At 41.9% G+C, this 144179-nt stretch overlaps 2 protein-coding genes, 1 long non-coding RNA gene and 1 pseudogene across 4 annotated transcripts; 1 reads left to right on the forward strand and 3 right to left on the reverse strand.

The window, feature by feature from the left end:
• Window positions 1–7664: 7664 nt before the first annotated feature.
• si:dkeyp-84f3.5 (uncharacterized protein LOC334144 homolog) lies at window positions 7665–28565 on the reverse strand. Its single transcript, XM_034228293.1, has 2 exons — window positions 28364–28565; window positions 7665–10216 (listed from the first exon to the last, which is right to left on the reverse strand). Exon 2 carries the CDS (start codon window positions 10052–10054, stop codon window positions 8159–8161), a length of 1896 nt encoding a protein of 631 aa, XP_034084184.1. The 5' UTR covers window positions 10055–10216; window positions 28364–28565; the 3' UTR covers window positions 7665–8158.
• LOC117553908 (zinc finger BED domain-containing protein 1-like) lies at window positions 21413–23743 on the forward strand. Its single transcript, XM_034228018.1, has 4 exons — window positions 21413–22293; window positions 22413–22785; window positions 22870–22999; window positions 23123–23743. Exons 1-4 carry the CDS (start codon window positions 21413–21415, stop codon window positions 23497–23499), a joined length of 1761 nt encoding a protein of 586 aa, XP_034083909.1. The 3' UTR covers window positions 23500–23743.
• A 26961-nt stretch (window positions 28566–55526) lies between the features above and the next one.
• Window positions 55527–61128, reverse strand: LOC117554113. 2 transcript variants are annotated; one of them, XR_004570225.1, is made up of 8 exons: window positions 61049–61128; window positions 60275–60353; window positions 60079–60193; window positions 59813–59901; window positions 59191–59302; window positions 58832–58999; window positions 58540–58694; window positions 55527–55616 (listed from the first exon to the last, which is right to left on the reverse strand). It is a non-coding gene; the product is annotated as an uncharacterized LOC117554113 (long non-coding RNA). The 2 variants fall into 2 exon arrangements; XR_004570224.1 differs by having other exon boundaries at window positions 60079–60353.
• Window positions 61129–101550: 40422 nt separating this feature from the next.
• LOC117553909 lies at window positions 101551–117497 on the reverse strand (annotated as a pseudogene).
• Between the last annotated feature and the right edge of the window lie 26682 nt (window positions 117498–144179).

A 144179-nucleotide genomic window follows, 5' to 3' on the forward strand; every position in this document is an offset into this window, starting at 1 on the left:
TCCAAACCCTCCGGCTACTTATTTGTGTCAAAAGCGACTAACGACTAATCTAACGATTTATAATGGTGTTATTAGGGACTTTTCTGGTGTTTGGAGACTCACGTATTGTTCTGCAGTTAACGAGCCGCGGGTGCTGCCGTGAGCCCCGCCTCCCTCCCATAGTACTCACAGGCGCTCAGACTGACAGTTGTCTGGCCGCAGCTGCAGTCAGAGCAGAGAGGAGACAACCACACTCCCCCGCGTCGAGCCTGCAAATGAATTGCGCATGCGCCAACTGCCAAGCCGTCCTGGGTTTGAGCGGGATTTAAATGTTGAATGTAAATGTAAACTAAAATACAAGCTGTCGTATTTATATATATAAATAAATATATATCTATATATATATATATAAATATATATATATCTATATATATATATAGATAATAAGTGTCAGTGCGATTTTATGTTGTATTAGCGTGCATTTCCTGTTCGGAAAGTGGTGCTGTACTGAGAGTAAACAATACAAGGGGTCCCTATTTTTATATATCTATATATACATTATGTATAATAAGTGTCAGTACGATTTTATTTTGTATTTGCGTGCATTTGCAATGTACTGATAGTGGTGATTTTATTTTGGAATTCTTAGCGTGCACTTCCTGTACTGACAGTGCAGGTGTCCTGAGAGTGGAGGTCTGCACCGGAACTGTCCTGAGAGTGGAGGTCTGCAGGCAGACCCCTCTCGTAAAGTTGGGCATTTTAACATGGGGGTCTATGGAAATTGCTCCCTTCTGCAGACTGCTCCTACTGGCCACTAGATGAACTGCAGTGTGTGGCACTTCCGTATTGGCGTCCCGGCTCTTCCCCAGAGTTTGCCGCTTGGTGTGAACGCAGTCCGCACCAAAGCATAGGATGCGTAGTATTTACGCGTAATTTCCTGTACGGGTTACTGGAGAAGTTAGCAAATTGTCGCTAACAAAATGAGCGGCAGGGGCCAAACGTCAGGCTACGAAGAACACAGAAGCCTTCTGAATATCTGGGCAGAAGACAACATTCCTCAACTTTGGAAAGTTGGGGGGGCTGCAGAAAAGTGGCAGCTACTCCGATATTAAAGACAAATGTATTTGGTATGACGACCTCGACTATATCTTGAACACAAGACCCTATAGTGAGCCCCGTAGATGTGTTTTTGTCTCTAGGTTGTGTGTAACCAGAACCGGCGCCAGAACAATTAAAGGGAGCGCATATAATTTTCATGGGAGGGCACACAAAACCGTCCTGTGCTGCGGGCCTGCGGCACAATATATATCAAACAGCAAGGCCAACAGCATTGCGTAAAGACGCACACTTATCGCAAATACATACACAAATAAAGGGCAACATAGAAATCACTTTTGAAACATTGTGTGCGTGGCAGCACAAACACTGGTAAATCACGAGCAAGGCACACTGGTTAAGGATGGCAGCTTCCTCATCGTTGCCCTCGGAGAGAAATAGTAGAGACGGAGACGATGAACTGTTTAGCCCGCCTTGGGCATGGTTTATTTTCCTATGCACTGCACTCGGACATGCTGTGGAGTGAACCGTGGTCACCTCTGAGAGGGAGTTGGTTGACAGCTAAAAAAGCTATAATATCAACGACAGCTGACACATAATGGTTCCGTGCCAGCTGATCTGCACCAAAGTACTAATTTCCTTATTTCTTTCCTCGCGTATCTGTCTCTCTCTCCACAAACTCTCACATGAAATGTGTTCTTTTGATGCGGCATGCCTTAGCAGTCCTTTATCAGTCTGTAATGCGTGTTTCCAGTCGCAAAAACCTTTGACAGTAAAAGCCGCATCAGATGAAGACGTATTTACTTTAAACTGTCTACAGGGGAAACAAAAGGCTGCGTCTGCTTTTAACGAATATTCAAGCCATGGTTTGTTGTTGTACCGTGCAGTGGCAAAAGTGCGCTTCTTTCCTGAAAACAATCTCCCTGGATAACGATCCAGTTTCAACTGGTTGGGTTTATTAACCCCAAGATCATCTGGGGCTGTTGGTATTTGAGCGGTTGCTGGCCCAATAGTAGCCTACCTGTTGATGTGCTGCAAGGTAGCGTCTGTAGTGGAGGCACCGGCACGGAGGAGGAGGAGGAGGATGCTGGCGGGTGTGGTACAGGGTGTGGCAATGCAGGTGGTGATGGTAGGGGCACAAGGAGCTGTGCCTCGGAGGACAGCGTTGGTGGCGGCCGCCTTGATGAGTCAAGGATTTGGCTCGCTAACCCCGGGGTTTGCCGAGGTCAAGCTTGTGACATTAAGGCGTGCTGCTGCAACGGCAGGTGCAGGGTCGCCAGCAGCTGCATCGGCTGCAGTTCTTTCATCGCTATTTCGTTTTAATAAATCCTTAGACCTTTTAAGCCAATTTCTGATGTCCATTTTGTAATTCAAACAGAAATGGGAGTCTACAGAATGCACAATAAACAAATCCAGAATAGGCGGCAGAGTGTGACGCTGTGTGATTGGTCTAAATGTGGACGAATCACAAGACACATGCATAATTTGACGTAGCCTGCAATTTTTTTTTAAAGTTACTATATGACATCACATAGGTCGTTGCAGAAAAGTTCACAGTTTATTTATAATTCAAAAAATAAAAAATATTTTTATTTTTATTTGTATAAATAATAAAAAAAACGTGTTTATTGGGGGAGGGCAGGAATGTCCCACGGCACCGGGCATGTGTGTATACAGTAGCCTATATAGGGTCAGGCTTTCATTCATTCTGAAAGCATTAATTAATTGACGGAGATAAACAACTATAAACATAAGATAGCCTCTATTTGCTTTTGTGACTGCGACCTCACTGGTCCCCTGTTTACAGCAAAAGGCTGTGGTATAATCCCATCAGAGCCACCTGTCGTTGTTGAAACATCCTCCTTACTGCAGAACGTCTTTCATTACACGCATGTGTACATATATTGTTATGAAAATGTATTATTGCAGGGATGCAAACTTGTCACCTTTCGGCGAAATTCGCCGTTTTGAATCCAAAATAGGTCGTTTGTGTGATTCATGTAGATCTGCAATAAAAATATTTGTGGCGTATGGGGGGGGGGGGTCTGGGACCTGGAGTAATCTGCGGCCGCGAGCCGTTATGTGCCATCACGCATGGTGTTCTTTTTTTATATGTTATAATGAAGCTCGAGTCTTCCTGCCTGTCGGCTCTGCTTATCGATGTATAATAAGGCTCTGCTGCTCCGGTATGAGGGTCTAGCTTCAGCAGCTACATTACCTAGGGGTGCGTTCGTTAATATTAACTGTGTGGTCCGGAGTCACTGTGGCACAGACTGGACCGCTGGTGAACAGCTGTTAGAACGGGCCGTTCAGGTGTTCAGAGCGGCAGAGCGTGATGTGAACTGAAACGTTTTTCTGTCGCAATATTATCGTTGAGCTAGCTAACTAGCATACATTGTCACTATCTGCTAACGTTAGCTTTAGCCTTCGTTTTCTAATAGTTTTTTTCATAGGCTATAAACAGAGGTGGTATAAGTATAGATCTTGTACTTGAGTAAAAGTAGAAGTACCAGCATGTAGGAACAATTCTGTAATCAAAATGTTCCTCAAATAAAAGTACAAAAGTATTATCATCAAAATATAGTGAAAGTAGCGACAGTAAAAGTAGTCGTTGTGCAGATTGGTCCATTTCAGAATAATATATATGATATGTTTTATAATGGTTGATCATGAAAGTGTTCTCAAAGCTGGTAAAGGTGCAGCTAGTTTGAATGACTTTGTATACTGCAGGGTAGCTTGTGAATTTACTCCAGGTGGAACTAAAGTCTGATTTAACACTTGATTATATTTCACATCATTCATCCAGATCTGTGAAGTAACTAAAGGTATTAAATACATGTAGTGGAGGAAAAGTACACTTTTTACCTCTGAACTGTAGAGGAGAAGAAGAACAAAGTAGCAAAACATTGAAATACTTAAAGTACAAGTATCTCAAAATTGTACCCAAGTAGTACTTGAGTTTATGAACTTAGTTACTTTACACCAGTGGCTATAAAGATAGAAAGACTAAGCCTTGCACAGAGGCATGAACATAAATTTTCAAAATGCTCAACAGTGCTGCCAGAATTATAAACTGACTGCTCCACAATTAAAATAAATGCTTTTATATATTTCTATTAGATGTGACTCTTTGGCATTTCTGTTATTATTGATACTGCTGCTTTAGTTGTTCTGACTGCTAAAATCCTCTGTTATTCCTAATTTTAAAGCCAATATTCCGTGGGGTCGGGGGGCTCGGATCCTTGTCACCTTTTTCATACCTGATGAGTTTGCATCCCTGTGAATGAATTGAGTCTGTGTTTAATTTCCTGTTTAATTTTTTTAATGTATTTGCTCCTGGTTTCTTCCTTCCTGTGTTTTCCCTCCTATGTCAGATTATCTCATTGTGATCACCTGCTGCCCGTGTTTCACCTCCCCTTCCCAGCTGTGTCTAATCTTGTGATTACCATTGTGTGTATTACGTCTTGAGAGTTTATCGTAGTTTTCCCCTGGTATTGGCTCCTGTGGCCTGTACTACGAAGCCGAATTTGCGGTTAGCGAGGTAACTTCAGGTTTAACTCAGGGTTTTCGGTCATACGACGCTGGTTCACTTCTTACCGGGGTAGATCTCCATGGTAATTTATGCTGAACAGTGAACACCTAACCTGCTAAATGTATTATTGGAATAAATGTACTATTAGGTGTGAATGCAACAGTCATATGATATACATAATGTAGAAGAATTACTGAACTCCTGGCTTTGCAAAAGCTAATTACGCTGATTTCAAAGTGGGAAGGGCTAGTTTAACCTGTTAAGCACAGAGTCTGTTTTTCAGGTCTCAGGCTCGAAAAGGACATTTTCAGAACAAATGACCATAACTACACTTCTAAAAAGGGGAAAATTAATAATATTTATTCTCAAAGTAATGATAAACCTATGAGTTGGATGTAGAAAAGTCAAAATCAATATAGATGTTTTTTATTTTAAAGAAGATTCAGATTGAACATAGTAAAAAAACTGTAGGCTAAATTATAGTGTCCGTCAGAGTCCTGCATAGTCCACAGTCCCCGAAAAAAAGTGATTCGCGGGTGGTATTTTTTCAAACGCTTTTTTCCGGGTTCGGTTCTGGGTAAAACAAAGATGATGCGGGTCGGGTCGCAGGTATTGCATAATAAATATTAAAATAATAATTTAGTTTAATGTTTAAAATCCTCAGACCTCTCCCCCGCGGGACCGCACATAATCATAACCTCTGCAGCGCATCAATCTGCTGCTGTACACGCCACATTCGAAATGGCTGAGGTGAAGCTCTCTAGCGGAGAATACAGCACTTCCTGGCTGGGAGGCTTTTGGTTTCATCCTAGATGGAGAAAATAACCAACATCCCACGCTTTTTGAGACAAATATGCAACTGCGTGTGTTAATAATTGCACGTTTTCACTGCTCATATGCGGGTTCGGGTCGGGTTGCGGATCTTGTGCCGACGGGTCGTGTCGGGTTGCGGAACTAATTGGCAATATGTGCGGGTAGCGGGGCGGGTTCGGTATTGCACGTCGCGGGTGCGGGAGCGGGTCTTGGAAATCAGACCCGTGCAGGACTCTGGTGTCCGTCCAAAAAATATGTTGTACTTATAGTGAAAACTACCCTTGGGTAAGGTAGACTAAAAGCTTTAGAAATCCAAAGTACAACAAATAATAAGTACCCTGTATCAAGATGCAAAACAAGTGACATTTGACCCTTTTAGAGAGGTTTAGCAAAAAAAACTCCACCTCTGAGGTGATTTGGGTGGAAATGGCCGTTTCTCTGGAACCCATTGGTCGATTTTGGTGATTGACATCTCTTTTTGACAGTTAGAGCCAATAGAATCGAAGAGGAATCTCCACATACACACCTTACCATTAAGAAATGAGAGCTATGCGGACACAGTTTTGCATGAGAGCGAACCTATCTCTCGCTCCGACATCTGGAAACGGAAAAGCAAGTTTATTGCTTATGGATTATTAGAAATAATTTCAAAAGGACACAGACACATTGGATTAACCTTCAGCAGCGTTTTTATCGTTTTAATGCCATTGAAGACCACTTTTGACCAGACAACGACAAAGGTAAGCCATTTTGTTTTGATGTCTGTTCTTGTTAATATCTTCGAGTTCTTAATAATGTAGGTACCGATCGATTCTGTGTCTTCTCACGATGCTAATCGATGGGTTGGACGTGCAGCTACGATAAGTAATAAGGGTGTTATGAGTGAGTTTCTGTGCAGTATTGCGTTAGCATTTTTTCGCTTGTGGCTAATTCAGAGGCAGAGCGTTAGCTTTGTGGGTTGAAAAAAAAAAAAAAAAGATCAGTTAGCTGAGTTTCTTCCCGTTACATGGATAGTTTATTGAATATTAAGATGCCCTCAGACGCTGTTTCCTGCAGATGACGTGTTTTCCCTGGTGTAGAACAGGTTAACAAAACCATACTGGCCAGCCACTAGAGGGAAAAAAGTTATCTGGGAAGTAACAGTTGGTAACATGATAAAGAGGGATACAAAAAAAACATGAATGTTTTCAGCAAATGGAGGTCAATGAGTGCTTGTTGCAATAAGGAAAGAGGTTTTAATGTAAAATACTCTTGCTTCACAGCGCCTTTTCTTAAAACAGTAATTTATTGTTGTCATTGTGCAAGGAAGAAAAGACATCTAGCAGACAAACATAACCTATAGTTGCAAGAATAATTTTGCTGGTTCAGCATCAGAATTGTTGGAGAATTGATACAGGATGTTTTTCTCTTTTAAAAAAAAAAAATATATATATATATATATATATATATATATTTCTCTTAAAAAAAAAATATATATATATATATATATACACACACATATATATATACAAAGATACTCATTTAAATAACTGAATGGTCCAGAGGTAAGGACCACTATTACATGTGTTTTACTTACAGACCTATCATAATGAAATGCATTTGACAACTTTGCCACACTATAACCAGCTGATTTAATATATTTAAAATGTATAGAGCTGCTAATAACAAAAATGATGGCTATGCTTAATTAAAGACACAAAGCTAGGCTTCTGTTGCAACATTAATACCACAGCGCAGTATAATGGTGACCAGGGCCAACTTGTGGCCCCATGCAAAGTTACGTGACGAGGCCCTATGAAAAATGTCGACGGTGCGATGCACACGCATGAACTGTGGCGCGCCTAATTGGGGCGCATTTGCGATTCAGATGAGGCTCCCTCCGCGAGGTGAGGACCCCTCCACGAGGTGAGGCCCCACGCAGTCTGCGTGACCTTCGTGTAGGGGCCTGATGGTGACGTAATTCAACTAAGAAAAAATTGTTTCTCGACCATAAAATGCTGTATTGCTCCACGAAGGTTGATTTCAGACAGGCAAGCACTTGAAAGTCTGAAAGTAGAAAAGGCTCTTCGAAATCCACAAAGCATGTGTACTCAATTGCCCCTAGTTATTATGTTTAACCAGCTAACATGTCATGTAATGCACTTTATGAAAAAATAAATAAATCTGTGCATTTGCAAATACAATGTGAACGCAATAGGACACCTATATTACACTTAAAGGACCACACATAGTCAATGGGGCTTCCAACCCCCAGATAGCAGCAAAAAGGGAGTCAAAGCAAAACTGTACTTTAAGTAATTTCTTTGTACAACTTTAATGGCACCAGTAAAAATCCACCGGGTAGCAATGCTACCTTTTCAAAAGGAAGACATAATCATATCACATATTTAAGACAATCTCAAGAAATAATAAAAATAATTCAGCAATATGATTGACAAGGACAGCGTAATTTGCCACTAAAAATACAATGTAGCAATGTACTTGTCCTTATAGGGGGCAATTGGTGGGACTGCACTAGTTTTTTTTTTTGTTTTTTTTTAAATTCACATTAAATTGGTATGCTTCCCACCCGAGCCATGATTTCTGATATTTCCTTATTAACAGATGTTTCTTTTCATGCCAAAGAAAAATGTATTAAAGTAATTGGTCAACAAAAAATGTAACAAACTTTACATCATACAGTTATTGAAATACTTGTATTCAAAAGAGTAAAAAATACTCCCCTCCCGAGAGCTTGGTTGTTGGCAATTACAGTTACGATTGGGGTTGACACGATAATTACCCGTTTTCTGAGCCATGAGAAGTCTGGTGCTGAAGGAATGTGTCCAGGCATGAGAATGTCTCGGTGCATTCAGTACATTCGTAAAGGACCTCTGAGGAATTTCCTTTGTCATTTTGAGTATGGTCCATACAGTCATCCTCTATGTCATCTGCATTCCCCTTTTCTAAAACAGCATCCCTTCTGCTGTAAGATGTTTGTTCAACATCATTTGCATCTCCGGAACTTGGGTGATTCTCAAGCTGAAGCTCAAGGGACAAAGTGTTCCTGAATTGAGCTGGATGCCTCTGGGACTTACTAGGTTCCTTTTTGTGATAGCGCAAGTGCCGTTGGTACACACATAGCAGCCCAAATCTCTTTCCACATTCTTGGCACTTGTAGTTAACTCGGCCAGCTTTTCCTGATTGTTTGCTCTTTGATTGCTGCTCTAGTGATGACATTTGTTCATTGTCAGAGGAGCTCTTGGTTTTCTCATCAGTAGAGTCTGTGTATATTTCACCATTGAAAGGACTGGTGTCTGGCCCATTTTTGGGATTCGTGTACAAGTGTTTCAAACCTGGTTTCTTTTCCGATTCTGCTTTGTGATACATGGCTAGATGCCTTCTTAAATCACAGCGCTGTGGGAAATGTCTACCACAAAATACACATGTGTGCATGGTACCCTTATGGTATCTCATGTGCCGAGATAAACTGCTAGAATGGTTAAAAACACGTTGACACTGCTTGCAAGGATGCAGCTTGCCATTTGGATTACTCGTCCTTCTACGTCGGCCTTTAGGCGGCATTCTTCGCCGAATTGTTTTCTCTGATTCTTGATTCAGCTTATCTATTTCCTCCTGAGTTTGATGTGTGCGATGATGCTCCTTTAGAGATGTTAACCTTTGGAAACGATCACCACACAAACCGCATCTGTATGGTGTTGGAGAGAAATCAGCAACAATCTTATTGCTAGTATCCCTAAAGATTTTACTATCTCCAATATTTACACCAATAGATGTCCCATTACTGTAGACATTTTTAGGTGGTGTGTCTTCTATGTTCTTAGACTTCACTTCAATTTCGGATGCTAATGGCTCTTCAGGCTCTTTTCCTTTGCAATGATGCAGTGAATGGGTCTGAAAATCTGACATCCAGAAAAAATTCAACTTGCACTTCCTGCAAGGATATGATTTCTCCAGATTATTCTCCTGCCTAATCACACATCCATCCAAAGCTGTAGCCTTGGGGAGGTGATTTTCTTTGTGATGAGCATTTAGTGCATCTATTTGAAGGAATCGCTTACCACAATGACTACAGCAATGAAATCTTTCTTTGACATGGTCTTGGAGGTGTTTCTTAAGGTCCTGTCTACCTTCAAAGATCTTACAACACAGAGTACACTTATAACCTCGCTCTGTGTTTCGATACTGCTGGTGACGATGCAAACTCTGCAGGCTGTTAAATGATCTGCTACATATTTCACAACGGTAATGCCCCTGGCGGGACTTGTCTAGGTTCAAGTCAGATGGCCTTGACCCGAACACATCTCTATTACAAGGAGAATGCTGTGGCTTCAGAGTTGGAGACATGCGTTTGATGGCGGATGGGAAATGAGATGGCAGAACTCCAGAAGATACTGGTTTTACAGAAGATTGTGACTCCAAGCCGTTCACAACTGTCAGTGTACCATTTTCTTGCAGCACATATTCCCGAGGGACTTCAAATCCATTTGATGAGCCATCAAAGGAAAATGACTCTAGAGGTCCATGAATGGTCATGTGGCTCAATAGATAAGAGTACTGACTGAACCCATCACCGCACTCTGTGCAGATAAAGGTACAGGATTCTCCGATCAATTTTGATGAAGTAGCAGCATTCACTGATTTCTGCTTTTCCATGATGATCCGTGATGGCATCCCTTTTCAATGAGCAAGTATGAGTAAAACGTTATCCAGACATTCACATATTGGTTTTCATGTGCGAATCAGTGTGTCCACTCTCTCAGCAGGCTGGTTTTGAAGAAGATGTCCTTGCGAGCTGAACGTTCATCCCTCTGGTTTTCCATGATGTATCAGCACCTAAAGGGGTTAAGAAAAAAACAAAATCAACAAACTACTGGAGCCCAATTTGTGTGAACATTTAAAAAAATATTCCCTATGACTATGCAATGTAACTTTTGCTTTTTTTTTTTTTTTTAAATAACCCAAGCCCGGTTTGATAACGTGATGACTAAATTCTTGATACCAATACATTTTTACTGAATACAGCTTGAATTCACTATACTGCAACTCTATGGAACCTTTTAAAAAAAGAAGCTGGTAACAGTTAACGTTAACTAGCTGTATAACAACTCTGTGTAATGTGTGTACCCAGAAATGTGTGTAACACCAAAGTGAACAAAGTTAATTTCCTCGTTGGGGATTAATAAAGTATGTCTTATTCTTCTTCTAGCTGTCCTCCTGCCTATTACTATACGGAGTTGTTGTTCACAATGTAGCAATATCTTTAATATGTGGTGTTGATAGTTTACTGCGTCCCAAACTCAGGTTTCTATCATATCTGGGATGACGTCTCAAACCCTGACAGTACTACTGGGCAGTAGGTGGTACTATATAACCTACACCAGGCATCCTCAAACCACGGACTCCGGTCCGGATCCGGACCGAACCACCACTGTCTCCGGACTCTGAGCAAATTATACTTTTCATATGTATTATCTCTCTGTATTATATGTGAGACATCGCCACAACGAGTCAAAATTCTCCGCTATGTCCACTGCAAACAGCGCTCTGCATGTCTGACTGTTCCACTGTGTTCCACCTGTGTGTGTCAACGCTTTGGTCCAATCACATTCAGCATCCAGTCAGCGTTTTTTTCCCCCAAACAATCTGCGAATCAGAGGCACAGTAGGGCGGGTCTTCGCGGAATGCGGGTGGGAAAAATGTGTGTGTCTCTTTCAACCTGTCTAAGTCAGAGTGAGAATTTAAAAAAAAAAAATTCAGAGCGAGAGTTAACAGCTCATCTAGTTCCATCTGTACTGTAGCTACTAGCCTAGTTTCACCTACCGGGGTGGCAACTGACACCCAAAAAATAGGCCTTGCCACCCCAGCTGCCACCCCAGTTGGCAGGTTTGTTTTGAAAGAAAAGTTGTGGCTCATCGGACATTTATGAGAGAAAGTCTCTAATGTCCGAGTGCAAGTGAATGCAGCACAAGATGCACGTCATGCACGTCCCCCGGTCCTGGCGCGAGCGTGGACATACGATTGGCGGCGATTTCATTTTGAACTGGACGGCGCAAAACGAGAAGCATTCGGACCCAAGCACTGAAGGAATGAGGTATTTGCGGTCTACAATGACAGAGAAGAGACTGTCAGTTTGGCTGTACTCAGCATTGAATCAAAACGCTCTAAAGCTGTTGATCTTAATACGTTTGTGAGGCGTTTTGCTGAACAAGATGGTAATCGCCGCATTCAGCTGTAATAGACATGCCAACTTGATGCTCTGCTCACGGATGAGCATACACAACTATTAAGATGATGACCTTACGTGTGTAAATATATTTTTTTCTTTGAGGGGGTCTGCCCCCAAAAAACTGTTTTAAGTCCTGAGAAAGTCAAATAAGACGGTGTGTAAAACTACACTGCCCAGCCAAAAAAAAGTAACCACTTTGATTGAACTAGGCCAGTAGGTAAGGACTTTCCACTGGATAATAACTGCAGTATAAAAGAATGCATGACTGAAGTGATGGAGACCATGTTGAAGGCAAACAAAAAGAGGAAATAACAGGTCAAATCAAGCAAATCCCCTCTCAGATTGCACAGCAACCAGAAGAACATAAATACTGGCTGGTGATTTGATTCATCAGCTTTGTGATGGAATAAAAAATGCACAGTGCATTTCCTTAGCTGTGGGTGAGTCCACTGACACCACTGACAATGCTCAGTTGCTGGTGTTTGTGAGTTTTTATGATGAGGCAAAGGGGGAGTTTGTTGAAGATGTGTTGGGCCTGACGAACCTCAGTGGACACACAAGGGGGCAAGACATTTATAAAGCAATAATGGGAATGCTGAATGAAAGAGGGTGCAGCTGCCTTTATTCCTAACTGTGCAGCTCTTACACTGCGACTCTGAGGGGTCAAGCACAGACACAATAACAATGAAAACTGCTGCATACAGATTATTTTTGTTTTTGCAACCTCGTGTTAAGAATCTTGTTGCAATTGTTTAAAAGTCCGTAATAAACGGACCTTTGTCTTATTGAAACATTTATTTTGGACCTTTAATATTTGTATTTGAGTACCCCTGACCTACACCATGTTTTTAGAATACTTGAATCGCATTGTTTCCTATGTATTAGTTCTTTTGACATCCCTAATGCTACTGGTTAAAGCTGTCTTTAGCCTGATTGTTTACTGTGGCCACCAGATGAAACTGTTTGACAAAGTAAGACCTGCTATGGATGATGCATTTAGGCACTAGTAACATACATTGGGTAAATAACTACATTACTTTTTTCGTTGTGATGTTTGTGAGTTAGCTATCTTAAAGTTAGTGTTTGTTCTATTTAGCAGATAAGCTAATGAGCACGGGCCTCTCATCGATGACTAGATTCATACTTTCTCCAAGCACTGTCTTTTAATGAACATGTTGAGGAACCAGGACATGACAGTTTCAAAGGAAACATTGCTGCGGAGCTTTTCAAATGCATTCGCATTTGAGCAACACAATACAGGTGCCATCTAGTTCCATTATATTCAAGAAGGCAGACATCCATATTTTCATCAATGCAAGATGGCGACGTGCTAGGTGGCAGCCTGTTGCAAGCAGCTCCAAGTATGTTTATGCTTATAATTTGGAACGTGAGGTCCTTTGGCAATAAGATGGACGAGCTCGGCGTCCAGACCTAGTGGGAGTCTTGTGAGTGCAGTATCATGTGTTATACGGAGACGTGGCTGCACTCACACATCCCGGACAACAACACAGCTCTCCCCAGCTTCACACATGTTAAATGCCCCACCAGAGACAATAAAACTGTGGACTTTTTATATGGAAATTGTAAGGATGCATACTATGTCACAGCCCTCCCCCTTGGCAGATTGGATCACAACCTTGTCTTACTGGCATCAAAATATGTCCCTCTTGTTCAGCTGCAGCATGCATCAACTAGAACTGTGAGAACGTGGACTCACGGGGCAAATGAGGCTCTACAGGACTGCTTTGAGACCAGGGACTGGGATGTGCTTGTTTGCCACATGGAGAGGATATCAACAACATGACTGACTGCATCACTGACTACTAGGGATGGGTATCGAGAACCGGTACCAAGTTAATACCGGTGCCTGATTGGACGGTATTGGTATACCGTTAAGCCGCTAGAAAAACGGTGCAGCTATCGGTATATGTGTGACGTCTACTTCCTTAGTTTAACTTTAAACCATTCTGGTTGGTTGGGAACCCTCATCCTGTGTGATGTATCCGGTTTGAGACCCCTCTGATTGGCCACTGTAAATGCCACTCGTCATCTCTCTCAACAGCGCTCTTATTATTGTTGTGAGCCTCCCGCAGGCATGGCGGACAGAGCGAAGCAATCGAAGGTCTGGGTGCACTTTAAAAAAATGTAGTGGCAATAGTGCAAGGTGCAATCTATGTACTCAATTAGTTGCTTGTAAAGGGGGTAACACAAGCAACTTAATGAAGCATTTGAAAACGAGACGCTCATTGAATCTAAAACGGTGCAGCGTATTTGACAGCCTAAACAATGTGGCTGCTAGCGATACTGCTAGTGCTAATAGTGCTAGAAGTAGCACGCTAACAACGTCCTCCTCAGTGCAACCTGATACGATTTGCGGGACAAATGTAACGGTATTTTAAAAATACTAAACTGTCGGCAACTATAGATGCCGTTTTCGCAGGCTGTGTGTAAATGTGACCTGAGCGAAGGCTCACAGGCAGGTTAGCTGCTGCGCACGGGTAATATGTTTTGTTTACTTGAGTGGAGTCTTGCAGGCACATCGCCTTGTCTTTTTTTTGTTTATTAACACTGACAGTGTATTAATGTGAGCTCCTACACCTATAATAATTTGGTCTTTCATTGAATGCTTTATAAACCAGTTAAACTTACAGATGTCATTGTGAATTGGAAAACTGCATTTAAATGTTGTTAAAGGTCAACATTTCAATGTATGGTTCAGCAATTGTTGGTCGTTTACTAGGAATTGACATATTTTAAGCTCAAATACTTTGTTCTAAGTTTAAACCTTCAGACATATTTTGACGTGTTTCAGTTCAGCACATCATTTATTTTGTGATGATTTAAAAGTACAATCCAGAATAATATACGTACTCGCCTTTATCTTTTTGCCATCTTAGTCTTTTTTACCAATTTCTTCATATCAGTTTTGCATGATATCACTGTAGGACAATGTTTTAAGGATCTCTTGTCGAGCTAGGTTGTCAGTTTGAAATGTCTGGATGAAGATGTTACTGATTTATAAATGTTAAACATTAAAAAAAAAAAGCCTCTTTTCATCCTCTGTCTGAGGGAAAACCCCAAAAAGCATGATAGGGCGAGCCAGGCCCCTTTAAGTTATTTTATTTATTTTTGTCTGCTTCTGAGAAGCTAATGTATAAGTTATACAGTTATTTCTGCAATACAATTACAATAAAATGACTGTTTAATCTTCACATCTTGTATTCATGTCTATAATTTTGAGCACCAAATTATTTAAAAGTATCGATAAGAGTATCGAAAAATACCGATACCGATAAGCAATACCGGTATCGATAAAATCCTAACGATACCCATCCCTACTGACTACATAGTCAAACCACTTTGTCGGCTAAAACGGTACACTGCTTCCCAAATAATAAACCCTAGATTACTAGCGTCCTTACTAGCATCCTGAAATCACTTTCAAATAAGAAAAAGGAAGCCTTCAAGTCCGGGGACAAGGAAGTGATGAGAAGTATCCAGCATGACCTAAGGTATAAGCTGAGGGAGAGCAAAGAATCCTACAGGAGCAAGCTGGAGGCCAAGCTACAGGAGAACAATAGCAAAGATGAGTGGACTCGAATGAATGCCATCACAGGGTTCAAAGAGAGGGACAGATGGACGGACAGATGGACGGACGGAGGGTGCCCTCAACTATCCCCTCCTCCACCTCCGCCTGGCTTCGACATCCCCCCACAGCTTTCAATGCCTTTGACCCCCCCCCCTCAGTGTCCCCCTTGTTGAGCATTCTGCCTCTCCTCCACTGACGCATCAAGCCCCCTCCCCCGCTTCGCTGTTGCCCCTTTCCCACCAAAGCAATTCCAGGGCCAGTTCACCAACATTTTGGTTTCGATACCAAGTCAAGAATTGCGATTCCGATTATTTTTCGATACTTTTCTTTTATTATTTTCATGATAAATGTTGTAATGTTGTAGTTTATCTGTTAAGTGTTTTCTTACAACATGGTCTCTTCTTTATACTTGAGTTTGTGATTTATTTGATAGTTAACTTTATATTTTATTAACATGTAATAGTAGGCTACAGTAATATAAATAATTATTGACAAAATGTACATTGCAGATGTTAGCCACATTGGTAAGTTAGCTAAAAAGATAGCCATATTAGACAGTTATCATTGCCATTAATTGCCTCGTCAAACTACGAAAACGTTCGTTTGTCACAAAATAAATGACACTTGTTTGACTTAGATTTGAGGGCATGGGCTTGAGCATGATGTAATTATGTTATCTATCACATTCGCTAACCTGTCTGTCTTTAAATTCTTTAAACAGCTCTGGATGCCGGTCTGCGAGGTGCTTAGCCAAGTTTGATGTGTTGGCTCCCTTGGTTTGCAGGGGATCTAAAACATGTCTGACAGACAGGCCTCGTGGTGTCCGTAGGCTTGCCCTCACTGTCAGAGATATAGCTAAAATACTTCAAAATTTCGCTTCTGGCGTCTTTTTTGTCAACAAGCCGAGGCGCAGCGGCAGTTGCACTCCCACTTGCAGGCCATGCTTCTCATTTTCTCACATGCTCTGGCAGCTAGCGCGTGCATGAGAGAGGGGAGGGACTGCAGGGAGTGGAAGCAGAGCGCTGAACACACACGGCTCTTATTAAAATAGCGCTTTCTAACCGGAGTACTTTTCCCCGTCATTCTTAAAGTACCGATACTAATGAAACGGAGGAATCGTAACGTTTTTAACGGCAGGGTATCGCTGTACCTTTCAAGTATCGGTACACCGTGCAACACTATTAGGATGTGACCAGCATTTTAGCTAGCAGCGCTGTGGCTGCCGGCCACGCGCGCTGTGAGGGGCGGGGCTGACACACAGCCAGGTCAGGACACTACGCGTGCAGCAGCCAAATTCATAATATAGCGACAAGCGGGAGACAACGTGTGACTTACTCACGGGGAATTTAAAGTGAAATGGAATTGGTTACAAAACCTAACTACACATCTCGACTCTCCGGTGTGACAGTATTTTGGATTCAAGCCAAATCAATGAGGCGAACCTACGTTCTTGAATGAGCCAGGCGGTGTGTCGCATTCAGTGTGGTGCTAGTTACTGAGAACCAGTAACTAGTTACCATTACTAGTTACTTCATTTCAAAAGTAACTCAGTTACTTTACTAGTTACTTAAACCCAAAAGTAATGCGTTACTGTGAAAAGTAACGTTTTAGTTACTTGAAAAAAGGTCTCCCATTAATGCCCTTATAGCCTTCATTTCAGTACTGTCATTGCATTGGAGAATAATACAATCTGTTGATCAACTTGACATGCATTATATGCAATCTGGATTGCATCGATATTAGCTGGCTTTCCATTTTTGTATATTCTTTCTCCAGGTAGTTGGAAAAAGTTTTACGTCCCATATGCCGCCCGGACATGCTATCATGCTAACTAGCTCCCTGAAAGCGGGTGACTCCACTGTAGCAATAGCCTGCATGTGTTCTACAACATACCGTGCAATGGCTTTATCGACTTTTCCCTGGCTAGCAGTCCCTTGGTTAAAATCCAGCCGCTGTTGCTTAGGTGGAGGTGGAGTGGCGTCGGCTGAGTCTCTGTGGTCTTAGCTACTAGCTTCGTCCCAGCATGTTGTTTTTGCATTTGTTTTAAGAGATTTGAATTACTGGTTTGGGCAGTAGATAGATCTTTGACCCGCCAGGACACAACTTACATTTAACAGAAACGTTCTTTTCTTTGTGCTCGACAAAAGTGAAATAGTGAGAATATCTCCAGGTGGAGAAACTAGACTTGAGCTCCGCTGCCGCCATGATAGTCTTGTTAGTAAACAACACAAACACGCCCACAGCCCGTCTCCGCATGTGACACAGGAAGTATCTAAGTACATTTACTCAAGTACTGTACTTAAGTACAGTTCTCATCTCTGTTCGCCTTGCTGTTGACTATATTAAAAAAAATAACGCAGTAACGGAGTAACGCACCATGTAGTTAGTGTACTAGTTACTGCCAAAAATAACGGCGTTACTTGTAACGCGTTAGTCCCAACACTGGTCGCATTTGTTTAACCTGTTAAGCACTGAGCCTGTTTTTCAGGTCTCAGGCTCGAAAATGACATTCCCAGAACAAATGACCATATCTTCCCTTCTAAAAGGGTTAAATTAATAATCTTTTTTCTCAAAGTAATGACAAACCTGTGAGTTGGATGTAGAAAAGTCAGAATCAATATAGATGTTTTTTATTTTAAAGAATTCAGATTGAACATAGTAAAAAACTGTAAATTATAGTGTCCGTTAAAAAATGGAAAACTACCCTTGGATGATGGTAAGGTAGACTAAAAGCTTTAGGAATCCAAAGTACAACATATAATAAGTACCCTGTATCAAGATTGATGCAAAACAAGTGACATTTGACCTTTTTAGAGAGGTTTAGCAAAAAAACAACACTTCTGGGGTCATTTGGGTGGATTTTCCATATCTCTGGCCCCCCCTTGGTCGATTTTGCTGATTGACATATCTTTCTAACCGTCAGAGCCAATGGAATTTGAGGGAAAGTCCCCAATACACACTCAGCTTAACAAATAAGGAGTGAGAGAGACGCGTAGAAAAACCGGAAGCTGCGCTAATCTCTGGTGGCTACCATTAGCAGCCAATTCCTCTTCTCTGATTTTTGCATAAAAATGTAATTATGGATTATCAAAATGTTTTCAAAGTGACAGACACATTACTATAACCCAGGGGTGCCCAACCAGTCGATCGCGATCGACCGGTCGATCGCGGGGAGATTCCCAGTCGATCGCGAGATGTGTCAAAAAATAGAACAACAACATTCTGTTGTATCGTTAATGTCCTGTAACATAACCTTCCTGTCCAGAATAATGCACATGAACGCATCAAAGCTTTGTGATTGGCCGGCGAGACCCCATGTGTTGGGGCGTGACTGGTGGGCATTGGGCAGTATTTCGCTGACGTTGTCCGTGTCAACAGGAGTGACAGTCCGCACACACACAAGACCGCAATTATGGCAGAAGCAAAAAAGCCCAAAATATATAATTTTCACTCCGAGTGGGAGGATGATTATTTTTGTATCTATTCCAATTCAAAGTCCATCTGTCTCATCTGCAATGCGAGCGTGGCTTTATCGAAGAAGGGTAATTTAGGAGTGGCATTTCAAAACAGTGCACAAACGCTACGAGACGGAATTCCCTCCTAATTCTGCCCTACGCTCCCAAAAGGCGAGGGACCTGAAAGGACAGCTAAATGCACAGCAGTCCATTTTCACCAGGCCCAACAACAAGAGCAAGGCTGCTACCAGAGCATCTTATCGTGCCAGTCACGTTCTTGCGAAACACATGAAGTCTTTCAAAGACGGCGAAGTTGTGAAAGAAGCATTCCTGGAGGCTGTCGACGCGCTTTTGGGGGACAGTAAAAATAACAGAAGCATTTCAACAGGCTTTTGATATAATAAAAACTCAAGTTGGATACCGTTATTAATCAGCTGTAAGTTTTAGTTTGTTTGAACTTATTCATTATAATTATTGTACAAAATGGTATAAGAATGCAAACATTCAGATCTGTTCCGTTTAAATTGATTATAGTCTATTATCAATTCAGGTTAAGAAACTAGTGTTGCTTGCATCCTATTTTAAAAATGGCATTTATTTTTATACTCTACTAAAATGCATCAAAAAAGGGTTTGATTCTATTAATTTTGTCTTTTTTATTGCACTTTGGCAGCACATTCCTGTGCAGCTTCAGATCTGAGTTGTCTTATTAGAAAGCCTAATTTATACTTTTGTAGCAACACTATTTTTATATAATGGCAAAGAAAGGGTTCAGAGTCTTTTCTTTTTCCCTGTGTTATATGTGGCAGCACTGTTCAATGTTTCTTGAAAACATTACCCACTGTAGTATGTGACGTGTGAATAAACACCAACTCTGCATCAACAACACTTGTGTAACTTCGGTTAAATACTTGTATGTGTGTAGATTAGAAAGAGGTAAGACAAAGGATCTGCAGTATTTTATGAAGTATTCATCGTACAAAGGTCAGTCTTATAAAAGTAGAAGTGTGTATTTACCTGGTAGTAATGGCTACGCCTCTCTATTTGGACTGGTAGATCTCGGCAGACTGGCAACTTTAAAAGTAGCTCTCGGTTCAAAAAAGGTTGGGCACCCCTGCTATAACCCATGGATTAACCTTCAGCCGCGTTCTTTCTCGTTGTAATGCCATTGACCACGACTTTTGATCAGAATAACAGCTAAGGTGAGCATATCTCCATGTTTTGCAACCTAAAGCTACTCGTGTGTTGTCTGTATTTGCTTCCCCTGTCACGAGTTCAGATCGCTCAGTGATGATCCTTATATTTCTATAATCTGTGGACTCTCAGGATGTTATCTAAACTTGTTTGTGCAGATTCAATAAGTATATCGATCAGTGTAGCTAGAGTTCTGTGCTAACGGCCTTAAGATTGTTTCACTCATAGCTAATTCAGAGGCTCGGCACTAGCTTTGTGGTTTTTTTTTGAAAAAAAAGAAAAAAAATCAGTTAGCTGAGTTTCTTCCCGTTACATGGATATAAAACATTCATAGTTTATTGAATATTAAGATGCCCTCAGACGCTGTTTCCTGCAGATGACGCATTTTTCCCCCCGGTATCGGGGGTGCTGTGTAGAAGAGGCTAAAAAGGTAGCGACAAAAGCAGGCAATACCACGCATTTTAAAACTACACCTAAAACACAACCATCCCATTCTGTTTTCCCAGCTGGTAGCAAACACGGCAGCTGGAGATGGAGAGCCCCCACCTTCCCGACAGTTTACAATCAAAGATGCATTTTCTCAACAATGCAAACATGTCTACTGGAGCAGGTCTACTTGAGCATGTCTACTTGAGCATGTCTCCCTTGCTTTGTCCTACGCAAGCAACCTTCCCACGTCAATCCTACGCAAGGCTTTATAAATGAGGTCCCAGGTTATGAGACAGCTAGAGAAACTAAACCAAGGCAAAGCTGCGGTATCAGCCCCAGGATTCTGAAGACCTGTGCCAGCCAGCTTCCTCCTGTTCTACAACACCTGTTCAACCTGACCCTGTACCTGGACGACTCCTTCTGGGCTAAATGACAATCGCCCATTAGCTCTCACACACATGTGATGAAGGTGCTGGAGAGACTGGTCTTGGCCCATCTCAGATCGTAGATGACATCATTTTGTTGACCCTCTGCAATTTGCTTTTATAGCCTCACCTGGGGGTGGATAACGCCATTATCTACCTGCTGCAGCGTGCTAACTCGTACCTGGATGGATCAGGTTGCACTGTGAGAATCACCTTTCTTGAATTCTCCAGTGCATTCAACACGATCCAGCCACGGTTACTGAGTGACAAGCTGCAGACTATGAGGGTAGACGCATCCACCATCTCCTGGATTACAAATTACCTCACACACAGGACTAGGGCTGTGCAATTTAATCGATCCTGCGATATATATCGATATTTTGTTTCTCGAGAAAGTATCGATATTTCAGCCGCGGGTATCGATACATTAAGTCCCATTCAAATCCCCCGTGTTCTGCCTGGCACTCTGCTCCCTGCCCATTCCCCCCCGTTCGCTTTGCATGAAGAGCGATTACATCAGCCAGCCGAGCCGCTAGTGTCGCTGTAGAGCATTTCTAGATACACAGACGCCGGTTTCTTCTTCTCGCAGTGAGTGCGAAGCGGTTCAGGAGAATGGCGGCACACATTAACCCAGCACCTTCGTGCTTAAAAGCAGATGTGTGGGAGCACTTCGGCTTTAAAAAGAAGGAAAGCAACAATTTAGATAAAACTATGGCGGTTTGCAAGCTGTGTCACACAAACGTGAAATACTCTGGAAATACCACTAACTTACGATCCCACCTACAACGTCACCACCCGGACAAGGTAATGCTAACTCAGGAACTCAAGAAGCTGCGGCCGCGGCATGACCCAAAACAAACCGTGCTGGACAGCGATGGCGGTTGTTCCCACAAGTTCCCATCTACTTCACCAAGGTCGCAGAAGATTACAGAGTCCATTGCCTACTTTATTTGTCAGGATTTGAGACCTTATTCCGTGGTGGAAAACATAGGCTTTCGGCGCATGGTGAACGCGATGGAGCCCCGCTATCCTGTTCTAAGCCGCCAACACCTCACCAAGGTTTGTGTTCCCAGGCTGTATGCTCAGACAAAGGCACACGTCAAAGCCTCCCTGGGCAAAGCGGAGAGAGTTGCCCTGACGTGCGACGGGTGGACCTCGCGAACAACTGAAGCATATGTCACCATCACGGCCTACTTTATTAACGAGGAATGGGAGCTTGTTACGTATGTATTACAAACCAGGGACATGCCAGAGAGCCACACCGGACACAACCTGGCAGAACATCTAAGAAAGGCCCTCGCTGAGTGGGAAATCACAGAAAAGGATCCAGTAATTGTCACTGACAACGCGTCAAATATGACAATAGCAGCTGAGGAGGCAGCGTTCACACTTCACGTCAAATGCTACGCACACACCCTAAATCTGGCTGCACAACGTGCCCTCAAAATCACAGCAGTCGCACGCCTGTTGGGAAGAGTGAGACGCATTGTGAACTTCTTCAGACGAAGCACCACAGCCAACCACATGCTGAAAAAGAAACCGAGGCTTCTACAACTACCAGAGCACAAGCTGATGACGGACGTGGTTACAAGGTTTGTGCGTAGTTACTTTTCAATTGTTTATTTTGTTTTTATTACTAATTTATTTTGTCATTAATAAATACATTTAAATAAATCTATAAATAAAGTTTCTTACTTTTATTTAACTACAGGTGGAACAGTGCACACGACATGCTGGAAAGATTCCTTGAGCAACAACCGGCCATCTGTGCAGCCCTGCTCTCGAGTGAGGTGAGGAAGACCGAGAAGGATCTGTGCACACTGACTGAGTCAGACGTGACAACAGCTGAAGAAGTAGTCAGCGCGCTGAAGCCCATGAAAGAGGCTACACAGTACATGTCCAAGGAGAAGACCCCCACGCTGTCAGTCATCGCACCCCTCCAGGACACACTGATCAATGGACTGAAACCGATCGAAGGTGAATCTGCAGTCATAAAAGAGATGAAGGCTGCCATGTCTGGGGATCTTCAGAAGAGGTACATCGACCTCAGGGCAACTCTCCATGCATGTTCAGCAGTTCTAAAGGCATAGATTTTAAATACACTAATTAAAAGATTTATTACAGTGAAAGCTCATGAATTTCATTTCATGTTGACCTATTTCATTTAGTTATCCCTTTGGAGTGTGGTCGAAGAGGGCACAGGAAAATGTAATGGTAGCGCTGATGATGAGGGGATGGCATCCGAAGAAGAGACTGTAGATGACGGTGTGCGATTCAAGGAAGGAGAGAGCAGTCAAGGTCAGTATCACCCATTGTTATCCAGTGAAGCACACCGTGTTGTCTGAACCTCTGAGTAGGAATTATGGAATGTGATTAACTATAAATAATGTGTTTTTGTTTTTATTGTTTATTTATTTGAAGGTCAGCATCCTCCACCCAGGAATCCAAAGCCGTCTTGTCCACTGGCTGCCCTTCTTGGTGGTGAACGATACGGTGGTGGAGCACAACCCAAGACAAATACCCAAGAGAACCAGGCCAAGGAGCAGATGACCCGCTACAAGGAGGCAGATCTCTTGGAAGTGAAAGAAGATCCACTGGTCTGGTGGAAGGAGCACCAGTATGAGTATCCACTCTTGTCACACCTTGCTAAAAGGTACCTGTGCATCCCTGGCACTAGTGTCTCCTCGGAGAGGGTCTTCTCTACTGCCGGAGATATCATCACTGCTCAGAGAAGTGCACTTCTCCCAGACCACGTTGATCAGATTATATTCCTGAACAAAAATCTGAAGAGAATGTAGATGCAGTTATGTAGAGAGGAGCCTTTCTGTTTAGTGTTTTTGGCTTAAATGTTACTCCTTTGGACTTTAATTATTGGCAGGTACATTTTACATTAAATGTTGTTCTTAGTGACTTGAATTATTGGCTACCTCATATTCTGTGTTAAGCTAAAAATGCTGTAAAAGAATCTGTTCAGAACAGGCCACCTGCTGCACCTTTTAATTGTCCATTGTGATACTGCACTTTATGTACTTACGTTTCAAAGGCTTGTAAATTACAGTTTGCACTGTTTCAATAAATGAAACTAATTTTCTCACCACATATTTTGATTCATTTTGTCCAGCATTTGCAAGCTGTAGACTCTGTCTAGTCAGAGCCATATATTGTATAATTGATGCTTTCAGTTTTTAGTTGAATTAATTCAATCCAAGTCAATCGAACACTCACAAGATGTCACCAAAATCACACTGTCCCTTTAAAATCTTTCAGAAAATGATGTAAGTGTATCGAATCGTATCTTTGGCTGAATATCGTGATATATATATCGTATCGTGAGCTGAATATCGTGTATCGTATCGTGAGATTAGTGTATCGTTACAGCCCTAGAAGGACACAATATTTCCGGCTGGGCAGTGCTCTGTCTGATGTGGTGGTTGGTAGTACAGGAGCCCGACAGGGGAATGTACCCTCTCCTTTCCGTGTCACCTTATACACCACTGACTTTAAAATCAGCGTTTCCGCCAGGGGGGGACAACACAGAACGTGCACGATTTGGACGCGATGAGTGGTGCTAGTGGTGCATGCGCGTGAGCTGCGAGCACCAGAGCCTCGCAGCGGCGAAACTGAGGCTCCGTGGTAAACTGTGGTAACATGAAGAGCCGTTTGGGAGCCGAAATAGCCGGCGCTTTAAGAGAGCCGAGACAAATGATCCGGCTCACTAACGTAAAAAGACAGTATCTATAAAGGGACGGCTCAAGTCAAAATTCAAGCACGCCCCATCCCCCCTCTCAGGGTGGACGCTCTCTCAGCCCTGGTCTGGCGGAAACACTGCTTTAAAAATACAACTCAGTCATGCCACCTGCAGACATTTTCAGATGACTGATGGTTGATTAATTTTTGGAGTGGACTGGAAGACATTATCTGCTTCTGAATGTGGCAAGGGCACCACGGCAGGGCCCAGGAGGTGAACGGGGACATCTCCAAGTAGCAGTCTACACTCCATATTTAGGTATGGTCGGGGACTTGAACCGGCAACCCTACGGCTCACAGTCCAAACCCCTACTGACTGAGCCACTGCCAGACATCTTGACAAATCTTGTCCCAGTCTGTTGTTGCCAGTGCACTCTGATGGGCGCGCAGCATCAGAACCGGTGACACCAGCAGACTCAATAAACTCGTTAAGAAAGCTGGCTCAGTCATCTGCGTCAAACAGGACACTTTTGTTGTGGTGGAGAGGAAGGCTGAAGTCGAATAGTCCATTTAGCTTAGGAACGTCTGCTTGACGCCGGGACGACCGGCTGCCCTCCCCGACAGGCGCACGGACGCGACGGCCCGCTCATCACTGTGCGCACATCTGCGACCGCAGTTTTAATTAGGGCCAGAGCACGATGTGCCGGTGGAATTTTATTATCACTGGTCCACCATTGTAACCACTGGCCCAAGAGCATTCGTCCAAAAAAGTCGACTAATAATGAAGAAAATGAACACATTTGTTGCAATAGTAATGTATGCACATACTACATTACTACAACATTTGGATCATCAGTTTTTCCTGAATTGTTCATATTTGGTTTATTAAAAATAATTATATTGTGGTCATTGTTAAAAAAAAATCTGCTATTATTGAGTATTATTATTAGTATAATGCACTTTCTGCCTTCCTGTCATTCTCAGGAGTTAGAAATGTAATGGCTATGTAATAGATTAGAACCGTCATTATCCTAAACTGCTGGGACATTTCCCTATAGCCAATACCTTTTATATGTTCTACTCTTCACTTACTTGTCAGCATAGGTCGGCATTGATGTACAGAGCCGACAGAAGACCTTGTCTGTATTGGCATCATATAGAGTGGTGCAGTGACGCATCCTAAAACCAGGAAGTAAGCTGCTGGTTCCCTCGACAAAAAAGCAATGGGATTTCTCCATAGGGTTTTGGAAAATAGCTCGAAATAAGGTCTGTGGAAAACAAGATAAATGCACGTTTTGTTCAGCCGGATAATATCCACATGTCTACCCTACTTTTATACATTTCTAATCATAAAACTAATCGATACATTTATGATTCGAAAATTATAAAAGGATTCTAGGACACGTCACTGCACCACAATATAGAATTTAGTATAATATAATAATTTAATATATAAGCAAACTCCATCGATCAAGCCATTGTGGTCGGCTGAAACTTTCTCTCCCTCTTCTTCTCATACTCCCTGTCACTCTCCTTTAACTCCTCCGGTGACTTTCTTTTATTTGAAGATTGTTTTTTGCCCGGTGCTTGGCCGGATACCGCTGGTATTAAAAACATTTTGGCGAATGGTTAGGTGGCGCGAAAGTCTGTAGTGAAGGAGCGCGCTCCCACTCACGGGAGCCTGCTCTTGTTGCTATCCGCAGCAAACAGCTGTTTGCTTTTCATCCAACAACCGCCTCACGAAACGCTATGTTGTAGCGTTAAAACGCGGAACAACTTAACAAAATTGCTAGTTTTTGCGCAAAAAAAATTAACGCCACTAATTATTTTAACGCGATTAACGCATGTGTATTTTTTTTCCTCGGCCGCCCCGTAGTTTCAGAGCGCATCGAGTTTAAAATACCATCTACAAGCTGATTCTGACAGCCCCGCTCCTGCCGCCCGCTTGTGGTAGACCACACTTCCACGCTCACCGGCAGGCACCTATTGGGAGGACCGGGAGGGTGTGTGTATGTGTGGCCCGAGCGAGCGAGAGAGAGACCTTCCGTGCATTGTTGTTGTTAGCATCTGGTGCTAGCTAGCTGCGCTAACAGATATAAGGAGCTGTTTAAATGAAAACAGAGGAGCGACATTTCGCCACAACTGCGCCGAGCACTTGACTTTATGCAGGAAGCCAGACAGTGGGACATTGTACAAAAAGTCAGCACACTCAGTGCGCAACATGATTGCCCCACACACACACAAAATTATTGAATGAGAGAGGTTCCAGGTTGAATTGAGGCGAATATTTGTCATTGTTCAAATGATAATAAACATTAGCATAAAGCATATTTGTCCACTCATATGTTGATAAGAGTATTAAAAACTTGAAAAATATTCCTCTAAGGTACATTTAGAACAGATAAAAAATGTGCGATTAATTTGCGATTAACTATGGACAATCATGCGATTAATCGCGATTAAATATTTTAATCGACTGACAGCCCTAGTCAAAATACCTATACCACAGGACCGTTTTGTTTTTTTAAGCAATATTTTTAATGGCCCGAGCGGGCAAGTGGAAAGTATGTTATGCTGGCCCGGGGTGTCTAAATAGTGCTTCAGGGCCAGTGGGCCATTTATAATGTCGAGCCCTGGCAGGTTTAATGGCTTACTATGCTCAAGACTAATTAAGACCTGTCAACAACAACCACATGTGGAAATTAGCAGGAGGAATGCTCACTTTGAAATATAAAACTGGATGGCTGTGGTTCCGTGGGTAAGTGCACTGATCTTCGGAGCAGGGGAGACTGGTTAAATCCCCACTGCAGTCAGTTAAGGGTGTCAAAATTCAGAGATACCCATTTCCAAAATATCAGTACACAACAAACATACACACATGGATTTAAAATGTTGTTTTGGCACAACCACAGAACCAAATACAATTCTGAATGAAATTTACAGCAGACAATACAGCTATGAAAGCTGGGCCTGTTACAAGTATTTAAAATTCTACTTTTGGGCCTCCCCCACTGGACCTGGACTTTTATTTTTGCTGGGTCCAACCAGCAACATTATGTAAAAACAATTACATTTAAACTCCTGCACTGTGAGAAAATTCACTTCAAAATGCATTAAAAAAAACTGGGCAATATTCTGCAGGTAAGTGAAAACTGAAATAATGCTGCTGTAGTTTGAAATCTCCCTCTTAACTCAGTATAACATTTACTGATGAAGAAAACTGTCTAAAACTGACAATTTCAGCAATTCTGCTCTATTCAGATGATACAAGAACACAACAGGAAACGTTACAAAATGTTAACGGTTTACCATAGACCAAAATGTCTTTGTTGTAAGTTATATTTTCAATACCTTCGCAGCTTTGTCTTTTATTTAATATTCACAATACTATAAAACACTATTGTTATTTACTAGAATCTCGACCAAAGAAATGTCTCAGCAAACTGAAATAGCAAATGGATATTTTCAAAAGACCAAATCTGTACGTAGTATTATAAAGTATGTAAAATAATTTGATAGGGAAGAGGCCATTTAACAAACTGTGTTGAGCAAACTGAGCTCTGGCAGGATTTCCCAGACGTTGAATATGACCATTATGTACCAAGACTTTTGTGTATGTGCAGGGTTTCATGAGTATCGTATGCAGCCAGGGGGCGACTGAACATTTCCCAAACAACAATTGTACATAGGAAGCTAGTTAACGTGAGCTTGCTTAGAAAGCTTGTGTTTAATTGAAAATAATACGAGTACATAAATGTCGAGGGCTCATTGGGAGTGATAAAGCTACAGACAGGCATAAATAAAAATCAGCCGCACACGGCTTCAACTGAACGTGAAGCTAATAGTGTGGTCAGACGATAGCTAACGCTATCTGCACTTAGCTAAGGCTAGTTAGCAAGGGGAGAAAACACAGTGATTTGTAAATCAATAGGCATTTAAGGGTCGGCCGTTTAGCCTGATGTAAACATGACTTACCACGCAATATGGTACACCTCAGCACAAAGTAAAATAAATGTCCAGCAATCCGTTAGTACGGTTCAGGAACGGATGAGTGTTTAGCGCAGCAGGCCAAGGCAGCCTCTCCTGGTCGGCCTCTGAAGCATATTAAGAAGAACCTACAGACCGTGACGTCATGACGCACGTTGCATACGTTTATGATGTTTCTGACATAGGCCCATTCCCAAACCGCCCCCTACACCCGCCCCCTACACCCTACCCCTACACCCTACCACTCCGTTTGCGCGTTCACGCGGAGGGTCCGCCATATTGAGGGCTGTTCCAAAGCAACGAGTGTGGAGGGGGAGTGGGCTATCAAGCCCTCAAACAGCGAGTCTGCAGCGGTGCTGACTTGAGACCGGTCTCTACCTGACAGGAGTCACGCTGTGTGTGTCCGTCAGGAAACACGCTGTTTACAAGTAGTTCCAGCAAACATCCACTGATAAATTGCGATGTTAACAACCTCATGATAACCTCATATGTTTTTAACTTATGATCATACCTGTGTTTAGTCTAGAAAAAGGTAAATGTGTGCATTTTATTATAAAGTTGTGTATATTTACAGACCGTTGCAAAAACTAAGAAGCTTATAAACATCAGGTTTAAAACTAAAAGAGCTTTGAAACACAATGAAAGATGTTTGGAGTTTTATTTAAGTTATTCATTTAAACTTTTTGTCTAAGAGATGCTGATTTGAAACCGTTGTTCCATACAGTTACGGCATTTCCTGTTTCTGCCGGAGAGAGGGGAGGCCGTCCCAAAGCTTGCTGCTGTATTTACTCCCTCCATCTGACAGGAGGGAGCCTCGTTGAGCTGCGAGTGTGGCTACAGACGGAGTTCACTCCATCACGGAGGGGTAGGGTCGAGGGAGTGGTTTGGGATTGGGCCTGAATCTCACCCTGGGTTTACTCCAAACCACATTTTGAAATTTTCTACCAAATAAGGACCCAGGTGTCCCAGGAAAGTTCCTTATACAGCTTTAGCCTTTATTGTAGGAATCGACCGATATAGCTTTTTCAAGGCCGATTATTAGTAATCAAGGAGACCGATAACCGATATTTGGAACCGATACACATTTGCAGTAAAATCAGAACATCTTGGTCAATCAATGTTTATTTATATAGCCCAATATCACAAATGTTACATTTGTCTCAGTGGTCTTCACAGTTTGTACAGAATATCAGTATGACAATACGACACCCTCTGTCCTTTGACCCTCACATCGTACAAGGAAAAACTTCCAGAGAAAACCCCACAGTTTAAAGGGGAAAATGGGAGAAACCTCAGGGAGAAGAAAAGAAAATCTTGGTGTCAAAATGTAGAATAACACAAACTCCAACACAACTTCTTTGAAATGCATTTAAGCATATATTATGTTTAATGAACTTTTAAACATATTACAACTGGTTTCCTCTCTGTGCCCTTTTCTTTAGTGCAGGCAGCCATCTGCAATGAGTTAGAGAGAGACAAGAAGTGGGCTGCAGGCTGACATGCTTAACTAACAATAATGCTTAATTTATTATATCAAGACAATGTCTGTCTATCTAGCATACAATCCCAATAAACTGCTAGCAACTGCAAAACACTAGTGCTAGCTAATGTTTGGCAAACTATTAAAAGTGAGGCTATTACAGCAGGGTTGCCAACTTTGGGTACCTGGCTGGAGTGAGATTTTGATATAATGGGTTTAATTACACATATGCACACAAAATGACTGCTATCATGTCAGCAGCGGGACCTTAGCATATATATATAGGATATATACAATATACAAATACACAATATTGGACACAGACTATAAAGGGCACACAGTTTCATTCAAACACATGTTTGTTTCCACTGTTTTATTATGTGCCTGTCGCGATAAGCAATTAATTGACTTATCGTATGATAAATAAAAATGAACTCGATAAATTGCCATTTACATGAGGATGTGACTAGCAGTTTGAAAGGATGTACTTGAATTAATATTATATATTATCATTATGTCAGTGGTCTAAAATGGTCATACAACGGTGGCGACAATATTATCGGTTATCGCAAAATAATTTCCGGGAAAATGTATCCAACAAAATTAATTATCGTGAGAGGCCTATACATGAAACACACACACACACACACACACACACACACACACACACACACACACACACACACACACACACACACACACACACACACACACACACACACACACACACACACACACACACACACACACACACACACACACACACACACACACACACACACACACACACACACACACACACACACACACACACACACACACACACACACCACACACACACACACACACACACACACACACACACACACACACACACACACACACACACACACACACAAATCTACAGACTTACTCCAAATATATTAATTAACACACTCTCACTCTCAAATAGTCTTTGACTTTATTTTGGCCTAGTAGAACAATAAGCAGCAGACTTTTACTTTTTTATCATTTCTACTGGATCTTAGATCTGCGCAGGCGGACCCTCCGCGTGAACGCGCAAACGAAGGGGTAGGGTGTAGGGGTAGGGTGTAGGGGGCGGTTTGGAAATGGGCCGTAATGTTGTATCGATGTAGGCCTATAGAGATGTACTACAGCAAAAGTATTCTCCGTCGGGACTTCCTGCAACAACACCACGCCGTTATCTTGATTCTGATTGGCCAGAAGACATTATCAAAGATGTTCTATTGAGAAGACGATCACTACCTGACAAAAGTTTTCAAAACCGTTTCTAGTCTTCGGTATTCTTGTTTTTGGCGTGAGAATAGTTTGGGCAGCGTGAGAGCGTGAGATTGAGAGTGAAAGCGTGTGTCACACGCCAGATGCGTGAGAGTTGGCAACCATGTATTACAGTAGACCTATATATAGTCTAGTAGCCTCACTTCTAATATTTTGCTAAACATTTGCTAGATACATGTTGGCTAGCTAATGAGCTTCACATATCAACCTGAAAAACTGCGAGGCTCCACTCGCAGCCCACCCCCCTCCGCACCACAGTAGGCCTACTCCGCTGCGAGACGCTCCACGCACCCCCAACTCTGACTGACTTCCCGCGTCCCTGTGTAACTGATATAATTGGATCATAAGATCGTGGTGTTTTTGCAACTTCAACATAGGAGATTGGGATGTTTATTGAACATCGGCTTAACATATGCAGTATGGCGCTGCTGCGTGCTTGCTTCAGTCTGTGGCTGAAGTCGAATAGTCCACTCCATTTAGCTTAGGAACCTTCCTAACGGAGTGAAATTACCCGGAAGTCCCTCAGTGGCAGCCATGATAAGTGCCTTTCGAATTCTCTAGATCAGTGATTCTCAAACCTTTTTCAATAATGTACCCCCTTTGAAAAAAAATTCAGCCAAGTACCCCCTGATCAGCCCAAAAACTATTTGTTAGGTAAGAAATGCCTATATAAAGAGGTACAGCACAGTGCTGCACCATCAGTGTCTGATTTATTAAAACAACAACCTTGTAACTGAGAAACACTTAAATGCTACATTTCAAATGTTTACAATCCATCACTAAATTCATGGCAAACCAATTTTAACATCATGCAATAACACTAAAACGACATTAGTTGCATTGAACTGATCTTTTTAATAAGTTGTACTTACAATTTAGTGAGAAATATGGGCTTGTGCTTCACTGAGGATCTTTGTCATTCTCGGACGGTGTGGCGCAGTGCGCAGTGCGCTGTGCAATGATCATCAGATCAAGGGGTGAAACCCGCCGCTGCTGCGTCTGTAAAGCCGGTGTGTCCTTGGGCAAGACACTTCACCTGAACTTGCTCCTGTGGGTATTGTCCACAGTATCTGACCATTGCATGTATCATATATGTGTAATGTGTGTATATGTAAAGCGCTTTGAGTCATTGATAAAGCGCTATAATAAATGTAAGGAATTATTATTATTATTATTCTCGGTGACAGGAAGGCCACTGCAGTTATTACACTTCGCGTTTTGAAATATGTGTAACTCTGTTAATATAAAACCCATACTGCTCAAACTTCGTTACTCTTCCTAAAAAAATTGTTTTAGTTTTTTTTTAAATAAATCTCACGCGGTACTCCAACGTACCCCTAGGGGTCCGCGTACCCCCATTTGAGAACCACTGCTCTAGATGATAGGAAAGGAGGTTTCAAACTTCCTTTATAACCTCCTTTAGCTTAGGAACCACTGGACCTCCCTTGACGAAAGGAGAGGATACAATGCTGCCCCACAATGCCTTGCGGCCGCAGCATTTTCCGTCACTCAACAGTCGGCCGTTCACGGAAACAACCGATTATGACCGAGAAATTATATCATGAAAGTTACGGTGCTTAGTAAGCATTTTAAAACGTATGTGGTAAGTTGCCAAAGTGCTTTGTTTTGAACGTTCATCAGTATTATAATCAAAAAGAGAAATATGAACATTAGTTTTTACTGAAATTATCAAATAAGTCAACATTTCACAGTCTTTACTGAGCTGTGTGGAGTTTGTTCAACTTTTAAAAGATGTTGAATGGTGATATACACAGTGATAGATGTTAAGGACTAACGTTTATAATAAATACATTTGTATTGATTTTAAGATCTTTTCATAGTTCATACAATAATACGTATTGGTATCATTTGTATTAATGTGGACCGGAGGGAGAGGGCGACGAGCATAAGTTTCACTTTCCTTTTTTATTTCAATTCCAACTTTGGTCATGAATATGTTTCTCTGTTGTCCCCGTTCATAAAGCATAAAACAACAGCATCAGAGCACGGTGCAGAATCTCTAGATAAGTTTACAGTAGTCCCTCGTTCTTATTAAACATCCATGTTGTAGTCCGCTGTATAGAAAACTGTAGTTTCCATAGTTTCCCCACAGCAGCAGACGCACATTCATGACGTCCGCTGGCGCATCATAAACACGTCCAGTGGCGGCCGGCCCATAGGGGTGCCACCCCACCTCTTCCCACATACAAAAAAAATAAAAAAATGTATATATTTAAAAAATAATAATATTTATTTTATTTTAATTTTTAATAAACAAGGTAAATATTATATAATTGGTATCAGTAAAATGTATAATCTACAATAAAATCTCGTTTAAAATTGTGTTACGACGATGTCTAAAGTTACTGATAAGTCACATGTTTCCTGCCTGGCCTTGCCCATGTGTCATTACCTTTATATATACAGTCTATGGTCATTACCCTCTCTCGTCTGGGCGGTAAGAAAGGAGCCCTCAACCAGTGCAGCAGCAGCCACTAGCAGCTGACTGTTGCTATCTGTAAACTATGATGCCGAAACATAATTTCAGCCAATCAGCGTCGTCAAATCTGATGATCACCGGGCGTCAATGTCTGCGCCCGGTCCAGTCTGTGAGTAGTTTGGACACTAGTGACTCGTATCCGGTGGGGTGACGCAGTACGGCAGTAGTTGATGAGGATGGCTTCATGTACAGGTGAAGTCTCCGGACCTCGGTCCCCGCCCAATTCCGTTCAAGAGCTAATCTCCAATCCTTTCGAAAGGAGAAGTTTGGGAGATAAACTGTTGCTTAAAGACCTTGGACCGGACCAACCCGATTTGTATATATCGCAGCAAGCTCGTGAAAAAGACAAAACGTATCAACGAGGCTTCTCACGTAGCTGGTACACCAGAAAGGCATGGCTAACTGGATGCAAACAGGTAAATGCTGTCTTTTGTTTCCCATGCTTGCTCTTCAAACAGCCGGGGACAGATACGATCTGTTCAGAAACTAGACAAAAGTTAAACAAGTACAAACCACAGACTGTCTGTGTCATGGAGAATACAGTCGCTGGTTTATTTATGTCTGTATAGGCCGTTGTTGTGAGTGTGGACGGTCGGAGCATATATAACGTTAGCTTAGCCAAGCTCCATTTAGAAAACACGCACTTTAAAAGGGTTTTTCGCCTGCCGTCTGTCGGCAAAGTTGTCAAAGCGTTAATTCATGGTTTTTACTAACCGGTATCAGTATGATGTTACTTCGGCATCATTTTGAAATGTGTATTACAATTAAATCACGGTCAAATATGTTCATCTTGTTGTAGTTGTAGCCCCCTTGCCAGCGATTCTCTCTCTAGTTTAGCATACTCAGGCCCTAGAACCACGATTTTATGGGGTCAGAAAAACTGTGAATTAGGACCCGCTAGCCGGTACTAGGTCAAGTGGAAACGCAACCAAAAACGGGCCCGCACGGCTCGGCACGCTTAAAGCGAGCTCCGCGCTGCACTGGAAACGCGCCATTACATCACCAGAAGTCCTGATTTAAGGGGTAATTTCTCCCAAAAAAACAGCCCCACCAAAAATATTTTCCACCAGCCGCCACTGAACACGTCAGATAGTGAAAGTGCATTCGGATTCTCTAAAGGACCGCAGTCTCTTCTCCTAAATCCTTTTGAATTCTCCTATCCACTATCTCTTAACCCCGTGACGTTTCACTCAGAGGTCAAGGAATTACCTTGGTTAGACGTTAGGAGCTGATTTTTGGATTATCCGACCGCAACCTGTGTCTGCGTTCTTTCGCACCTGCCTGTAATAATCTGAGAAGGTCCCGCCTCTTTGGCTGGTTGATTGACACTTCAGTAATAGCCTATCAGATAGCGCTGTGGGCGGGACATTGCTCGTGTACAGAGAGTGGTGACTGCACACTGCAGCCAGAGAAACGGCCGCATCAGAGCCAAAGTTTTATCAGCAATTTGATAAAAAAAAGGACGATACCGATAATCGGTCAAATGCGGAATATCGCCCCCCGATAATCGGCCAGGCCGATCACGCAGACTGCATGTGTGGGGCCTCACCTCGCGGAGGGGGCCTCCTCATGCGGAGAGAGCCTCAACTGAGCCACAAATGCGGCGCACCTATGCGCTTATGCGGCGCAATTAGTGTAGTTTAGCCATAGACTGTATATATAAATGGATGTAGGGTCCGTGACGTCACCCATAGGATTCTGCAGAGTTGCCGAGAAGCCCTTAGTAGGCGGAGTCGGGCACTAACTGCTCGACAGTGACGTCAGAGTTCAACTCCCAAATAAGGGCAAAGAGGCGGAGCCGAGGCGGGACCTCCTGCCACCGAGCTGGAAGCTCCAGAGCTAGCTGAAGCTACCAAGCTAAGCTAACATGCTCCCCATCTGCACACTGCCGTCGCATTTTACGTTTCTAAGGTAAGCGGACATGAAACTATTCAGCAAAACTATAAATAATAATCTAAGTTATTGAGTTTTTAGCATAATACTTCAGAATCTTAATATCCCTTAACGTTTGTATGTAATTGTGCTAAATTCAACACTGGAATCAAGCAAATATTAATATGTTTGCATGACATTAGTTATTTATATTTTGATATCACTTAATTATACGTTTAATACATTTAAGTCAAGCTAAGGTACATGTGATGGTAGCTAGTTAGTGCTCTTACCTGTGAGGCCTCCTCCAAACAGCATAATAACCAGACTGTTGTGGTGACACCATGTTTGACCATAATTCACCTTTTGTATTGTGTTGCCACACGGACCCTTTAGTGGGAACACTTAGCTTTAGTTCGTCATTCCTGCCTAGCTTGTCATACTGAGCAGACGTGTATTTACCTTCCTCATGTTATCTGATAATAAAGAGTGGAACTCTATTCTCAACACACCGCCTCCGACTCCCTTTCATCGGCTCTACACTGGTGACCCTGACGTTTCCGAGAAAGTTTCCGGAAACTTAACGAACATGGCTGAGCGCGATGTCTTCGTAAAACTGCCGGACACATTACATTACATTGCATTTAGCTGACGCTTTTATCCAAAGCGACTTACAATAAGTGCGTTCGTCCAACAAAATACAACTTGAAGAAAACAGAATCATATAAGTACATCAGGTTTCATAGAGCAAAAACATTTCAAGTGCTACTCAACTGGCTTTAGAAAAGTCAGTCCTTTATTAGTATAAAAGTGCTTCGTTAATAGTTCTATCGCTCGAAGTGGAGTCGAAAGAGATGAGTTTTCAGTTTGCGCCGGAAGATGTGCAAGCTATCTGCCGTCCTGATGTCAATGGGGAGCTCATTCCACCATCCTGGAGCCAGGACAGCAAACCCACGTGTTTTCGCCGTTGGGAACTTGGGTCCCCCTCGCAGCGAGGGCGCAGCGAGTCGTTTGGCTGATGCAGAGCGTAGTGCACGCGCTGGGGTGTACGGTTTAACCATGTCCTGGATGTACGAAGGGCCAGATCCATTCGCAGCATGGTAAGCAAGTACCAGTGTCTTGAAGTGGATTCTAGCAGTTACCGGAAGCCAGTGAAGCGAGCGTAGGAGCGGAGTAGTGTGGGAAAATGTAGGAAGGTTGAAGACCAGACGAGCCGCTGCATTCTGGATGAGCTGCAGAGGTCTGATGGCACATGCAGGTAGACCAGCCAGGAGGGAGTTGCAGTAGTCTAGGCGTGAGATGACGAGAGCCTGGACCAGAACCTGAGTCGCTTTCTGTGTCAGCTGGGGACGTATCTTCCTGATGTTGTAAAGCGTGTATCTGCAGCAACGGGTTGTAGCAGCGATGTTTGCAGTGAAGGACAGGTTGTTATCAAGGGTCACACCCAGATTCCTTGCAGTCTGAGTCGGGGAAACAACTGAGGTGCCGATGTTGATTGTTAGGTCAAGAGTGGGACAATCTTTTCCCGGAAGGAAGAGCAGCTCAGTCTTGTCAAGGTTGAGTTTGAGGTGATGAGCAGACATCCACTGAGAGATGTCAGCTAGACAAGCAGAGATGCGTGCGACGACCTGGGTCTCTGAGCGGGGAAAGGACAGAATTAATTGGGTGTCATCAGCGTAGCAGTGGTAAGAAAAACCATGCGGGCTAATGACTGATCCGAGCGAGTTTGTGTACAGGGAGAAGAGGAGGGGACCAAGAACAGAGCCCTGAGGGACCCCCGTAGTTAATTGACAAGGGTCGGACTCAGACCCTCTCCAAGTCACCCTGTAGGTACGGTCTTTCAGGTATGAGGTGAGGAGGGAAAGTGCAGAGCCTGAAACTCCAAGTTTTTGGAGAGTGCGAAGGAGGATCTGATGATTCACCGTGTCGAATGCAGCAGACAGGTCCAACAGGATGATGACAGAGGAGAGGGATGCAGTTTTGGCAGTGTGCAGTTCCTCCGTGACAGCAATGAGAGCAGTTTCTGTGGAGTGACCTGCCTTGAAACCAGACTGGTGCGGATCCAGAAGGTTGTTCTGATTGAGATAACAGGAGAGTTGTTTAAAGACAGCGCGTTCAAGTGATTTAGACAGGAACGGGAGGAGAGAGACAGGCCTGTAGTTTATAACATCAGACGGGTTGAGAGTGGGTTTCTTTAGGAGAGGGTTTACTCTTGCCTCCTTGAGACTGTTTGGAAAGTGACCAGAAGTTAGAGAAGTGTTGATGAAATGGGTGAGAAACGGTAGAATATCAGGAGCGATAGTCTGAAGGAGGTTTGAAGGGATAGGGTCCAGAGGACAGGTGGTAGGGCGGGCAGAGGTAATGAGGGTAAGAATCTCACTTGGAGAGAGAGGGGAAAAGGAGGTAAGTGTGTTGGTGGAAGGAGGGTCTGGTGACCCAGCGGTGAGTAAAGGTGAGTCAGAAAAAGCGAATATCATCAACCTTTTTTTCAAAGTGGGTAACAAAGTCGCTTGACAGAAGTGAGGAGGGGGGAGGAGCTTTTGGAGGGTCCAAGAGGGTGGAGAAGATGGAAAATAGTTTTTTAGGATTGGAATAGGAAGATTGGATCTTATCTTGAAAGAAAGTGCTTTTTGCCTGAGAGATCGAAGCAGAGAAAGAGGAGAGGAGAGCCTGATAGGTTAGGACAGGGGTGGCCAACCCGCGGCTCTCGAGCCGCATGCGGCTCTTTGCCTAGTTTCATGCGGCTCTTCAGTTCATATCGAATTGTATATGTGTGAGTTTGGGGGAGAGACACTGACTCCTGACTAGTGTTGCACGGTGTACCGATACTTGAAAGGTACCGCGATACCCTGCCGTTAAAAACGTTACGATTCCTCCGTTTCATTAGTATCGGTACTTTAAGAATGACGGGGGAAAGTACTCCGGTGAGAAAGCGCCGTTTTAATAAGAGCCGTGTGTGTTCAGCGCTCTGCTTCCACTCCCTGCACTGCAGCCGTGCCTGCAGTCCCGCCCCTCTCAAGCACACTCAAGTGCCTCCCCTCTCTCGTGCACGCGCTAGCTGCCAGAGCATGTGAGAAAACGAGAAGCATGGCTGCAAGTGGGAGTGCAACTGCCACTGCGCCTCGGCTTGTTGACAAAAAAGACGCCAGAAGCGAAATTTGAAAGTATTTTAGCTATATCTCTGACAGTGAGGGCAAGCCTACGGACACCACGAGGCCTGTCTGTAAGAAATGTATTAATTGTCCATCCATCCATCCATCTTCTCCCGCTTATCCGTGGTCGGGTCGCGGGGGTAGCAGTTCCAGCAGAGAGCCCCAAACTTTCTTTTCCCTGGCGACATCAACCAGCTCTGACTGGGGGATCCCAAGGCGCTCCCAGGCCAGCGAAGAGATATAATCCCTCCACCTGGTCCTAGGTCTACCCCTTGGTCTCTTCCCAGCTGGACGTGCCTGGAACACCTCCCTAGGGAGGCGCCCAGGTGGCATCCTAACTAGGTGCCCGAACCACCTCAACTGGCTCCTTTCGACGCGAAGGAGGAGCGGCTCAACTCCGAGTCCCTCCCTGATGACCGAACTTCTCACCTTATCCCTAAGGGAGACACCAGCCACCCTGCGGAGAAAACCCATCTCGGCCGCTTGTATCCGCGATCTCGTTCTTTCGGTCATTAATTGTATTTAATACAAATTATTGTCATTTATTTTATTTATTGTTCTCATTGTTTAAAAGTTTGTGTTATGGTTCTGGTGTGAAATAAAGCACAATAAATTACATTTAATACTGTTTCCCTTTTTTTAAGAAAATAATCGGAATCGCAATTCTTGACTTGGTATCGAAACCAAAATGTTGGTATCGTGACAACACTAGCTACTCCTGACAGTTAAACCTGATATTTAGTAGGTCTGTTAAGTATTGAATGCTGATAATTCTGACGTAATTTGGCTGGTCAAAGTTGTTTGGGCTCGGATAAAATCGCTCCGTTACTTTCGTCCCGTGTTACTTTCGTCCCGTGTCACTTTTGTCCCGGCTCTCCCTACTTGTGTATGTGTGGTGTCAGGTGTCAGTATGAGAGGATGACAGCGCGTCTAATTTTGATGTGGCCCAAGAGCCAATCACAATAATACCTGCGATGCAGTGAACCAATTTGAGGGGGGGGAAACCTATCGTTGATTAAACACTATCCAGTGTTTCCCCTACCATTGTCTTGGAGGGGCGCTGCGCCCCACCAACGGAGCCCCGCGCCCCCCCCTGAAATTCAAGGTGTTTAAAAAATATATATAATTTTTTTTTTTTATATATATATAGCACCAAATTCCAAATAATCTATAACTACTGTCACTTTTCACATTGAACATGTGCTCTTTAATTAAATAAACTAAACGCTTTCATTTTAAGTTGTGAGTTTAGTGTTTTTGACCCTAAGAAACACTGATGCATTAATCAATAACAATAATCCACAGCTCCTCTCTCTGCTCCAGAGGATTTAAAAAATATATATCCCAATGCCACAAAGATCACATCAGTGACGTGGTTGAAATCTTGTCTCCAGAAAACAAAAAACTGAAACGAGCGGTATCAGTGACTGTGTGTTTGATGTGGCTCTTTGCAGAAACATAGAAAAAAAAAACAAAAAAAAACCTCTGACTGGTTGGCCAGCCCTGGGTTAGGAGGTCGTCACGGTGTTTGGATTTCCACCATTTCCGCTCTGCTGCCCTAAGGACGGTTCTATTAGCACGCAGTGCATCATTTAGCCAGGGAGCAGGAGGGGACTGACGAGCCTGCCGAGATGTGAGAGGACAGAGCGAGTCCAGAGTGGATGAGAGAGTAGAGAGGAGAGTTTCTGCAGCAGAGTTTGGAGGCAGGAGTTGGAACGAGTCAGAGGAAGGGAGGGCTGAGAGCACCGACGAGGCAAAGGTAGAGGGGGAGAGGGAGCGAAGGTTACGGCGGACAAGTGCAGGATGAGAAGAGATTAGTTTGTTATGTTTGGAAAGGGATAGAGAGAATGAAATGAAGAAGTGATCAGATGTGTGGAGCGGGTTTACAGAGAGGTTAGAAGTAGCGCAGTTCCTTGAGAATATGAGATCAAGGACATTGCCAGCTTTATGAGTCGGTGGGGACGGAGACAGTGAGAAAGCAAAGGCGGTTAACAGAGATGTTAGTTCGTCTATCTTCCCTGTCTGGAGGTTGAAGTTTCCGAGAAGTACAGCGGGAGGGCCAGTTTCAGGGATGTGTGAGAGGAGATTATCTAATTCCTCCAAGAAGTCCCCCAAGGCGCCTGGTGGACGGTAGAGAACAACAATGGTTAGCTGTATAGGATGGGTTACTGTGACGGCATGGAATTCAAAGGTGGAAGGAGTGAAGTTAGGTAGCTTGAAGAGGGAAAAGCTCCATTTGGGAGAGAGCAGGAGACCAGTGCCACCTCCTCTGCCAATTGGTCTGGGTGTATGGGAGAAGGAATATGCAGTGGAGAGAGCTGCTGGGGTGGATGTGTTGGATGGAGTAATCCAGGTCTCAGTGAGAGCAAGGAAATCCAGAGACTGCAGGGAGGCGTAGCCAGAGATGAAGTCAGCCTTAGGAACAGCTGACTGGCAGTTCCACAGGCCACCTGAAACTAGATGTTGGATCTCAGTGGAGCATGTGGGATAGACGAGAGCAGGCCGGTTATATCGATTACGAGATACACGGGGCCAGTGATAATTGCGAGAAGACACATGAACAGGAATGGAGAAAATACACATGATTATAGCATGAGGGGCTAAACAACCAAATAAAATGAAACAAAATAAAAAAACACCAGCGATACTTAGCTCAATCAAAGTAGGATCTGCCTCCTCTTTGCCTCCCTCGTGACTCCCGCAGGACTCTAAGGTCTTAGCCTGTCTGACGCTGAAGCTGACGCTCCAGGAAAGTGCTACCTAAAATGGACACCTGATTGCTGAGTTCTCACAGCTGTGGGGCAACGTCCTTTTAATTAGTTAACTCTCTGCAGCTGGTGGCCCTCAAAAGGAAATCTAGACTGGCTTCGTCCTGATTTCTTATTGTCTTTTAAGTCAATTACATTAAACCCTAAGTTATAAAGTTCTGAGTTTAACCCTTAATACAGTTACACCTACTCAATAAAGCTCTTAGTATTCTACAAATGTTTAAATCAAAGTTAACCCTAGTAGTCAGTTAGATCACTTTTAAGGTTTCAGTCAAATGACTTTTCCCAAGTTTCTGTCTGACAGATGCTGTAGCGGTTTTGAGTTTTTAAAAACACAATTCCAGTCAGATCAACTACAGAGCATTGATACAGAGTACACACACTGAAACAGAGAAGTCTACAAACACAGTGTTACTCACACAATTCTAGAAGTCTCCAGTAGCTTTCTTGTCAAAAACTAGTTGCACACTGGCAGGTCAGTGCTTAGGATGAGATTTAAATACAGTTTCTGTTGGGGGAGTTTCCTCAGATCACAGCTGATGGGCCTCAATCGAGACTGGCTTCGTCCTGATTTCTTATTGTCTTTTAAGTCAATTACATTAAACCCTAAGTTATAAAGTTCTGAGTTTAACCCTTAATACAGTTACACCTACTCAATAAAGCTCTTAGTATTCTACAAATGTTTAAATTAAAGTTAACCCTAGTAGTAGTACCGGCTCAGTACCGAGCCGGCGTGGAGTCACCGGAGAGTGCTGTTACCACGCACGTTTCGGGACAATGGCGAAGAAATGCATCGCTCCGTGTAGCTACAAACCCCCGGGAAACGGAGGTGCCGGCGCTCAGTAGTGGCCCTGAGCGTCGGCGGCACGTGCAGGCTCCTCTTCGTCAGCGACAGCGTTTCGGGGAACCTGTTTCTGTGTGACACGGGCGCTCAACGGAGCGTAGTTCCCGCGTCGAGTGAAGACATTACCCGGGGTGGGCACGGACCGCGATTGACGACGGCTAACGGCGGTCCCCTTCGCACATATGGCGTGAGGCCTATGTGTTTGTGCATCGGAGGACAGCGTTTCAGCTGGGATTTTGTGACAGTGGACATTTATTTTCCCCTCCTCGGGGCGGATTTTTTGTGTGCTCATGGACTCTTAGTGGACGTTAAGAATAGGCGTTTGGTTGATGCCTTAACGTTTTCTTCCCTCGTGTGCACACTTGGCAGCGCAGTGTGTCGGCTGTCGGGCTCGCTGTCGGGGGCAGACATGTTTCTCAGACTGTTGGCCGAGTTTCCAGACCTGTCGCTGCCCACCTTCTCTGCGCTTACCACTAAGCATGGCGTGGAGCACCACGTCACTACCGAGGGGCCTCCTGTCTATGCCAGGGCCCGGCGGTTGAACCCTTCTAAGCTGGCTGTAGCGAGGGCGGAGTTCGCAACCATGGAGCGCCTGGGCATTGTCCGCGGCTCCGACAGTCCTTGGGCTTCACCTCTGCACGTCGTCCCCAAACCGAACGGCGGGTACCGCCCGTGCGGGGATTACCGCCGACTCAACAACGCCACTACGCCTGACCGCTATCCGGTGCTGCACATTCAGGACTTTTCGGCGCATCTGGCCGGTACGGGGGTGTTTTCCAAGGTGGACCTGGTGCGTGGATACCACCAGGTGCCCATGCACCCCCTGGACATTCCCAAGACAGCAGTGATAACACCTTTTGGGCTTTTTGAGTTCCTGCGGATGCCTTTTGGGCTCAAGAATGCCGCTCAGACGTTCCAGCGCCTGATGGATTCGGTGCTGCGGGACCTGCCGTTTGTGTTTGTCTACCTCGACGACATACTCGTCGCCAGCGCTTCAGTGCAGGAGCACCTGTCCCACCTCCGAGCCATTTTCACGCGGCTCAACGAACACGGATTAATCATCAATCCTGCAAAGTGCCAGTTCGGGATGTCTGACATTGATTTCCTGGGGCACCGCGTCACCAAAGGCGGTGCGGCACCTCTGCCAGCGAAGGTGGAGGCTGTTGCGGCTTTTCCTCGCCCGCTCACAGCCCGGTTGCTCCGTGAGTTTCTGGGGATGGTGACTTTTTACCACCGTTTCATCGCCCGGGCCGCACACATCATGCGGCCGCTGTATGAAGCGTTGAAAGGCAAGACCCCCGTCCAGGCGATCGACTGGACAGCGGAGGCGGACGTCGCTTTTGCTGAGGTCAAGACCGCGTTGGCTCAGGCGGCTTTGCTGGCACACCCATAATCTACGGCTCCCATCTCCATCACCACGGACGCATCGGACTACGCGGTCGGCGCAGTGCACGAGCAGTGGGTGGAGGGCGCTTGGCAGCCGCTCACCTTTTTCAGCCGCCAGCTGACGCCCAGAGAACGCAAGTACAGCGCCTTTGACCGTGAGGCACTTCCGTTTCATGCTGGAAGGCCGGGAGTTTACAGCGCTTGTCGAGCACAAGCCGCTCACCTTCGCCATGTCAAAGTTGACGGAGCCTTGGTCGGTACGTCAGCAGCGGCAGCTGTCCTACATATCAGAGTTCACTACAGACATAAAGCATGTGGCTGGCAAGTCGAACCTGGTTGCTGATTGCCTCTCCAGGGTCGTCATCGGTGCCGTCCAGTTGGGTGTGGATTATAATCGCATGGCGGCGGACCAGGTCGCTGACCCCGGCATCCAGGCTCTGAAGCTGGAGAGCACTTGGTTGTGTTTGGAGGACGTGGTGTTCGGCGACGCGGGCCTTACTCTCCTGTGTGACGTCTCTACGGGCCTGGTGCGGCCTGTCGTCCCTGCCAGCTGGAGGCGTCCTGTGTTCGAGGCTGTGCACGGCCTGTCACACCCTGGCGTTAAGCTTTCGGTACGCTTGGTGGCGACGAAGTTCGTTTGGCAAGGGCTGAAAAAGGACATGAGGACTTGGGCCAGAGAGTGCGTGGCTTGTCAACGCGGTAAGGTGCACCACCACACGAAGGCGCACCGCCACACGAAGGCCCTGTTGGAGCGTTTCCTGGTGCCTGAGAGGAGGTTTGATCACGTCAACATTGACCTGGTTGGTCCATTGCCTTCCTCTCAGGGGTTTTCCTACCTCCTCACCATGGTGGACAGAACGACCCGGAGACGGTCCCGCTCGTTTCGACGTCGGCCGTAGACGTTGCCCGGGCCTTCATTGCAACGTGGGTGTGTCGTTTTGGCACCCCGTCGGACATTTCCTCAGACAGGGGCTCTCAGTTCACGTCCGAACTCTGGAACGCCGTGGCAGGCGGTTTGGGGGTTAAGCTGCACAGGACTACCGCTTACCACCCTCAGGCTTAACGGCCTCTGCGAGCGCTTCCATCTCTCCATGAAGGCGGCCCTCAAGGCCGGCCTTACCGATGGTAACTGGGTCGACAAGCTGCCCTGGGTGATGCTGGGCCTGAGGACCGCACCTAAGGAAGATCTGCAGTGCTCTACAGCAGAGATGGTCTACGGTCAGCCGCTGAGAGTTCCGGGGGATTTCCTCCCAAATGCATCAGCTCCCTTGTCTGCCACGGGCCAGCGGGTTTTCCTGCGAGACGCAGTTGAGGCTTTCGCTCCAGTTCCGACTACTCAGCACGGTGCGCCAAGGTGTCAAGTTCCCGCGGAGCTACGCTCGGCTGGGCACGTTTTCATCCGTCACGACGCACACAGAGGCCCCCTGCAGCCCCCTTACGATGGACCTTTCTGGGTTTTGGAACACGGTGACAAACACCTGTTGGTCGACATGGGCGGTAAGGCTGAGCATGTCTCGGTTGACCGGGTGAAGGCTGCTCACTTGGACGTGGACCAGCCGGTGGTGCCAGCTCGGCCGCCGAGGCGGGGCCGCCCCCCGGCTTTTATTCCTGTCAGGGAGTGTGGACCTGTTGTTCCCCTGACAGGGGCCCGCACAGGCGGAAGTCGCTGTACCGACTCTGGTGCGCAGGTCTCGTGGGGGCAGGCGGGTTGTTCTTCCCCGCCATACGGATTTTGTTTACACGTGAATTCTGGGGGGGCTTGTGTGGTGACACCATGTTTGACCATAATTCACCTTTTGTATTGTGTTGCCACACGGACCTTTAAGTGGGAACACTTAGCTTTAGCTCGTCATTCCTATAGCTTGTCATACTGAGCAGACGTGTATTTACCTTCCTCATGTTATCTGATAATAAAGAGTGGAACTCTATTCTCAACACACCGCCTCCCACTCCCTTTCATCGGCTCTACACTGTATCATTATAACTATAAGTACCAGTTCTAGATCCTTGACTTTAGACAAACAATTCAAAAGACAAAATGCATTTAAAGACCAATCTTTATTTGAAGGTGCCTCTTAACCTGAGCTATTAGTTATGTAAGGGATAATGTGCAGCGACGCGGTCATTATGGAGAGACAGCAAGCGCATTTCGTGGCATCTGCAGGCAGTGACAAGTACTTCCGGCAACTGCCACAGATGCCGCTACTCTGTGGTATACCGTATCTGTGGCAAGTACTTCCGGCATATGCCACAACTTGCCGAGGCATCTGCCTCCTTTATATATTTTGTTGGAGGATGGCGGGACCTACGATTTTCATTGCCATAAGCAATAGCTGTGCACATGATAATATATAACCATTTTAATGTAGGCCTACTGGTTTAAACTGAACCTTTCACCCTTGATTGATTTCCATCATACATAATACACATAAGGATTATCTCATTTTAATGTTGGTATACTTGACAGTAAGTGTGCTTCTATTGTTTGTTTTATATATATGTATATATATATATATATATATATATATTAGGGCTGCAAAAAAAAATAATGCCACTAATTATTTTAACGCGATTAACGCATGTGTATTTTTTTTTCCTCGGCCGCACCGTAGTTTCAGAGCGCATCGAGTTTAAAATACCATCTACAAGCTGATGCTGACAGCCCCGCTCCTGCCGCCCGCTTGTGGCAGACCACACTTCCACGCTCACCGGCAGGCACCGACTGGCTATTGGGAGGACCGGGAGGGTGTGTGTATGTGTGGCACGAGCGAGCGAGAGAGAGACCTTACGTGCATTGTTGTTGTTAGCATCTGGTGCTAGCTAGCTGCGCTAATGGATAGAAGGAGCTGTTTAAATTAAAACAGAGGAGCGACATTTCGCCACAACTGCGCCGAGCACTTGACTTTATGCAGGAAGCCAGACAGTGGGACATTGTACGAAAAGTCAGCACACTCAGCACGGATAGTGCGCAACATGATTGCAGCGTCCAGGCAGCTCCCGTTCGAGCATATGCCTTGAGTTGCACATAGCGCCAATGATCCATCACACACACACACACACACACACACACACACACACACACACACACACACACACACACACACACACACACACACACAACACACACACACACACACACACACACACACACACACACACACACACACACACACACACACACCATTTGTATTGTATTATTGAATGAGAGAGGTTCCAGGTTGAATTGAGGCGAATATTTGTAATGTTCATAGGTTGTTGTGTTTAATATTCATGAGAATATTTGTCCTTGTTCAAATTATAATAAACATTAGCATAAAGCATATTTGTCCACTCATATGTTGATAACAGTATTAAAAACTTGAAAAATATTCCTCTAAGGTACATTTAGCAAAAAATGTGCGATTAATTTGCGATTAACTATGGACAATCATGCGATTAATCGCGATTAAATATTTTAATCGACTGACAGCCCTAATATATATATATATACATATATATATATATATATATATATATATACACATTTACTTGAAAAGACTGTAATTTCCTATTGTTACTGTTTTACTTTATGACAACTAGTGGTCATTTTCTGTTTTTTTCTTATGTCAGTGTTCATTTACTGAGTTTGTGATTTGTGACTTATTAATAAGGAAAACATCATCCTTAAAATTATTTTTTTTAAATTTATTTTTAAATTTTCTAAATTTGAAAAAACTAGATAAAAATAAACTAAAGTTAAAATCTTGCCCCAAGAGCAGTAAAAACACTTGTTAAAAAAATTCTTTAAGGGTTAAGAAAGACAAATATATGTTTCTATAGGTTTTAGTAAAATGGTTTATTATAGTGTATTCTTACGTATTCTGTATATTGTTTATTCTTTAGATACTCTGTAGATAAATATCTATGCTAATAATGTGTATATTATTTCCTGTTTCTTTTTATTATTATTATTTAATGTTTCCTATCCCTTGTAAAAACACTGCTGTAACACAAAGATTTCCACATTTTAGATAAATAAAGTAAATACAACGTATCATATCAAAATCTGTTTATGTTAATTTTCAACACAATGATTTTATATTTGCATGCATGACACGTAACCTTTTTACTGCCTTATATTTTATGGAATGCCATTTAAGCCAAAATTAAATAAATAAATAAATACATAAATAATTAAATAAATAGATGTTATAAACTACAGGCCTGTCTCTCTCCTCCCGTTCCTGTCTAAATCACTTGAACGCGCTGTCTTTAAACAACTCTCCTGTTATCTCAATCAGAACAACCTTCTGGATCCGCACCAGTCTGGTTTCAAGGCAGGTCACTCCACAGAAACTGCTCTCATTGCTGTCACAGAGGAACTGCACACTGCCAAAACTGCATCCCTCTCCTCTGTCATCATCCTGTTGGACCTGTCTGCTGCATTCGACACGGTGAATCATCAGATCCTCCTTCGCACTCTCCAAAAATTTGGAGTTTCAGGCTCTGCACTTTCCCTCCTCACCTCATACCTGAAAGACCGTACCTACAGGGTGACTTGGAGAGGGTCTGAGTCCGACCCTTGTCAATTAACTACAGGGGTCCCTCAGGGCTCTGTTCTTGGTCCCCTCCTCTTCTCCCTGTACACAAACTCGCTCGGATCAGACATTAGCCCGCATGGTATTTCCTTGACAAGACTGAGCTGCTCTTCCTCCCGGGAAAAGATTGTCCCACTCTTGACCTAACAATCAACATCGGCACCTCAGTTGTTTCCCCGACTCAGACTGCAAGGAATCTGGGTGTGACCCTAGATAACAACCTGTCCTTCACTGCAAACATCGCTGCTGCAACCCGTTGCTGCAGATACATGCTTTACAACATCAGGAAGATACGTCCCCAGCTGACTCAGAAAGCGACTCAGGTTCTGGTCCAGGCTCTCGTCATCTCACGCCTAGACTACTGCAACTCCCTCCTGGCTGGTCTACCTGCATGTGCCATCCGACCTCTGCAGCTCATCCAGAATGCAGCGGCTCGTCTGGTCTTCAACCTTCCTAAATTCTCCCACACCACTCCGCTCCTCCGCTCCCTTCACTGGCTTCCGGTAACTGCTAGAATCCACTTCAAGACACTGGTACTTGCTTACCATGCTGCGAATGGATCTGGCCCTTCCTACATCCAGGACATGGTTAAACCGTACACCCCAGCGCATGCACTACGCTCTGCATCAGCCAAACGACTCGTTGCGCCCTCGCTGCGAGGGGGACCCAAGTTCCCATCGGCGGGTTTGCTGTCCTGGCTCCAAGATGGTGGAATGAGCTCCCCATTGACATCAGGACGGCAGATAGCTTGCACATCTTCCGGCGCAAACTGAAAACTCATCTCTTTCGACTCCACTTCGAGCGTTAGAACTATTAACGAAGCACTTTTATACTAATAAAGGACTGGCTTACCTAAAGCCAGTTGAGTAGCACTTGAAATGTTTAGCTCTATGAAACCTGATGTACTTATATGATTCTGTTTTCTTCAAGGTTGTGTCTTCCTGGTCGAATGTACTTATTGTAAGTCGCTTTGGATAAAAGCGTCAGCTAAATGCAATGTAATATATATATATATATATATATATATATAAATATGCCTATGAAATAAATTCTGAAATAAATAAATGAGGCAATAAATATGTATACATGTACATTTAAATACATTTATTTATTTCATGGGACTTTTATTTCATAATGACATGTATTTATTTCAAGAGACTTTTATTTCATAATGACACATTTATTTATTTCAAGAGACTCGTATTTCATATTGACATATTTATTTATTTCAGATGACTTGTATTTCATAATGACGCATTTATTTATTTCAGGTGACTTGTATTTCATGATGAGACATTTCCATTCCTTATGTGTAAATGAACGGGGCGTGGTTAGCTCACAGATCCAGAGACCCAGACCAAAGCAACAGCACCACACTGACTACTCAAGAAGAGGAAGAAAATGGAGAAGGCAAACTACTAAATTCTCAGAGTCAGACATCGCATGTAATCTAATACTCTAAGGCCCAATCCCAAACCACTCCCTCGACCCTACCCCTCCGTGACGGAGTGAACTCCGTCTGTAGCCACACTCGCAGCTCAACGAGGCTCCCTCCTGTCAGATGGAGGGAGTAAATACAGCAGCAAGCTTTGGGACGGCCTCCCCTCTCTCCGGCAGAAACAGGAAATGCCGTAACTGTATGTAACAACGGTTTCAAATCAGCATCTCTTAATACCTCATTCACACCAACGGTGTTTCAGGGCCTGTTCGGAGCTGGAGCTTGAAAAGCACCGGGTTTTCCTCTTCACACTGCAGCGGAGCAGCCTCTTATTATACCTCATTCACACCAACGCAACTCCGGTTCAAGCTCCGTGCTAGAGCTTTTGAGGTTCAGAACCAGTTCTTCGGTTTAGCTCCGGCTCTTTTCACACCGCCCAGAGTCCGACTGGTAATGCGTCGTTGCGTCATCGTTTGCGTCATGACGTACCGTTTGCGTGCCTGCTTCATAAAGCCAAACCACGCGGATGAAATCAGTTGCATTCATTTCTTATGGCTCTATCTGCAGCTTTTCCGGAGTCATTTCTGTGGTTTAGTTATATTCTTATAAAAAAGTGTACTCGTGTCAATAAAGGTTTTTTTTAAAACACAACTGCTTCCGAGGTCGGTCTTATTTCTTAAGGTGGACTGAACCATGAGTGTGGAGTAACGTTGTATCTTTCATTTAAATGAACTGTAACCTTCACCCAGGTATGTAACAGCTGTTCTCAAATGAACACGTGAAGTCAAGTTTAATATTTATAGTTTTATAGATTTATAATGAGTTATAATGATGAGAGGTGATCAACGTGAATGCTCAGGTTCCACCTTAACACGCAGACATGTTGCTTCACCATGAGCAGAAACCTTTATATATACAGTCTATGGCAGAATATATATATATATATATGCAATTTTCGACAGATACAGCCCACTCAAAAATATATTGTTTTATATAAAATTAATTTTTATATATATATATATATGCAATTTTTGACAGATACAGCCCACTCAAAAATATATTGTTTTATATAAAATTAATTTATATATATATATATATATTAGCTGTACACTTTACGAATATAATAGTTTTTTATGGAAAACTTTACCATTCAATCTCGTCCAACTGATGTTGCTGCCGTCACTCCTCGGCTCTTGGTAGTTCAGGCATTTATCAAACCTGGCAACTCCGGGTTTCCTGGCAGCTGTCAATCAAAGTCCAGTGGCTCCGCCCCAAAGTGCCAGAAACTTTTCACGCGCGCGTAGACAGACTCCGCGAGGCTGATACTCCCGCGAGCGAGCAAGAGGGCTGTCTCTCTCGCGAGCGAGCGAGCGCAGAGCCGCTCGCGGGCGCAGAGCCGCTCGCGGGCGCAGAGCCGCTCGCGGGGGTTTAATCTGCGCGCGAGGGTCATTTTATGCGTGTGTAAAAGCACATTTTCCGCTCGTGAGTAGCTTGTTTTACGTGCTAGAATATTGACCCAAATCTGACTCCATAGTTACGTCATGACAAACGATGACGCAACGACGCATTACCAGTCGGCAGAGGTGTGGACTCGAGTCACATGACTTGGACTCGAGTCAGACTCGAGTCACACATTTTATGACTTGAGACTCGACTTGACAATATCACAAAAGACTTGCGACTCGACTTGGACTTGAACACCAATGACTCGGGACTTGACTTGGACTTGAGCCTTTTGACTTGAGGTGACTTGCTACTTTAATTCAGAGGTCTCCAACACGCCGATCGCGAGCTGCCGCTAGAAGAGCAGACTCCCGTCGGGGAAAGCAGCATCTTCAGCCGCTCCTACTCTTGCTGAGAATCCTTGCAGGCAGGGGCGGGTCTTTATTTAGCTGGGCCACCATGCGGCCAATCATATGCGAGGACACACTAGGATCATACCATTATGTGAAAGAAGGGTGGGGGCACAGCATGTGCAGAGCGACGGGGAGACGGGGAGCCGGATTTAAATGCAAGCGCGTCGGAAAAAGTCAAGAAATTAGCGAAAACCGAAAAAAGAAGCAGCATCTGGCTGCTTTTCAATGATATTGGAGAAAGCAAAGCTGAGTGCAGGATTTGTAAAATGAAAATAACCTTCAGAGCAGGGTAAACACTCAGGATTTATTGTCAGAGGTGGGAGAAGTTCAGACAATTAAAAAAAAGTTACAATCAGGGTTCCCGCGGGGTCTTAACAAGTCTTAAAAAGTCTTACATTTGATAATCAGAATTGAAGGCCTTAAAAAGGTCTTAAATATGATTCAGAAGGTCTTAAAAATTATCGGATTTGAAAGGTACTTCTATGTTGCGATAGCGTCTAAATGTGTTTTGGGGGAAATGTCCGGGCTGCAAAGTAACCAGTACGGTAATAGCCTTTCAAGTTCCCCCCAACAATTTGTATTGAATTAAATCAACATGGAACCAGTAATCACTAACTTTGTTTCCCCCGGCCCCTTGTTGGAGAACACCCAGCTAGTAACCTAGCAACCAAGCTACAGCTCATGTAGCCTATCTTCGAATCTACTTACAAATAAATATGGGGAAGTGTAAGTTCAACCGTATTTGGTTGGAAAACATCTAATTTAGTGCTTGGTTGAAACCAGTGGAGGGAACGTGTTTGAAGCCCGCTGCACCTTTTGCAAAATAAATTAGTGTTTGTTTTGCTAGTGGAGCGTTAGCTAGTGCAGCGTTAGCTAGTGCAGCAGCAGCTAATGCAGCGTTAGCTAGTGCAGCAGCAGCTAATGCAGCAGCTCCCGCAACAACACCGGGGGACCTCCGGGCTAAGTTTGGGTCTACGTCAACCCTAAAAGCGGAGGTGCTGTAGACGCTAAATACCGTAGCTAAACACCAATCATACAACAGCAACGATGAAATAGTGTAGCCAAGGCAGCAGAGCTCTGAATATAGCTCTTGTCACTCTCTCTCAGAGACACACGCACACACACACACACACACACACACACACACACACACACACACACACACACACACACACACACACACACACACACACACACACACACACACACACACACACACACACACACACACACACACACACACACACACACACACACGCACTAGGGCTGCTCGATTATGGCAATAATCAAGATTATGTTGGTCAATAATTAATATCACGATTATTAAATATGATTATTCATTGACTTTGAAAACATCCATTTATTGAACTTTAAAACAGATAATAATTTGAACAGTATCTTTTTAACTGTTGATTACCCTGAACGTATAATTCAACTGAAAAACCAATACAAAAATTAATTAAATAAATGATACATTACTAAAAAATTAATTAGATCAAATATGTTGTAGTGCACTGTCACAACCTAGCAAAGCAAAATAATCGTTTTTTACGATTATGTTGTTTTCGTAATTGTGGCAGGCCAAAATCGTAATTGCGATTAAAATATGATTAATTGCACAGCCCTAACACACACACACACACACACACACACACACACATACACACACTTTTTGTCTAACACGCTAACACAGTTCTGTACTGTTACGCTGTTGTGTTCAGTCACTGTTCTTATGTTGAACATGAATACATTTACTTTGTAAGTGATTATGGGACGTATTTCTTCTTTATATACATTTTCCTTCATACTTTATTGCCGTGAAATAGGTCTTAAATTCTATTCAAAGTGGTCTTAAAAAGGTGTTAAAAAGTCTTAAATTTGAGTTGGCGAAACCTGCAGGAACCCTGTACAATAAAAAGTCCTGCATTCAAAATGTTACAAGTAAAAGTACAAAAGTATTAGCATCAAAATATACTTAAAGTACCACCTGCAGAGGGATCTAGATTCAGGTGTTCTTTTCCCCATAGAGACCGCCTCGCTGCACATTATCCCTTGCATATAGATTGTGGGTCCCTTATAACATGTTGTACACAGTAGAAATAAACATTCTGGTTACCTCAACATCAGGGATCTTATCCATTAAACTCCTTCTGAATCAAACCGTCACGGTAGCCTTACCTTACTGATCCCTCTTAAATTAGAAAAACACACGTTACTTTACCAGCAGAGAGAAAATGGATTATTAAATTATTAATGTGACTAATAAAGAGCAATTTGATTATTAAGTATTATTCTGTTGATCGATGTCATTACATTTGGTGAAAAACACATGACTTGTTTATGACTCGTTTTGTCAAAGTTTAGGACTTGACTTGACTTGAACTTGCCCATCCTGACTTGAGACTTGACTTGGACTTGCAAAACAATGACTTGAGACTTGACTCGGACTTGAGCGCAAAGACTTGAGACTTGACTCGGACTTGCAAAACAATGACTTGGTCCCACCTCTGCCAGTCGGACTCTGGGCGGTGTGAAAAGAGCCGGAGCTAAACCGAAGAACTGGTTCTGAACCTGAAAAGCTCTAGCACGGAGCTTGAACCGGAGTTGCGTTGGTGTGAATGAGGTATTAGACAAAAAGTTTAAATTAATAACTCAAATAAAACTCCAAACATCTTTCATTGTGTTTCAAAGCTCTTTTAGTTTTAAACCTGATGTTTATAAGCTTCTTAGTTTTTGCAACGGTCTGTAAATATACACAACTTTATAATAAAATGCACAATTTTACCTTTTTCTAGACTAAACACAGGTATGATCCTAAATTAAACACATATGAGGTCATCATGAGGTTGTTAACATCGTAGTTTATCAGTGGATGTTTGCTGGAACTACTTTTTAGCAGCTTGTTTCCCGACGGACACACACAGCGTGACTCCGGTCTCAAGTCAGCACCGCTGCAGACTCGCTGTTTGAGGGCTTGATAGCCCACTCCCCCTCCACACCGCTCCACACTCGTTGCTTTGGAACAACCCTTAATATGGCGGACCCTCCGCGTGAACGCGCAAACGGAGGGGTAGGGTGTCGGGGGCGGTTTGGGAATGGGCCTGAATTTCACCCGCCAGAAATGTTCGCTTCTTCTTCTTCGGTGTAAATTGTCCGTTGGCAAACCAGTTGATTTCTTCTTCTCTTGGTTTTTTGGCGGATTGCAAACAACTTCAAGGTGCATACCGCCACCTACTGTACATGAGTGTGAATCATATCATTCCATCTCTTAACTCATCGACGTATCTATGATCTAATCCAAAAATAAATAAATAAAAAACATAATAAATAAAACAAAACAACAATCTATGATCTTTCCTGACCTAATGTTAGATAATTGTACCTACCCCAGTTTCACTAAAGGTAAACAGTGCCTTTCTGGTAGCTCTTTCTCCCTCTCCTTTTGTTCCCAAAATACCAACCACACTCCATTCCCTCTCTGCCTCTAAAACGTTATCATTACATTTTTCTCTTTCAGCTTTATAGATGTTCCACATTTTCTTTAACTCCACAGTTCCTACACTTGTCACTGTTACTTTTCCCCATGACATGCAGCGTACCATTCAATGCTGTGTGATTTATTCTGAGTCTAGCTATCATCATTTCCTCCCTTCTGTTTCTTTCTTTATAAATATTTGTCTGCTGGCATACCAGCAGACCAGCATTTATCTATCACCAGCTTATGTTAGTATTAAATATACAATGTATTCTGGTAACTATCAAAAATAAAGACATTGTATAGTGTTCATAACAGTATTTTTATTTAATAAATTATACTTAATACAATAATATTACAAAAAAAAAACCTACATTTAAATAAATATATCATCTAAAATAGATGCATTTGATTTAAAAATAACAAATATAATTCAAAATGTAAACAGCAACAAAGAAATTATAAACATTTTTTTTCTTTTTCTTGTATTAATATCCATTATCTTCTCTGTTATGTATCTTCCGGTCTTTGCCAATCTGGCCAGCATTTCTTGGTCTTCCACGTCTTTCTCGTACATCCACTGCTTGAAGCAAACTGAAAATAAGAAACAACAATGTTTTAACAAATCGTATTCAATTATCTGATGATAGAACTGCAAACAGAATAGCTGTAACTTTAACAAAATAAATAACTCAGTTTCCTCTAATCATTAACCCATGTTTGTATCATTGAGTTAACTGTGTGTTACTGCTAGCATATATAATATATACCTGACGCGGAAACGTTACTCGTGGATGGGGCTACAGAGCTACTAGAAAGACAGTCGAACCCGGTGCATTCCTCCGTCTGAATGTGGTGCACTTTTGCTAAATGTTTAGACAAATAGCTCGTGTTACCGCCCTTACATGCTAAATTCTTATTGCACTTTTGGCAACAAGCATTTTCCACCTCAAGACCAAGCCCCCAGGAAGTGTGCCGGACTCTGAGGAAAATATTCGTTGTGTCCAAACGGCGGTACTACAATTTCCTTATCAGTCTGCAGGGTATATGCAGGGTATATGCAGGAATCCTGAAGTCAAATTTAATACCTTTCAAGACCTTTTTTAAGACCCTTTCCATACATTTTAAGACCTCATCGCAACTTCGAGTTCTAACCGGTTACATTGGCGACACACTTTACCTGACATTTACTATATTGATTGTAAGATAGCACAACTAAACAGAGTGCAGACAGACTACTGAAGCCTCCTCTCCACATGAACTTCAACCTCTCTGTGAAGGTCAGGTTTAATGCAGTATGCTGCTTTGTTGCTTCTGTACTCTGTGCTCTTTCATTCCAGTAAAACTCCTCAGAAACCATTAGAAACCAGTATTTGACCAATAAACAAAACAATTGACAAAACTTTGAACTATATTAAACTTTGGTGAGCTTCAGCGGGGTAATGCCATATAGGAGCTCCCTCACAAATACCCAGGGGTTAAATTGGGCTGGGGCTGTCCCGGCACATAGGACGATGCTCTGACGTCATCACCCTCACACATTTGTCATATGTTTACAAAAAACGATATATATGTTAAGACTTTTCTCGTTCTTAATATAGACTATATTTAGGGTCGATATGTGTTGACCTTACTTTAAAATAGCAGATCTCTGTCACCGGATATAGTTTGGCTTAGACCCCGGCCCCACGAGGACGCATACAGTAAAACGCATACGCAAACGCAAAACAGTCTTCCGTTCACACGCATTCGACTCATTAACGTGTCCGTTCACACTAGACCGCTGGAAATGCTGGAAACGCTGTAGTACATATGCCAGGCCTGTAAGTGGCGCTGCTGCCGCCACAAAATACACCAAAAGCAGCGAAGAAGACCCCGGAGCATGGTTGTCCTTCTGTTTATGCTCCGCGGTGGACGCATGGATGTATGGACGGCGTGTTCTCCTGCTGTATATCTCTCAGGTAGTCCACCAGCAGATAAACCCCCCCCCACAGAGCGGAGCAAGGCAACGAAACTTAAAATAAGAAGCAGCATTTTATGGCACACTATGCATGGGGCCACCTTGAGGGGGTTTCCCGACATGTTGTTTCAGTAAATTAAAGGGTGTTTCATGTTGTCGTTGCTGTGGACCTTCTTAATACCTTGGAAAATGCCGTTTAATACTTTTTAATAGCCTTAATTTTCGCTAAATTGATTTATCAACTTTTAATACTTTTTAAGATCCCGCGGACACCCTGGTCTGTGACGTCGACCGGCCCAGAAATACTTTTTCCCATTGACTAACATTGGGAAAGAGACGTCTGTAAATCGGTGGATAATTTTTTTGAAACTAAATAAACTACCCAGTATGAACTATTGTATAGCCCTAGAATCATTAAGTCCTTAAAGTTGTAAAATGCACTAAAAGCCGAATCTAGATTTATTCTCTCTCTCTCTATTCTTTCTAGTGAGCCGAGAGTGTGTGCTCGGGGGGCGGGGCTTAAGGGGCGCATGCTCTGTGAGCGCACAAACGGGTTCTTCTGCTCTGACAGCCAGGCATGACGGGTAATCGGTGACGTTTTGCTCTCTCAAAAGTTGGGCCATTTTGACTTCATGCGCCAATGAGCAACTCTCATAGGAAAGAACGAGGCCCCTCCACCGACGCTGTATCCAGTTCCTATTATACATCCATGCTCAAGACGGGTAACATAACTACCCTCGGGGCGCTTAGTTCTCTCCGCCATGCGTTTGTGTGCGCACGCGTGTGTGTGTGTGTATGTGTTGCATGCATGTAGCAGGTTCTGTGTGTAAACTGCCCCACCCCCTCGCACACCGACAGGGGAGAGAGATCTCTCGTCTGGATTGGAAAGATCGAAAATAAATCATAGACGCACTTTGTAGTCTTATTGCATATTAGAAACGGAGTTGGCGACAGTAAGACTGCGATATAATGTTTATGTAGATATAATACATATGACATCTATTTTTTAAATGTCTCCAGTACCGATAAAAAGATCGATAACGTTGGACGTTAACGGTACCACGGTCTTTAATAATTCAGCCCCGGGGCCCGTTAATACTGGGGCTCGGTACCCATCCCTAGTTTTAATTATTACATCATCAATATTACATTTCAAATAACCAAGTACTTGGTATCTCACAAAGCGCAAGTGGCTAACCCCCTGACCCCACCGGAAGCGTCTGCGCTGCGGCTGCGCCGCGCTGCGATCTCCTCCTGCGTCATAACCCACCAGGCGCGTTTCAAAACGTTGCGGAAGCGGAGCGTCGTGTGTGCAGCCTCGCAGTTGTTGGATGAACGTTCCACTTCCTGCCTGCGTTGCGCCGCGTCAAAAATAGGATTCATCCTATATTTTAGAAATTCCTTGCGGCGAGGAGCTTCTGGGACGCTTCGAGCCGCGGCGCAGCGGGTCTGGTGGAATAGCACCCATTGACTAGAGTGGCCACAATCGCTAAAAACGCCGCAGCGCAGCGCAGACGCTCCTAGTGGGATTAGAGGGTAATGCTGCCAAGAACATACCTGGTGATGATGATGATGGTGGCTCTTCGCTGCAGGATCTGGTCGATGTCCTCCTAGCAGAAGCGATTGCCTTCGTCGTTCTCGTCCATGATGGCGGCGTAGGCTCCTTTCCTCAGCAGGTCCTCGATCTCCTTCTTGGAGAACTGCTGGACCAGCTAAAGGCGACGCAGAGAGACATTTACACAAGTGGATTTAGAAAACTCTTATTGAAAATAAACTAAGCGTACTGCAACAGCGACTGACCCAAAAATGACTTGACATCTAGAAATATGACAGATTTTCTTTTTCTCACCCCGTTGTTGTTGCCTTCTTTGTTCCCACTCATGCTCTGCAGGACGGCACGGTCCAGCCCGAGCTTCAGACTAGCTTTATCCAGCATTTCACTCTCATAGTTTCTAGTGATCAGACGGTACACCTTCACCGCCTTAGACTGGCCAAAACGATGACGCCGAGCTTGAGCCTGAAATAAAAAATTAAAAGAGGGGTCAAAAGAGCATCATGTGCAGCTGCTGTTCAACGTTTTTAAGCATTTAATGGGAAAATAATATACACTTAAAGAACCGAGGGAATAAACGGAAAGACTGTTGTTGTTGTTGTTGTAGCCCTATTGAACTATCTTTAGGACAGACAGAGCAGATATATATATCGTACCTGCAGGTCATTTTGAGGGTTCCAGTCAGAGTCGAATATCACACAGGTGTCCGCAGCAGTGAGGTTCACAAGTTCTTGATCAGGTGTTTGATGTGGGCTGGCATGATCCTTTCTGCAGCGATAAATAAAGAAAACAAAGAAGACATTATTAATAATAGTAATGATGGTAACAACAATAATATTAGTATAACTATTTATATAGCACTTACACAATAATTGCAAAGTGATTTTCACAACAAAAATAAAGAACAAAACAATATCAACAATAAAAAAAACTAATGATTATAGGAATGTTAAGATACAAATAAATGATAAACATTCTAAGAGGCCGACTACAAAAGCTAGACTCAATGGCTCTTGATGACATCAATGAGCAGTCCCAAAACATGCTGCTGTATAAAAATAAATATGTCCAGATTTCTTCTATTTAGTGTTGGATGATTTGTTGTATTGATTGCTGATGGATGTTAAGATATGTTTTACAATTATAACATAAAAAAGTTATTGTAATCAAAAAGTTTACAAATCGTAGTTTTAATAAAATGACTAGCAATATAGGATTTATTCAACAGCGGTAAAGCATTAAGTTGCTAAATTAAGTACACTGAACTGTAAAACTTACCACTATTTAGGAAATGACCTGATCAGGAGGGTTGACTAGTAGGACAGCAAAGAGGTGGTGTCCTGTACAACCATTGGTAGATGTTACACCTGAAAGAAAGATAAGGAAATAAGACAACACAGGAGGACAAACATCTTCTTAAGTAAAAGACGAAATCATGTCAAGCTTTACATCTTTCAGTCTTTACAATGCACTGTTGGAAATTACATTCCAAAGGCTAAATTCAAACTCAATACCATAAATAACTGGGTACCAAAGTGCTTTACCTGATAGAACACGTTCCACACGGAGCAGCAACTATCCGGCTGGGCCTTTTGCTGCATATCATCTCCTCCCTCTCCACTGTTTCCAGTAGATATCTACTGCCTCTGTCCAATAAAACTGAAATGCCCCAAAACAATCATATTTAAAAAGTTAAAAACAATAACTTGCTTTTGGCATTCAAATGTATTAGAATCTCACCTTTTTTCTGGATGTCAGGAAGGCCAGGAAGTCGTTCCCTTCATGTCCGCAACCAGTCATAGGAGTTCAAATGCAAAGCCTGAACGATGACAAGAGCGAGACTTACATTTTACAAGATAAGTAATACCAGAGCAGTGTTTAGGACATGCAGAGAACAGATCAAATCCCCTGACAGACTCACACACTTTGGTGATGTCCTCATCTGATAATGATGTTTCATTTTTAGCAGCAAAGTAACATTACTCAAGGTATATGTTGGACCCAACTCATGTACAGTATGTTTTGCATCTCCTCAACAATGGTCTGTATAGTTGAGTAGAAACAAACTGTCGCTACAGTTTCAGGTAGATTAACAAAGAAAAGTTTGCAATGAAGCACAAAACCCCTCTTTGTATTAAGCTAGCTGCCACAGAAAGTACAGCTTAACATGCTAACCTGGTAGAGTTAGCTAACGTTAGCTAACTTCATGTCCAACTAAAAACCTCTAACGTGCATTACATTGACGATTTTAAACACAACTTAACTCTTTCAACTTGTAAAATAACGTTAATTTAACATACCCTTAAATAACTACATCACGTTTTTCAGGGGCAACACAAACTGCAGAAAACGTTAGCTGCCAACTGTTGTTAGCTAAGACAGCTAGCTCGTAACAATAGCCTCCTAGCAAACTTAAGGTTACGTTAACATTAACTTAACGTTGTAAGGAAGCAAAACGAACCTTCGAGACATATTTTACTCTCAGACTGGGTGTAATTGTGTAGCGTTGCTTACCTCCAGAAGGACTTTTAGCTGTTTCCCAGTAGAGACTAGAGAGAGCTGTCAGAGCGGTTGCTCTCAGAAGAGCAGCATTGGGCGGACCAGGGGCCTCATTAAGGCCCATTCCCAAACCGCCCCCTACACCCTACCCCTACCCCTACCCCTACACCCTACCCCTACACCCTACCCCTCCGTTTGCGCGTTCACGCGAAGGGTCCGCCATATTGAGGGCTGGTCCAAAGCAATCAGGGCGGAGGCGTAGTGGGTTATAAAAGCCTCCGACAGCGAGTTTGCATGGATGCAGGCTTGATAATCTCACTCCACAGGTGTGCAACCGTTTTTCGGGCATGGAGGAAACAACGTCATACAAATGTGAGTTCCATGTGGTTATTTTTTTAAACGATAAATAATACGTTGCCTTAACTAAAACATGCCTTTGTGAACATGTATTTATAAATCTACACGTGTTAATTTGATTTGCCAAGATCACATTAGATTTTTATTTTGAAGATGTACAAATCTAAATCGGAATCAAACTACACACGTGTCAATTCATGTATCCATTCACTTACGAAATCGGTTTAAATTTAAGTGTGATTTGTAATTTCAGGGACTGTGGTAAAAACCAAGGCACTTATTGCATTAAGGACAAGGACGACCTGTTTTGCAAAACACGCAATGCTGCCAAAGAAGCATGGGAGTGAGTTATGCACTCAATTCATATTTTGTGCAATGAAAGTAATGAATGTGCACAGTGGGTCATTGCCTTAACACCAATATATATTGTTTAAATATTCTATGATAACAGGTCAATCATTAAGGAACTGGACCTTGGGCAACATGTGTCTCACAAACAGGCCTCCAAGAAATGGGAGAACCTAAAAAAGAAATACAAGGTAAATGGTGTATTGTTATTGTAAAACATGTTTGTTTTTGAAAAAGCTGAACAAAGATTTCTAACATGCATTTTTTGCAATAGGAACTTAAAAGGCCAAGGACTGGAACAGGGATTGATCAGGGGGAAGAAACCCCTGCAACATGGCCCTCCTTCATGGCCATGGATGAGGCCATAGGTGCAAGGCCTTCAATTAGTCCTCCTGTCCTTGTTGCCTCAGCCTTGGCAAACCCCACAATCCTCTTCGATCCGGAGGCTGCTTCCTGCTCCTCTTCCTTCCCCCCCCCAAATGTGGCTGATGATCCAGACCCCTCACCACCCTCATCACTGTCTGAGGCTGGAACCACCCAGCAGCCCCCCCCCCCAAAAAAAGAAAAGGTGCTATGGGAGTGCTGGAGTGCCTAGAACGCGAGGCAGAAAAAGAGGACGAACGCCACAGACAAATAATGCAGCACTCAGACAAATTTCTAACCCTGTTCGAAAAAATGGTCGACAAAATGTGATTTATTTTTTTTCCCCCACCATTGGCCATTTCTATGTTTGATTATTGATGTTACTTAAAAGACTTGTTTTTGTTCGCTTGTATTATTTATTTGGAAGACAATAAACCTAATTTAACGTACTGTCCTTCATGTCTTCAATATTCTATAGTAAATATAGGTAGACGGGTGATGAAGGTGACATTGCGTTTGCTTGATTGTTAGATGGCTACATTGTTCTGTGTGGGTTTCATAATGTAGAAGGAAAAGTTTTGCACAAAGTAATGTTGTGCACGGAACTAAAGTGTTTTTTCCAAAGTCTGAAGATTAACCCTGAATATCAGCATTTTAAATAAAGATATGTCTGTGCGCTTCATAGGTATAAGGCATTAAAATATACATGACATTTACGGTCTTAATTGCTCATGTCAAACCATTTGCAGAGTTTCACTCAAAAACAAAAGTGATTGTATTAGAAGACCTGTGTTCATTTTCTGAACCTTTGCTCAGTGCTCGTGATTGAATGATCCAAGAGGTAAGGACATTTGTCTCCAATTTGGGATTATGCAGAAAGACAATTCAGGAAAACCAAGTTTGAAATCAACGGTGCACAGGTTTATTTTATTTCACCTCTTTTCTCTAAAGTGAGAAGTGGAGCTCACTAAAACAAACAAAATTAATCAGGTATGTGTGCACATCATTTCAAAAACACAAGTTAACAGACAACCACGTTTTTAAAAAACAAAACAAAGTTCATTCGATGTAATCGTGCTCTCTGGTGTGGTGCCATTTTGACAGGAGCAGAGAGTTGTGCAGCAATCCTGTTCCTTAGGTGGTGTCCAGGACTTTCCTGTCCACATGCTGCGGCAGGGGGAGGACTCTGGTCCCCATCTTCAGGGGGGAAGGCTTCAGCATCCTCAAGGACATCGTTCATGTCTATGCACAGAAATGCACAACATGCAATGATGTCAGGGGCAAAGCTTGGACTGACCTCCAACGCTTTGAACACACACACACACACACACACACACACACACACACACACACACACACACACACACACACACACAATTCTGAGACCAAGTCAAATTAACCTTTCCTTTTTTATTCTATAAACTACTGACAACATTTCTCTGTGTTGGAATTCTACATACACTATACAGATATACACGTATAGCTTATAAGGAAAGAATAAATGAATGTATATCACAATATATCTAAATATCTATTTGTATTACACATACAAAGTTCATTGGCTACTATATAAGAAATAAAGTGAAGATAATTGTTGTATTAGCAATATTGAAATGTTTACCTGCCACTGGCACATCGCTAAAATGCGCCTCAACCTTCTGCGCCTTCTGTTGGATCTTGCCATTGCACCCGCTAACAGGCGACGGATAGCAACGCAGGTCAATGCAGCCGACAGATGGAGATGTGAGTTGGACACCATGACGTCCGTTTCCGTTTCCTGCGGAGAGAGGGGAGGCCGTCCCAAAGCTTGCCGCTGTATTTTTACCCTTAACCCTTAATGGAGGGAACTTCATTCAGCTGTGAGTGTGCCTACAGACGGAGTTCACTCCGTCACGGAGGGGGAGGGTCGAGGGAGTGGTTTGGGATTGGGCCTCATAAAGCGATATAGAGAGGCGAAGTCACGCCCATCTACTTTCGGTCCATGGGACCCCGGAAGCGAACAATTATACATTGAATTCAATGGAGAGAGAAAACTTATCTTTTGATCCCGTTTTAATTGTGCCACGAACTACACATATGTTTGTCAATCTTAAACAATCATTTCCATGTCAAAAAAGTCACATTTTGTCGTAAAACTGTTGAAATATAAGACTATGAAAAATACGCAACGAGAAAGACTACAAATCCCATTCTGGGTCGCGTAAGTGATGTCACAGGCGATAATGCTCCAAGTGGTTGGTTTACTTTTACAAGATGCCTGTGTGCTTTGTACCAGGTTGTAATCACAAAAGTGATCATACCACTTGCTCGTTCTATCGCTTCCCGTCTGATGAAAGGACCAGGAGTCGCTGGATCAGACATATCAGGTAATATCATAGGTAATATACATGTTGTGCATGGAACATAGTCAAGTTAGCTACCTAGCTAGTAGCGACGAGTAGCGAGCACGTTAGTTAGCATTACATTACTTAGCCTTGTCATTTTTAGTAGCCTTACCATGAAGTTATTATTTTATTACATGAAGTAAACCAAAATGTTAAACAGTAACCAAACATGATGGTAAGTATTTCGTGAAACTTTTGAAGAGTAGCCTACTGCGCCCTCCACCGGGTGCAGATTTACAAATCTCAACCTGTCGTTCAATGGACAGCTTCCCCCCCCATCTATGTATATACTCGCATTTTAGACTCTGTTACTAACTGTATATCTGTAGACTTGGTATGTCTTAAATGTCCGGTTAGGATGTATTAGAACGAAATCTAAAATGAAAATTGTAAATAAGCAATCTGTATGTAAAAAAACACCTGTATGTAAATTGTAAATAAGCCATCTGTATGTCAAATATGTCTTATATGTCTTAAATGATATGATGAATTGGAAATGGGGGACCCTGATATAAACAAGACGAAAGTCTTTCTCTGGTCTGCATCCCCTTAACAATTGTATGTTTTGAGCTGTACTGTACTGTACCCAATATACAAGCTGTTAATAAACTTTTCAATCAATCAATCAATCAATCAATCAATCAATCAATGCTAAGGAAGCAGTTCAGGGAGAGTCGAAGGCAGGCATGGAGCTTTGCATGACATTCTTCTGGACGTGTTTCATTGTGATGACAGTGAGGGTGAGTCAATCTGTTTGTTGGAAAGACAGTCGTTGTGTGCTTATTGAGAGAAAATAGTTAGAAGAGATAATTATTCAAAGTGTTGTTACTTTAAAGTGTTGTTACTGACCTTTTTCTCTTTTATTTTCTTTACCTCACCTGTAACTGCTGAGACGTTGAGGAACATGCACACTGACCTGCTCTGGCAACCTGATTTCCACTGTACGTAATAGTATTTGGTTATGGTATATTATTTATATACATCAAAGGCACAATGCACCCCCCAGAGACACACATGTATTGAGTGTGCTATTTTGCATAGGTCATGTGAAATCATCTTTACATACTAGAAAACTGTAGGAGCGGCAACTTGTTTTGAAATAGAATTTTTAATATCCGATAATAAAGTTGATCTGTTTTCTTTATTCTTCTCTCTTCCCAGCTCCATCCATCACCATTCTCTGTTCCTGCAGGTCCTGCTTGCTAATCAATGCTCATATGTTACACAATTACAAATAAAGTCAATGTATTGTATGACATGAAGTTGTGCTTCATTCGGAGTCAATAATAAATTCATTCTGCCTTCAACTGCACAATGATTGTGGACTGCACCGACATCCATGTAGCTGCCCCCCAGTAAGATGAACCAAGCAAAGAGGGTCACCATCATGCCCAAGGACATCCAGCTGGCCCGCCGCATCCGCGGAGAGAGGGCTTAGACTGACCTGAGACCAGCACACCCAAACACAACGGCTCTTTTAAGAGCCACCTACAGTTTCAAAGAGTTGCAATCCTACGTTATTATAATGATTAAACTAGTTCATGTATCACTTAGTTTACTGAACCGTGATGAATGAAAGAAATTAGTGAGGTAGTGGTTTACTGAAGTTACAAAGACATTAATATATGAGTAACAGGTCAGTGTAAACACAAGCTTCTGTCAATTATGGATCATTCAAACTATTTATATAAAAATATGTAATAAAGTTCTAAAACAAGTATTCGGTATATTCCTTGATAGCTTTTGGAGAAGGTTGTTTTTAAGTTTACTAAAATCTATCGTTTCAACTGTTTCACTTTATAAAAAGGGAACAGGTGAGTAGAGCATCATTGAGTTTCTTATTCTGTCAGTAAATTATCCAAATTAAATGTTTTTCATTATTTTAGTCAACCCTAAACAAATTGATTGTACCTTTTAATAATGACCTTACATGGTCGGCAAAGTTAAATTAACTTCAGAAAATCAAATCTGTTCTGAGAAAAAACTAATAAATGTTTAAAGATAGGAACTTGCCATCCCACTTAAAAACAGTCCGTAGAGATTTAAAGGCGTAGTTGTAGTTCAGTCCAACGTTTCATTTGGATTCATTTGACAACAGTCAACTATTTTCATAAAGAATATATATATTTTTCAAAGTCAACTTTATTGTCAATCTTACTCAGTTTGTGTTTATAGACAGAGAGATCAAAAAGACGTTTAAATAAAATTATACAATTTACAGATATGTATACAAATATATATATCCTATATACACCATCATGTATAATGATGGTGTATGATGTAGAAGGAAGTGTGGTAGATAACAAGTAAGGCCCAATCCCAAACCACTCCCTCGACCCTACCCCTCCGTGACGGAGTGAACTCCGTCTGTAGCCACACTCGCAGCTCAACGAGGCTCCCTCCTGTCAGATGGAGAGAGTAAATACAGCAGCAAGCTTTGGGACGGCCTCCCCTCTCTCCGGCAGAAACAGGAAATGCCGTAACTGTATGTAACAACGGTTTCAAATCAGCATCTCTTAGACAAAAAATGTAAATTAATAACTCAAATAAAACTCCAAACATCTTTCATTGTGTTACTTTTTTGTAAAGCTCTTTTAGTTTTAAACCTGATGTTTATAAGCTTCTTAGTTTTTGCAACAGTCTGTAAATGTACACAACTTTATAATAAAATGCACACATTTACCTTTTTCTAGAATAAACACAGGTACGATCTTAAGTTAAAACATATGAGGTTATCATGAGGTTGTTAACATCGCAGTTTATCAGTGGATGTTTGCTGGAACTACTTGTAAACAGCGTGTTTCCTGACGGACACACACAGTGTGACTCCGGTCAGGTAGAGACCGGTCTCAAGTCAGCACCGCTGCAGACTCGTTGTTTGAGGGCTTGATAGCCCACTCCCCCTCCACACCGCTCCACACTCGTTGGTTTGGAACAACTCTCAATATGGCGGACCCTCCGCATGAACGCGCAAACGGAGGGGTAGGGTGTAGGGGGCGGTTTGGGAATGGGCCTAAATATAGAGTTACATACAGATCCATGTTACAGCAAAAGATGGAATAACTAAGAAGCACGCAGTATAATAATAATTACATGCAACAATTAAATAACTGCTCAGCATCTCCACCACAATCCCAATCTGCTGTGTCCTGTTTTCCTCCCCTCTGCATAACACCCCATCACACATACGAAACACAACGCAGAGTCCGAGGGTGTTAAGAGTATTTTTATTTAAATGTCCTCCTCTCTACTGGCCAACACAGGGAGCATATGCTGGGTGTAGAATTTTTCCAGGAGGAGGAGATTTCCATGCCATGCAGGGTCTTTGGGGATGGGGATGATGATCGCCTCCTTCGTGGTCCACACAACAAAGTAGCAGAGACTCCGGTCTGTGATGTGCAGCTGCCCTTGGACCTGGTGCCAGTATGGGTGATTCTCCTTGAGAATATATGACCCACCCTCCTCACGAAGACAGAAGGATGGTAACTGGACTGCCTCCGTGATGGTCATGTTCCTCTGGCTGTGTGGACACTTCACCTCCAGCAGGGCAGATGGCTGCACAAGTCCATCGGGTGATGCTCCCAAAACACCCGACTCACTCACAAAGAGACCAGACTCGATTCGAACACTGTCAGTAGTTATACACATACCACTTTCGTCTCATTAGTATGCATATAAAGTGACAGGTCACACCTCTCCCTACGTATTAAGCCCCGCCCACTTCCAACTAAGCCCCGCCCCTCCGGCGGAAGTCCCGCCCCCACTTCCAGTTTTCAAAATAAAATTTAGAAATATTTTTAAAATGATAAAAATAAAAATGCTGCCCCTACCGGTCGCCCCCGCTTCCGGCAAAATAACATGAAATGTAACAACCAGGAGAAAATAAAATGCTGCCCCTACGGTTTTACAAAATAATAATTTTATAATGAGTCACATATGCATAGGATCAATGTCCCTGCCACCTAGTCACTTCCTGTGCGCCTGTATACAGCAGTATTGACTGCAACTTACAAATACTTGCAAATAACATGAAATATACAACCATATATTTTAAAAGTAATGTCTCAGCTCTAAAGAGCAAGGTCCTGCCACCTAACCACTTCCTGTGCCCCTGTATACAGCAGTATTGACTGTAACTTACAAATACTTGCAAATAACAAGAAATATACAACCATATATTTTTAAAAGTACTGTCAATCTCACTAACTCTCTCTCTGCTATTCTCTGCCGTGAAAAGTTTGGTGAACAGTCTGAAGACAAGTCAAGACACGTGTGGGGGCATCATAAAACCCCCGACATCCTCTGCAGGCAAATGGTGGGATCACACACACACACACACACACACACACACACACACACACACACACACACACACACACACACACACACACACACACACACACACACACACACACACACACACACACACACACACACACACACACACACACACACACACACACACACACACACACACACACACACACACACACACACACACACACACACACACATCCCCCACCACTCACCCCTCTTCCGTTCAGGATGTTTCTTTTCAAGTTTTTGTGAAACTGCTAAAGAAGTATTTGTTTTGCAAAAGAGGTTATTTTCAAAAGATCTTATTTAGGTTTTAATAGTGATACCTAAGGGTATTCTCTTTCAGTATATGGATTTGTGAACTAATGTGTAATTACTTTTATTAACTATAATTGCACAGGATCATTCTAAGAAGAGTGAGAGGGCTAATGAGCCAGCACCATACCTCCTCTATGCATTTTCTTGACCTGTATCTGATCATGAAAAACTTGACTCTTTTAAAAAAAGTTATTTTTCATCTATCATTTTCAACCATGCAGCAAGAGATCAAATTTAAGAATAAGTAATAGTTTGTCACGATTTTACGGGAAATATTCAGTGCGCAATGTCACATCTTAAAGACAGCTTGAACTGGATAAATGGTTAGTCTTTTTTCAAAACATACCGTACGTTCTGCATGTTAGTATATTTGGTCAATCGATTTAGACCCTACTGCCCTCAATAGGGAAGTCACGCTTTGGGAAGAGGTGTTTCATTTCACAGATCCACCTTGATTTGTTGTTGTGAGGGGTGAAGGAAGAGGGACGGGGGAGGAAAATTCAGAGGATGAAAAAGCAGAAAACATAACTTGTTTTGTAAAACGGTCAGCACGTCAGTTTCAAGAAAGACGTTTGCATACATAAAAAAGTGTATCTTACAATTCCTTTTGTGAGAGAATTACACACAAATCTGCAGAGTGTCACTAAAAAGTTGTAACACAGGGACTGACATTCTGTATGGGGTTTCACACGGACACAAAGTCTACTTCATTATCTACTTTGTCAGCTTTTATACACAAAAGTGTATCTTTCAGTAACTTTCTCAGAGAATTTAAGCATAAATCTGTCAAAGATTCTTAACGAAATCTACGGACACAAAGTACTTCATTATCTACTTTTCAGCTTTTATACACAAAAGTGTATCCTTCAGTAACTTTCTCAGAGAATTTAAGCACGTCAGTTTCAAGAAAGACGACAATAATTAGTAGTTAGACATTTTGGATATCGTGCGTTCTGGCAGTACTATTCCGGTCATTGGGAAACTTTTTTGGGACCCATTTAAAAGATAAATGTTCTCTGTCGTTCTTAATGCAAAAACAAATCATCTCTACTCCCTTTGGGTGAAGTCCAGGAATGTTCTCGGGGGGAGTGGACACTTGCTGTTACATGGCATAAAGCTTCTGCAGTGTGCCAATAAATGTATAGTTTCCCTAAAGCTCCATACATTTACACATATTGACTAATGACTCAGCACATGAGGGGTAAATACAAAACAAATCTAAATATCACCAATTATTCCAGAATGTGACTAGAATAGAGTCTAGAGAATGGACCCAGGCTTTGTCTTCAGCCACCAACTAAATAGGGGCGTGCTTTATTGAATCACCAGTATGTTACTCACCATTGAAGACAGTGTTGAGGGGGCAAGCAAAGTGTACTCAGCGGCAGATTGCATGGAAGCAGAAAGGCCTATAAGAGTCACAGTCTTTAAGAAAATCTGGTCAGAAAAAGTACTTAACTTACTACCAGTTGTAAGTTGGCATATATATAAAAAAAAGTAAGAGACTTACTGTTTCCTTTGTGAGAGAATTACACACAAATCTGCAGAGTGTCTGTAAAAAGTCTCAAAATCTCCATTGAAATAGCGTTAAAATCAAAAAGTGCCTCTAAAGAAAATGTATTCAGATAAAAGTATTTTATTTTCAGAAATGTTTAAGGTTTTGCATACATAAAAAGTGTATCTTACAGTTCTTTTGTGAGAGAATTACACACAAATCTGCAGAGTGTCACTAAAAAGTTTGACACAGGGACTGACATTCTGTATGAGGGTTTCACACCTGAGCTGCTGGGGGGAGGGCGTTGAAAAGGGGGTGAGTATGTTTGGCTCTCTGGTGTGTTAAGAGTCACAGTCTTAAAGAAAAATCTGGTCAGAAAAAGTACTTAACTTTCTACCAGTTGTAAATTGTCATACATATAAAAAAAGTAAGAGACTTACTGTTTCCTTTGTGAGAGAATTACACATAAATCTGCAGAGTGTCTGTAAAAAGTCTCAAAATCACAAACTGCAGACGCCTCAAGGAGAGACTTGAAAAGATCCATGCGAGTGGGGGGGAAGAAGAAGACTAATAACCAGCAGTTGACTGAAGCCAGGGACTTTTTTCTTTAAAGTAAAATAAAAATGGGAAACTACTATGCAAAACGCTCTGTATATATTGATCAGAATGTAGTCAATACCCTTTTAATAAGTGTGGTGATGAGGACGATTGAAAACAGAACGAGTAGTGACCCCTGTGTAAACAGAATGGCTGAAGTTTGTAAACTAGAAGACATTTTGGCTATCGTTCGTTCTGGCAGTACTATTCCTGGTCATTGGGAAACGATTGTAAACGAAACATTTAAAGTGGTCCTGGAATCTTCATTTTCCGAAACATTCTGTAACATTATCTCAGAAATGAAACAAACATCAAAAGTGTATCATGTGCTATCAGTGTATGCTCTGTTTGTAGATGTAATGCATCTCTGTGCAGAAAGCAGCATACATATGAATATTCTGACTGAAGTGAAAAAACTCCATCACGATATCTCCAGTAATATGGGGAATTCTAAGCTGGAGACGGTCCTGCGGATGTTGCAATCAGTATAACTATTTGATTTTTGTGTGTGTGAAAAAATAAAAAAGTGTTTTTACATTTAAAAACTGTTGTCTTCATTATAGCAAGGGGGAGCGTGTCTCATACATGTGTATTACAGTCCTTCTTTTTGTGTTTTTCAGTGTTTTTCTGTGTGTCTGTACACACAAAGCACAAATCATTTCAAACAAACCCTGAATCAAATTTAGAGAGGACCATTAAGAGTCCGAATCTTAATGAAATCTACGGACACAAAGTACTTCATTATCTACTTTTCAGATTTTCTACATAAAAGTGTATCTTTCAGTATATTTTTGAGAGAATTTAAGCATAAATCTGCCAAATGTTTCAAAAACAGCCTTGTTTCACTGAAATAGCCTCAAAATCACAAACTGCCATTAAGAGTCAGATGCTTTTACGGAATCTAATAAAACAGAGTACTTTCTACAGATGACTCCTCCCACTCAACGCAATAAGTCCCATCCCACTCAGCAAATCATATAAAACTAAGGACCCCCACTAAGACGACCGTTGAAAGTAGCCATGAATCTGAGAAAAAACAAGTCTGATATAGCCTCCCCTTATTATCACCAGGATAACGGATATGGGCTTAATGACTGGATGTTACAAAGTAGGGAAGAGGATGTTCCCGATGAAGAGCCCTCCTCTATATCATATCCATGTAAGGTCTTTAGGACAAAAGAGGACCACGATAACATGACATATGAAGAATATCTTTCTTTAAAAGATGGTATTATAGATAACCTTTATAGAAACAGTATATCTCATACCACTCGCCAAGATCGCAAACGACAATTAGCAGAAAAGAAAAGAAAAAGTAAAGAAAAACGAAGAAAAATGAAAAGGAGAAGAAAAATGAAAAGCAAACGCAGAATGCGAATGAAAAGAAAAGGACGGAAAACCAAAAAGACAAAACGAAGGAAGGTGAAAAGAAAAAGGAACAAAGTGAAGAAATGTAATGGTGTTGTTGAGTCATTACCGGATCATAATAATCTTATAGATCATCTACCGCTAACCGACTGCTGCAAATGTGTTGAACAAATACCAAAAGCAATGGCAGAGCTTTGCTTCAATATAATGAGAGAAAAAGCACGATACTGTGGAATTGCCCAAATTGGTGACAGTGCCAGAACATGCATTAAAAGAATGTTGGAGGATTTCTATTCTAGTGTCGGTTGTTATTACATCGAAGGATATGCCAAAACGTGTGACGACATAGACAAAGCTTTTGAAGACAATTATATGGTACCTGTCCTTACAGCTAAACAAATCCTACGCCAGGTATTCAACAGACCACAAGAAGCACAAGAAGCCCCAGAAAGGATTACATTCAGAGCTAATAACGGTGAAACCGAAGAAGAAGCAAAGCAGATTATAATCGTTGCGGGTGAAAGGATAGAGAATTTGCATGTGATGTTAATGCATTTATCTGATATAAAAAATGCATTCGTTTACTTCCAAGAGACCCCTAAACATCTACTTGGGCAATGTGAATTGAACGATAAACCGATCACTGTCAATGAAACGCGGAGAGAAGCAGCAGTGCAAATCGTTAAGTCTATTACCTTGTATGCACTACGACATTAACTTGGTCAAATGTAATGTGTTTTTATGAAAGTGTGTTGAATGTTGTGTTTTCAATTAAACAACCATTACAAAATGAAAATGTGTTTTATTTTTTTTTGCTCTCATATATAGTAATAGTATTGTAAACGAAACATTTATAATACATCTTCGACAGGCTGCCACACAGCCTGCAGTCCGTCACCCCGACCCTCAGTAGGTGCACTAAAGAATGGGCAAAGATTACGGCTTTTTCGGTTTTCTAACCACCAGTCTAAAAAGAGTTGGTTTTACTGAGGCACCATTTTTTGCACGTAATGGATGTCCTGTGGTGCTGGTCAGTCAGAGTTGAATAGGCCTGCGTCAGGGGTTCACACCAAAGCCATAAAGGAGTCTTTTGTCATTGATGCGAGGTCATCTCTCTCCTCCACTGGCCAATAAACTTTCACATTCTCCACTTTTTTATGATTTTGTTTAGCTCACGGACCCCAAACAAAAGTGCAAAGAATTGAATTAATCACAGGGAAATGAGTAAAGGATTCATTTGCATTGATTTTTGCTCCACCACAAATGGAGTCATTTTCTTGACCATAAGGACCTGAGATGTGCACAAACCTGGTGACCAAATACAAGAAGCATCTGACCTCTGTGCTGTCCAACAAGGGTTTCTCCACCAAGTACTAAGACATGTTTTGCAAGGGGATCAAATACTTATTTCCTCCACTATATTTGACTCTTCACTTGCTGTAACAAATATACATTTCCTCTCTGTGGGACGAATAAAGGTATTCTGATAATTCCTCATACATACTCCTTTAAACCATTTTTTAAAAGTTAAGACATTCAATGGTAACCTTGTTAACAGAAGTGGCAATAACAGAGTGATATTGACTTTTAGTGATTTATTTATTATGCACTTTTTCCCGCAGGTGTGGCTTGAGCCTCATCTCGCATAGCATTTTGGGCAGATGGATTTAGAGGCATTCAGGTTGTCCATCATCTCCAATGCCCTGACGCTCCGTGGCAGGGGGAGACGTGATGGCAGCTTATAGCAGCACTGGTTGATTATACTGTTGGACAACATATACACAAGTTTCAATTCAACATACCAAGTTGTATTGACATACTGTATGCACAACAGCGTTGTTTAGGCAATGAAAATCCTAGCCCTAAACCTAACCCTGGGTCCTAAGCTTCTCCAATAATGCAACATACAATATACTCAAGACATAAAAAGATAAGTGAAAACACTTCACAGAGCTCAGGAGTTTTACAGCCTTATTGCCTGTGCATCCTTCGTGCACTCAGTTTGCCCCGGGGCAAACGAGAGGGTTGCTGAAGCCCAACCCTGCCTTTATACCTAAGGTGGTTGGCTCATGTACCCCAATTGACAATGTGGCATTTCCTCCGCCGCTGTGTTCCTCTGAGGAACAGCGGCCTAATTTGCTGTGTCCAGTTTGTGCTTTACGCATCTATATGGACAGGTCAAAAGAGTTTCGTTGTAATGACACGTTGGACAAATTATCAGCTGCCATGGCTGGATTGTCCATGAATGCACAGCAGCCTCAACCTATAGGTGAAGCCTGCAGCAAGGATGATAGAAAACCCACAGGAGTCACTCTGTCCATGCTCCCTGGGGCATCTGATGCCCATGTAATGCAGGAGAAAATAAAACAGGACAAGGATTTGTCTGATAAGTTTGTTGAGTAAGTGTTTCATTAATCCCCCTCTGTGCCAATTATAGATTAGGTTTTCTAAAACTCAAGAAATGTAATCGAAATGTTTGGTTTTAGAGCAGAGCGGCCTATTGAACAGGAGGAGGAGGAGCCTGAGCTCAGCAGGAGAGGAAAGACTGTGAGCAAGAGGGTAGTGAAGGCTAGTAAGCCAAAGCCCAGACGAGGTGCAGTGTTGGTGTCCAGGTATGTTCTATGACAGCAACACTTTATTAATGATGTCTTTATTGAGTGCAGCTTAAGTTTATCGCACAGGCAATAAGGCTGTAAAACTCCTGAGCTCTGTGAAGTGTTTTCACTTATCTTTTTATGTCTTGAGTATATTGTATGTTGCATTATTGGAGAAGCTTAGGACCCAGGGTTAGGTTTAGGGCTAGGATTTTCATTGCCTAAACAACGCTGTTGTGCATACAGTATGTCAATACAACTTGGTATGTTGAATTGAAACTTGTGTATATGTTGTCCAACAGTATAATCAACCAGTGCTGCTATAAGCTGCCATCACGTCTCCCCCTGCCACGGAGCGTCAGGGCATTGGAGATGATGGACAACCTGAATGCCTCTAAATCCATCTGCCCAAAATGCTATGCGAGATGAGGCTCAAGCCACACCTGCGGGAAAAAGTGCATAATAAATAAATCACTAAAAGTCAATATCACTCTGTTATTGCCACTTCTGTTAACAAGGTTACCATTGAATGTCTTAACTTTTAAAAAATGGTTTAAAGGAGTATGTATGAGGAATTATCAGAATACCTTTATTCGTCCCACAGAGAGGAAATGTATATTTGTTACAGCAAGTGAAGAGTCAAATATAGTGGAGGAAATAAGTATTTGATCCCCTTGCAAAACATGTCTTAGTACTTGGTGGAGAAACCCTTGTTGGACAGCACAGAGGTCAGATGCTTCTTGTATTTGGTCACCAGGTTTGTGCACATCTCAGGTCCTTATGGTCAAGAAAATGACTCCATTTGTGGTGGAGCAAAAATCAATGCAAATGAATCCTTTACTCATTTCCCTGTGATTAATTCAATTCTTTGCACTTTTGTTTGGGGTCCGTGAGCTAAACAAAATCATAAAAAAGTGGAGAATGTGAAAGTTTATTGGCCAGTGGAGGAGAGAGATGACCTCGCTCATCAATGACAAAAGACTCCTTTATGGCTTTGGTGTGAACCCCTGACGCAGGCCTATTCAACTCTGACTGACCAGCACCACAGGACATCCATTACGTGCAAAAAATGGTGCCTCAGTAAAACCAACTCTTTTTAGACTGGTGGTTAGAAAACCGAAAAAGCCGTAATCTTTGCCCATTCTTTAGTGCACCTACTGAGGGTCGGGGTGACGGACTGCAGGCTGTGTGGCAGCCTGTCGAAGATGTATTATAAATGTTTCGTTTACAATACTATTACTATATATGAGAGCAAAAAAAAATAAAACACATTTTCATTTTGTAATGGTTGTTTAATTGAAAACACAACATTCAACACACTTTCATAAAAACACATTACATTTGACCAAGTTAATGCCGTAGTGCATACAAGGTAATAGACTTAACGATTTGCACTGCTGCTTCTCTCCGCGTTTCATTGACAGTGATCGGTTTATCGTTCAATTCACATTGCCCAAGTAGATGTTTAGGGGTCTCTTGGAAGTAAACGAATGCATTTTTTATATCAGATAAATGCATTAACATCACATGCAAATTCTCTATCCTTTCACCCGCAACGATTATAATCTGCTTTGCTTCTTCTTCGGTTTCACCGTTATTAGCTCTGAATGTAATCCTTTCTGGGGCTTCTTGTGCTTCTTGTGGTCTGTTGAATACCTGGCGTAGGATTTGTTTAGCTGTAAGGACAGGTACCATATAATTGTCTTCAAAAGCTTTGTCTATGTCGTCACACGTTTTGGCATATCCTTCGATGTAATGACAACCGACACTAGAATAGAAATCCTCCAACATTCTTTTAATGCATGTTCTGGCACTGTCACCAATTTGGGCAATTCCACAGTATCGTGCTTTTTCTCTCATTATATTGAAGCAAAGCTCTGCCATTGCTTTTGGTATTTGTTCAACACATTTGCAGCAGTCGGTTAGCGGTAGATGATCTATAAGATTATTATGATCCGGTAATGACTCAACAACACCATTACATTTCTTCACTTTGTTCCTTTTTCTTTTCACCTTCCTTCGTTTTGTCTTTTTGGTTTTCCGTCCTTTTCTTTCATTCGCATTCTGCGTTTGCTTTTCATTTTTCTTCTCCTTTTCATTTTTCTTCGTTTTTCTTTACTTTTTCTTTTCTTTTCTGCTAATTGTCGTTTGCGATCTTGGCGAGTGGTATGAGATATACTGTTTCTATAAAGGTTATCTATAATACCATCTTTTAAAGAAAGATATTCTTCATATGTCATGTTATCGTGGTCCTCTTTTGTCCTAAAGACCTTACATGGATATGATATAGAGGAGGGCTCTTCATCGGGAACATCCTCTTCCCTACTTTGTAACATCCAGTCATTAAGCCCATATCCGTTATCCTGGTGATAATAAGGGGAGGCTATATCAGACTTGTTTTTTCTCAGATTCATGGCTACTTTCAACGGTCGTCTTAGTGGGGGGTCCTTAGTTTTATATGATTTGCTGAGTGGGATGGGACTTATTGCGTTGAGTGGGAGGAGTCATCTGTAGAAAGTACTCTGTTTTATTAGATTCCGTAAAAGCATCTGACTCTTAATGGCAGTTTGTGATTTTGAGGCTATTTCAGTGAAACAAGGCTGTTTTTGAAACATTTGGCAGATTTATGCTTAAATTCTCTCAAAAATATACTGAAAGATACACTTTTATGTAGAAAATCTGAAAAGTAGATAATGAAGTACTTTGTGTCCGTAGATTTCATTAAGATTCGGACTCTTAATGGTCCTCTCTAAATTTGATTCAGGGTTTGTTTGAAATGATTTGTGCTTTGTGTGTACAGACACACAGAAAGACACTGAAAAACACAAAAAGAAGGACTGTAATACACATGTATGAGACACGCTCCCCCTTGCTATAATGAAGACAACAGTTTTTAAATGTAAAAACACTTTTTTATTTTTTCACACACACAAAAATCAAATAGTTATACTGATTGCAACATCCGCAGGACCGTCTCCAGCTTAGAATTCCCCATATTACTGGAGATATCGTGATGGAGTTTTTTCACTTCAGTCAGAATATTCATATGTATGCTGCTTTCTGCACAGAGATGCATTACATCTACAAACAGAGCATACACTGATAGCACATGATACACTTTTGATGTTTGTTTCATTTCTGAGATAATGTTACAGAATGTTTCGGAAAATGAAGATTCCAGGACCACTTTAAATGTTTCGTTTACAATCGTTTCCCAATGACCAGGAATAGTACTGCCAGAACGAACGATAGCCAAAATGTCTTCTAGTTTACAAACTTCAGCCATTCTGTTTACACAGGGGTCACTACTCGTTCTGTTTTCAATCGTCCTCATCACCACACTTATTAAAAGGGTATTGACTACATTCTGATCAATATATACAGAGCGTTTTGCATAGTAGTTTCCCATTTTTATTTTACTTTAAAGAAAAAAGTCCCTGGCTTCAGTCAACTGCTGGTTATTAGTCTTCTTCTTCTCCCCCCACTCGCATGGATCTTTTCAAGTCTCTCCTTGAGGCGTCTGCAGTTTGTGATTTTGAGACTTTTTACAGACACTCTGCAGATTTATGTGTAATTCTCTCACAAAGGAAACAGTAAGTCTCTTACTTTTTTTATATGTATGACAATTTACAACTGGTAGAAAGTTAAGTACTTTTTCTGACCAGATTTTTCTTTAAGACTGTGACTCTTAACACACCAGAGAGCCAAACATACTCACCCCCTTTTCAACGCCCTCCCCCCAGCAGCTCAGGTGTGAAACCCTCATACAGAATGTCAGTCCCTGTGTCAAACTTTTTAGTGACACTCTGCAGATTTGTGTGTAATTCTCTCACAAAAGGAACTGTAAGATACACTTTTTATGTATGCAAAACCTTAAACATTTCTGAAAATAAAATACTTTTATCTGAATACATTTTCTTTAGAGGCACTTTTTGATTTTAACGCTATTTCAATGGAGATTTTGAGACTTTTTACAGACACTCTGCAGATTTGTGTGTAATTCTCTCACAAAGGAAACAGTAAGTCTCTTACTTTTTTTTATATATATGCCAACTTACAACTGGTAGTAAGTTAAGTACTTTTTCTGACCAGATTTTCTTAAAGACTGTGACTCTTATAGGCCTTTCTGCTTCCATGCAATCTGCCGCTGAGTACACTTTGCTTGCCCCCTCAACACTGTCTTCAATGGTGAGTAACATACTGGTGATTCAATAAAGCACGCCCCTATTTAGTTGGTGGCTGAAGACAAAGCCTGGGTCCATTCTCTAGACTCTATTCTAGTCACATTCTGGAATAATTGGTGATATTTAGATTTGTTTTGTATTTACCCCTCATGTGCTGAGTCATTAGTCAATATGTGTAAATGTATGGAGCTTTAGGGAAACTATACATTTATTGGCACACTGCAGAAGCTTTATGCCATGTAACAGCAAGTGTCCACTCCCCCCGAGAACATTCCTGGACTTCACCCAAAGGGAGTAGAGATGATTTGTTTTTGCATTAAGAACGACAGAGAACATTTATCTTTTAAATGGGTCCCAAAAAAGTTTCCCAATGACCGGAATAGTACTGCCAGAACGCACGATATCCAAAATGTCTAACTACTAATTATTGTCGTCTTTCTTGAAACTGACGTGCTTAAATTCTCTGAGAAAGTTACTGAAGGATACACTTTTGTGTATAAAAGCTGAAAAGTAGATAATGAAGTACTTTGTGTCCGTAGATTTCGTTAAGAATCTTTGACAGATTTATGCTTAAATTCTCTGAGAAAGTTACTGAAAGATACACTTTTGTGTATAAAAGCTGACAAAGTAGATAATGAAGTAGACTTTGTGTCCGTGTGAAACCCCATACAGAATGTCAGTCCCTGTGTTACAACTTTTTAGTGACACTCTGCAGATTTGTGTGTAATTCTCTCACAAAAGGAATTGTAAGATACACTTTTTTATGTATGCAAACGTCTTTCTTGAAACTGACGTGCTGACCGTTTTACAAAACAAGTTATGTTTTCTGCTTTTTCATCCTCTGAATTTTCCTCCCCCGTCCCTCTTCCTTCACCCCTCACAACAACAAATCAAGGTGGATCTGTGAAATGAAACACCTCTTCCCAAAGCGTGACTTCCCTATTGAGGGCAGTAGGGTCTAAATCGATTGACCAAATATACTAACATGCAGAACGTACGGTATGTTTTGAAAAAAGACTAACCATTTATCCAGTTCAAGCTGTCTTTAAGATGTGACATTGCGCACTGAATATTTCCCGTAAAATCGTGACAAACTATTACTTATTCTTAAATTTGATCTCTTGCTGCATGGTTGAAAATGATAGATGAAAAATAACTTTTTTAAAAGAGTCAAGTTTTTCATGATCAGATACAGGTCAAGAAAATGCATAGAGGAGGTATGGTGCTGGCTCATTAGCCCTCTCACTCTTCTTAGAATGATCCTGTGCAATTATAGTTAATAAAAGTAATTACACATTAGTTCACAAATCCATATACTGAAAGAGAATACCCTTAGGTATCACTATTAAAACCTAAATAAGATCTTTTGAAAATAACCTCTTTTGCAAAACAAATACTTCTTTAGCAGTTTCACAAAAACTTGAAAAGAAACATCCTGAACGGAAGAGGGGTGAGTGGTGGGGGATGTGTGTGTGTGTGTGTGTGTGTGTGTGTGTGATCCCACCATTTGCCTGCAGAGGATGTCGGGGTTTTATGATGCCCCCACACGTGTCTTGACTTGTCTTCAGACTGTTCACCAAACTTTTCACGGCAGAGAATAGCAGAGAGAGAGAGTTAGTGAGATTGACAGTACTTTTAAAAATATATGGTTGCTATATTTCTTGTTATTTGCAAGTATTTGTAAGTTACAGTCAATACTGCTGTATACAGGGGCACAGGAAGTGGTTAGGTGGCGGGACCTTGCTCTTTAGAGCTGAGACATTACTTTTAAAATATATGGTTGTATATTTCATGTTATTTGCAAGTATTTGTAAGTTGCAGTCAATACTGCTGTATACAGGCACACAGGAAGTGACTAGGTGGCAGGGACATTGATCCTATGCATATGTGATTCATTATAAAATTATTATTTTGTAAAACCGTAGGGGGCAGCATTTTATTTTCTCCTGGTTGTTACATTTCATGTTATTTTGCCGGAAGCGGGGGCGACCGGTAGGGGCAGCATTTTTTATTTTTATCATTTTAAAATTATTTAAATTTTTTATTTTGAAAACCGGCAGGGGCAGCATTTTATTTTCCTCATGGTTGTTAAATGTCATGTTATTTTATTTTTGAAAACCGGAAGCGGGGGCGACCGGTAGGGGCAGCATTTTTATTTGTATCATTTAAAAAATATTTCTAAATTTTATTTTGAAAACCGGAAGTGGGGGCGGGACTTCCGCCGGAAGGGGCGGGGCTTATGGATGGGCGGGACTTACACTGGAGGGGCGTGGCTTAGTCGGAAATGGGCAGGGCTTAGCCGGAAGTGGGCGGGGCTTAATACGTAGGGAGAGGTGTGACCTGTCACACCACCTGTCACTTTCTATGCATACTAATGAGACGAAAGTGGTATGTGTATAACTACTAATGTCACTTGATAGGCCTCCACAAAAGCCTTCACCCCTTCGGCCTCGTTTACAACCCCCCAGTTGACAGTTGGCGATGTCTCTCGCCAGTGCGTTGTATGTCTCCTCTCGCTGTTGGTAAAGTTGAGACACCGGCTGGACTACTTTTTAAGTGCCAGGCTTCCTCCACTGGCATTCAACATCTGTGGAGCTGATCTGCCACATGGCAAATATTGCCAATGCTGCAGCGTGGCTGCATTTGTACATCCCCCGTGCACAATCACAGACAGCGCTCTGCATCGCGCCATCGTCTTCCATGCAGATCTGTAAAAATAAAGTAAGTACCATTTGTTAGCATGCTATAATAGATTGAATGAGCAATAATACAAGGATGGTCCGGATCTGGGGGTGGGAGGGTTTATTTTTCCATAGTTTTGTCCTCTTGTCTGATTGTTGTTATTGTTTGTTTTTTCTGTATTTTTTGTAATTTGTGCTGTATTGGTTTTGATTGTACATTGTATTTTTCTAAATGTGTATGAATACATTTTTGAAAAACATTTGATCAACAATAAAAAAGGATTTGGTCAGGATCTAGACTCAGTGTGTAGTTTATTAATTAATCAATGCTCTCTACATTAGGAAAACACATACCAGTGTACCAGAGGGAGTCACACACAGCTGTGCCTAGATAACCAAAATACTTGAATCTACACACAGCAAATAAACTCAAATGACACAACGAGAAAAAGGAGATCACACATACAGTATAGTCGATATAAAACTGGCCGCTTCAATCTGAAGAGCAACTAAAACAAAACACGGGAGTGTACCTTGTTCTTGTGAACACTAATGTTATCCACAGCATACACAGAGACCACGAATTTCTTAAGGAGAAAACTAGTTACTAAAACAAAACACGTTAGTGTACCTTGTTAGCTAATGTTAGCTAGCTGACATTAACGTTACACATTGCACTCATATTACTCACCGAAACCTTGTAAAGCCGGTCCCGCTGCTCTTACAGAACCGACTAACTCCCCTTTCGTGTATGTACAGCTCTCAACATGCCCAGACTTGTAGTAATGTTCACCTCGTTAAATACTTTTCGCCTCATTCTGAAAGAAACAGGTGAAATTTGCTAACGTGACGGCCGTCTTTGTGATGGTGACCCGTTTTGTGCGAGACCAGAGACCTGTAGTTCACTGAGCGGTTTCACACAAAAAAATGTGTAACTTCACAGTTTTACGACACATTTTAATTTTTTTGACTTGTAAAATGTTCTTTTAAATTGACAAACATCATATGTGTCATTTGTGGCACAATTCAAACGGGATCAAAAGATAACCTTTCTCTCTCCATTGACTTCAATGTATAATTTTCCGCTTCCGGGGTCCCATGGAGGCTCCCGGAAGGGGAGGGACTTCGCCTCTCTATACGCTCAAAAAATGGCGTACGCCAGTTTCTACGCAATGTTTGCGATTTATAAAATACTAACTTGATGGGAAAACGTGCGGTCCTCCACGCAAACTCTAACCCATGCGTACGCACTAAGCACAACAACGGGAGAGACAAGAAACTGCGACACCGTTGGCAGAAGGAAGAATGGAGAGAAATATGTGGAAATAATACCATAAATAAAATGTTACCTCTCATTTATCATGAATAATTCATTTTCAAACATTGATTAAAGCCAATCTTAAAATGATTAAACAAACGCCTGTTTGAGACTCCTCAGTGCACACAAAAACATAACTTGGAGAAATAAATAAATACGGATATGTTATTTAAAACTTATTAAAATTATTAAAATTATTAAATTATTAATAATTATTAAAATTTAAAAGCTTTTCAGTCTGGCTTTAGAACACATCATAGCACAGAGACAGCTCTGGTTAAAGTCACAAATGACATTCTAATAGCCTCTGACAAGGGACGTGTCTCTATTCTTGTTTTGCTCGATCTCAGTGCTGCATTTGATACTATCGACCATGATATCTTATTGCAAAGACTAGAGCACTTAGTTGGCATACAGGGAACTGCTTTAGACTGGTTTAGGTCCTATCTATCTGAACGCTCTCAGTTTGTACGTGTCAATGATGAATCTTCCACGCAAACCAAAGTTAGCCATGGAGTGCCACAGGGCTCAGTGCTCGGACCTATTTTGTTCACATTATATATGCTTCCGTTAGGCAATATTATAAGGAATCATTCTGTAAACTTTCATTGTTATGCGGATGATACTCAACTATATTTATCAATCAAGCCTGATGAAATTAATCATCTAAATAAAATTCAAGACTGCCTTAAGGACTTAAAAACGTGGATGACCTTAAACTTTTTGATGTTAAACACGACCAAAACTGAAGTTATTGTACTTGGCCCGAAGAATCTACGAAACAAATTATCTAAGGATATACTAACTATGGATGGCATTAATTTGGCCTCCAGTGAGACTGTAAGGAATCTTGGTGTTATATTTGATCAGGATTTATCCTTTAACGCCCACATAAAATCAATTTCAAGGACCGCCTACTTCCATCTACGTAACATTGCAAAAATCAGGCATATCTTGCCTCAAAACGATGCAGAGAAACTAGTCCATGCATTTGTTACTTCAAGGCTGGATTATTGTAACTCTTTATTATCAGGGTGTACCAAGAAGTCAGTCAAGTCGCTTCAGCTGATTCAAAATGCTGCGGCTCGTGTACTAACTAGAGTTAGGAAAAGGGACCACATTACTCCTGTTCTGGCTGCCTTACACTGGCTCCCTATAGAACACAGGATAGAATTTAAAATTCTTCTTCTCGCCTACAAAGCCCTTAATGGGCAGGCGCCATCTTACCTTAAAGAACTCATTATACCCTACTGTCCTACTAGGGCATTGCGTTCCAAGAATGCAGGGTTGTTGGTTGTTCCTAGAGTCTCTAAAAGTACAATGGGAGCCAGAGCCTTTTCTTATCAAGCTCCACATTTGTGGAATCAGCTTCCAGTTTGTGTTCGGGCGGCAGACACCCTATCCGTTTTTAAGAGTGCGCTTAAGACCTTCCTTTTTGATAAAGCCTATAGTTAGGGCTGATTAGATCCAGCCCCTAGTTTTGCTGATATAGGCTTAGTTTGTCGGGGGACATCTTACTTCTTCCTTCTCTCTGTCTATACCTGTGTACTCTCATGTTCCGATTAACCCAGCTTCCCCAAATGTCTTTCTTTTTGGTGTCTATATACGCCGGGATCCGGAGTCATGGATGATCCTGCGCTCCTCTGTCCTGGATCGCGAGCCCTGGATCTTGAGTCGTGGCTGTGGTCCTGGATCATAGGTCCTGGATGGATATCCTTGTGGATTCATCTTCCTATTATACACACATGCATTTCCAAACATTTGGACTACCTATGTTGCAAATGTATTATCTTTTCAATTTACACACGGCATCTATTGCACGTCTGTCCGTCCTGGGAGAGGGATCCCTCCTCTGTTGCTCTCCCTGAGGTTTCTCCCATTTTTCCCTTTAAACTGTGGGTTTTCTCCGGAAGTTTTTCCTTGTACGATGTGAGGGTCTAAGGACAGAGGGTGTCGTATTGTCATACTGATATTTTGTACAAACTGTAAAGTCCACTGAGACAAATGTAACATTTGTGATATTGGGCTATATAAATAAACATTGATTGATTGAAAACCACCTCAAATATGTTGTGTTAATGTTATGAAATGTTTTCTCATAAATGATGCGGTAAGCAGGAGGACAGCATTACTTTAAACTGACGCCGTGTTGCATTTCTATAGGTTGTAGATACGAGCATGGTTTTATATACTATCACGTTTAATCGTGTTTTATGCCGTTTGCCAAGACTTGATAAGTCGCTCGTAAAACACAGGAGGTATGGAAGCTAAGAACACCATATGTGGTAAATTGTACAGCTAATATAACACAACACATTAGTTGTATTTCCTTTAACTGGTGGATATAGGGTATAGGGTTGCTGCGGGGGGGGGGGGGGGTTGAGACGCACAGGCTGCAGTGGAGACGCTGCGCACAGCTGATCTGATTGATTGATTGAAAAGTTTATTAACAGCTTGTATATTGGGTACAGTACAGCTCAAAACATACAATTGTTAAGGGGATGCAGACCAGAGAAAGACTTTCGTCTTGTTTACATCAGGGTCCCCCATTTCCAATTCATCATATCATTTAAGACATATAAGACATATTTGACATACAGATGGCTTATTTACAATTTACATACATGTGGTTTTTTACATACAGATTGCTTATTTACAATTTTCATTTTAGATTTCGTTCTAATACATCCTAACCGGACATTTAAGACATACCAAGTCTACAGATATACAGTTAGTAACAGAGTCTAAAATGCGAGTATATACATAGATGGGGGGGGGGGGAAGCTGTCCATTGAACGACAGGTTGAGATTTGTACCATTACCGGGGCCAGTTTTGCAATGCTCTCACCCGAAGGTGCTCTTTAAGAGAGGTTTTGAAGGTAAGTATAGTTTTACTTTCCTTTACAGTTGTGGGAAGAGCGTTCCACCTTGATGTGGCATAATTGCGAAACGTGTATTCCCCCTTTTTTGTGACAAATCTGGGTTTCACATGATTTGTGGAGCTCCCTCTGGTGTTATGATCATGGTATTCCTTGACCTTTGGGAAGAATTTTGACATGTACATGGGTACCATAGAGGTGTAGTGGATCTTGTAGACCAGGCCCATTGCAAGTAGCTGTACTCTGTCGTCTACTCTAAGCCATCCTAGGTTGTCAAAGTGGGCAGAGGTGAGGTGGGTTCTAGATGAAAGGTCAAGCAGTAGTCTGACCAGTTTATTTTGCGATGTTTGAAGTTTTATTTTTAGCGCCTTGGAGGTGCTATGGTACCATGACGTGCAAGCATAGTCATAGTACCCTTGAATGAGTGCTCCTGCCAGAGTTTTCAGGGTGTTTTTGTTTACCAGAGAGGAGATCAGGTATAGGAATCTAGTTCTTTGATTGACTTTTTTTTATTACATTGGATGCCATTTTATCACAGGAGATTGATCGACAGCTGGGACACAAACCACCAAATACAAAAACATAATTCAGATCCAGTCGTCATGACTCCACTCCGGGGGGATTCCCCGATCATTTCTTACAGTCTCTCATCAAGGGGGGGTCTCCTGTCCCCGGTACAAACACACTGCCTGAGGAAGGCTATGTGTATTGTTTTTGTCATTAACCTTTTTCGGGCCATTTATTTATTTATTTTGGTGACGATCCGACCTCCATGCTGCTACTCTTGTTCAAACTGCATCCACCAAACAATATGATTTAACTCCACCTCCCCAAAATAACCCACATCTGACACGGCGTGAGATGTCTTTTTTAACTGTTCTGTCGTCATTTCCTGCGATCTTCTTCATAAAGTCAGTCAGAATGAATGAATGAATGGGCGTTTCTTCGACTATTTATAGGCAAATATGGGCGTTACGTGAAGCCCGCAAAAGCTGCACCGCATTTCGAGTCGGTTGTGATTTATAAAGGGAAACCGGCGTAGGAAGTGCCATACGCACTTTCCTTGCCGGTACGCAATGTTTGGTGAATCGGGAAGTGGCGGAAAATGTATGGACCTATTTTTCGGATTTCTACTACGTAAGCAACCTTCCCACGTGAATCCTACGCACGGCGTTATACACGAGGCCCCTGATAAGACCAGAGAAGAATCAGTTAAGCACCAGAAAAGCACAAGAATGGTTCTTGAACCGGTTTGGTTTATTGGCAGTTTGCAAACCACTTAAGAGACTGGAGTGTGAAACAAAAGCTATTGAGTCAGTGTTTTGGTGCTGTTGCTTTGGTCTGGATCTGTGAGCTAACCACGCCCCGTTCATTTGCATATAAGCAATGGAAATGTCTCATCATGAAATACAAGTCACTTGAAATAAATAAATGCGTCATTATGAAATACAAGTCATCTGAAATAAATAAATATGTCATTATGAAATACGAGTCTCTTGAAATAAATAAATGTGTAATTATGAAATACAAGTCTCTTGAAATAAATAAATGTGTCATTATGAAATAAAAGTCCCATGAAATAAATAAATGTGTATTTAAATGTACATGTATACATATTTATTGCCTCATTTATTTATTTCAGAATTTATTTCATAGGCATATTTATATATATATGTATTTATTTAATTATGTATGTATTTATTTATTTAATTTTGGCTTAAATGGCATTCCATAATATTTGACCTCCTCATTCTCTGTTTGATAATTCAACTTTATTCTAGAACAGAATACAAATGAATTGAAAGAATAAACTAAACGTTATCATAATGTCTCACGTAGGTTTAATTTATACAAATTGATACCTTGGCAATGTAAATGGTGGCCAGATTTGTGCTTTTCCTGTCATGATGGATAATTGAAAGGTAACCTTGATTTGAAGTTCCGCATATTGGTTTATCCTATATGATTTGACATGCTCATATAAGTATTCAGATGTGTCACATATAGGGTATGACACATAATAACACAAATAGCATGAGGTAACTGATAATTTTAAAGTAAAACAAGTGTGCAGCGGGAGAGTAGTATGATAAAAGTCAAGGTAATTGTATACTTGATTAATTAAGAGACAAATATTAGTCATTTATGCTCCTTTAATTACTTCTTTGCAGTCAACTGACATTAAAACGGTGTGAAAAGTCATTGTTTTCTGACAGACTTGACCTTTTAAACTCTTCAGGTTGCATAGGAAAAGTTGAGTAAGTCAACTGCCATGTTTTTCTGTTAACCTTTTATCCTAACTCAGTGTGAAAATAAAATTCCAATAATAACAATAAACCATGACAACGTGAAACCTTCATTGACCCTTTAACACCCAGCGCCACCATTCGGTAGTGCACATTTTGTGTCTTGATATTTAGTTGAAAAATTATGAAAAAAGTTTAACTCCATCTGATTCAGCCATCTCTACCATTTGGTTGACATGTTATGCACAAAACAACCTCTAGATGTCACTGGTTCGAACGGAATGCCCTTCAGCTAGCTTCCTCTGAGAAAGTTGGCATGCTAAAAATCAGTCCTGAAGTAAGGTAACCATATCATTTGACATATTTTAGTGTCAGAGGACTTACTGAAAATAATTAGATAACTTGACGCAAAAAACAACTGTTTTAACAAGGGTGTAATTATATTACATTTCAACCCTCTTTCCTCAACATACTGTAGTTTACAATTACTTGATATGGTTAAATGAAGATTGCTTTGAGTATCATGCTTAAGATAATATTCTTCATGTTTATGTAAGTATTCATCATTCTCACGGTGTAAGACAACAACAAAAAACACCATCTTAGTTTTCTAACAACTACACAAAAAGAGTGCTTACTATACTGCATAATAACAGACAACTGAACAAGACTTCACAAGTCATGTTTATTTGCATAAACAATAACACATATTGGATAATATGATAGATCTTGCAGTTATTGAAAAAATATGAAGAATATCTAACTTCAAACTCTAATGTATCTTATGGAACTGATGATATTGGAGTTCATTCCCCAGTAATGACACTGTCTTCTTGTTAGCAAAATCATTAGCTGATACTGAACTTCTTCTTTGAATGATCTACCTTTAGAGCAAGCCACTCTGCCCACTCAGGAAGTTCACAAGGTGCTGAAGCAAATTCACAGGTAATTACATCGGGAAAGACTTCTGTAAATCTTTTCTTTTTTTTTCTAGTTAAATCAACTTTCCAGTATGAACATTTGAATAGCCGTTATTTATATCATTTAATCATAAACGTTTTGAAATGCGCTAAAAGCCGAAAACAGAGAGATATTGAAAATGCACTTTTACCATGGGCGGCGCCAGGATTTTTTTGCTGCAGTAGCTTTGCAGTTGCTATATGACAGCACAGCGTTGCTAGTTAATTTTCAAAATAAATAAACAAACAATACCAGTGGGCCAAGCACAAGCCTGTTCATATTGTAGCGTTCACCGCTATTCAAGATCATAGCATCACTCGAGCCTTCAATGTCGAAAACGTTCTCTTTATTTTCTGGTATTGACGGCCACAGCCACGCCTTACAGAACCAATCAATAGTATAACACTCATTATGACTTTTCCCCACACTCGAACACAACTCCTACCGTTTCGTACTCCCTCCACACACACCGTAAAACGCACACACACACCTGGAAGGGGCGGTCTCTCCCTAACTCCCACCAACAACATTGCCTAAATAACTTTACAAATGTACTAAAACTGTGCACATCGGATAACTGAAATAACTTAACTTGGACACGCTACAATATTATCCTTAATATTTACATTAAAAACATTCCTTTGACACTTATAACATTACTTTGCAAGGTAAGCACAACCAAAATAAGTTTGTAAAAGCAGAATTTGAACACTGTTTCTATGCTCCTACAATATTTTTGTATAATACCATTACACCCTGAGCGTACAAGTACACAATAGCGATCGTTCACTGTTTCAACTGGCATGCCTGGTCGACCCGATCTTCATTCAGAAAACAAGCATTTAAAAAGCGTTTTCGCCTGCCGTCTGTCTGCAGACTTGTCAAGCATTAATTCATGGTTTTTACTAACCGGTATCAGTATGTTGTTACTTCGGCATCATTTAGAAACGTGTATTACAATTTAATCACGGTAAAATATGTTCATTTTGTTGTAGTTGTAGCTCCCGAGCCAGCACGTCTTGTTTGAATGATGCGAGTAAACACAGCTGGCAGCCGTGGTGAAACCATGGGTAAAACTCGAACGTTTAGAGTGATGGGAGCGAACAACGACCCCTGATAGATCTCGCGAGAATGTGTATAAATATAGATACATTTTCATAACAAAACAATGGGGTTGCTAAGCCGTTGCTAGGCCAATTGTTGGAGTTGCTATAGCAACTCCAAGCTACCCCCTGGCCAGCATTTGCATAGCATAGCAGCATTTGCCACGGAAGGCGAGTGGCAGCTACCGTAAACCTTCTCTTACTCTGGCATCTTGTGGCAACTCCTGTGTACAAATCAGTTCGATAAAGTCATGCCTAAACAGCGACATTTTACACGATAAATACGGGTTTAAATAGCAGCATTTGCCACGGAAGGCGAGTGGCAGCTACCGTAAACCTTCTCTTACTCTGGCATCTTGTGGCAACTCCCGTTCAGCAGCGGCAGATGCCTCGGCAAGTTGTGGCATCTGTGGCATATGCCGGAAGTACTTGCCACAGATACCACAGAGTAGCGGCCTCTGTGGCAGTTGCTGGAAGTACTTGCCACAGATACCACGGAGTAGCGGCCTCTGTGGCAGATGCCGGAAGTACTTGCCACAGCCTGCAGATGCCACGAAATGAGCCAGGCCCTACTCTGTCATTATGGGGAAAAGAACACCGAAAGGCTGATCAGGAGTCCGACGCGAAGCGAAGCGGAGGAGCTTTTTGATTACAGATTTGAAAACATTGCTGCTTGCTTTAAAAGTAGCACAATTCATTATGTCAAACCTTGGAAAGTATCTAGATATCCCTGCCCTAATGCAAAAGTAACTGGCAACTGAATATGTGTCGCCGTTTGATGTCTATTCTTTCACACACACATACGGGTATTGGGCCGAGGGCGACACCGTACTTCCGGTATCCGCCATTTTACGCGAGGTGCAAGCAGGCCGAGGGTTTAGCCGTACACCGTCTAGGTGTTGCTAAGCTTCCTGTACTGAATATCATAGTCTATTGCCTTAATCAATATCTAGTCAACTCTAAAATACCACATATATGCAATGGCATGATAATATTATTGTGACAAGTGGGGTATTCACCTGGTGTTTCCAGAAATTAGACATAGATGCAGCCAAAATCGACGAAGGCCACTTTCGAGGGTCGTTTTTCCATACATCTGCAGGCAGTCTGTAAGGGCAATCCGACAACCCACACAGCTCTAGTTTACGCTGGTAACGACCTAGAGCACACCCCTCAAGTCCAGAGATGTAATCCAAAGACATGCAGCGATTTCTTCGGTCGTTAATTCAGAAAAAAAAACTAGTGCGCTCTGCCTGGCTACGTTAGCTAGCTGTTTATATTTGCACCTCCAGGATATTTGCACCTCCAGGAAAATGGCGTATTTATATATATATATGGCGCGCGTTGCATTGTGGGTAGCTCGTGACGTCACTGTGTGTGAAAGAATGTCTGGACCGCTGTGTAAAAAGGAGGGTTTCTGCCCGTTACTTCTCCGCTGTTTTCTTGTCGCTCTTGTCTTGTCGCTCTTGTCTTGTCAGTTAGTTCGGCCAAACTGTATACAGTTCAATCGAACGGACTTCTTTGTGCAGATGTGAGCGTCCTTAACAACGGTCAATAAGTGCTTGACAGCGGTCTGTCTGTTCTGGATCAACGACGTGTCACGTGTTCTGAATTGACCAATCAGAATCGAGTATTCAACTAAACCTGTAATCAAAAAGCTCCTCAAAAACGCTATCGAAGCAGTACCTGCCGTTGCTACGTTAGTTCAAACAGTAACAACGGACTATTTTTCTTAGCGGATGCATGTCAATTTAAATCAATACATACATACCTAAATATTTGACATCACTTTTTCCAGGGATATTGTACACAGTAGTTATAGGATGATCATGAATAGTAATTATTTTACATTTCTTCATATTTAATCTTAATCAAGATGCCTTTGTAAACCGAGAGATCTCTGGAGTGCTGCTGGAATTTGTGTTTTGTCTTTTAAGAATAAAGTGGTGTCATCTGCTAGCTGACTTATAATCAATGAATTTCCCATGACATTTAATGGTCGGATGTTTTGGCAGTTTTTTATAAGAATAGCTAATAATTCAGTCACAATAATAAACAGTAAAGGAGAGATTGGGCAGCCTTGGCGAATACCTTTTTTTCAATTCATTTCAAACCTTTATTTAACGAGATTGGTCCCATTGAGATCATAGATCTCTTTTTCAAGGGAGACCTGCAGCATATAGGTTCCACATGAAACATAAAACAATAAAGGACATTATACATTATATTTACAGGATACATTTACATAGTTATAGACATTTACAAGTGCCCATAGTATCAACAAGCATTTCATTTAGCCTAGCTTTAAAAACATGCAGAGGAATGAGATTGCTCAGTTTCAATTCTTGCTGAAGATTGTTTCAAGCAAGTGGAGCTGCGCACATAAAAGCTGTCTTACCTAAGACAGTCTTTGCTTTTGGCACATCTAACAATACTACATCATGCGATCTCAGACAATAGCTGCTTGCAACTCTCTGTGTTATCAGAGAGCAGATATAATACGGGAGTTTACGTAACAAAGCTTTATAAATAAACGTGTACCAATGACTGAGCCTCTTTACAGTAAGTGATGGCAAACCTACCTTGGCATACAGGGTACAGTGATGAGTAAGTGCTTTACAATTTGTGACAAATCTCAGTGCACTGTGATAGGCAGCATCTAACTTGTTCAGGCAATAGGCAGGTGCATTCATATACAACAAATCACCATAGTCCAGCACAGGTAAAAAGGTCACAGTGACTAGCCTTTTCCTGGCTTCAAAAGAGAAACAGGACTTGTTTCTGAAAAAGAAACCTAGTCTAACCCTCAGCTTTTTAAGCAGGTTATTGACATGAAGTTTAAAAGTAAGACAATCATCATGCCAGATACCTAGGTATTTATAACAGGTAACCACTTCAAGTACTTGTCCTTGCATAGTAACAATATCCAAAACAGGCTCTGGTGTCTTTTTAGCTTTTGAAAATAGCATTACCTTGGTTTTATCAACATTTAAAAGAAGCTTAAGTTCAGCAAGCTGAGTCTGAATAATGTTAAAAACAGCCTGTAATTTAACACCAGCCTCCTTAATGGAGGCACCTGCACAGTACATCACGGTATCGTCCGCATACAAATGTAAAGTACCTCTTTTAATATCAAAACGTCTTGATGTTCCAGATGTTAGGGAAACTGAACTATTAATGTCTTCGTATAACATTTTAATAATATTAACAAAAGCTTCTCCAAAACCAAAGCACTCTATTGTTTTTATGATAAATCGATGTTCAACTGAATCGAAAGCTTTGTAAAAGTCAAGGAAAATAATAATTCCATCATCCTCAATCAAATGTCTATAGTCCAAGTTCAGATCTAATACCAATCTAATATTATTATGTATGGATCTATCTTTTAGGAAACGAGATTAAGTGTCACTTATAATATTTGTCAAACCGTTCTTTAATCTGTCACATGTGTAAGCAATTTATAGTCAGTATTCAATAGAGTAATGGGACGTAGATTGTCAATGTATCTTTTGTCTTTACCTTGTTTAGGAATGAGAGTTATTAGTCCCTGTTTCATTGTAGGTGTAAGTGTCCAATTGTTCAACATGTCTTTTATAGCTTCAAATAAAAAGCTTTTCAAATCTTCCCAGAAAGAATTGTAAAAATTAGATGTCAAACCGTCTTGTCTTGTGCCTTTCCTACTGCTATCCTCTCAACCGCCTCTAATTCTGTTCTTCTAATCTCAGTTTCACATATTCTATTTTGGGAATATGTGACCCGATACTTTCCAGAAACATATCCGAATCAATAGTAGAATATTCAGAGGAATAAAGATTTGAGTAGAATTTATAAATTTCTTGAGATATTATTCTATAATCTGCACATTCAATATCATTGATCATGTGCTGTCTCCTTTTTTCTAATCCACTGAAATAAGATGTATTTTTCTCCCTTTCCTCTACCCATTTAGCTCGGGATCTTACATAAGCACCTTGGGCTTTTTTTAAGTATAAATTATCTAGTTTAGTCTGTAGGCCAGGGGTACTCAAATACAAATCTTAAAGGTCCAAAATAAATGTTTCAATAAGACAAAGGTCCGTTTATTACGGTCATTCAAACTTTTAAACAATTGCAACAAGATTCTTAACACGAGGTTGCAAAAACAAAAATAATCTGTATGCAGCAGTTTTCATTGTTATTGTTTCTGTGCTTGACCCCTCAGAGTCGCAGAGCTGCACAGTAATGAATAAAGGCAGCTGCACCCTCTTTCATTCAGCATTCCCATTATTGCTTTATAAATGTCTTGCCCCCTTGTGTGTCCACTGAGGTTCGTCAGGCCCAACACATCTTCAACAAACTCCCCCTTTGCCTCATCATAAAAACTCACAAACACCAGCAACTGAGCATTGTCAGTGGTGTGAGTGGACTCACCCACAGCTAAGGAAATGCACTGTGCATTTTTTATTCCATCACAAAGCTGATGAATCAAATCACCAGCCAGTATTTATGTTCTTCTGGTTGCTGTGCAATCTGAGAGGGGATTTGCTTGATTTGACCTGTTATTTCCTCTTTTTGTTTGCCTTCAACATGGTCTGCATCACTTCAGTCATGCATTCTTTTATACTGCAGTTATTATCCAGTGGAAAGCCCTTACCTACTGGCCTAGTTAAATCAAAGTGGTTACTTTTTTTTGGCTGGGCAGTGTAGTTTTAAACACCGTCTTATTTGACTTTCTCAGGACTTAAAACAGTTTTTTGGGGGCAGACCCCCTCAAAGAAAACAATATATTTACACACGTAAGGTCATCATCTTAATAGTTTTGTATGCTCATCCGTGAGCAGAGCATCAAGTTGACATTGTCTATTACAGCTGAATGCGGCGATTACCATCTTGTTCAGCGAAACGCCTCACAAACGTATTAAGATCAACAGCTTTAGTGCGTTTTGATTCAATGCAGAGTACAGCCACACTGACAGTCTCTTCTCTGTCAGTGTAGACCGCAAATACCTCATTGCTTCAGTGCTTGGGTCCGAATGCTTCTCGTTTTGCGCCGTCCAGTTAAAAATGAAATCGCTGCCAAATCGTATGTCCACGCTCGCGCCAGGACCGGGGGAGGGGTTACATGACGTGCATCTTGTGCTGCATTCACTTGCACTCGGACATTAGAGACTTTCTCTCATAAATGTCCGATGAGCCACAACTTTTCTTTCAAAACAAAGCTGCCAACTGGGGTGGCAGCTGGGGTGGCAAGGCCTATTTTTAGGGTGTCAGTTGCCACCCCGGTAGGTGAAACTAGGCTACTAGCTACAGTACAGATGGAACTAGATGAGCTGTTAACTCTCGCTCTGAATTTTTTTTGTTTTTGTTTTAATTCTCGCTCTGACTTAGACAGGTTGAAAGAGACACACACATTTTTCCCACCCGCATTCCGCGAAGACCCGCCCTACTGTGCCTCTGATTCGCAGATTGTTTGGGGGGAAAAAACGCTGACTGGATGCTGAATGTGATTGGACCAAAGCGTTGACACACACAGGTGGAACACAGTGGAACAGTCAGACATGCAGAGCGCTGTTTGCAGTGGACATAGCGGAGCATTTGGACTTGTTGCGAATGCGTTGTGGCGATGTCTCACATATAATACAGAGAGATAATACATATGAAAAGTATAATTTGCTCAGAGTCCGGAGACAGTGCTGGTTCGGTCCGGATCCGGACCGGAGTCCGTAGTTTGAGGATGCCTGCTGTAGGCCAATGACAATATCATCATCGGACATTATAGTCTTTCTGCACCAATTGGATCTCATACTGCTTTTGTTGTATACTTTTGGATTTATTATGTTGTATTGAAAACTCCCTCACCTTGAATTTAAAATACTCCCATCTTCTGCTAGAACTATTCATACTCCTGTCCTCTTTTATTGTCTGTATAAGGTCTCTAACCATTTTGATAAACTCCTCATCTTTTAAAAGATCTGCGTACAATTTCCAAGAATTCTTTTTAAATACAGTCCTATTTTCTGGGTTTAATGTAATATTTATTACACAGTGATCTGTCAAAGGGGCACTAATAGACACGTTTGAGACATATTTGGAAATGTCAGAGGTTCCTAATAGGGGTGTAACGGTACACGTTTACGTACAATTATTCGGTACGGGCCCTTCAGTTCGGTACACATTTGTACCGAAGTTGGCATTTTTCAACTAAAATTGGTTATGCGGCTGGCAATACATCAAACTTGCACACTCATTTGAAAAGGCATCACCCGAACGTGAATATCACTGGTATCAAAAGAAAAAAGACTGAAGTGCAAACCCAACTCCCACTAGCATGTAAGCCTCCACCACTCGCAAAAAGTTTAGACCGAGCCAAAGCTATTACAAACGCCAAATATCATTATGTTGCCATGTTAACAAAGCGCTACCTGGCTGTATCTGCTACCTCTGTCCCTAGAGAGGGTGTTCTCCACAGCAGGAGACATTGTTAGTGCCAGCAGATCTTCCCTTTCGGCAAGCAATGTGGACAAGTTCATCTTTCTTTAAAAAAACATGAAAATACAATGACAAGCAAGTCATTATGTCAAACTGGCTGATTAGGTACTAATGCAGTACAGTTCAAATACAGATTATTTCAGTTAATCGAAATGCTGCACCTTAATGTTTATTTGATTATATTTTGTATTTATTTGAGTGAATATTCACAGTTTAATAATAATAAAAAAAAAATATATATATGTTATGTGATAATTTTTTCTACTGTACCGAAAACGTACCGTACCGAACCGAACCGTGACCTAAAAACCGAGGTACCGAACCGAAATGTTTGTGAACCGTTACACCCCTAGTTCCTAACCATAAATCTGTTCTAGATTTGCAACTACCATTTGGTTTTATCCATGAAAATTGGTTGACATTTGGATTCCTGCCCCTCCAAATATCTATTAGGCTGTTGGAGTTTAAAAAATCATGTAAAATAGTATTCCATTGATTAGTACTATATTTAGAAGGAAGAATCTGTCTTGCCATTCATCAGGTGTCAGATTTAGATCCATTCCCATCAAAACAAGTTCGGTATGATATCTTTCCTTATATTCAGAGAGCACCTCTGTTACTTCAGATAACATACATTTTTGTTATTATTATTAAAGCCATAGACATTTAGTAGTATAAAAAAGGCGCCTTCAACATTTAACACCACAACAAGCCAATGACTGAACTCATCAGCCTTAAAAGTGACAATCTTCCCTGGACATTTGTTAAAACATATGGCTACACCGCCAGAACGATTAGAACCGTGGCTGAACAAAAAATGTTCTACCCATTGGTTCGACCAGAGGGTGGCGTCAGCGTCGCATGAATGAGTCTCTTGTAAAAAGTGCAGCGGGTCCCTTACAAAATAAAAATACTGCTTTCCTCTTCACATTGTCCCTAAGACCCCTTGTGTTTAAGAGATGAATGATAAACTTGTCTTTAACATAAACAAAATAAAAAAATGCTGTAAGAAATCAGCAATAACTAAAAAAGTACAATAATACTATTAACGTATTTCTTTTGAGAAGTAGAAAAATAAAAAAGTAGGTATTCCTCGAACATCTGAACAATATTCATATACCCCTACCTTATCGTCAAGTCAGTATTTTCCCCTGAAATGTTGTGTTTAAATATGAAGATTAGCTTTATATAGATGAATTCAGGGTAGTAAAATGAACACCATTTATATGTGTTTTAAAAAAAAGTTTTCTTACCATTAGAGCGAAAGAAAACATGGAAGCAAAATAGACCAAAATAACAAAATTACTAAATACTAAATAAGACCATTGTGTCTGTGTTAACTGATTATTTTGTAGAATTCTGTTGAGTATTAAACAATTACGTGAGTGTGAGGGTATTAAAATAAATTGGCAGTAAGTCAGAGATGTGCAACTGTATTTAACTTTTTGTTTTTTTTATAAATGATTATGGGAAGTGCCCTTTTTCTCACTTGAGCTCCTGCCCCCCAAAATGTCTGTGCATGTCCCTGCTGAACAGTCTGGTGGGTCATGGGCCAGGTCATTTGATTTTGTGTTCCCATAACAACATGTCCAATATGTCCATGTGCCAGACTAACACGCGTGACCGAACTAGCTACATTTCAAAAGCTTTTTTGTTTGTTGCTAACGGTACAATTCAAGCCATTTAAGAATTACAATGCTTACATAACATGTCCTTTATTACATTTAACCTGTTGTCGAAAAATGTCTTGATCAAATTGATATGAAACAAATGAGATAAATATTGCTATGACACTGGTGTCACATCGGGACTTTAACCCTAAACTTTCACAGTAAACCCGGAGTGACATTATGCACTATCAGAAATATGATTATGATCTGCTTAGTTAATTTAGCTGATTCAATTATATTTAGTTAATATATTCTGTATTCTTCAATTTAAACAAAAAAATCATCCTCATTAATTAAGTTATACATAAGAGTTACTTTACCATTAAAGCCCAATGGGACATATATGTCACATTTCAGATATTTGACACTAGGGGGGTTACTTGTCAGAAATGTGTTCTACTGTATGTGGTCTATTTAGTTTAAATTGTGTTCCCCTTCATTTTCCCGAAAGTAGAAATGGGTCCGGGTTCTTATGGGTTAAACAAAATACGCACTTTTAAAAACATTAGGAATAAGAAGGCAGTTAAAACTATTTTGGTATCAAAGTATCAAACTGTATTTTCTTTCCTTTATTTTATTTTTTCTTTATTTACTTTATGTAATGTTGTATTGCTTTGTATGTCTGCCCCAGGACTTTGTTGTAGAATGTATGATGTTCATGTATATATGAATAGATATATACGAATCAGACCCTACAAAGGTAACTTTTCACCTTTTTATTTCATTTTAAGACTATTAGATGACAAAGAGTTCAACGCATAATTTATTGCGGAAATATAAGTGACAATATATTTCTCCCTATATATATTTATATTAGGGCCGGGACTCGATTAAAAAAATTAATCTAATTAATTAGAGGCTTTGTAATTAATTAATCGAAATTAATCGCATTTTTAATCACATATAAATATTTGACCTGAGAATAGTGAGAAGCAATTTTTTTCACATGGATTTTAGTATACCATTAGGCGCATTCACACCGCAGTACTTTTCCCACAAAGGTTCATGAGAATTTATTTCATGAGAACTCTTTGAACCTGGAGGAGGATTAGGCAAATGAAGCCGCTGACGTCACTTCTTCTTCTTCTGCTTTGGGTTTACTGGCAGGCCGCAAACCACTTCACGGCGTATACTGCCGCCCAAAGTCCCCGGAGTTGGGGACTGGCTTCAGTAGAAGCTGCTGGGAGTCCCAGCAGCTTCTACTGAAGCCTTCCGAGTAAATCGCCAGAACGCCGACACCTCCTCATCTCCACCGCTCCCATGTTTTATTTTGTGTTGCCATAAATTAGTCTCTCTGCGTTTCTGCGCTGGGCTAATGCTAATAATGCTAATGCGAGGATAATAAAATTCACAAAACGTTTTGGGAGTTTTACGGGGCGTGGTTTGCAATCCGCCCAGCCAATCAGAAATATAGCTCTTTTCTCACAAGAGAGCCGTACGAAAGTCCCTGCTCTCTAGCAGCTCTCTGCTATCTAGCAGGGACTTTCGTGGGGGTAAAAAGGTTCTCATGAACTAATTTTAGTACCGGCTCTTTTTGGTGTGAACGCGATAAAAGAGGCTAACGTCCACGCTAGCTTCCACGCTAGCTGCTATATGTTTTGCATTGAGGTGATACTTGAGGCTTGATGTGCTGCGGTGATATGCGAATTCCTTTTTGCATAATTTGCACACAACCGTGCTCTTATCGACGCTTCCATCCGTCCGTTTTTTAAAATAACATTTCCCACTGTTGTTCACTGTGGTTTGTTGTTGTCCGAAGTCATGAACGTTAGTTGGTCCTCCAATATAATCGGTACGCCTGAAACTCATCCAGTGAGAAACGTTCCGCGGTGCAAAAATAAGTGCGATTAAAATGCATTAATTTTTTTAACGCGTTAATTTTTGTGTAATTAATTAATCTTAATTAACGCGTTAAAGTCCCGGCCCTAATTTATATACATATATAGTTAACTGGAGTCAAGTTTTCAACTAAAAATCTTTAATATAGGATTGCATAAAACAACATGATAGCGCTGATACAAAAATGACAAAAACACTTACTTGCATACACTAATATCGATATTAAAATGATTAAGAAGGTTAAAAAAAAAGGTTTCATAAAATATTTTCATTTACATCCAATTTATTACGCATTTAGACCAAATGCTGTCTAAATGATCAGAATACAATAAATAATGCAAAAGCTAGCATACAGAAAATATTTAGGCAATAGCCTACATTATCACAATTAACTGCGGGGACTCCCATATCCTGATCTGTCCTGTCTTGAACAGTTGCCCTCCGGTTCAAGGTATACCATGAAAACAGATGATATAATAAAAAAGATGTTCTCAATACTTAAAAAAAGAAGAAAACAGAGAAGAAAGGAGAAGAGAGAGAGAAAAGCAATATTACGTTTATATAAGGGCTTGTCCTTAGAGCAATCAGCTTGTCCTTACAGCAAAAACTAAAACAATATAATTGTGTCAATTTGTGTCAATTTGTGTAATTGGTATAACTATTACATTCAGACATGTTTCAAGTTGACATATGCAGGGTAAGAATGACTGGCACCAAGGTAGTCAGTGCCCCATGAGAAATAAACCCTTCAGGGAGAGTTACCGTGTGAAAATTAATGTACAGACCAAAAGAGGAAATTACGATACAACATATGAACCACAAAAAGTGCAGAACAATACATTGTGTTTTTTGTGGGGTTTGTCTTTCATTTTTTCTCAAGCCTTGGGGGTAGAGGAAGTTGAATTGTGGGTTCCAAAATAAACCTGCTATTACTGTTTGAGCAATGAATCAAACATTATTCCTTCATTGCCTCATGTGTGGATCATTTGTATAGTTTCGGTATTTGCTCCTTCATGTCATGGACAGCCTTATACGTTAGTATTAAGAGCAATTTGCTCATTTCTCTCCTTGTCCCCTGACTGTGTGTCACTGTGAGTTCCAGAAATGTCCTCCTGGAAGGCAGTCTCCAGTACAGCCAGGATGGGTTTACAGATCCTATCTTTAAAATCTTGGCCCATGAACACATACAGCAGTGGGTGTCAGGCAACTGTTGAGAACGGCCAGGTTGGTTGCTATCGGAACTCCAATGGTGTAGACGTGGTGTAATATTTCACTTGAATGATTAGCCATGTGATTTACCAACTCAATTAAACCAATGATGTGATAAGGAGCCCAGCACAGGAAAAAAGTGGTGATAACTGTAGCTATGATCTTAAAGGGGCGACTGGACTTGCTGGCCAGGGTGCAGTTTCTTCTGAGACGATGAATTATCAGAGCATAGCAGGAGACAATGACAGTGAAGGGGACAACAAATCCCAGGAGGAAGCGGGTGAGGGTCATGGCCTGATGACGTAACAGACGCAGCTGATTCACAGATTCTGTTACATAGTCATCAGGGAGAGCAAACTTGTAGTGGCAGATCATAATGTTATTATCGACACGTGATGGTCCAGTGTCCCTAAAGACGAAGTATGGAGCGCTGAGAATCAGAGCCGTACCCAAACACCCAGACTCACGCAGGACGCCTTGCGTACACTTCGGTGGTTCTGGGCCCAGACGGGCCACACCACAGACACACATCTGTCCACACTGATCAGCATCAGGATGTAGACACTGGCAAAGATGTTTAGTAAGTTCATAGTGATAGAAAGTTTGCACATGAACTTGTCGAAAGGCCAGTGGTAATTCAAAGCCATTTTCACCACAGTCAAGGGCAAACATGCTGTGAAGAGGAAGTCGGCCACAGCGAGGTTGAGGAACCAAACTGTGTTAACTGTTTTCTTCATCTTGAATCCGGTCACCAAGATAACCATTCCATTCCCGAGCACACCGAGAACAAAGGTCAGGCAGTAAATTACAAGGGACATGGTGTTGAGAGACTTTGTCAGATCAGCATACTCATTGGTAAGGCAGGTCACTCCACAGAAACTGCTCTCATTGCTGTCACGGAGAAACTGCACACTGCCAAAACTGCATCTCTCTCCTCTGTCATCATCCTGTTGGACCTGTCTGCTGCATTCGACACGGTGAATCATCAGATCCTCCTTCGCACTCTCCAAAAACTTGGAGTTTCAGGCTCTGCACTTTCCCTCCTCACCTCATACCTGAAAGACCGTACCTACAGGGTGACTTGGAGAGGGTCTGAGTCCGACCCTTGTCAATTAACTACGGGGGTCCCTCAGGGCTCTGTTCTTGGTCCCCTCCTCTTCTCCTTGTACACAAACTCGCTCGGATCAGTCATTAGCCCGCATGGTTTTTCTTACCACTGCTACGCTGACGACACCCAATTAATTCTGTCCTTTCCCCGCTCAGAGACCCAGGTCGTCGCACGCATCTCTGCTTGTCTAGCTGACATCTCTCAGTGGATGTCTGCTCACCACCTCAAGCTCAACCTTGACAAGACTGAGCTGCTCTTCCTCCCGGGAAAAGATTGTCCAACTCTTGACCTGACAATCAACATCGGCACCTCAGTTGTTTCCCCGACTCAGACTGCAAGGAATCTGGGTGTGACCCTAGATAACAACCTGTCCTTCACTGCAAACATCGCTGCTACAACCCGTTGCTGCAGATACACGCTTTACAACATCAGGAAGATACGTCCCCAGCTGACTCAGAAAGCGACTCAGGTTCTGGTCCAGGCTCTCGTCATCTCACGCCTAGACTACTGCAACTCCCTCCTGGCTGGTCTACCTGCATGTGCCATCCGACCTCTGCAGCTCATCCAGAATGCAGCGGCTCGTCTGGTTTTCAACCTTCCTAAATTCTCCCACACCACTCCGCTCCTCCGCTCCCTTCACTGGCTTCCGGTAACTACTAGAATCCACTTCAAGACACTGGTACTTGCTTACCGTGCTGCGAATGGATCTGGCCCTTCCTACATCCAGGACATGGTTAAACCGTACACCCCAGCGCGTGCACTACGCTCTGCATCAGCCAAACGACTCGTTGCGCCCTCGCTGCGAGGGGGACCCAAGTTCCCATCGGCGAAAACACGTGGGTTTGCTGTCCTGGCTCCAAGATGGTGGAATGAGCTCCCCATTGACATCAGGACGGCAGATAGCTTGCACATCTTCCGGCGCAAACTGAAAACTCATCTCTTTCGACTCCACTTCGAGCGTTAGAACGATTAACGAAGCACTTTTATACTAATAAAGGACTGGCTTACCTAAAGCCAGTTGAGTAGCACTTGAAATGTTTGGCTCTATGAAACCTGATATACTTATATGATTCTGTTTTCTTCTGTGTCTTCCTGGTCGAATGTACTTATTGTAAGTCGCTTTGGATAAAAGCGTCAGCTAAATGCAATGTAATGTAATGTAATGTAATGTAAACACAGAGCCATTATCTTCAGACATGTCTGCATTGTAGCTGTTATAGGAAGGGGTAGCGGCCATCTCTGTCACTGTCTGAAGATCTGCAATGGCAACATGAAGAAACAATATGAATTTTCTTTTGTGTTTTTCCCTGAGATTGAATTTGATAACCTCTAATGATAAAATCATGCAAAAATATATCATATCAGACAAAAAGCAATAGCAAGTAGTTATCTAAAAGGACCCTTAATTCTGCAGAGATGTAACTTAAACTACGCTGTTGCCCATAAAGTTTGAATAAAATATTTGTACCACTTCTCATTAAATGATTGTGTTTGTAAATAGGAATAAAAAGAGAAAAGGGTCTGAATACACAATTATTACAACTTTATGGGCAACAGTTTATGTATTTTCATATGTCAGTTCAGTCCCAAGTGATTACTTCACATAAACATCATTATATATCATGCGTTATAACATATCATAAGTCATATTACATGTCAGGCGCTTTTATCCAAAGCAACTTACATACTCAATACTGTGGGCAATCCCCATAGGAGCAATTTGGGGTGAAGTGTCTTGCCCAGGGACCCAGCGACATGTTGACTGCAGTGGGGTTTGAACCTGTGACCCCCTGATCCCAACACCAAGGCTCTATCCACTGCGCCACACACCTCCCATATTAATTGATTATGTGCATGTCTTTTTTAAGTATGTGGTGTGTAGGTTTTAAGAGTATATAAGTAGGTTTTTAATCGTTTTCTTCAGTCTAGTTGGAACACAAGTTATGAAAAATGCTTTTTTACTTTCTGTGCGAGTTAGACAGGTCAAGCTGATTATCAGTCTGCCTGGAAATGCATACATTCCCTTCAAACACCACATTTCCTTCATATAAGAACAATTATTTAAAATGCACTTAACTGAGCAAACTGTGAACATATTGTATTATACACGCTTAAATTATTTACATTTTGTACATTTGGCTTATTTCATGTGAGAGGGAAATTAATGGACTATGATTGCAGCATAAACCAATGATGAGATGTGTAATAAACTGTAAATCTTAACTTTAGTTGGAAGCACACAACATTAATATTGAACAGGTTTTCCTTTCATATTTTATATTTTTGATATACAATTAATTAATTTAGTTAACTCTTCAGTTATATTTAAGATAAAATATTATATTATATATATATTTCAACATGAAGGCGTGCCTTCTGTAATGCTGTTTCAAAGCCTTCTCATGAATGACTGAACGATGAGTTATTTATATGACAACTTAATTTACAACATTTCATAAACAGTGACACTTTTCATGTCACTTAAAGAAGAAGAAGCACTTTATTAAAGTTTTCAGAGTTCCCAAATGTCAGCTTTGCTGCTGCCTTCAGCTGCACTCCTGAGTCTGATGGTGAATTTTTATAATAAAGTGCAGACTTTTCTGCACTTTATTAGTGCAAGCAGGCCCCTGAGTCAGCTACAAATAGCATGAAGGTAATATAGTATATGACTTGACCTATACTTTAAGAGTTTCCGCTGCTGGAAAAATATTAAAACAAAAGTCTCTAGTTGTAAAAAGTCTACTACTTTCAAAAGAAAAAAATGTACATCCTGTGATTGGCAGCTTTGCAGATACATGATTATGAGGCGTTGATGAGTGTGTTTCATACACACCATCTCAGTTTGTTTCAGTGTTTACTATGGAAAGAGACCAATTGCACAATTTGTATTGACATTATCTGTTGATTACAGTATGCATTCTTGGAAAACCACTCCAAATAACATTTTAGTAAAGCAAAATAATAAAAGAAAAAAAACTACAATTACAATCATCAACACCAAATAAGATACAAATAAATTACAATTGAACAACGCTTTTACTTTTCAAAGAAAGGTTTATGTTTCATCTGGTAATTATTGGTCATAAAAATAATAAATGGGCAATTCTTTACCGTAAGTTGTGATGTAAGAAATAATGGAACGTTTTCCGTATTAAGTGACAAAAGCCACACAACTGCTCTCTTTTGAAAGCAAGAAGCCCATAATAACGAGGGGTTACGCATGGTAACCCTTGTTATATAAACACAGGTGGAGCCCTATACTGGACTCTATGGGTACTACCTTATCATGTGAGCATTCACCTACTGAGAATTCTATAGAAGTAACCGGCCCCGGGACGGGCCTACCTGAATGCGTGCACAAGCCCAGGGGCGGACTGGGGGGAAAAAGTGGCCCGGGGATTAATTGACAGACAGGCCCACTTAATGCGCGGCATGTATCGGCCGGCCGGCGACGAAAGTATGTTACTTAACAAAAAACCCTATGCATTTTATGTTATATTGGACCATTCATATAGTAGTCACATTACTTGAGCCCTTGAGTTGCCTAGAGCAAAATAGTTACAGCATATATTTAGTGATTTTAATGTTAACAGATCATTGATGCAATAACATTTGGACCCAATTTGCCTGACTTGACGCATGGAATAAAACATGGGCGTAGGAAGCATCCTCAATGTGGGTGAGACAAATTAACAGGGGTTGTGGGCAGGTGGTGGACCTCACCTCCTCTAGGGGGGTCCGGGGGCATGCTCCCCCGGGAAGAGATTTTTAAATGTTGAAGTTAAATGCATCAATCTGGTGCACTTTGAGAGCAAAATTAGGGACTACATCTATGGATACATCTCTCAACACGCATATGAAACAGAATTGTAAACAGATTTACTTTTTCTTTCAAAATGTATTAGAACAGCAAGTGGAGGCAAAAGTGACTGCACCCAAAACAATAAACCTGCTAGCTAACTAGCCTAAACTCAGTAACAGAATGTGGGCAACACGTTCTTCTCCACAGCCGCGCGACTTCTGAGTCAGACGTCACTTCCCCCTTTTCTATCCTACGGTACAGCCACTCCCCCTGAATCCCGTTTCCCTGCCAACCCCCCCCCCCCCCCCCTCCCCTATGCAACCCCCTCCCTCTGAACCCAGGGCTCGCTACAATACTGTATACACAAACTATACAAAAACGCCTTTACGCTTTGGAGCTTGTTTATCCATCTGTAAGCAACTGCCAGCTAGGTCTCTCAGTCACTCACTCCTGATCGTTCACTGCGCAGTGACAGCTGCTACGGGCCTGATGTGTGAAAGTGAAACTATCTGATAGATAGAACATACTGTAGATAGCCTATCAAAACGGCCCAGCCCAGCCCAGTGGGGTGTGGGCCACACCCCTCCAGCGAGTGGCCGGAACACTTACAAATGTGGGCCGGTAGGATTTAGGCAAAGAAATATATATATATTTATTTTCAAACAGAGCAATTCAGGCACACAGCTGTATGTCGGGGTGGGGGGAAGACGAGAGGGCGAACAAGCCAGGATATCTCTGTATATATCTAACCACTGGCTCCTCCTCTCAATGGCGGCTCTGACACTGGGGGTCCTCCCTCCACGTTCTTCTGTGTCCGATATTGCGTAAATCAGAGGATTTAGACGTTGTGTGTTCATTGTATAACTCCACACGCCTTTTCTCCTCATACACTCATTCATGACTTTTCATTTAAAGGGGACCTATCATGCAAAATGCACTTTTGTACGTCTTTTATACATGAATATGTGTCCCCGGTGTTCCAGGGAACTCACCAAGTGTTAGAAAACACAACCCTCTCTCTTTTCCTCCATACCCAAATCTCTAAAAACGGATCTGATACAGACTGATCCAGATTTAAATTATTTTCTACGTCACAAAAGTGGTGCTCCGCTTAGTGGTCAACTCTCCACCTATCAGGGGAATGTGGGGTTGGGCCACGGCCGGCCATTGCCGCTCGAAAGCGCTGGAGACGCTGTAGTACATATGCCAGGCCTGAAAGTGGCGCTGTAGTCTGCCACAAAAGCAGCGAAGAAGACTTCCCGCGCATGGTTTCCATTGTTGCCCTTCTGTTTATTCTCCGCTGTGGCTCTTTTTCTCCCTCCTCGAGGCAAGTATTTGCACCTCCTGCTGCTGTAATTCAATCTAATCCCTCCCTCGCTGTAATTCTCTCCGGTTAGTCCACCAGCAGATGACAAACACCCACCTCTCCGCCTCTTCCAAGGAACGAGGGGACCGTGCGGCAGAGTTTCAGTTAGATTTTTTTTCGCCGGTCAACATGTCCGTTAAAGTTTAAATCTTCCGGACAAAATTAGAAAAGTGCCGGTCAAAGGTCTTCTTTGTTATTTATTGAGCTTTAAAACAAATGAATAATGACTCTATATAATCATATATAAGAATAAAACACGGAGGACGGAGATCTCTTTTTCTCCCCCTCTTCTGACAGCCCAGCAGCTGATCTGAGAGCACGCTCCCCTCTCCTGCAGGGGGGCGTGGTCAGCTGCAGCTCATTTGCATTAAAGCTACGTCACAGAATCAGCCCCCTGCAAAAACAGGGCTGGAAAGAGAAAATAGAGCGAAATGAGGCATGGCTGAAATGCAGGATCTGTTTGGTATTTTGAAAAAAAAACTATATTTATATACTTTATATAGGTATGGCCCTACAATATATTGTTCAAATATAGCATGATATGTCCCCTTTAATGCATTTTAACGGCTGTAATCATTGTTAACGTAAAACCTGAAGTGACGTCACTGTTGACAACGGAGACGCCTTTCAATAACGTTTTTCAAAAATAAACTGTACATTCTTTTAGCAACAACGTTACCCACAAGCCAATGCTAACCGGAAATGTTTTTAGAATAAAACAGTTTTAAGCTTACTGTATGTTTAAACTAAATTACGTCATTAAACATTGATTTACATTTCTTACACAGTCAAGTAACGTGTAAAAAAGCCTCAACCCCAAGTGAGCTTGTAGTCTTAATTAATGTTAGCGTGTGTGCTTAGCTGTAAACACAGCCGGATGGTTGACCAAAATATCCCCGTTTTCCGGGCAAAGTCGCCTTTTTCGCTGGCCGGTACCCGAAACTCTCAAAAATGTTCTCGTTTTTGAATGTGTGTTAAAAAACATAGGCTGAAGTCGAATAGTCCATTTAGCTTAGGAACCTTCCTAACGGAGTGAAATGACCTGGAAGTCCCTCAGTGGCAGCCATGATAAGTGCCGTTCGAATTCTCTAGCTCACATGTGTCAAACTCAACCTGATCTCACCAGAATGCGTGACTCCACCACGCAACCTTAACACCGCATTGCGTGGTGGAGTCACGCATTCTGTTACATTTGCGTGTCGGCACCACGCAAAAAACCCCAATGTAAAGTGAATGAGGCTCTTTTGTCGTGGTGCACACACGCATTTCTACAACGTCCCGCAGTGAGCTTTTATTCTATAAAACGTTTTTAAAATCTACTTTATAGCTCACGGGAGGCTTCTTTTATTTGATTTGTATTCATAATAATTTTTATTTTTCGTCAGAATGTATTATGGTGCATTATTTATCAATTTCTGTTCTCAAAAAACAGTGCATTGTGTGTAATACAACTGTGATTTTTATTAAATTACTTAGTTTTTAAGGAAGGCCAGAGCTTCAGCTGTGTCAAATAGATTGTTCCCTTTAGTTTACGTTATTTAAAAGACAATTATATTCCTATTTGATCAATAAAGGGGTATTGTAGGCCAATATTAGTCATTTAAAACATATACAATGATGATAATGATGGTGAAAACCACTCCCCCCACTGGCTACTGACTGTATTTGAAATGCTTTTTGTTTAATAGTAATAATAATCATTTTTATTATAACAACAATAAACCAGAAGTTGGAGTTGGGACTGTTTAATCTGTGTCTGTACATTTGGTGTAGTATTTTATCCAATATTACATTTGGTTCATATATTAGTCACTTTGTTATGAAATGCCAGGTTTTAGGCCTTGGTTTGAACATTCAATCCTGGAAATAAAAAATCAACCAGATTAATTTAGGTTAGGGTTAGACCCCAAGCCTGTTTTTCAGGTCTCAGGCTCGAAAATGACATTTCTAGAACAAATGACCATAACTACACTTCTAAAAAGGGGAAAATTAATAATATTTTTTCTCAAAGTAATGATAAACCTGTGAGTTGGATGTAGAAAAGTCAGAATCAATATAGATGTTTTTTATTTTAAAGAAAATTCAGATTGAACATAGTAAAAAACTGTAAATTATAGTGTCCGTCCAAAAATTATTTTTTACTTATAGTGAAAACTACCCTTGGATGATGGGTTAGTAGACTAAAAGCTTTAGGAATCCAAAGTTCAACATATATTAAGTACCCTGTATCAAGATTGATGCAAAACAAGTGATCAAGATTTAAAAACACTTCTGTGGTAATTTGGGTGGATTATCCATATCTCTGGCCCCCCTTGGTCGATTTTGACGAATGAAATCTCTTTATAACCGCTAGAGCCAATGGAATCGAAGGGGGGTTTTCACATAGACACCAACGTTAACACAAAAAGGTGGGGGCTTTACGCATGTAGTTTTGCATGAGTGAAGCTATCTCTCGCTCCAGGTTTATTGCTTATGGATGATCAGAAATCATTTCAAAGGGACACAGACACATTGGATTAACCTATGGATTAACTTCAGCAGCGTTTTTATCGTTTTAATGCCATTGAAGACCAGTTTTGACCAGACAACGACCAAGGTAGGCCATGTTAGTGTTTTTAGCTACCTAGCGCCACATGTTTTTATTAGGGCCGGGACTCGATTAAAAAAATTAATCTAATTAATTAGATGCTTTGTAATTAATTAATCGAAATTAATCGCATTTTGAATCACATATAAATATTTGACCTAAGAACAGTGAGAAGCAATTTTTTTCACATGGATTTTAGTATACCATTAGGCGCATTCACACCGCAGTACTTTTCCCACAAAGGTTCATGAGAACTTAGTTCATGAGAACTCTTTGAACCTGGGGGTGGATTAGGCAAATGAAGCCGCTGACGTCACTTCTTCTTCTTCTGCTTTGGGTTTACTGGCAGGCCGCAAACCACTTCACGGCGTATACTGCCGCCCAAAGTCCCCGGCCGGAAGTCCCCGGAGTTGGGGACTGGCTTCAGTAGAAGCTGCTGGGAGTCCCAGCAGCCTTCCGAGTAAATCGCCAGAACGCCGACACCTCCTCATCTCCACCGCTCCCATGTTTTATTTTGTGTTGCCATAAGTTAGTCTCTCTGCGTTTCTGCGCTGGGCTAATGCTAATAATGCTAATGCGAGGATAATAAAATGGCGGCTTCACAAAACTTTTTGGGAGTTTTACGGGGCGTGGTTTGCAATCCGCCCAGCCAATCAGACATATAGCTCTTTTCTCACAAGAGAGCCGTACGAAAGTCCCTGCTCTCTAGCAGGGACTTTCGTGGGGGTAAAAAGGTTCTCATGAACTAATTTTAGTACCGGCTCTTTTTGGTGTGAACGCGATAAAAGAGGCTAACGTCCACGCTAGCTGCTATATGTTTTGCATTGAGGTGATACTTGAGGCTTGATGTGCTGCGGTGGTATGCGAATTCCTTTTTGCATAATTTGCACACAACCGTGCTCTTATCGACGCTTCCATCCATCCGTTTTTTAAAACAACATTTCCCACTGTTGTTCACTGTGGTTTGTTGTTGTCTGAAGTCATGAACGTTAGTTGGTGCTCCAGTATAATCGGTACGCCTGAAACTCATCCAGTGAGAAACGTTCCGCGGTGCAAAAATAAGTGCGATTAAAATGCGTTAATTTTTTTAACGCGTTAATTTTTGTGTAATTAATTAATCTTAATTAACGCGTTAAAGTCCCGGCCCTAGTTTTTATGTCTGTTTTTGTTTATAAAGTCGCAAGTTCTTATCATAGAGTGATGATGTATGTACCAAACGAGTCTGTGTCATCTCACGATGCGAATCGATGGGTTGGATGTGCAGAGAAGATAAATAATAAGGGTTTTATTAGTGATTTTCTGTGGAGTAATCTGTTAGCATTTTGCGCTCGTTGCTAATTCAGAGGCTTTCAGTTAGCATTTTGGGTTTAAAAAAAAGAAGAAAAAAAAAGAGTTTCTTCCCATTACATGGACATAAAACATTCATAGTTTATTACATCTTAAGAAGCCCTCAGACACTTTTGCTTGCAGATGTTGTGACTTCGGCCCCTTCGGCGGGTCCGTGGGGTTTAAGAGGTTAATCCTGATATAGAGTAGATAGTAAGTAAGTAAGTAAATCTGTATAGGAAGACGAGTTAAGGGATAGAGGAGAAAAGGTCATGGTATAATTACAGAGCCGGTCAATTTATACATTGAGGAAATCAATGTTAGTCTCTTAACCAAAGTGCAGCCATCTAATAATCTGTACAATTGTTAAATATCAGAGGAAAATAACAGAATGATAGGGGTAAATCCGGAATACAAATAAAGAAGCAAAGAGATAGAGCAGTGAGAAGGAAAAAAGCTTGGTGTGTCAATTAATTACTTTGCCAGTATTTTCCGTTGTTGTGAAAAAAAAAATCGCCCCCTCGGATTTTTTAACAGCGCCCTCATTCATTTCATCCTGGAGCCGGGCCTGCGGCCACGCCTCCCATTCCCGTCATCCTACACTTCTCTTCAGCGGGCAGCATAGGACAGACAGGGCCCCTGAGTTGAGGGCTCCACCTGTGTTTATATAACAAGGGTTACCATACATAACCCCTCGTTATATCTCTCACAGGCTCCGCCCTCTACTGGACTCTAAGGGTACAGTGAGCGGAGCCCCGATGTATACACGCGCTGTCGTCCCACAACAACACTGTTCCATCTCCCTGTCTCTGACTGTCTGGTTAGCAGCCGCTGCGCCTCACTCACCTTTCCCTCGGTCGTAACCGTGGAGAAAAAATTGGTGCTGACACAGCCGCAGCCCCACACCCTGACGCGCTTACCCCGCGGAGGTGTGCTATGACGTGGAGGACTCCCCCTCCCCCCTGTCCTAAAGCAGGGGCAGTGGCGGTTCTAGAACATTTTACATGGGGGGGCAAAGGGGAGGCAAGAGGTCATGCCAGGGTGGCATAGGAGGGCGGACAGTACGTGGTATTTTATACTGTATATAACCTATTTATTGTTAATTCATGCCCTAACACAAGTGTTCTTTAATGCACAAGAGAAACAAGGTGTTCAGACAAACAATCGGGTGCCCTTTGAGTCCCCCAAGCGTACCTCAACCTTTTTAAATGAAAGTAAACTACAAAATGTATTTTAAATAGGGCTGTCAAGTTAACGCGTTAATAAAAAAAAATTAACGCCACTAATTATTTTAACGCGATTAACGCATGTGTATTTTTTTTCCTCGGCCGCCCCGTAGTTTCAGAGCGCATCGAGTTTAAAATACCATCTACAAGCTAATGCTGACAGCCCCGCTCCTACCGCCCGCTTGTGGCAGACCACACTTCCACGCTCACCGGCAGGCACCGACTGGCTATTGGGAGGACCGGGAGGGTGTGTGTATGTGTGGCCCGAGCGAGCGAGAGAGAGACCTTACGTGCATTGTTGTTGTTAGCATCTGGTGCTAGCTAGCTGCGCTAACTGATATAAGGAGCTGTTTAAATGAAAACAGAGGAGCGACATTTCGCCACAACTGTGCCGAGCACTTGACTTTATGCAGGAAGCCAGACAGTGGGACATTGTACCAAAAGTCAGCACACTCAGCACGGATAGTGCGCAACATGATTGCAGCGTCCAGGCAGCTCCCGTTCGAGCATATGCCTTGAGTTGCACATAGCTCCAACGCACACACACACACACACACACACACACACACACACACACACACACACACACACACACACACACACACACACACACACACACCACACACACACACACACACACACACACACACACACACACACCACACACACACACACACACACACACACACACACCACACACACACACACACACACACACACACACACACACACACACACACACACACACACACACCATTTGTATTGTATTATTGTATTAGAGAGGTTCCAGATTGAATTGAGGCGAATATTTGTAATGTTCAGAGGTTGTTGTGTTTAATATTCATGAGAATATTTGTCATTGTTCCAATGATAATAAACATTAGCATAAAGCATATTTGTCCACTCATGTGTTGATAAGAGTATTACAAACTTTAAAAATATTCCTCTAAGGTACATTTAGAACAGATAAAAAATGTGCGATTAATTTGCGATTAACTATGGACAATCATGCGATTAAATATTTTAATCGACTGACAGCCCTAATTTAAAGCAATGAATTAATGGAACAGGTTGTTTTGCATTACAATGTAAAATTAAATATATATTTTGTTTTAGACAGACACAAAAATTGGTTGTCTTAGACAGACATATTTGCATGTCCTCACTAAGCATTATTACATATTAATTTAATATTAAACAAATCAAAATGGCCAATTATCCCAAAATGTTGCTGCTAATATAATCATATGCTTGTCAACTTTAACTGATCAAAAATCAATTCTGAAAAAATACTTGAATTATCTATGAAATTGCAATATTGTCCCTCAGTTTGTTTCAACCCCGTCACGCCATACCATTTACCCTCCTATTAAAATAATGGATCAGTCCATGTGTGATCTGCATTGAGGGAATTACATCACAAAAGTGTCAGTTTCTTCTCTTACCTATATTTCAGTTTTTGTATTTTCAGATTAAGATTGACAAGCTCAACATTTCAACTATGTTGTATGAATTAATAATAGTAAATAATTGTTTATTACAAAAATAAACAATAGTTTTGCAAAATATTACAATTTTGTAATGTCCTTGACTTCCATGTGGTGCCATATCTTAGCTAAACAAGGTCTCATGCCTACTTTTTGTCAAAAACTTCAACTCTGTTACATTTTTTCAAGGAAATTCCTAGTAATTATTTATATTTTGTGCCTGAGGTGGGAAAATGTAAGTAGTCTACTACCAGATGTTATGACCAAACATTTTGGTTTCATTTTTCAAAGATATAAAGACCCAAAAGTCACCCGATTCAGAGAATACTCAGAATTCTGCATACTGTAAGTACTTAATTATAATTAAGTACACAAAGGACATCACCCATCTCTTCAGAGAGCTACAGGTGACCTGTGCAGCAACACATTTCAATCAATATTTGTCAATACTAAGAGCTGCTAGATTGTGCTGCTGTAATGGAATATGTAAGGAGAATAAGAACATACCATGTGGTCCAGCTGGAGTTTCATCTGCCTCCTGATCCCTGCCTCTGGCCCTCTTTCTGATACTTCATCTTTATTCCTCACATATATTTCTTCTTCTTCACTAATGTCTTAATCTCCTCCTCTTCCTCCTGCTCTGACCCTCCTGGTCTCTTCATCTCCTCCTCTTCCTCCTGCTCTGACCCTCCTGGTCCTTTCATCCTTCTTTTCCTTTTCCTCTTTCTGTTCGTCCTGATCACTTCTCATATGTCTTTTTGTTGTTGTTGAATCACTCCTATACTCTGGCCTGCAAGAGTCTACTTGTGAAAAGCACTGGTACAAATGCTTGTATACATTTACAAGTTAGGGCCATGTAGCCTAGCTAATATGTAGCATATCATAAATATAACATCAGAAAGTATTGATCAAGCGCACACAGGCAGCTGTGTTTGGATCCAGTTTTTACGGTAAAGGATGTATCCTGGTTTCATTGATCTGGCCTCATGGCTGTGATGTGTAGTTTACGTGGATTTAATAGTAGGCTACCGCGTAGTTTAGCAAAGTGATCGATCTCCCAGCTAACGCAGTCTGCGTAGTATTTTGTAACATAACGCCCGAAACAGCGCCCGTCTGTTAAACGCTATCGATTCAAACTAAAGCGTTTTATTAAATGGTAAATGGTAAATGGACTGTACTTATATAGCGCTTTATCCAGTCTTTACGACCCCTCAAAGCGCTTTACATACTACATGTCATTCACCCATTCACACAGAGCAGTACCACTTGCTCTAGGACCTAACATTCACACACATTCACACACCGTTGGCCATGCCATCGGGAGCAACTCAGGGTTAAGTATCTTGCCCAAGGATACATCGACATGTTGACTGCACGGGCTGGGATCGAACCCACAACCTTCTGGTTGAAAGACGACCGCACTCCCTCGCAGCCACAGTCGCCCTTTATTAATATTTAGTTTCAAGCTCTCGTCCTTAGTAAAAACAAAACTAGTGGAAAGGGAAATGCTCCAAGGGGAAGCTGATCCATAGGTGCTGGGACACAGGGCCGGCCCTAGACATTTTGGTGCCCTAGGCGAGATTATGATTTGGTGCCCCCCCCCTCCAAGCAATACACAATAGAATATATATAGAATAAATGAAACATCTCTACAAAAGACCAATACACTACAAAAACAGAAACGTATTGACATAGGTAATATACATAAAGGTTTCAAATGTATTCATTGTATGAACATGTTTTAATTGGGGGGTCGATGTCACAATTTTTGTTTTTTTAACATTTTAAAGTAAAATGCTTCAATCTGGTGCACTTTGAGCACACAATTACTAGAGACCTGATAGGAGGTACAACTCTAAAACACCCATATGAAAAAGATCGGTTTACATTTGAATAACCAAATAAGTATGTGAACATAACCAATAACCCACAGCCAATAACAAATAAATGTAACATATTTATTTATTTTATCCTTATTATTAATATTGTAGTTATTAAATGAAAATCACTCATCAAACAAAAGTAGCTTCTCTTAAAACTTTAAGAAAATAAAGTGCAAACATGGACACAAATATAGCCAACGGAGCTCTTACAACTGAGGTTATTGCAAATAAATTAAGATAATGAACAACATTACACACACTATGAATCAAATGAAACAGGCAATCAGAACAAAAAGTCTCTGCTATGTTATTGTGTCCTTTAATTAGTCCACATCCTTAAAGTCGGACACGTCTGGACTTCCTTGCTGCAAATTCATTTATTGTATCGTCAAATGATATTTGCCCCGAAACCTCGCGATTGATGCTTATTAAAGCTAATCCATTGAGGCGTTCTTGAGCCATTGACGACCTCAGGTATGTTTTAATGCGCTTCAATTTGGAGAAGCTCCTCTCCCCAGCAGCAACTGTCACTGGAATAGTGACAGCGATCCTGAGGGCCACCCACATATTTGGATACACTTCGTTCATTTTCTTCTCCTGTTGGAAAGTCAGAAGTTCCAGGGTGGTCATGTTGGCTTTTGGCAAAGCTGGGAAATTCTGCATCTCCAGTGCAAGTTCCCTCTTATCCAGGTCTGACTGTCCACCCCAGCTCAGGGTGTTGCTGAGTGTTTCACACTGCTTCGTCAGATCTTCCTTTGGCAGGTCAGGGAAGTTGAGTAGCACCCCAAACTTTTCCTCTACTTCACCTAAGGCCTTGAATCTCTCCTGCAGTGATGCAATGGAAACATCCACCACCATATTGAAAAAAGAAACTTTGAGTTTCTTTAGTGCATCACTCACTTGCTCCTCCGGGGACTCATAGGAGAACTGTCTCTTGCTTGTTCTTAGCCTCTTCTGCTTGAGAACAGCTCCCACATTCATTTGGCCACAGATGTCTTTTGGCAGATGCTTGGGCAGAAGCAAATCCATTGCTTTTGTAGCTGACCAAAGACACTTCTGTTTTTCTCAGGAGGTCAACAGCAATATCCAGCTGCATTGACACTGATTGCAACATTTTGCTGACATGTTTGATGTTGGTCAGGATGTCATACCATACCACAGTGCATATTGCAAAGCGGTATGATCCAACCTCTTCAGCCAAAGATTGTGCCTCAATTTTTACAACTCCATCTGTGGCTTTATCCCTCACCTCTAGAAGTGCATCTCTGACTTCTGCAGCCTGATACCTTACGGCCCGTCCACACTACAGCGTCGACAGCTTCAATCTGCCCATTCACTTTGAATGGGGTGACGTCACGTTGCCTCGCTTTTTCGCCAAACTGAATTGTGGGTAGCATAGCGGTCCGTCTCCGCCGTCTCCGGCGTCAGAAGTTGAACAATGTTCAACTTCTGACGCCGGAGACGCCGGAGTAGCCAGCCAATCAAATCCCGTTTCGGAAAATCTGACAGCTCAAGCCGTAGCCAATCAAACCGCGTCTAAGCTCTGAGAGATATCCCGCCGTTCATTTCTATATTTCAAATAAAGATGGAGGAGAAACTAATTATCGCCGTAGCAAATCACCCGGTTTTGTATGACCAGACCCTCTTCACCTACCGGGATACAAACCGGAGGAACCAGGCATGGAGGGAGGTGGCAGAGACAGTGAGTGAAACTGGTAGGTTTTCGCCTGTTTGGGGAGTTTATATCTATATATATATATATATATATATATTAGGGCCGGGACTTTAACGCGTTAATTAAGATTAATTAATCACACAAAAATGAACGCGTTAAAAAAATTAACGCATTTTAATCGCACTTATTTTTGCACCGCGGAACGTTTCTCACTGGATGAGTTTCAGGCGTACCGATTATACTGGAGCACCAACTAACGTTCATGACTTCAGACAACAACAAACCACAGTGAACAACAGTGGGAAATGTTGTTTTAAAAAACGGACGGATGGAAGCGTCGATAAGAGCAGGGTTGTGTGCAAATTATGCAAAAAGGAATTCGCATATCACCGCAGCACATCAAGCCTCAAGTATCACCTCAATGCAAAACATATAGCAGCTAGCGTGGAAGCTAGCGTGGACGTTAGCCTCTTTTATCGCGTTCACACCAAAAAGAGCCGGTACTAAAATTAGTTCATGAGAACCTTTTTACCCCCACGAAAGTCCCTGCTAGAGAGCAGAGAGCTGCTAGAGAGCAGGGACTTTCGTACGGCTCTCTTGTGAGAAAAGAGCTATATTTCTGATTGGCTGGGCGGATTGCAAACCACGCCCCGTAAAACTCCCAAAAAGTTTTGTGAAGCCGCCATTTTATTATCCTCGCATTAGCATTATTAGCATTAGCCCAGCGTAGAAACGCAGAGAGACTAACTTATGGCAACACAAAATAAAACATGGGAGCGGTGGAGATGAGGAGGTGTCGGCGTTCTAGCGATTTACTCTGAAGGCTTCAGTAGAAGCTGCTGGGAGTCCCAGCAGCTTCTACTGAAGCCAGTCCCCAACTCCGGGGACTTCCGGCCGGGGACTTTGGGCGGCAGTATACGCCGTGAAGTGGTTTGCGGCCTGCCAGTAAACCCAAAGCAGAAGAAGAAGAAGTGACGTCAGCGGCTTAATTTGCCTAATCCTCCCCCAGGTTCAAAGAGTTCTCATGAACCAAGTTCTCATGAACCTTTGTGGGAAAAGTACTGCGGTGTGAATGCGCCTAATGGTATACTAAAATCCATGTGAAAAAAATTGCTTCTCACTGTTCTCAGGTCAAATATTTATATGTGATTAAAAATGCGATTAATTTCGATTAATTAATTACAAAGCCTCTAATTAATTAGATTAATTTTTTTAATCGAGTCCCGGCCCTAATATATATATATATATATATATATTGCTCCCATAAAATCCCCGGGGGTTTTTGCTTTGTATGTCGGGGGCGGGAGATTCATGTGATTGGTTGTTGGTCGCGTTGCTTGAATAAAATCCCCAAGCTTCAGACACGCCCAGCTCCAAGCTTTTTTTGAAGCTGTAGTGTGGACGCTCCGTTACAGCCTCTATGCTGTTGATCCGACTCTCCCATCTGGTATCAGACCATGATTTCAATGTGATGTTCACATGGCTTTTCTCACTGTATCACTCAGTGCTGGCCAGTCAGCAGGATCTGAGGGGACTGCAATGTTGGACTCAGATGGGCCTGGGCAGTCAGCAGGATCTGAGGGGACTGCAATGGTGGACTCAGATGGGCCTGGGCAGTCAGCAGGATCTGAGGGGGCTGCAATGGTGGACTCACATACTGTGCTCGTTATTCCTTCACCTGCAGGCAGGCAATCCAAACATGCAAAGAAGTTATTCATGCTTCAGTTTTCATTATTTATCATAATAATAATAATAATGACAAAAAGTAGTGTATTAACGATTACACAGAGACCATAAATGTTTGGAAAAACTTACATTCTTCAGAGTGTGATGTACATGGGAGATCAGATGTTCCTTCTCCAGCAACTGGGGGCTTTTTGAGGTATTTCTCAAGTGCAGCTGGAAAATTATATGGTAGATATTAGCACATTACAAGCAAAAACATGTATATACAGTCAGGCAAAAATAACTGCTGCAATCTGCCTCAGCTGTATGCAAGTTCACAACTGGCCTATATAAAAGTTAGGTCTAGACTTTGAATCAGGGGGTAGCAAGTTCGAGTCCCACTGCAGTCAGCATGTCGTTGTGTCCCTGGGCAAGACACTTCACCCCAAATTGCTCCAGTGGGGATTGTCCACAGTACTGAATGTATGGAAGTCGCTTTGGATAAAAGCGTCTAACAAATTACATGTAATGTAAATAATAACACATGCCCATATTGGTTGGTCAGACTCACTTTATACAAAGGAGCAGTTATCCAGATAGCTTTCTTCTGGCTAACATTCACATTATTTTGTTACAGAAGCATATAAAACAAAGCATTGCCCAATGATTAGACATTAAAAAGAGCAGAAAATAAACAAATTCTAAAATATAATAGAAAATAAACAGAAAAATAAATATATATATATATATATAGGCCTACACACAAGTTGACCGTGAAAATAAACTATCTGACAAATTAAACACTATTGGAGGATCAATTTACAGCCATCACAATAGAAAAGTAGTATATTATTTACAAAAAGATTATATAAGAATAATAACACATACATAAAAACTTTAAATCATTTGTATTTATCATTCTGTATCAGAGGCTCGCGGCTAGCATGGCATCAAAGCTGTATCATGGGCAGGCTACCTCCTTAGCTAGCTAGCTAGCTTAAAATCAAATGTCTAACGGTACAGTACATACTGACTTTTTTCTTTTTTACACAAGCCGACGTACCTCTGTCTTTGACTTTCGATTCCTCCTGTTCTTTTTTCCGTTTCCTTCCCGTTGCCCCTGAAGGCTTGGACCTTTTCATAATGCTAATTGTTTGCCTCTTGCTGTTGCATCGTTGCAATCTCTGACACTTTCAGCTGGAGCTGCCGCGTCACTTTGGCTGTGAGTCGCCGCCCGTGGGTGCCAGATAAGCGACCATCCCCCCCTTTCATCACTTACAGTTACAGCGCCCATCGTACAGGGCAAATGCTAAATGTTGCCGCCGGCCCGGGGTGCAAAGGGTGTTTACTTTATTCAATTATTAATGTAAACGTATTACATCAAGGGCATAAAATTAGGCAGAATAAAACTTTTTTATTATTTTATTTTTTTCTCCCAGCGCAGCGCCCCTCCAGATCTGGCGCCCTAGGCGACCGCCTAGTTCGCCAGTGGGAAGGGCCGGCTCTGCTGGGACAGCTCGCTCCCTCTCTGCAGCGGTGTGAGCCGCGGGCTGTGTGAACGCCGCTCCGCAGTTTAATGCAGGGCCGTAGCTGCGTTTTTAACGGGCCTAAAATGATATTTAAAATGATTCACTTTTAACTAATGTAATGCTTGTTTTGTTGCTTGAGAAGCTTGTGGAAATAGTGTAGGTTTGTTTTAGTACAGTTTTAGGGAAACAAAAGTTAGGGGGGCAGCTGGGGGGGCAAGGCTCTACAGTGGGGAGCCCCCCCCAGCTGCCCCCCCGTAGATCCGCCCCTGAGCAGGGGTAATGAGTCCTCCAGCCTCTATGGGCCCAGTGTGCGTCACGTCCCACTGACCCACAGCCCCCCTCCCTCCTCACCAGTCCTGTGTTGCCCCAGCAAGCACAGACGATGAAAAGGAGCCAGACATGTCCAAGAGATAAAACTTTATGAAGGGGCCTGGCGTTGACCAAGACGCCGCCGTGCATATGTCCTCCACACTCACGCTGTTAAATAAGGCTGTTGACACAGCCATAGCTCGTGGAGTGTGCACGGACCCCAGTGGGGAAGACTCTTCCCGCCTGTCCGTAGGCTGGCATGTGCAATGCACTCGCAGAGCCAGCCTGCCAGGCGTTTCTTGGAAAGGGCTTTCCCGATCACCCCGCCCCCGAAGCACACAAACAGCTGTTCAGTGCATCTAAAGGCAGCCGTGCGCTCCACATAACACGCTAGCACACGCACCGGGCAGAGGAGGTGCAAGTTAGCCTCCCTCGCCCGACTGTGGGGTGAAAGATTAAAGCCCCCCAACTGAATAGCCCTCGACCTGAACGCACTCCTTAGGCTCTTGGGCACAAAGGAGGGGTTCGGTCTGAGTGTCGCCCCGCTCTGGCCACCCCGGATCACCAAGCAACTCGGGTGCACCGATAGAGCGGTTAACTCGGACACTCTCTTGGCTGACGTTAAGGCAAGTAGCAATGCTGTCTTCCACGATAGTGGGAGGAGAGCTCCAGAGGCTCAAATGGTTCTGAGACCAGGGGCCTCATTTATAAAGGGATATACGCTCAAAAGATGGCGTACGCCAGTTTCTACGCAATCTTTGCGATTTATAAAATACTAACTTGACGGGAAAATGTGCGGTCCTCCACGCAAACTCTAACCCATGCGTACGCACTAAGCACAAAAACGGGAGAGACGAGAAACTGCGACACCGTTGGCAGAAGGAAGAATGGAGAGAAATATGTGGAAATAATACCATAAATAAAATGTTACCTCTCATTTATCATATATGAAGAATTCATTTTCAAACATTGATTAAAGCCAATCTTAAAATGATTAAACAAACGCCTGTTTGCGACTCCTCAGTGCACACAAAACATAACTTGGAGAAATAAATAAATACGGATATGTTATTTAAAACCACCTCGAATATGTTGTGTTAATGTTATGAAATGTTTTCTCATAAATGATGCGGTAAGCAGAAGGACAGAATTACGTCTAAACTGACGTCGTTTTGCATTTCTATAGGTTGTAGATACGAGCATGGTTTTATATACTATCATGTTTAATCGTGTTTTATGCCGTTTGCCAAGACTTGATAAGTCGCTCGTAAAACACAGGAGGTATGGAAGCTAAGAACACCATATGTGGTAAATTGTACAGCTAATATAACACAACACATTAGTTGTATTTCCTTTAACTGGTGGATAGGGTTGCTGTGGGGGGGGGGGGGGGTTGAGACGCACAGGCTGCAGTGGAGACGCTGCGCACAGCTGATCGACAGCTGGAACACAAACCACCAAATACAAAAACATAATTCAGATCCAGTTGTCATGACTCCACACCGGGGGATTCCCCGTTCACTTCTTACAGTTTCTCATCAAGGGGGTGTCTCCTGTCCCCGGTACAAACACACTGCCTGAGGAAGGCTATGTGTATTGTTTTTGTCATTGTTAGCAGATTTAGACTTAAACATTACATTACATTGCATTTAGCTGACGCTTTTATCCAAAGCGACTTACAATAAGTACATTCGACCAGGAAGACACAACCTTGAAGAAAACAGAATCATATAAGTACATCAGGTTTCATAGAGCCAAACATTTCAAGTGCTACTCAACTGGCTATAGATAAGCCAGTCCCTTATTAGTAGATAAGTGCTTTGTTAATAATTCTATCGCTCGAAGTGGAGTCAAAAGAGATGAGTTTTCAGTCTGCGCCGGAAGATGTGCAGGCTATCTGCTGTCCTGATGTCAATGGGGAGCTCATTCCACCATCTTGGAGCCAGGATAGCAAACCCATTTTTGCTGATGGGAACTTGGGTCCCCCTCGCAGCGAGGGTGCAGCGAGTCGTTTGGCTGATGCAGAGCGTAGTGCACGCGCTGGGGTGTACAGTTTAACCATGTCCTGGATGTAGGAAGGGCCAGATCCATTCGCAGCATGGTAAGCAAGTACCAGTGTCTTGAAGTGGATTCTAGCAGTTACCAGTGAAGGGAGCGGAGGAGCGGAGTGGTGTGGGAAAATTTAGGAAGGTTGAAGACCAGACGAGCAGCTGCATTCTGGGTGAGCTGCAGAGGTCGGATGGCACATGCAGGTAGACCAGCCAGGAGGGAGTTGCAGTAGTCTAGGCGTGAGATGACGAGAGCCTGGACCAGAACCTGCGTCGCTTTCTGTGTCAGCTGGGGACGTATCTTCTTGATGTTGTAAACCTTTTGTCTCCTGCAGCAGAAAGGTGAATAATCTTAGCAGTTCAAGTTTAGCCATTCATCACGGCGTTCATCATGTGGTACAGCCTTAACCAATGAACACAGTTAGTAGTCGCAGCTACTTACATAAACAATATATGGTACACAGTAATACATGGAGTCATACACTATACATGTCTGTATGTTATATCTCAACACTCCCACTTATGAATTAGGTGCTTACTGTTTACCTGTTCATATCTAATCAACAAAACAAAAACATGGTACAAATGATTTAAATGTGGGCTTCTTCCACACATTTTACACACCAAACACGATCCCTCCAAATTTCCTCAGCTTCAGTTTGGATACAGGCTTGGTCATCACATCTGCAACCATTTAGTCTGTAGGACAATAAACCAGTGTCATCTTTCCCTGCCTTATGGTGGACCTAATGAAGTGGTACTTAATATCCACGTGTTTACACCTTTGTCTACACACAGGATTTTTTAGCAAGGGCTATTGTCCCCTGATTGTCCTCGTTTACAACTGTTTTATTATACATGTATGTGTCTATCCCTTCCAGTAGTTGTTCCAAGTAAATACACTCCTGTATTGTTAGAGCTAGAGCCATATACTCAGCTTCACATGTGGAAAGCGCTACTGTAGGCTGTTTCTTGGTTTTCCAAGAGACTAGTGAGCTGTCCTTACTCATGCTCACACAATACCCTGTCATACTGCGTCTATCCGTTTTATCTGCAGCCCAATCAGCGTCACTATAAGCCTGTAGGCCTAGTTTCTCGCTGCTCTTTCTGAAACAAAGCCGTTTGTCTGCAGTACCCCTGAGATAACGCAAAACGTGTTTTACTGTAACCCAATGTTCATCTGTCGGTTCAGCAAAATATTGTGATAACTTGCTTACCACGAAACATTGGTCTGGACGTGTACAGGTAGTCAAATAAATTAGGCAGCCAACAGCCTCTGTATTTCTTCACATCCACCATTTTAGGTGCATCTTCAGTGTAATCTAACTTTTGGTCACAAGGTGTGTCCCTTACCCTACACTCCTGCATGTCAAAACGTTCCAGTATCTTTTCCACGTATCTCTTTTGTGATACTTTCACACAGCCGTCAGACTGACTGAAATCCATGCCCAGAAAATGATTTAATCTCCCTAAATCCTTCATTTTAAATGTTGTGGAAAGCATGTTTTTCACTTTCTCTAAAATCTTGGTGTTTCTGGCTGCGATGATAAGATCATCGACCCAGATAGCAATTATTACTTTTCCCTCTTTAGACTCCTTGGAGTACACACAGTGGTCTGCCGGGTTCTGTGTAAAATTGTCATCTGTTAAGCATTCATGCAACATCGTATTCCAATTTCGCCCTGACTGCTTCAGGCCGTAAATTGACTTCTCTAGCTTACACACTAGCTTTTCTCCCTCTTTTACATAACCCTCAGGTTGTTCCATGTAAATGTCGTGATCGATGGGTGCATGCAGGTAGGCCGTCTTTACATCCATCTGGTGTAAAATCAAATCCTCTTGGGCTGCCTTCTGCATTAATACACGTACACTTATCAGGTTGTCTGTAGGTGAGAACGTCTCCCGTAATCTATCCCCGCCCTCTGACTGTATCCTTTCGCTACGAACCTAGCTTTGTACTTGTCGTGTCCGTCAACGTCTCCCTTAACTGAATAGACCCATTTACCTCCCACTGTTTTCCTGCCCTCAGGCAATTTTGTCAGGGTAAAAGTCTGATTGTCTTCTAGAGACTTAATTTCCTCATCCATCGCTTTTCCCCAGTTTTCTGACTCGGTCGATGTCATGGCCTCTGTAAAGGTCAGAGGTACACCGCAAACTGCTCTGTAACAATAATCTATACTAGTGAGTGTTTTATCCTCTTCATCACTATCTTCCTGAGTATAATCTCTCAAGTACTCTGGGGGTTTGCGCTCCCTACTGGGATATCTCCCACTGTCTGAGGCATGTGACGCCACCCTATGGTGCTGTTCGCCATCATCCTCTGGTGCTGACTGTGGAGCGTTAGTTTGTACATCTTTGCTCAGTACACTAGGCTGTGGGGCCTTTACTCCCTCTTCACAGTCTTCCTCCGAATCCTGTTCCAAATACTGTGTCTGAGTCTCGCTATCACAAGTTGTGCTGGTGATAAACTTTACTAGTCTGTGCTTCTGAACCTTCTCTTTGTCGGGGTAGTAAACTAGATAGGCGGGGCTTCCCTTGTCATGCCCTACAAAACGTCCTTTCTCACACCTAGTATCTAATTTTCCCAAGTCCTGCTGGTACGCATAGCACACTGCTCCAAACTTATGCTTCCTAGCTAAGTTACACTTTTTCCCTGTCAGTGCTGAATATGGCGTAGTGCCCGTGTGCTTATTAAAACACCGGTTTCTGGTATGTGCTGCTTCCTGAATGGCATAGTGCCACAGGTTTTTAGGCAGATCACTGTCAATAAGCATACATCTGGCCATTTCAAAAAGAGTGCGCCCTTCTCTTTCAGCTGTCCCGTTTTGATGTGGGGAATAAGGACAAGACGTCTCATGTCTGATCTTGTTCTTTCTCAATAGTGTCTGAAACTCCTTACTAGTGAACTCAGTCCCATTATCTGATCTAATGCATTTCACCGTCCCATAGGGAGCTACATCTGCCAGATACTTCTCAGTGGCTTGAACTGCATCACTCTTTGCTTTCAGGAAATAAACAAACACTGCCCCTGTACACACATCTGTAAATGAGTGCATATACTTGAAGCCATTTATGGACTCGTTATTAACTGGACCAGCTAGATCAGTGTTCACCAACTCAAGTGGTGTGTTTGCTTTATCGGTCGGATCTCTGTTTCTCGTTTGGGTAAACTTTCCCTCTATGCATACTGTACAATCTTTATCAGGCTTACGCTTTGTACCCTTAATATGCATACCAACAGTTACATCCTGCAGCTTTAACACATCCTCATAATTACAGTGACTCATAATCTCATGCCACGTTTGGATATCATGGCTGACATGACACTTATCTTCAACATCACACTCTGTTTGCAAATAGTACATTTTCTTACATACATAAATGCCATCCGGTAACATCAGAGCATCTTTACCTTCGTCGAAGAAAACCTTGGCTCCGTTAGCTGTAGCGGAAAAGAGTTCTTGGGGGTACGATGGGATGTATAGTGCGTTCCTCAGAGTCACTTTACACCGTCGTCCCTCGCTGTCTATCAGACACATCTCTGCTTCTCCTCTGCCGTGCGCCACCCCGAAGGTGCGCCTCCCGTCTGCCAATTCCATGCTGTGTCTCTCCGGCTTGAAGGTGCTGTCAAAAATCTTGAATTTCTTCTTATCGTTGATGATGTGAGATGACGCTCCCGTGTCCACGATCAATCTTTTTCTGTGGGTCTGTAGTTGTTGTCTCTGTAGGCTGGTCTCTTCAGCTCGCACTTTGAGGGTGTAGTCACCTCCTCCCGCATCTTCTCCGGTACCACCTGGCATGCTCGCGCACCAAGCGGCATCACCGCGGTCCTTCTTTGTGCACGCTTTGTCTGTGTGCCCCTTGCTTTTACAAAAGCTACACCAGACTTTCTTTCTGCAGTCATCTTTTCGATGGCCTTTCTCTCCGCATCGCCAACATGTGCCGACATGTTCTCCGCCGCCATCGGGGATTAATCGTTTGGCGGGCTTTCTCTTTGTTGCTGCTTGGACCCTCAGCACCCTCTCGCTCGTCTCGTCTGAGGCTGAATCTTCTGAGGCCTCGAAGTTCCTCAACTTCGACTTGAACTGTCCCAACGTTACTTCACTGTCACCGTGTGTCACCATTAGAGTGAACGGCTTGTATTTTTCGGGTAATCCCCGCATAACCATCGCCATCATTAGTCCCTACTGAGTGCCGTAATGATCTGCTCAGCTCGGATAATGTACTCTGTTACCGTCTCATTATCAGCTTTCTTCAGCGCAGTCATGGTTATATACAAGGTGTATAAAAAGGCAGATCCTGGGTCTGCCTTTTCCAATATAGTGCTCCCTTAATATTCTGAGACTTTCTCGGCCCTTGTCCTTCGTTTCTCTGAATATCAGGCCTAAACTGGTATTGTCAAGTAGCGGCACTAACTCACAATAGGCGTCAGCATTGAGCTTGTCGTCTTGAGCCCTCAGTGCCGCGGTCAGCTCTCCAGCGGGTGCTCAAAGGATGGTCTCCTTCAATCCCACTCTGTGCATGCAACACAGCATCCTCTCTTCCCAGAGCTCATACTCTTCTGCTTTCCCGTCAAACGTGGGCCACTTGCTCTTCCTCGTGGTTCTATTCGCCATGGCTTTTTCGTTTGTAGCTTCAGTAGCTTAGCTTAGGTCCTCGTTAGCTTAGCTTTAGCTTCTCTCGGTTCTCCCGATGCTAAACTAGCTTAACACGTGGCTAACTAGCTACTCCTATGCTAACCGTGCTAACAGGCAATCTTTCCGCCTTGTTATCGCACGTGCGCTTCGAACTGTAGAATAATTCATCGCATCTGGGCCCATAACCTGTTAGCAGATTTAGACTTAAACCCTTTGTCTCCTGCAGCAGAAAGGTGAATAATCTTAGCAGTTCAAGTTTAGCCATTCATCACGGCGTTATTTATAATAGGCACACATCTCAAGAGGCTTGAGGACAGAGAGAGAAGGGGCGTGACTTCCAACGGTCTTATACCCCAGGTAGTGACATCACAATCATGTGGTACAGCCCTAACCAATGAACACAGTTAGTAGTCGCAGCTACTTACATAAACAATATATGGTACACAGTAATACATGGAGTCATACACTATACATGTCTGTATGTTATATCTCAACAGTCATTAACCTTTTTCGGGCCATTTATTTATTTATTTTGATGACGATCCGACCTCCATGCTGCTACTCTGGTTCAAACTGCATCCACCAAACAATATGATTTATCTCGACCTCCCTAAAATAACCAAAGTCTGACACGGTGTGAGATGTCTTTTTTAGCTGTTCTGTCGTCATTTCCTGCGATCTTCTTCATAAAGTCAGTCAGAATGAATGAATGGGCGTTTCTTTGACTATTTATAGGCAAATATGGGCTTTACGTGAAGCCCGCAAAAGCTGCACCGCATTTCGAGTCGGTTGTGATTTATAAAGGGAAACCGGCGTAGGAAGTGCTGTACGCACTTTCCTCGCCGGTGCGCAATGTTTGGTGAATCGGAAAATGTCGGAAAATTTCTGTACCTATTTTTTGGATTTCTACTACGTAAATAACCTTCCCACGTGAATCCTACGCACGGCGTTATAAATGAGGCCCCAGAGCCTCGAGTACCAGTGGCAGGTCCCACTGCGGGGCGGAGGCGCAACATTAGTGGCTGAGAAAAGGCTGACCGTCAATCCCTCATGGCAGGATGAGATGGCTGCTGCATACACTTTCAATGTGGAATGAGCAAGCCCTCTGTCCACCAATAACTGTAAGTACGACAAAATAGATCCCAACTCACAAGATAGGGGCTCTATTTTCCGCTCCTCACACCATCGCAGGAATCCCAGCCACTTCGGACTGTAACAGGCTGTGGTGGATCCCGCTCTAGCTGCCTGGATAGACTGAATAACACTATCAGACAATCCACCCTGTCTTAGCCATGGATGTATAATAAGAACTGGATAGCATGGGAGGCGGGGCCTCATTAATTCCTATGAGAGTCAGTGAACAACATCCGGTTTCACTATGAGTGGTCGCATTTTCGAGAGCTCCCGCTTTGGCGGTTATTCCTCACGATTTTTTACATATTTCATCCTCCTGACAATATGGATTATGGACTCCTACCTCAACTCATCAATGAGGCAACATCACTTAGAGAAGGAGAGTAATGAAAGCGGGGATAAAATGAACCACAATGACTTTTACCTTCTCAACGGCTGGGAAAGGAAACACCTCGCTTTTGGAAGTGCAAGCATTCATGCATTATTAACTGCAAACCCGACGCGAAAGTACTTACCCCCGTCAGGCAAACTAGACCGAAGAAGTATGATCGTCTTGGTCTTATTGTTAGCGGGAGACATCCATCTGAATCCGGGCCCGGTGCAGACAAGAAGCCAGTCCTGCAGGCTCGAGGAGCTAGCATCACAATTAGCATCAGAACTAGCATCTCTTCCTCTGCAACAACAACTACGCGACGACAACAGAGACCGTGGAGACAGCGGAGACCGAGGAATAAACGGAGACTTCGAGATTCCCCCGGGGACGCCTCGGCAGACAGACACGCATGAGGCAGTGACGAGAGGAAGAGAACCGAGATCCGAGGGAACAAATATCCGCCATGTTGTTAGCCACCCTGCTAGCATATCAACGGCTAAAGCTACAACGGAGCCTCCCTCCCCACACCACCGCCCCACACCACCACCACCACCACCCCACCTCTCCAAACACCACGGCAAGCCGGTTGCTGTAACGGACAAAGACAAATATCTGCAAGCTGACGACATTGTGCATTTAAGCAACAAAAATGGACTACATATTTTTCATCTGAACACTAACAGCCTGAGACACAAACTGGCTGAACTCAGGCAGCTATTCATGAACGGTAAGGCAAGCATATTATGCTTTTCTGAGACCAAATTGGACAATTCCATTACAGATTCAGAGATTGAAATTGAAGATTATCTTGTAGTGAGAAGGGACAGGAACGTGAATGGAGGTGGTGTCTGCATGTACATACATAAAGACACCAATTTCAAAAACCGTACTGACCTGCATCATGAAAATATTGAATCTGTGTGGGTTGAAATTCTTTTTGACAATGCTAAATCTGTAATAGTCGGGACAATCTATAGACCACCGGAATAGAGTGACTTTTATGATACATTAGATGGGTGTTTGGCTGATGTGGGGGATGTAGAGACAATTATTATTGGAGACTGGAACACGGATATGCAACGTAAAGACACGTCCGTCTTCAAGTCCTTCAGTAGGATTTGTGATCTGCACTGGCTTCAGCCAGCTAATCACCCAACCCACCCGGGTATGTGAAACAACACAAACTACCATTGATCTCATTCTGACCTCTGACAAGTCCAGGATCTCCAGTAAAGGGGTTATAGCATGCGGTTTAAGTGATCATTATATGATATTCTGTACCCGCAAAAAGCTAAAACAAAGGGCCGGCTGTCACAAAACAGTCATATCTAGAGACCTCAAAAACTACTCTAGCGAGGCCTTTAACCTAGAACTGGAGAGCCTGGACTGGTCAGATGAGCTCAGTGGTACACAAGTTGAAGAAACATGGCTTGGTTTAAAAAACAAATTCTCTGCAATACTCAATGATTTGGCCCCCCTAAGAACAACCAGGGTAAAAAATCGCGCTGAGCCGTGGATGCACTCCGGCATACTGACCGCCATGAAAACCAGAGACGAAAAATGCTCTGAGTTTCATAAAAGTCAGTCAATGCTTTCCAAAAGCACGAGCAGTGAACTCCAGGCCCACGTGACTGAACTAAAAATTGAAAGAAACAGACTAAGAAATTACGTAAGCTCCATGATCAAAACTGCCAAAAAGAATTTCATCAATGTCAAAACTGAGGAAAACAAAAATAAACCCCGTGAACTTTGGAAATTACTCAATAACCAGCTTGGCTGCAGTAAAAAACTCAAAACGAGATTTTCTAACTTAAACATAAAGACAGATAACAGGCTCATCACAGACAAACTAGATGTGGCCAAGTACTTGAACATTTTTTTCACAAACATAGCCACAACTCTTGTAAATAAATTACCCTCCCACTCAGGGCTTTTTGGAGTAGATCACATCACGACCTACTACAAAAACCTAGGGGTACGCAAAGATGATTTCAGTCTAGCAAGGGTAACAACAGCAGAGGTACTCATTAAACTGAGCGCCCTCCAACCTAACAAGGCCACTGGCCACGACAATATCCCCTCCAAATTCCTCAGAGACACAGCAACCGCCATCTCACCAGTCATAGCTCACATACAGATGAAGCACTCCAGATCAGACTCAGGTGGGTGTGTCCCAGTCAAAAGCCCAGCGGATGCCAGCGGCTGGGGGTGTTGCCAAATTGCTAGGGGGCGTTGCCCAATTTCCCCATTTGTTCAATTACAGGATTTAACCATGAGATGGCGCTTCATTCACAAAATACACAAAGACAACTGTTTGCAAAGTTTGCAGCTCTGCAGTTGTGTTTGCTGAATACTGTAGCATTTAATCACTTATTTGTTACTGTATGGTTTTCACAGCTACTATATTGAAAAAACATCAATATTTTAGATCAAATAAAGTATATAGTTTGCTTTATGCAGTATATTTCTTGTAATATTGTTGGGGTGTTTTTACACAGTACAGTAGATTGAAGTAAATCAACTTATACATTAAGATAAGATAAGATGGACCTTTATTAATCCCGTGGGGAAATTCAGTAGTTCAAACAGCAACAGGGTGAGAGTGAAAAACAGGACAGCACAGATTCACACAGATTAATAAAATCAAAAATAAGATGAGTGATAAAAATAATAATAATGAGAAACTATGAAATAAGAAATGAATAAAACTAAAATATAATTATCATATCATGTATTATAATGTATTGTATTATTAAGTAATATCATACATTAACCCCATTATAGCAGATGCCACATTGAATGGATGAACACATTTATGCATAAATAATTACAACAGAGTATTTCTAAATACAAGTTGTAAAAATACTTATATGTATTTAATATTAACCCTTTGGAGTCAACCGTCACGCCGGCGTGATCAGATCACATGACCTGTGCCGCATAATAACAACAGTCCGGACAACATTGCCGTGTGTTTCTGTCGAAAGTACTGGCTTGAAACTATATCCCAGTCTTTGTTTCATGCAAAAAGACCCAGTAAACACGGAGAGACGATGATATAAAGTTAATACATTTCAAAAGTATGAAAAATGGAAGCACATATTTGAATATATTCGCCGCATTTGATCATTTTACGAAACGGAAAATACTGGAAACTGTAGATCCTGCTCAACAGGATGTATATGTGTATTTCTGTCGAAAGTACTGGCTTGAAACTATATGCCAGTCTTTGTTTCATGCAAAAAGACCCAATAAACACGGACATACGATGATATAAAGTTAATACAGATATATTTCAGAAGTATGAATAATGGAAGCACATATTTTAATATCTTCGCCGTATTTGATAATTTTACGAAACGGAAAATACTGGAAACTGTAGATTCTGCTCAACAGGATGTATTTACCAGGGAGGGGGTGAGGTAATCAGGTAAACGGAGTGATACGAAACGAGACGAAAAGAGACGAAGAGGGACGGCGGGAACCGAAGAGAGACGGCGGGAAATGAGAGAGACGAAGATATACGAAGACAGGCGGCGGGAGACGAAGAGAGACGGCGGGAGACTGGATTGAAGTAAAGTGACAGACAAACATTGAGAATTTAGATATAGTTAGATAGATTTAGAGTTTTGAAGATTCAACTATGATGAAGAGAACTCTGAACGTGAGTCAAGCTTTAAGCTCGTTTTTTGACATGGAGGAGGAGGAACCTGTGATGTTGCCCTCTGTGTCGTATTGACAGAAACCGCTTTGAAGCGTGGCACAGATAAAGACAGAAAAAACTGATTTTTGTACATAATGTGTATATATATATATATATATATTTGTATTATATTTATAATAACACTTTTGCCTTATCAGAATGAAATCCCATGCTACCTCAATCAAACTTTCACATTATCATAGTGACATCCCATGTATATATTTCCAGCTTTTAAATGGTTTCGTTGTGTATGTTTGTGTTACCTATATGAAAAATAATATAATTTTCAAAATCTGTTTTTACGTTTTTTTTGTGTGATTTTGGGTCCAAAATGTTCATATAGTAGATCACTGCTCTAAACAAAGTCAAAAATCCTACATCCAAACGAAATAAATATAATTAATTATGATGAATACGTTAAGTCTTGTTCATTGTTTTTCACTTTTATTAAATGTTTGATATTTCCGGTGGAAATGGTGGACTATCGGACATTCAAAATGCAGCATATTTTCACTCTTACACACATATATTCTCCTTTTACATACATACATACATTTTCACTCTTACACACATATTCTCCTTTTACATACATTTTCACTCCCACATGTATATATTTACACTCACACATTCATACATTTTACTCTCATATTATCATATTTCAATGCACACATTCATATATTGTCACTCACATTCATGCATTTTGTTCTCATATTCATATAATTTAATGCTCATATTTATACATTTTGCTGAGCTGTGGAATGTGACCCTTGGAAGAATTCCTCCACACATTCCGATGGCCAATTCGTTTTAAACAAAGAGTTCGCAACACAGGACAGCATAGGCAACATGGGGGGTGGGGGCTGGTGAACGGTCTGGTCAATGTTTGTAAACACAATCCCCAGGACGTGTCCTAATCAGGAGCCGGGTAAATGAGAGACTGAGGAGCCCCCGAAAAACAGATCCCGAAATAGCTCGTCCTGGTTTCCGCAGCAGATAGGCCTACAGTATGGTGTCTGTTATGTCAGTTATTTTAAATAAAACGTTAAACTGAACTTGAAAATAGTTTTCTCTTTTTATTTTATGTATCATTTTCGGGACGGGGAGACGTGTGTGATTAAAAATTAATTTGCAGAAATGTAAAGTGATCTAACTAAGTTCTATTCATATTCTTGACGGGAAGAGCAGTGTAAATGGGTGGCCATATGCATTTGAAAAGCAATATAAATCACAGTTATTATACAATAGGCTATAAAAGCACCATCGATAACCATTACCTTTATCCAATTCAAACTTTGGACGGGAAAAAAGGAAGGTGTACATGGTTGGGCTATACTCTAGGCCAGGGGTGCCCAACCTTTTTTGAACCGAGAGCTACTTTTAAAGTTGCCAGTCTGCCGAGATCTACCAGTCCAAATAGAGAGGCGTAGCCATTACTGACAGCCTACAACCAGGTAAATAGTAGCCTACACTTCTACTTGTATACAACTGACCTTTGTACGATGAATACTTCATAAAATACTGCAGATCCTTTATTTTACCTTTTTCTAATCTACACACATACAAGTATTTAACTGAAGTCACACAACAGTGTTGTTGATACAGAGTTGGAGTTTATTCAGACGTCACATACTACAGTGGGTAATGTTTAAGAAACATTGAACAGTGCTGCCACATATTACACAGGAAAAAAAGAAAATACTCTGAACCCTTTCTTTGCCATTATATAAAAATAGTGTTGCTACAAAAGTATAAATTAGGCTTACTAATAAGACAACTCAGATCTGAAGCTACACAGGAATCTGCTGCCAAAGTGCAATAAAAAAGACACAATTAATAGAATCAAACCCTTTTTTTGTTGCATTTTAGTAGAGTATAAAAATAAATGCCTTTAAAATAGGATGCAAGCAACACTAGTTTCTTAACCTGCATTGATAATAGACTATAATCAATTTAAGTTTGCATTATTATACCATTTTGAACAATAATTATAATGAATACGTTCAAACAAACTAAAACTTACAGCTGATTAATAACGGTATCTAACTTGAGTTTTTATTATATCAAAAACCTGTTGAAATGCTACTGTTATTTTTACTGTCCCCAAAAGCGCGTCAACAGCCTCCAGGAATGCTTCTTTCACAACTTCGCCGTCTTTGAAAGACTTCATGTGTTTCGCAAGAACGTGACTGACACGATAAGATGCTCTGGTAGCAGCCTTGCTCTTGTTGTTGGGCCTGGTGAAAATGGACTGCTGTGCATTTAGCTCTCCTCTCAGGCCCCTCCCCTTTTGGAGCGTAGGGCAGAATAGGAGGGAATTCCGTCTCGTAGCGTTTGTGCACTGTTTTGAAATGCCGCTCCTAAATGACCCTTCTTCGATAAAGCCACGCTCGCATTGCAGATGAGACAGATGGACTTTGAATTGGAATAGATACAAAAATAATCATCCTCCCACTCGGAGTGAAAATTATATATTTTTGGCTTTTTTGCTTCTGCCATAATTGTGTGTGTGCGGACTGTCACTCCTGTTGACATGGACAATGTCAGCGAAATAGTGCCCACTGCCCACCAGCCACGCCCCCACACATGGGGTCACGCCGGCCAATCACAAAGCTTTGGTGCGTTCAAGTGCATTATTCTGGCACGGGAAGATTATGTTATAGGACATTAACGATAAAACAGAATATTGTTGTTCTATTTTTAGACACATCTCGCGATCGACTGGGAATCTCCCCACGATCGACCGGTCGATCACGATCGACTGGTTGGGCACCCCTGCTGTAGGCCTACTGTATACATACAAAGGCCATTCAAGGTAGAGTTCTTCTGGAAATGTTCACATCAGGCACCTTCAAGTTAAACAATACTAAACAATTAACACAGTAGGCCTAAATTATGTGGATTAAACCACATTTATTTCGTTAAAAATAAACGAAATATGATTTTGTTTAAAAGATGAAATGTCATCAGGCACCTTCAAGTTAAACAATCAGGTGCACACTTTAATGTGCCGCCACCTCCGGACTCGGCTTGACTCGGTTTAAAGAATGCACAAATGTGTTTAATCGTTTATGTCAGATATGTACTAAGTAGCCTAAATACATTTGTTCCTGCTCAAGATTAGATTCAACTTTATTGTTATTGCACATATTGCAGGTACTGAGACAACGAAATGCAGTTTAGCTTCTAACCAGGGGTGCAACCAGCAGCGAAAAGTAATGTGCACAATACTACAGAAAACAATTAACACAGTAAATTATGTGGATTAAACCACATTTATTTCGTTAAAAAGAAACGAAATATGATTTTGTATGAATGATTAAATGTAGGGTGAATTGCCCTAATGTGAGACATTTTTGCATTTCAGACTTCGGGAATATATTGCGATATGAAGCAGATACAATAAATCAAAATCCAGTACCATTCCGAAATCCCCAGTAATATTAGACACTAATTATACAGTAAACTATTAACACTGTACATATTATTGTTTGCCCGTGGGATTAGGATGATCGGTAGTGAGACCCGTGCTGCATTTTCCTCCGGTCGGATGTGATATAAAAACAAAGCGATTATTTTTGTTGTTGTAAACTCACGTGGATTAAACTACATGTATTAGTGCATTAATTTCAACTCGCGAACATATGATACATTAAATGATCGTGAGGATGATGATTGAAAATCGTTTGTTTGAACCGGATGCATTTCCTGATCTAAAAACATAGCGATGGTTTTGTACTTACGCCAACGTGAATTAAACATTATTTTGTTAAATAAAAACATGGGGATGTTTAGTAAATGATTACATGTCTCTTATTTAGCACAGAATATGATCTGATCCGTGACATATGGATCTTAACAAATATCCGCTATATCAGATACCTGTAGATCAGCTGTTTATTTCACATGAGTTCCAGTGTGGCAGCTTTTTAATCACGGCTCCCCCTGGTGGATCCATTATCCATTGCAGCTGGTTTCATTATAATTAAATGTATTTATCAAGGGGGCGTTTCAAGTCCTGCGGGGGGTTTTCCTTTTCAGCAGGGGCCCACCCCGTGCCGATTACGGACCCGCACGGGTAGGCGTCTGAAATGGAGCGCTCCATCTGTACACTTCCTCTCACTAGCACACACACATGTTCTTTTCAAGGTTCTTTCTGGGGCCAATATAATCCCAAGCACCAATATATCTGTGTACAATGTTTGATACCAATATATCTGTGTACAATGTTTGATTGTTTGGGAAAGAATAGTTTGTGTGAAACCTTCCTTGGGAAATTAAAGGAGTGGAGTCCGGTGGAAGATAAGAAGTGACTCTCCGCCCCAAATATGTCCATATATACACTGTTGTGTAGTCATGCAAAATGCCCCCTGTTTCTGACTGGCTGGTCCCGATACCTGTATCGCACAGCAGTAGAACTGGGAGTCCAGAGTACTCTGTAACTTGTATTGGTGTTTTTTTACCATTAAAATCAGATTATTGTTATAACTTTTATGCCGGTGTTTTGAACTCCTTCTCTTATCAATCTGACCAGGCTCATCTAAACGGACGGCGTGGAGCAGAGGGGGGCTTTAAGCCACCACTATTGTGTTTGCTTCTACATCACTTCTTCACATGATTTCATAATTTAAAGTATCACATCAGCTGGACATTCATTGAACAATCTCATCATTTTCATCAACATCTGTATATGGGGGTGGGTTGTCTTGTTCTACTAGCATTTGTAACCGTCTCCTCATGAGAAATTTACCCTCCCTCCTTTCATACCATTTAAGGTATGAAATTAATATGTTCTCTAGAAGAGGCCGTCGTGATCAATCGGTACGTTAGGACATGGAAATGCAACATCTAGGCCTCTCCTGGGCCCCCCTATGTTATCCTTGTACCCTGTGGAGCCTAAACTCCCCCTGGGACTGGTCTCTTAGCCCTACTGGCTTTGGGGTGTTTCGCCATGTTGATTAACTGCATAAAAAACATCACTGGCTGTGCTAGTGCACAGGTCCCAGTCCAATCCTGTGGCAAGACTGAGTACAAGGTTTTAGTTCCACGATATCACCAAACATCTACTCTGGGGTACGGCATTTTAGACAGTCATTTCTGGGAGAAGATTTTGGTCAGTTACAACAGTTGTAGAATTTCATCACTTAAAAGTTCCTACTTCAGTAGCTTTGGGTGGTCTGTTCTAATGCAGTGATAAAGTCCCTGAAATGGTGTGAAAACCGGTGGAATATCACTAATGCATTACACTAATTTATTTTCAATTCTGGTCTACTTAAATAACTATGCTGACCCCTTCAACAGTGTGTGGAACCTTGGGTGCCCTAGCATGTGATAATTACTCCCTCCTTTAAGGACTTTAAAAACAGAAGTCATTTCATTAATGGTTTGTAGTTCAATTCAGGAATGTTCACTTATGGCAGATATGTTTCTTCTTTTAAATAACATCTCTAAATGTCAGGTGATCACTGATTAAATGGATGAGCATTAGGAGGTGGTGGCACTTGTCTTTTAAAACTCATACTCTGGTGCCGTGCGCTCCCTCTGAAGCTGCAAGTAAGATTTAAAACATCTGCAGGGTGGGTTGAGCGACCCCTTCTCCCTGAACGATATTTGTTGTCAAAAATATGCACCATTAAAATGAGTGATCTAAGGCCCCGCACGTATTACTCCCAATTATACTAGTTTTTCAAAATTAAAATTTTCAATCGCTCTTTGCCTAGTGTCTTTTTAAAACTCTACATCTTGGACGACAAACAAATGTTGTTTCCACCTTAACAGTTCTCCTATGGTAATATCCATGCTACAATGGTGAAACCAATACTCTAGATTGGAATACTTTCTTTGGCTTGGTACTAGCTCTACCTTTAACATTTTCCATTCAAATAAAGATTTGCCTGCCATCTATATTGTAACAAATTAAATCTTCCCCAAATTCTCACATGAATAAGAATCTCTATAAGAATAATTTGTTTATTATGATGAAAAGATTGAATAATATGTTCTACCCTCAGTGTGTTTTTAGGATTATTTTCTAATAAGTGTGTTTATGTGTAAACTCACTCACTCCCGTGTTCCTTCTCTCCCGCTCTGGTTGTCAAGCCACGACCCCCTCACGTTCTGCTGGCCCATGCCAACTCCTCTGGTTCTGTCCTCTCCTCCGTCCTGTCTTCTCCTCAGTCCATCCGCTCTTGGATCCTCCCGCTGTAACTCTTTTCAGTGGCCCAACTGCTTTGCATTTCATCTCCTCCTTTTCAGTCTCTACGCTGTTGCATGGAGGGCGTATTCCGCTCTCATGTCCCACACTCTGCTCTTGTGCCAAATCTCGTGGCTCAGTTTGGAACTTCATGTCCTGTGGGGGACCGATGAGAGTTTGCCTCTTTGTCAGCATGCTGGTTTGGTTCTGGATGCCTCAGGTGGAGATGGTTCTAGATGCCTCAAGTCGTTGTTGGTTCAGCTCGGGTTCTCTGTCTGTTTGATGGAGGAGGAGGAGTCTCCTGTGGTGAGGTCATTTGTCTGAAGATGGGGTCGTAGCATTCTGACAGGCAGAGAGAGAGAGAGAGAGATCTCGGGATGCATTACCTATATTTAATTCTAACACACTGAGGTAAAATATATCCAATCCTTTCCACTCTATTTTCCTAGTCTTACCATCTGTCTTAGATGTTAAATGTCATCTAAACCCAATTAATGTCTACTAATGGTTGTGCCATATCCCTAAACATTGTTTCCACCCACTGTAACATGGCTACTCCAAATAACTCTTTCAGGAAACCATTTTCTTATATAAATTAAAAATACCAACATGTTTCAAGCACCACATATTTCACACACTATAAAAGAACGTCCTCATATTTTCTCCATCACTTTAAATCTCACTGTTATTTAGAACATAAGTAACTTTTGTGACTGGACATATCTGCAATGTCGCCACAATCTGCTGGGGAATTTTGTTCATAGAGTTTGTACGTACAAAGCTGTACTTGTGGGTTAGTAGCCTGTTTCTACTGTAATCATTTTCAATAATTGTGCTCAGGTCACCGGTTGGTTGTCCATAAACTTAACAGGGGGTGTTTCTGGCACAGACTAAAACATGGATCCAGTGTATTTGGAGATTCCCCTAATCTGTAAATCCCCATCACTGATTATCCCGATCACTTAAACCCATCTCATCATTTGATACAAGAACTGCATATAGGGGTGAATCATCTTGATTATAACCACCTCACCTTTGGGAACGAGTATTTCTAAATCCTCCTCTTGTTGCTCAGCTGATCTTTTGGCTCTGGGGATAAGTGAAAGTCTCTGAAAGACAGCTGGAGTTTTGTTAGTGATGTGGGCATTCTCTATGAATGGACTAATGGATCCATGTCTTACTTGATATTGTACTCCCCATCCAACCAGAAGGGTGCCAAGTGTAATGAGCACAATCAACAATGCTATTCTGACTCTTATCCCTAGGGGACCCCACAATTGGTTTGGCTTTGTTCTTGACATCATCTCTATTTTCTCCCTGGTTGTGTCAGTTACAGAATTTAAATAATGACCTCAAGCTCAACCTTGACAAGACTGAGCTGCTCTTCCTTCCGGGAAAAGATTGTCCCACTCTTGACCTAACAATCAACATCGGCACCTCAGTTGTTTCCCCGACTCAGACTGCAAGGAATCTGGGTGTGACCCTAGATAACAACCTGTCCTTCACTGCAAACATCGCTGCTACAACCCGTTGCTGCAGATACAAGCTTTACAACATCAGGAAGATACGTCCCCAGCTGACACAGAAAGCGACTCAGGTTCTGGTCCAGGCTCTCGTCATCTCACGCCTAGACTACTGCAACTCCCTCCTGGCTGGTCTACCTGCATGTGCCATCCGACCTCTGCAGCTCATCCAGAATGCAGCGGCTCGTCTGGTCTTCAACCTTCCTAAATTTTCCCACACTACTCCGCTCCTCCGCTCCCTTCACTGGCTTCCGGTAACTGCTAGAATCCACTTCAAGACACTGGTACTTGCTTACCATGCTGCGAATGGATCTGGCCCTTCGTACATCCAGGACATGGTTAAACCGTACACCCCAGCGCGTGCACTACGCTCTGCATTAGCCAAACGACTTGCTGCGCCCTCGCTGCGAGGGGGACCCAAGTTCCCATTGGCGAAAACACGTGGGTTTGAGGTCCTGGCTCCAGGATGGTGGAATGAGCTCCCCATTGACATCAGGACGGCAGATAGCTTGCACATCTTCCGGCGCAAACTGAAAACTCATCTCTTTCGACTCCACTTCGAGCGATAGAACTATTAACGAAGCACTTTTATACTAATAAAGGACTGGCTTATCTAAAGCCAGTTGAGTAGCACTTGAAATGTTTTTGCTCTATGAAGCCTGATGTACTTATATGATTCTGTTTTCTTCAAGTTGTATTTTGTTGGTCGAACGCACTTATTGTAAGTCGCTTTGGATAAAAGCGTCAGCTAAATGCAATGTAATAATGTAATAACGTATACAAAAATTGGACTCTTTTTCAGATGTAAAACAAAAAATAGGTTTTCTATTTAGTGTACAATTTATAGACAATTCGTCTTTTGAGCTGTTTCTATCTTTATCTTATTTCTATTTATTGTTTTGTTCCAGCTCTGCCAAATCAGTCCTAACTCCCAATAATGTTCTGGAAGTTGCCAGTGAAGGGTGACAATGTGTGAGGTGGTGTCAATTTGCTCCTTTTTCTTTACCTTTAAACCGGAGCGCGTGTGAAGTTCATTACAACTTCTCACTGTTCCGTCCACCGGGATCAGCTCACTGTCTTTTGTGAACTTTCACCCTCACCTAATCACCTGGCCGAACAGGAGTCTCTTCTGGTGTCTCGTCTGGTATCTCTGTAGCTTTCCTAGCCAGTGTAGACAAAACTTGGATAATATTACTCAGAGTTCTGACATATTCATCACTTCTATTCATCCAATATCCAAAATTGGACCACTCCCTCCTTGGTGAAGCTTTGGCATACCTTTTGTCGTTATGAGACCTATTATTAACTACATGTTATTATTTATTAACTACAACGTCACTGAAATCAACATATCTGTACAATCATGACACTCCCTCCTTTGAGCATAACATGCTCAATTAATATTGCAATGATTACCCTATTCTGAACAGGACATGTAAAACCCATAACGTTGCACAAAATAAATATAACTTCTCCGTGTACCCATAAGGTGTACAAAAAATATCGTATGATGTATGGCTTTCTGATGGTATAAATGCATCTTTACTCAAATCTGCCATTAGCACCAAAAAAAAAAGGGTTTACTTGTTGCAACAATGGCTTTTGTCCTGGTATTATGCATCATTGTTGCTGCGAAAAACAATACCCCTGGTGTCGCTAATGCATCTCAATAATTCTAGGATTAGAGGATTGTTTGATACTGCTGAACAAAGATATGATAAAATAATATTTCTCTAAACTAGAGGGAAAATACGAACTATTCTCACAGAGGGTGACATGCATGAAGGGCTGGTGCCCCTCACTCAAAATGAGATATTGCCTTACGCACTACATTATAAATCAGTAAAGTTACTCAAGAATAAATAAATAAAAAATGATTCTTGAAACTGTTGTAAAAACCCTACAACTTCTTCATCCAAGCTCTCAATCAGTGTTATGTTATTTAATCTGCATCTCATTGCCTTAAAACAGATACTTCAGACTGATTATAAAATTGTGTTTATGAGAAAAAATATAATCTGACTCCATAAATCACATAATTGTTTGACTAAAAAACTACACTTCCACTAACAATAAATGAAGTTCCCCTTTAAACACAGCCCCGGTCTTCTGACGGGGTCTATCTATGTACTGGCTGGAAAATGTTGTGCCAGTCTCTGTCGCTCCGTCACTGTTCTCCCGCTAACAGTCACTCTCTAGTTCTGCTGGGTTCTTGTTGACTTCTTCACTGGTTTGAGACAAGCGACCCTATCGGACACCTCCCTTTGTAGCCAGACTTCACCACAGCAGAATCGGGTTTCTGTTTTCAGGTCTCAACAGCCTCACGTCAGGTGTATCGCCGCCCCTTGAACTGCAGTCAGTGTAAACAGGAGGACTTGGTAAGGATCCTCCGTCTTGGGCGAGTACTAGGTTTCCTTCTTCATATTTTTTGGTGGAAACCTGTCGTCTTGACCTCACTAGCTGTGTGGACACAATAGTTTTCTGTGTAGGGGAACAACATCACTCGTAATCTCTTTCCTTCTCATAATTACAAACATAGTCTGCTAAATGTTCTATTCTGTGGATGCTTTATGTGTAAATGCAAATGCTACTCTTGATTTTGTTTTACATTAAACATTAAACCTCTCCCTCCTGTGGTGACAGATATGGCTCAATGTAGCTGGATTTCAAAATACCCTTGTGCTGAAGATGCATCACCTGGTGGTCTGGCCCTCTGAGCTTCCTCATTGTTGTGGTTGATACCAGGCTGTCAGTGGCATTTGGGTCATGTTTGGCGATGCTGTTCGTCTTTGACATCCTTGGGACCCCCTGCTTCTGTCGTCATCATTGAAACCTCCCTTGGGTTAATGCATGGAGGGCCGTTGTTTGGTGCATGTG

The sequence above is a fragment of the Gymnodraco acuticeps genome, unplaced genomic scaffold, assembly GCF_902827175.1.
Source record: "Gymnodraco acuticeps unplaced genomic scaffold, fGymAcu1.1, whole genome shotgun sequence".
NCBI lineage: Eukaryota > Metazoa > Chordata > Actinopteri > Perciformes > Bathydraconidae > Gymnodraco > Gymnodraco acuticeps.

What these genes read in the sequence shown, in the direction of transcription:
- si:dkeyp-84f3.5 (XM_034228293.1), bottom strand. Translation starts at nt 10,054, where the DNA reads ATGCCATCACGGATCATCATGGAAAAGCAGAAATCAGTGAATGCTGCT.
- LOC117553908 (XM_034228018.1), top strand. Translation starts at nt 21,413, where the DNA reads ATGGCGGTTTGCAAGCTGTGTCACACAAACGTGAAATACTCTGGAAAT. An exon ending in CATGTTCAGCAGTTCTAAAG is followed by an intron (nt 22,786 to 22,869) that starts GCATAGATTTTA and finishes TATTTCATTTAG; the next exon opens with TTATCCCTTTGGAGTGTGGT. An exon ending in GGAAGGAGAGAGCAGTCAAG is followed by an intron (nt 23,000 to 23,122) that starts GTCAGTATCACC and finishes ATTTATTTGAAG; the next exon opens with GTCAGCATCCTCCACCCAGG.